At 34.1% G+C, this 101173-nt stretch overlaps 4 protein-coding genes and 2 long non-coding RNA genes across 7 annotated transcripts; 2 read left to right on the top strand and 4 right to left on the bottom strand.

The window, feature by feature from the left end:
- Positions 1 to 8586: 8586 nt before the first annotated feature.
- Positions 8587 to 15350, bottom strand: LOC111044861. Its single transcript, XM_022330100.2, has 2 exons — positions 15187 to 15350; positions 8587 to 13439 (listed from the first exon to the last, which is right to left on the bottom strand). The coding sequence occupies exon 2, from the start codon at positions 13433 to 13435 to the stop codon at positions 8675 to 8677; it is 4761 nt and encodes a 1586-aa protein (XP_022185792.2). The 5' UTR covers positions 13436 to 13439; positions 15187 to 15350; the 3' UTR covers positions 8587 to 8674.
- A 2324-nt stretch (positions 15351 to 17674) lies between these two features.
- LOC111044858 lies at positions 17675 to 24500 on the bottom strand. Its single transcript, XR_002605665.2, has 3 exons — positions 24253 to 24500; positions 19343 to 19499; positions 17675 to 18280 (listed from the first exon to the last, which is right to left on the bottom strand). It is a non-coding gene; the product is annotated as an uncharacterized LOC111044858 (long non-coding RNA).
- Positions 24501 to 24897: 397 nt separating this feature from the next.
- Positions 24898 to 28998, top strand: LOC111044862 (isoleucine--tRNA ligase, mitochondrial). The gene is made up of 2 exons (XM_022330102.2): positions 24898 to 28108; positions 28824 to 28998. The coding sequence occupies exon 1, from the start codon at positions 25206 to 25208 to the stop codon at positions 28104 to 28106; it is 2901 nt and encodes a 966-aa protein (XP_022185794.2). The 5' UTR covers positions 24898 to 25205; the 3' UTR covers positions 28107 to 28108; positions 28824 to 28998.
- A 138-nt stretch (positions 28999 to 29136) lies between these two features.
- LOC111044859 (tetratricopeptide repeat protein 39C) lies at positions 29137 to 51626 on the bottom strand. Its single transcript, XM_022330099.2, has 11 exons — positions 51216 to 51626; positions 48531 to 48692; positions 48004 to 48135; positions 47229 to 47436; positions 43668 to 43902; positions 41730 to 41936; positions 40066 to 40234; positions 38436 to 38634; positions 36530 to 36775; positions 34962 to 35176; positions 29137 to 33914 (listed from the first exon to the last, which is right to left on the bottom strand). Exons 2-11 carry the CDS (start codon positions 48684 to 48686, stop codon positions 33798 to 33800), a joined length of 1884 nt encoding a protein of 627 aa, XP_022185791.1. The 5' UTR covers positions 48687 to 48692; positions 51216 to 51626; the 3' UTR covers positions 29137 to 33797.
- Positions 51627 to 51697: 71 nt separating this feature from the next.
- On the top strand, positions 51698 to 56317 carry LOC111044860. Its single transcript, XR_002605666.2, has 4 exons — positions 51698 to 51900; positions 53180 to 53372; positions 55031 to 55181; positions 55978 to 56317. It is a non-coding gene; the product is annotated as an uncharacterized LOC111044860 (long non-coding RNA).
- A 496-nt stretch (positions 56318 to 56813) lies between these two features.
- LOC111044863 (fatty acyl-CoA reductase wat) lies at positions 56814 to 99603 on the bottom strand. 2 transcript variants are annotated; one of them, XM_022330103.2, is made up of 10 exons: positions 99363 to 99603; positions 75808 to 76091; positions 70531 to 70737; positions 69125 to 69373; positions 68456 to 68601; positions 67801 to 67910; positions 62009 to 62213; positions 60302 to 60541; positions 59320 to 59577; positions 56814 to 58301 (listed from the first exon to the last, which is right to left on the bottom strand). In XM_022330103.2, the coding sequence occupies exons 2-10, from the start codon at positions 75952 to 75954 to the stop codon at positions 58202 to 58204; spliced, it is 1662 nt and encodes a 553-aa protein (XP_022185795.2). In that variant the 5' UTR covers positions 75955 to 76091; positions 99363 to 99603; the 3' UTR covers positions 56814 to 58201. The 2 variants fall into 2 exon arrangements, with proteins under 2 accessions (XP_022185795.2, XP_039289922.1); XM_039433988.1 differs by lacking the exon at positions 99363 to 99603 and adding an exon at positions 84829 to 84850.
- Positions 99604 to 101173: the final 1570 nt, after the last annotated feature.

Below are 101173 nucleotides of genomic sequence, written 5' to 3'. Positions count from 1 at the left end.
TTAAAATAATTAATATAATTATATGTCTCACAATAAAATTTTCACTCTGAATTAAGTCAGGTAACGTAGGCTACTATAATATAGTGTATAGAATTTGAAGCCGGTTTGCCGGCATTTTCACAACAAAATATTGCTCTGAAAATAGTTAAATCATAGAGAAAACATTCGACGATTCAATCTTGAGTGGGCCTAATGTTTTCTCTATATGGTTTAATATTGAAGAAGAATTATCTAAAAGTTTTAATAATGAATTACGGAAAAATTACTAGGAATTTTTCAGTCAAAGCTGAGTTTCACCAGTAGGCTTACCTTAAACTTCAGATCTTTGCTTATTTTCTTATTATTATTGTTGATTGTATTGCATTAAGAAGTGGAATTCGATAATAAAAAAGAAACAATTATTACTCTACCTCACTTTTAAATATTGATACAATTATTGTACTTTGATTTCAAATTCGATTCTTCACTTTTAAATACTTGCGATACGTAGGCCTACCTTTCTGACAATGGACAATGCAGCCAACATTATATTGTTGAGGCTATGGAGATATCATCGTATTCTATTGTTTGATATCAAAAACAGAATAATAAATATCAAATTATGAAACAGTAATTTATAAAATATATTATAGACATAATACCGCGATTCACGATACATAATTATATAACTTAGATTATTACAGTCGTTATGAGATTATCTTCAGTTACGCTGTAGTTAGTGACCTACATAATAGCTTATGTGTCAACTTACGCTAGTGTGACAGTAACTTTGAGCGCGAAAAAGCTCACAAAATCAATGCTAACATAACTTTCATAGCCCATAAGTCTTGATTTTAACATAACTTTTATAGCCCATAAGTCTTGATTTAACAAGATAATCAGACTAGCTTCTGTATTTCTTCCTGTTTGTGTTTTATTCTGATCAATGATCACGAAAAACAGAGGAGTTTTTTTTGTGTGAGTTGGCAAAGAAATGCTTGAAGGAAGCTGATGATTGTAAGTTGGAAGAAAGTTTATTTATTTATTTATTCATTCAACTTCCAACGGTACAACACGAATTTCACATGAAAATAACATAGAAGAAGAGATACAAGCAAAGAATATATAGATAAATAATAATATACAACAATAAAAAAACATCTATGTGGATAGTTTGAAAGACAAAAATTAGAATACAGAATGAATCATAGTTAACATACAATATTACATATAAGTGAAAAGGCCCATGGAAGTTTACCACAAGGGGCATAAACAAGGAAGGGAACACCAAAATCACACCATGCAGGTATCTCTTCATAGTTCTCCTGAGAAAGCCCAAGGACACCCCAAAGAAATCAACATCAGCTGCAGCAGCCTCACAACCAGAGCGAAGTATTCTAGAAAGCCCACTATTATAGGCATAGGCTGTTGTGTGAGAGCATCTGCGGAAAATGGAACCTTGAGCACATTCCTCTTGGAACACAGATGTTAATACTAGCCAGAAGTTCAGGGCAGTCCAGATATCCATTGACAGTCTTGAAAAGAAGGACCAGGTCATAGTGTTCCCACCTCAGAACCAAAGGGAGGAGATGGACTGTCCCTTAATCTCCTCCACAGGAACTTCAAAGTACTTGAAACCCATCCTGCAGCTCAGCATCCTCACGAAACGTCTCTCCACACTTTGCAGCAGGTTAATCTGGTACAGATGGAATGGTGCCCAGATAATAGAGCCATATTCCAACACTGGAAGAACAAGAGCCCTAAACAAAACCAAGACACTCTCGGGAGAACTGAAATCCCTGGTGAACCAAAATATAGAGCCAAGGAGAGATCTAGCCTCTCCAGTGATCACACTTATGTGATCCAGTGGGCTGAGAGACAGTCATAGTCACTCCAAGGTCCTTGAAACTGCATACTCTTTTCAAAAAAATGCCTCTCAAGGAGTATTGAGAATCAAGTATACTTGTTCCATGCTTGAAATACATTACAACACACTTGGTTACATTCAGAGCCATACCATTATCAAGGCATCACAAATCAAGGTTGTTGAGAGAATTCTGCAGAGATTCATGTCCTAAGTCTTGCAAAACCCTGTCGAATAACTTGACATCATCAGCATACATTAGAAACATGGATGATATGAAGCTTTTAATGTCGTTCATAAACAAATTGAAGAGGAGGGGGCCCAAATGGGATCCCTAAGGGACTCCAGAGGGAGCCAGGAAAGGAGATGACATATGACCCTCAGAGTTCTGAACATCAGAGTTCTGTCCCTCAGATGGCTGTTCAACCACTTGAGCATGACACATGCACCTCATAACTCTCCAGTTTGGCAACCAGGAGAGAGTGGTTAACTCTGTCGAAGGCCTTTGAGAGGTCTAAATAAAGACAATCGACCTGGCAGGCATCCTCAAAGGCACTCATCACATACTCCTGGAACAGGAGGTGGACACAACCCTGCTATGTAAAACAAATACCTGATTTTCACAAGTGTGATTTAGCTTCCATATTTTTGGAGTTTCAGAATATGAATTACCCAGTTGCAAATTTTGATGATAATCATTAGATCTGAGGAGCATTTCAGTAATTTCTGTAGGTATATGAGCTTGACCATCAAGAGGTTCACACTCATGAGAAAGGTTCATGTCTCTTGTGGTTCCATTGAATTAGGAAGATTGATTGTAGCAAAGAAAACTGCTCATAGAAAGTATGAGGCAATTGGTAGTATTCAGCTCTATGAAGTTTTTTGCAATTTGAGGGATCAATGTCGTGTTTTGACAAGAAGGTGTTATACAATAACTATTTACTTGAATTAGAGGAATTTGTTTAGACAAATTCTAAATCTTTCTGGACTCATGTGGATGGTTTGAGAAAAGGCTCAGCCAGACCTACTTTTATGAGACTGGACACAAGAAGTGCTGCAACTCCTGTTGATAAGTAGTGTGAACTGTTTGCTGATTATTTTTCATCTATTTTTGTGCAGGACACGGTTAATGTCCCGACATTTGATTTTCGTTGAAACCAGTTATTATTATATTCAATGTATAGTTAAATATATATAAATATATAGTTATATTCAATCATCCTGCTGCATTACTCCAATCAATATTCAACGCAGATTGGAAGCTCTGAATGTTGGCAGAGGAACTGGGCCTGATGAAATATCCCTTCCTGTAATTAGGTTTTTCTGTTCTGGCCATTCACCTAGCCATACTGGCTCTGCCTTGCTGGAGCTTGGTGTCTTCCCCAGAGATTTCAAAAACAGTTTCTTGGTACCTATATACGAATCTGAAAGATCGAGGTGATGTAAGAAACTATAGACCTATTACAATACAGTCTGTAATTGCCATGGTCTATACCACCTGTATTTCCACCTGCATAAAATGATGAGCTTTAGTGATAAATAGCCTATCATATTCATTGAAGAGAGTGAATAATTTGAAGAGAATCATTGAGAGAGATTCCAATGTAATTTTAGTGTAATTGTTTCATAATATTATGTGATTTTCAGTCATTCTCAGAGTATTTCTATTGTATTTCAGTATTCACTTTTTCAGTCCTTTAAAGAAAATGACATTAAGAAATGATGAGTTTTGGTGATAAATATCTATAGGCTGTAGTCATTGAAGATAGTAACATTTTCGAGTTTGATTCAAGTGTTATATGAAGAGGCTGGAATTTTCGAATTTAGTTTTAATGTTATTGTTTCATATTTTGTTATCCTCAATCATTCTCAGAGCATTATAATTTCATTTCAGTACTTAAATTTCCAGTCTTTCAATAATGCCGTACCTACTTATTAGGCACCTGTGATTTTCTATACTTTTTATAAATTATCATATATCTCTCATATTTTGTTATTGAATGTCAATAAACATCTATAAAATACATGGAACAATTTAATAAATTGTTACTATTCATAACTGATCACTCTCAGAATAGCTTATCTCCAAAAAATGATACATTTTTGGAAATTGATTACGGTCACAATAGCGTAACTAGAACAAGGTATTTCATTTTTAATTTTATTTAATTGAATTTTCAATAATTCATCGAAATGAATGCACTGGTAGAAGCACAAGATTCATACAATATTGATATGTGAATTCTAGGTTGTTGAAATTAATACAGACCTCAGAAATAGTGAGGGAGTGTGAACTCATAGTTGTTTTTTGCTCTCCTGAAAAGTTGGGGTTTTGTAGATACGCTACTATGACTTTTAGCCCTCGCATTAATCGGGAAAAAATCCATCATATGTCATTCGATCCGTAAAATTAAGGACTACAATATTAGTCGGATTCATTTCCTCAAAAAATCGAACAGTTTCCTTGATAAAATAATATAATGTAAAAATATAGGGGTTTTTCGATTTGATTTTTTTGCTTTCTCCGATTAACTTCGAAGCAAGTAATTTTAAAGAACAATGTGCCAAATAATTATTGTAGCCACATTTATTGTGGATCCATTGATGTATATTGTTATGTATTTGTGATTCACGTTGACGCTGTGGAAGGGGAAACAGCCGATGCGGCTGACTCCCTTCACCATATTATGTGTCTGACTCCTTCATCTTATCCTTATTTTGTGAAAAATGAAGATTCAAAATTTCTTTTCATAGCTTTTCTTGTGTCATCACTCTTTATGATTTAAACACTTGATAATGGAATCAACATCATCAGATCACGTGAACAAAAAAAATAAAAGGGTGGGCCTACCTGACATACTATATGATAACACTGTACTCCTGATGAAAATTTGAAAATTTTCAAGCTGAAAGTAGATTAATTTGTTGCACATTCGGATGAAATATTAACAAATGTTACCAAATATTATCAATATTATCACATATAGTGAGAACGAATTACTCTGAAGCTTTCTATTCTCACTGAACATGAAGAGGCAATACCAAGCCAGAATCGCAGTTCCAATCATTATTATCATAGCTTTCAAATTGAAGCTATGTAACTATGGATGTTATCCCAATCTCACAATTTCCCTATTTATCCTTATCCTGATTCAGTATAAAGTAGTTGATCTCTATAATCACAAAAATCAATGTACAGTACCTATAATAAATAGTAAAAATAACAAAATTTCTAGTAATAATGCAACTTTTTCAAGGCTCATAAAATGACTTTTTCTCAATCACATGCAGAAATTCCAATGATCATCATGATAGTAATTTAATGAAAATTGTTTGTATTGTACATTGTTCGACGTAAGATGAGCTACATATTTAAGGTAATCAACGTATTTAGGATTATCATGTTTATGAATGAAATCGAGACTGTGATAGAAGATTAGTCAAACTGAAATATAAACATTATATACAATGCATATTTCTGATCAACTATAATCACAAATGATAGTATCAAGCCGAAATGAATTGAGCAACTGAATTTCAAAGTTACTATCCACTGTTCAAATCGCACTGTGATTTCCTTTTACTTCCAAATGGATTGAATTGCCTCACTCTTCAACGTAACAATTATTGTAAAAAAACCAGTGGAATGTGAACGTCATCCAAATAGCATTTTAATTTAAATTTTCAGATCATGAAATTCATAAAAAACTAATTCTTGAGAGAAGAGTGATGAATTGCAAACAGTGCAAGTAACATTGATACAAAGCGATACAATGAAAATCAACATAGATTAATTTAATACTGGACTTATCAAATTTATATTACCGTTAATTTATATTATTTTTAAAGCTTATAAAATGTAAAACCAACATTTTAAATTTTCTCTACTGGAGCAAAACATCGATAGAAAATAAAGAAGAGCCCATTATAAGCACAATATACTTGTGTACTAGAATTCACTTGAACTAACTCATCACTTCAACCCTTGAATGATCACAATGAACTAGAATGGTACAAAAACCATGAAATTGATAATCAGGTACATTTTTCAAATAGCTTCACCCAACTAAATCTGTGAATGCAAAGTCATAAGAAATCATGTTCAATAGATTTAATTTGAATGCTTCAAATAGAAAATGATCTATTCTTTTGGTACCCTAATCAAAATCAATTTCAATCAACATTAATCGACATAAAGAAAAGCTTCTGCCAAGCTTGTGTAATGAATGACAAGATGTGAGTGGAGGTGAAAAATCGATATGTTAACAAAAATAATAGAAGATGATGAATCATCTTTCAATTAATCTTATACGGTAGGGTACTTTGTGGTTAAATGTGGAACACTTTCATGATTTTCCTACCTTTTATGCATGCTTACTCTTCCTTAATTTGTATGTTTGCATGGCTTTCATCTTTAGAATCTACTGAATTTTCATATTGGACTGTCTAAATAATGTAGATTCAACTAGTAAGAACGGAAGATAAGCTACTTTACAGAGAGAATCATAGAAAGTTTCAACTCAACAAGCCCAATGTATAATTTTTTTTATGCCTCAGCCGTCATATATATTTGGCTCAACTGAAGGTATATTATCAACCTGGCTTGGAGAATATTAACTGTAGAAAACAGCAAACACTGCACTATGATTTTTCAGGAAATTGCCACTGTTAACACTATTGTAATCTATGATTTATCACAATTTTTGACATTCATAACTTATGATAAATTTTAGAATTATGATCATACACACATATTTTAAATATGTATTATATTATGTAATAGTATGAATATTTTATCGGTTGCAAACAATATCTTTGTCTGTCATAGAATGCATGATTTAGCACATATATATAACAACAAAATGATTTTTGAGAATTTAGAGAATTAAAATGTGGAGAATTAGTTTCATCGCATGTCAAAACAATAGACAAAATTGATTGTTTCGAGCGCCATAGTGTGAATAAGATGCAACTTAGAAAGCAGTAGGCCTACTACTGTATTTTACTGTTTACTATGGTGAAGAGAGTCAGCCACGCCTTACCGCGTCGACTGTTTCCCCTTCCACAGCGTCAAATCGAATCGAAAATAAATAACAATATACATCAATGGATTCGCAATGATAATAAAATTTACTTTCAGTACAAAATAAGAACCAAGAAAACAATTGTGAAAGATAATAAAACAAATATGTAAATGGAAAAAACTATTTACCTACTAATGTATGCTTACAATTTTATGATAAAACTAAATTCGTAGTGTTGTATTGGTTGAAATGAATCTGGTCATTTAAACTATACTGGGGATTTTCCTTGATTACTCTTGTTATTTCTAAAGCCTCTAGAATATTCAAAGATCTGCCTTTGTTATTAACATGCAGAAACTCAACATTCTCCTTAACTGTGAACTTGTGATTACAAATAATATCCTTAGAACATACTACAATAAATATAAGTCAAATCACACACTAACAATAGTGTACATCTTATAAAAAATTAAAAACTAAAAAAATACACCATGCAAAAAATAACACTACTGGTATCTACTATTCGTAAAATATCTGCAACAATGCTCATAAGTAGATGAGAAATTGTTAATTGCTAACTAGCTACCTACAGACTGTGACTAGTGCAATAACTAACCGGAAAACCGGTTGTGATAGAAGGCAAGACTGCTGGACGAAGTTGGGGCAATATTCATTCTTTTAGAACAGAAATACTTATTTGGTACAGAAAAAATACGAATAGATACCATTCCAGGGTTAAAATTATGTATCATAAGTTAAACTTTCATGATGTCCAATATAATCTTTATTGTCCAGTTAATTCTACACAATGTATGGTATATGTTTTATCACGCTAGATGCCCTTTTGAGTAATACTATCACAAATAGGTGTTTTCCGGGAAAACTATCATAAATGCGTTTTTTCTGCTCTCAATATGGCATCCAAGCCCTTGATAGTGAATTGAATTTGGTCTCAAATTGTAGACCAGGATTATTCCTTTCCATTAAATGAAGATATACCTAGCTTTTAAATTACCTACTTAGTAATAAGTTTAAAGTTTAAAGAAGTCGAAAATTTTAAGAAATTTATCCTCTTTCCAGAGTCTCCACTAACTAGAGATTAATGTAAGGAAAGTACAAGTATTTTTGGTAAAGCATTATAGGGAATTGTATCCTCTATAAGCCCTGTTATCTCAATATTTATCTTCATCTTTTCCCTTTGACTGGAAAATGAACTGTGGAGAGAGGATAAATTTCCCCGACAAAATGAGAAATGGTTCTCAATATATTATGTAATGAAAAAATACTAACATAATTACATTGTTCTTATCGCAACTGAAAATCATGAGAGTTTTTTCTACTTCAGAATTACTTAATTTATCAAGTACTTGAATTCTTAGTTTTATTAGAAATGCAATACATCCTTCAGAAATTCATATATGATACTGGCAAGTAACACGCGTGGGTCTAATTAAAAACTTGACAATCTGAAAAGTTGACTTACCTAAATCTTGAAGAATTTAAAATAAACCTATAACCATCCTCGGTAAATTAATAATCTATATGTAAAATTGAGTTAATCAGTCCAGTAGTTCAGACGTGATTATGATTCATATTATAGATTATAGATTCGTATATTATTATGAAAAATATATAATATCAAGTTTTTATAGAAAAGAAATTTGCTTTCAATAATTTCTAGATATTCTATTAAAATAATTGAACAAAATGATACAAAAATGTGGAACAGAGACAGAAGGACAGAACAATTATAATATAAATCACAAGTTGACAGGACAAATGGAGTTGCATTAATTTTTTCGATAAATCATCTTTTAAAGTTAGAAGCACTGGTTTCAAGTTCAGAGTCAGAGTGGTTCAGTGTAATGATTGTTGGGTCCATATTGAATGAAACTTGTCTCTTACACATCTTCCACATATTTTCTTTACTGTTATCCTTTCTCCGATTAATCAATTCAGTTCTATTTTTGACAAGTCTCTCATCCGACGACTGATGTGATGATAATGATTCATTTGAGGATAAATTTGTCAGCACAACGTTCGCGCATTTCTTACGAGGGCCCATTATCGAAACGCCATGTTTGTCGGTTAGTTTCCTTCCCAACGCGTCTGTCAGAGGATTACCGATGTGGTCATAGAGTAGGAAACCATAACGGTCGAACAAAGGTCTCCCATAGCTGTCATAGACTCGACCAAACTCATCAGTTCTCACATTGCTGACGGATTCAAGGATATGCAGAAGTTGTTCCTCGAAATAACGATTTGTTCGATGAAAAATGTTTCTTCTCTCCTCTGAGCCATCTACAATTTTTGCCAATTCTTTTTTTAAAGTTGTATGCAAAGGCCTACCGTATGCGCCCTTCATCGGTATTCCTTTACTGTTATATAAAGACACACCAGAAATATGTGCCACGGGGTAACCATGATCGTTATAAAAATTACTACCCGAACTATTCTTCAAAGGAGCGCCAAATATATCCACCTCTTCACTATTCATTCTATTATTCTTATCCCCACCACTAAGTTTCTTCAATAATATCTGTCTGAAGGAAGAATCAGGTGGTAAAATAGAGCACAGCTTTTGTCGAATTACTTTCAAATCTTCCAACTCATCGACATCAGATGCTGATGAGCCTCTATCTTTAGACGGGGACCGTTTCTTCATTCTTGAAGTCCTACTAGGAGACCGTTTCTGGTATTCCACATTAATAGAGTTCTGTTGACTTTTCCTTCTTGTTACACTAGAATCCCCAGAATTACTTTGGATTTTCCTGCTAATTCTCGTACCTGAGTTATCAACAATGCTTTCTTCATGCTCACTGGTAGGCCTTATCTCATAAGTTTTATTATCTTTAGCTGCATCTGAACTATTGATAACTAAACGTTCACCAACTTTAACATCAGAACGCTTTTTATTGAATTTGACATTTTCTCCAACCTCTTCTTCAATATCGGTTTGAGCCTCTGGATTGATTTTAAAAACTCCGTCATCAATATCACTGTCATTCCCTCTGTTCATATCTCCATCATTTTCAACTGTCACAACTTGGCCACGGGGCACAGCATTATAATTTTCTGCATTATTCATGTAATTATTAGTATTGAAACTATCATAAACATCATTATTAGGATTAAAATTATTATGAAAAGCAGTATTAGAGTTTAAACAATTCTGAATACTAGCTGCAGCATCTAGACATTGATCATTATCCCCAATTACATTTCGATTCTCACGCAGTTTACTTGCATCTTCTTCAGGCTTTTGTTTCACTGGCTGTTTGGGAGACCGTTGAGGTTTCCTTTCAGGGGTTTTACGATTCATGTTTGAAGGTTTCAAACTGTTTGATTTATCGATTGAATAATTTTTGCTTACATAGGGACAGAATCGAGGTTTAGATTCTGTCGGCTCATTTTTCTTACTATTTACTCTACCATGTGGTGGTGTATAGACTGGTCTTTTCTTTGTCACTTCCTTAACAGTATCATCGTTTATTTTTGGGGACTTATCACTCTTTTCGTTGTTATCTACAGATTTCTTAGAAGATGATGCAGGTCTGTTATCATCCAAACCTGTTGGAGCTTTACAAGTTTCATCTTTATTTTGCTCCTCTTTCTCTGTGAAACAGTTATTATATGCACTAATAGTTGCGCCTTGGACCCACAATCTTTGACCAATTATGCTCACTTGTTGTATCAGCCCTTTATCATCCCCTGGTAGAGGAATAATACTGATTTTCGAATAAAAACTATCATCATTCATCAAATCATTACATGATACATACTTTTTACCAAACTTCTTCATTTTTATCTTCGAAAATGCATCTGTTTCAATCCCACTGCATGACGATATAGATTTTGTTGTATTCACAGAAGCTAGATGTTCATTGGACCTTATTTTATCATTCCGTAAGTCTTCACTTGAAGCTGAGATTTTAAAAATAACCTTCGGCTCTAAACCGGGTTTAGTTGAAGTTCTGTCCATTTTTGAAACAGTGTACTCACGGTTCAATGATGTTAAACTATTAAGAAGACTTTTTTGATGAACTTCGGTCAAATGAATGTCTCCTCTGCCATTCACCAATTGCAATCTACAGTCTTCCCGTGATGGACGTTTGATTCCGATGTCTTTATAGTCTCTTTTGGAATTTGAAGTCAGAGGTGAGCTACTTGGTCTTCTCATACTAATTCCCTCTCTTGATTGTTCTCTCAGTTTCTCCGAATCAGGCGACAATTTATTTTTATTATTGAAAATTATATCGATATTTTTCTTGCCAATTGAATCAGTTTCACCTGCTTGATGTTTTCTCTGCTTTCTAATAAGGCACTCATTATGTCTCAGTGTTTCAAGGCTACATTTTTTGGTAGGGTTCACGAGAGTGTGTTGACTGTGTAGAATTTTGGTCTCATGCACAAGTTGTGTACATTGAGGAGTTTCTATATGATCACTATGAATATTACCAACGTAGGATATAACAGCCTGCACTTTGGAAACTGATGTCCCACCTTTTGAAACGCAAGTTCCACTCTCACCATCATTCTGTTTAATTTCTTTTAAATTACATTTTTCATCAGCAACTTGTCTTTGCTTCTTTACAGCGAGATATTTCTTCTTTTTCATCCTTCTGTCTGTGGATGAAGCTCGTCCTTTACTAGATTCACTCCCTGAATAATCAAGTTGTTCAATAGGTTTCATAAAATTACTACCACCAAACCAAATCTCTTTATCCGAATCAGGGGCTTGCGGTGGTTTAAAGCGATCCTCAAATGATCTAAATACGAAAATGTTTGTGTTGGAATTATTCAAAATAGTGCTGTTACGGATTGAAAAGCGATCATCACTTGTTGGGTAGTCCTCATTTTTCACAGATAGAGTTCCTTGGTCGCTGGAGCTTCGAATGGAGTAAGTAGTGTTGCTTCCATTGTCGGAAAGTTCGTTATTGCTGAAGGGTTGTTTCAACAGTGAGTTCAAGGACATGTGTTTCCTCACAAATACTTCATTTTGTGCTTGATTTTGTCTAGCACTGCTGAAATTGTAAGGCTGGATCATTGAAGGATGGAAAATACCACTTGGCTCCTCAGTTGAATAATCAAAAAGCCTTCTCTTCGCAGGCAGTGAATAGAATGGATCCCGTTGTCTTGATAGACGCTGAGGCCATTGCTGAAAATATTCGAAAAGATCCAAGTCGGAAGTGCCAGTTGCCATATCATGGACAGACTTTTTTCGGCTACGACTTCTTGTTTTTGACCTATCTTTCTGTTTCATTTTTATCAACTTCCTCTGTTTGGTGACTCTTATTCTTGGTCGACTACGATTTTCCACTTGCTTTTCAATTTGAGAATTTGTTTTCCGATACTCATGTATTTCACCCTTGTTACATTCAACTCTTGATCCAATCCTCGAATCATTTTGGTATGTGATTTTATTGTTTCCAGAAAATTTTACAATTTTCTCATTTCTTCTTCCATTGAAATTGAAAATTTTCTCACTATTGGCTCCAACAACATCTATCAATTTATTATCCATGAGTTCAACTTTATTTGTATTTTCACTCTTTATTTGATGAAGCTTACTGTTGGAGTTATGCGAGAAAACTGGATATGATTTTTCCTCCTCAATTGTATCAGAGTGACTGTAATCACGGGCCTCATGGTATTCTTCACTTTCACTCTCATAAGTACAAGGTGATATTGGAATATTTGTATCAATCATTTCTGGATAATGGCCCACATCTTGTAGTACGATAGTCTTCGGATCTAATGATAAATTATTATTAATATATGCATGAATTTGACCTATTTTTGAATCAGTCAATTTGGAAGCTCCTTCTATAAAAGATGTTTGAGGTTTTACACCATTTTGCAAATAAGTGTTTGAAAGATTTTCCACGTCATTGTGCTCAAAATTTGTTTTCTTGTCAGAGAATTGAAAATTATGAACTGCGGTTGAAATATCTGTACTGGAGTTGGTCAGAGAGTCATAAGTCAAACTAGTCACGCTGGATAGTTGACAGACGGCATCCTCAAATATGTCTATTTCACTTGAGAAGTCTTCGATAGAGCTGGATTCATTTCTAGTCGCACACTGAGACACCTGTGTCTTTTGCACTATGTCCAAAAATGCCTCCAGATGTTTCACATCAAGTCTGGAGATTTTCGAAAAACGAATACTCTCTTCTTGGAGATCATCTGCATCTTTCAAATTATTTGTAATTTTTGAAGCCCCACTAGCAATTTTTGAATAATCATCAGGCTTTAAAATGGTATCTGCATTATTTCCTTTTGCTTTTTTTGAACACTTTCCAGAACTCTCCACAACTCCATCTTGTAAACTGTCTTTGATATTTTCTGAATGTATTTCAAGGTTATCACAGATGCTTTCAGCAAACTTTGTACTCACCGAATCTACATCAACTTTTAGCTGTTTCCAAAAATCCCTGGTCTTTTTGAATTCCCTTTGGATGCCTTTCAGCAGTGCCTTACACTTTTCTAGACTTTGATCAACTTTTCCGTATTGCGTTTCGATTAGAAGATTGCTCAATATTATATCGGATTGACTCCGTCTGATCATCGTCCTTGAAAAATAAAAGTAATTCATAAACAAGGATTGTGAATAGATATTCTATAAATATAAATAATTTCAAAAAAAGTAAGTTGCATAAAAATGTCAATATACGTTTTATCTAATGTTTCAAAACATTAGATAAAACGTTTTATCATATCATCAAGGTGGCTCCACAAGCAAAGGTAATTCCGAAGGTGTGGTGTCGTGCCTCATAGGTATTTTCTAGGAGTAAATGAAGGAATCTGTAAAATACTTTGAAATTTTCTTTGAGACATGAGACAGACCTCCCGTATCAGACGTTAAAAACGTATACTTGTACGTCAGAAAAATAATCTTGTAAAGTTTTTGTATACAAATTTATTGAGAATGACTTTTAGTTGAAGCGGTTTGATTCTGCTTTACCAGAGACTATTTTCATTGGAAAATTGTGACACAATTTTTGAAAGTATCTGAAAATTGAAGTAAATTAACTATCAAATAACTAAATTCTAGCCTTTATTCATAGGCACATGCGAATATATTTTTTTACCTATAAATTATAAATTTACCTACAGTTATACGTTATATATGTTGTAAAAGTTATATTATTCCTGCATTACTCGCGCGAAGTAAATAGAAGACACTACAGAAAGTTTTGTAATGTACTGCTTCTGCAGTTGACACTAATGACTTGGATATATCAGTAGCTTCCTGTTTCAGTGTCTATTTAACAATCATTTACTTAGAACTTTGCTGCATGTAAATTAAACGGGTTTCAAGTTTTTATTAAGCCAGTTGAACATAGAAGTTACATATTTTGTGATAAATCATTTTTCACTTGTGGTCATATTTACTGTAGGCTACTCTACTTACGAATATTGAACTTGAAAATGAGTACTATTTGTTTTTTTCTAACTTGATCTACAAAAGACTTTACATTTATGAAAAACTTGGAAATATAAAGATTTGAATAATTGTATTGCAATAATATCAGTTTACTGAACTACCTCCTTCGGCAGAGCCGGATAGGTTGCGTCATGAATTCAAGAACATATATTATATACGGTACACAAAAAAACTAAAAAATCAAGATGACAGCCTTGATCTTCTTTAAAGTGATATAAATTTATACTATAAATTGATTTGCAAAGAAAGTCATTTTAGAAATGTTAAAGCAGACTTTAAATTAGATGTAGCCGTAATATTGCACCAGCGCGAATAATAATGAAAATAAGTCTGCGCAAGTAAAGCAGGGTTAAACTAGAGATGACAGAAATAATTCTATAGTTTTCTTTACTCTATGGTTAAACTTGATAGCTGTTTTATATAATTATGCCTATAGTGTGAAATTTAAAAAGTAGTTGATGAAATACTAGAATAGGTACCGGTACCGTATTGTAAAGCTTAATCTTTTTTAAATAGTCAATAAAAATTTCTGAAATATTGAAAAAAATTATTTCAGTAATTCAGTATATTTGGTCAATGATCAGCATTTGCAAGACAGGCTTTGTCAAAGTTTAAAACAATTAAAAACACAAATAACTTGAGATGGCTGCAAATAGTTTGTTTTATGTGGCTCTGTAAAGGGACTGCAATTCCAAATTATGAAACAGTCTCAAACTGTTTCACAAGTCCACTGTTTTCATTATCTCTCAGTGAGTACAGAGGGTAGTTAGTTGATGAGTTTCTCACTATTTGAAGTTATTCTGAGACCATAACCTTTTTAGTGTAATTAGGTACTAGACAAACTAAATTGAGATATTAGAATAAATACTGACTTTTTCAGGAGTGTGGTGATTTGATATTATATTCTCAAATTGATTTTTATATCAATTGTATGTACTTTCTAATTTATTATTACACTTGAAAGATTTAACCATAATTTACATGTTAATTTAGTAAAAAAAAACGCTGTAAAGGTTTGAATTTTCTAAATTTTTGTTTATTGAGACAGGTGATTTTGGAGCAGGTGTAAAATTATATATTCTATGAAAAATCAATTTGATGAATAAAATTTTTGACGAGTGGAAAATTTCTCAAAATAAATTTTAATTTGATAATTTTATCATTTCTGGGATTTCTTGCGGATAATTTATTGTTTGATAAGAAATGTAGCTACATCACTTCTATCAATCTACTTTGCACTTCTATGTGCCAGTTGCACAAAAGGCGGTTGAATTTTAACCGTGATTAATTCCACAAGAACCAATCAGAGAAGGCTTTATTGAAAAGACGACTTCTCTGATTGGTTCTCGTGAAATTAATCACGGTTAAAATTTAACCGGCTTTTGTGCTATGACTTGAATTTCAATAAATTTTGAGTAGAAAAGTTGCTTACACTTAATGAGCTGTTGGAATTAATTTTATCAAGCTCAATATTATTATTACTACCAAAGTAGATAGATAATCGCTATTTGCTATGTAAAAAATCTGGTATGGCGCACTCACACAACTTTCCTTTTCGTTAATTGATCAACTGACGCTAGTGTTCACGCGCATCTCAAGTCTACTATTCAAAGATCTGAGTCAGCTGGTGACAGGGCAATAACGCTGAAGATACACGAAGTCTGCTATCTCTTCATAGTGAATGATTTAATAGAATCAACAGTTGCCAACAGTTTGCAATTGAATAATATAATTTTCTCGAACTTCGAGCTTATTTTTAATTTTAGGTGAAAATGTTATTGAACATTAATTGTAGAGATTTTTACGCTTAATCTTTTCCACTTGAAATTTTTTTGTCGAAATTGTATCTGAAGCCTGATAATTGGGAATCAAAAATCAAACTTTGCATAAATGGGGTAGTTTTATATATATATATATATATATATATATATATATATATATATATATATATATATATATATATATATACCATACCTGAAATTTTTGAATTGCATTTGATCGAAATTGTTCGTGTTGGATTCTTACAGTGTAAGGACCTTAAGTTTCTAATTTCAAGTCATTCCGTTCATTGGGAGATGAGATAATATCGTGTACACAGACGTACATACACTCATACACACACACACACACACACATACACCAATACCCAAAAACCAATTTTTTTGGACTCAGAGTACCTTGAAACGAATAGAAATTTGGAATTTGGGGTACCTTAATTTTTTCGGAAAGCAATACTTTCCTTACATATTGGTAATAGGGCAAGGAAAGTAAAAGAGAAAAAATTCTTATTGATACTTGAAAGGCGTACTTTGATACTTTAGGTTATTACCAAGGACTGGGGATTTTAGATTATCAGTATCATCATTACAATAAATACAATAAAAATAATTATTGTATTAAAAAATATAACTTAAATAACCTGAATAATTTATTTGTGTTTCAGAGGTGCTAGAGAATTGGAGTTAGACAATTAGAATTAGGTGTTGAAATAGAGAATTCTCATCCAAATACACAAGTAAAACAGCGTTTACGCCAAAGTTATTAACAAAATGTTAATAACTTAATCCAGATAGATTGAACATAACTTATCATACACATGATGAACATATGTGTTTGTCAAGTTCCGTTCAATCAAAATAATCCATACATTTTGTTTATAACTTAGGTGTAAACCCAGCTTAAGCAGCGTGGTCTTTCCAGGAGATTTGTCGTTTACAGTATTATGTAGAACCTCACGTTCTGTTTGCCTTATATTATATCTTATTTGGTAGACAGTTGAAAGGTTTAATAGCATTAATACATTAATGATTTAATAGAATTCTAATTTAATGCCAATTCTATTTATTCAATCGAAATGTATTATTAATTTTGATGATCTACTGAATATTTCAGTTATTATTTTATTAATGATTTGAAGTATTTCAAGTGATTTTGTATTTTTGTATTTTGGCAAATAAATTTGGCATCCATCAATCCTTCAACCTCCACCCGCCCTCGCACCCAAAAACTAAAAATGAAGCCGTCAGTCTACATCAGTGGGGCCCTATTAGTTTGCGTCGGGGTAGGCTACTCTAGTTTGGTGACATGCAAAAATGACACTTATTTGGCAAGCAAAGTACGTAAATACTGCATAATTTGGTGATTGCAAGATTCCTGAAAAAAGGACGGTAGTGATCTCTAAAGCCTGAAATGTACACTATCCCCAGAGACTTTTTCTGTACTGGCAGTTTGAGGAATGCTGTTAAAGTTTGACAGTTGGAAGTGAATTTTCACTGTAGGGTGGTTGTTCATTAATGATGTTCCCTTACCATCAAGTTTGATGAGAAACTTCTCCTTATAGAAACAGATAGAAAAGAAAGCTTGATTGTTTTACTAGAAATTTATTTGGAGGATTACAGCACAGAATGAAATGACTAGATTATGAGAAATATACTTCGATTATAACTTCTGACTGACAGTGATGAGTTGTAGTGATATTTATGGTGTTGAAACATGCTTATATTTGCCTTCAAACAAATTCGAGTTATTCAACTACATTTTTGTGATTTCATCAATCGATTTTTTCACTAATACTTTTCTTAGTCAAGACGTAAAATCATAAAGTTTTCCTGTCGATAAAATTGACAATACAAACACTGAGTTGTTTCACATGTCTTCAGGAAATAATAAAGCAAGGTGAAATACGTATATAATACCTAGACTATTTCTTGAGGATTAGATTAAACTTGGCTCTGAAATATCACAATTATTGATATTGTTGTTATAGGTTGTTGATAGCCAATGTAACCCATGTTAATAGGTTTTGGAAAAGTTAATAACCAACATACTGTGGTGGAACGATTGTGGCATTTCTAGTCGGTAGATTTTTGGTAGCTAGTCGTTCATCGAAGGAAGAGTTATTGATAAAGCGTGCAGTCATTCAAATTCCCTATCATCTTTATCATCAGGTCGACCATTATCAGAGATCTAAAAATGAAAAACAAACATTTTATTATTTATTCATTTCACAATGGGAGCAACAGGTAATAACCCCTTAACATCTCAATAAGACAAGTACAATTCATATTCAAAACAAAATTCACTAAACTAACCTTAGAAAAAGTACTTTAAAAAAGTACTTTAAAAAAAAATAAATGATATTGGAAAGAAGAGATAAGTGAAAGAGAAGTTGAGAAAAGACATGAAATGGTGATGGAGAGATGATAACAAGCATGAATGAGAAGATGAAGATGATGATGATGAAGATGATGATGATAAATGCCAATGATAAACTATGACAATAAAGGGAGAATTAGGGGACTATCACAAAGTATAAGTGTAAAAATTGTGTGCATTCTTATTTTCAATTGTTTTGATTTTGTCTCAAAAGCAAAATCACTTTGTGTGAGTGTTTTTTCATTGACCAATGGAGGTATGATTAGTACTACTCTTTTCAGTAAAATACTCAGAATACTGTGGAAGAGAGCATAATATCATGAGGGATTTAGCCTGTAGTATAAATTGGAGGAGGAACTGTATGGTAATTCCTCAAGTATGGTAATTCTGTTTGTACATGAATATATGAATAAATAGCACATAATAATTGAGTCTACGGGTATATAGTGAGCACTTTGAACTGTCCACATTCCTTTTAAATAGCATTAATGCTTTCCATTCAACCAATGTTGTCAATTTATGTTACTCATATTGAAAGAATGGCCACTTATAGAGCCTCTCCTCTAAATATCATTTAGGAGTCTAAAAATAACTTTTAGTAATTTGGTAGTTCGAAACCCTCCAAAAGCTGTTGGTCCAACCATCTCTTATCATAATCCATTTTATTACCCACGCACATTCTTGGTGCTCATAGGGGCATTAGCATCAGCAAAAAGTAAATCAAATTATAGTCTGCTCAACAACTAACTGAGTTGGATTCTTAGCGGGTGGCACCCCTTACCCCTTGCCAGTCTATCACATGGTCCGTTAATGTGACAATTACAGGTAAATTTAATCTAGGATTAATGATAAATCCAAGGCGGCGGGACTTACTCTGAGTGTTAATGATCAGATGATTATCCTCTAGCTCTTGTTGGCAATCAGCTGCAGTTTGAATACGAAGCTCTAAACAAGGATGTTCTAGCCCCTATGCTCAAGGATCTTTAAAGCCAAGATCTTTCCATTTAACCATTCTGCCAATATTTTTAAACTGTGAACAAAATAAAATATAATGAGTAAAAAATTAGTGATCAGTTCACATCACTTTACTAAGAAATAAAAACAACTACACCTTTCTAACTTTACTTGAGAAAGTATCAATTGTAATTGAGAATAGTCATTTGTATTTGAGAAAACGTCATATGTAAATGAGAATAGTCAATTGTATTTGAGAAGTCATCACTTGTAATTGAGAATAGTGAATTTTATTTGAGAAACTATCATTTCAATTCGAGAACATACGATTTGAAATCGAGAAGTTGTCAAATGTAATTGGGAAATGATTTTGAAAAACCAGTACTTCCACTACTTATATTTTTCATAACTGTACTCATTTAAAATAATATGATAATATATTTAATATTCCAATAAAACGTTTAGTTTTTGAATAAAACATTATTTTCAAGCCTCAAAATCCATTGAAGAATTGCCGAGTTGTTTGATCAAGAGATTCAATTGATTGATGATAAAGTTCAATTGCGCCGTAAACGTAGAGAATTTGATCTTCATCAAGTGCAATGTTTCCCAAAATGTTTGGAGACAAAAGTCGCGTTGCCAATAAATACAAAGAAATAATTCTCATTAATCATTCGTAAACAGTACAGGGGAAATACTTTCACCATTGAAAATATTAATTTTCCCCATGCAAAGCCTATGATAGTAATTGGAATAATGTGTACATAGTACAGTATCCTTTCCTGCTCAAATAAAACCTGTACTGTAGGCTACAGAAGAGTCACGACATGTCAATTGGAAAATTTTCTCATCTTCAATTTATATCTTCTCATTTACATTTGACGATTTCTCAAATACAATTGACTATTCTCATCTACATCTGACATTCTCTCAATTACAAGTGACTATTCTCAAATACAATTGATACTTTCTCAAATTAACTTGATACTTTCTCAAATAAAATTGGAATAGGTGTAGATTTTAATTAATATAAAACAAAGATTAACTAACTGTTCAATGAGGGAAAACATTAGATATTACAATACTTGGCGAAATGCCGCAACATAATCTGCCAATTGCCAAAGCCAATTGGGAAAATTGAAGTAGCCCCACCTAACAAACTCAACCGGATATACCTGGATGAGGTAAAAATCATGATTTTGAACGTCCAGTGTCTGATAAATGAGTTGGATTTATTGGACCTCTTTGTAGACAAGATGGAACCCAACATTTTGTGTATTACAGAGCACTGGCTGAATGAGGATAAGGCACTCTTTTTTGGAAATATCAACTCATTGAACTTGGTTAGCATCTACAATAGGAGTGTTCATAAAAACGGGGGGGCTGCCATCTACCTTAATAAGGACATATAATACAAAAAATAAAGGCTGCTAAATATTGTATGGAATGCACCATGGAACTTGCAGTTTGCTGGTTGATTTCAAGATCACAGTGGTATCAATGTACAGGCCGCCAAATGGGGATTTAAATGGGTTTACACAGCTTCTTGAGGAATTTATATTGTTTCTTTTGAGCAGGCAGAAATTCATGATAATCATAGATGGTGACTTCAACATACATCTTGTTGAGGCCCCATCCAGGGAGAGAGATCTGTTCATCAATCTGCTGAGGGGTTACAATCTGTTTGTGGGGAGCCTATGGGCAACTAGAGGTGATGCTTGTCTGGATACGGTCATCACCAACTTGGACTCCTGGGAGTACACCACCAATATGGTTGAACCCTTGATATCAGTCCACAGTGCAGTTTTTCTCCAGACAGCAATTCACAAGAAGGACTCAACACAAGAAACATGGAAGGAGAACGACATCTACTACTCCAGATCTGTGAGAGACGACAAGATTCTTTTGCTCTGCAGAAAACTTGAGGACATCAACTGGCCGGAGGTTTTTAACCTCACAAGTTCCAAAAACATGTTGGACATGTTGTTGGCTGGCTATGTAATGGTCTTCAACTCTGTATACCCTAGGACAATGAGGAAAGTTTCATGAAACCAGTGAAAGGAAACCCAACCTGTTACAGGAAATAGACCATGGTTCAATGAAAACCTCGCTAGAGAGAAGAACCTGGTGGTACTGCTCCACCATAAGCACAAAATGGCTGTTGCAGCCAACAAAAGAAACTACTGGTTCAATCAATACCTGAAAGAAAGGAGATGCTACAGAACTCATATCAGCCTGGAAAAGAAGAAATACACATCAGGTATCATCAAGTCAAATGAAAACAACTGTGAAGCAGCCTGGGATATTATAAACATCAATCGTCCCAAGAAAACACCGATGGAGTCACCACTCAGCCCTGATGAGTTCAACAGCTACTTTGTCAGTATGCTTGAGGACATACAGGTGGACTTGCCAGACTGCGGCTCAAATCCTGTGGCCAATGTGGATCAGGTGCAGCAGCGTTGGATTCATGGAAACCAGAGGATACTACCCGGGACATAAGCATCATTTCTAAGCTGACGAACTCCAGGTCACAGGATATCCATGGGCTTTCTACTCTTGTGCTAAATGCAACTGCTGATCAAATAGCAGAACCAATGGCTGCTGCCATAAACAACTGTTTCAAGGCTGGACGATTTCCGGACAGTCTCAAGACAGCTAGGACGTTGCCAATACACAAGAAAGGGGAGTCTAGTAATCCTGCAAACTTCAGACCAATCTCCATCGTTCCAGTCTTCTCAAAGGTGATCGAGACGGAGATGAAGATGCAGCTGACCAGCTTCTTCGAGGGAAACAACCTGCTGTCCTCTTCACAACATGGTTTCAGGAATGGTCGATCCACCACAAGCGCTCTGCTCACATTGATGGACAGTATCCGGAGTGCTTTGGAGGCTGGTGATTCCCTTGCCCTCACACTGCGTGACCTCAGTAAAGCCTTTGACTGCGTTCCTCACAAAATATTGATAGGAAAACTTGAGAGATATGGTTTAGGTGGCACAGTCCTGCGAACAGTAGCGTCTTACCTTGAAGGCAGTAAGCAAGTGGTCCAACTGTGTGGTGCCACTTCAAAATTGAAAACTGTGGAGCATGGAGTACCGAAGGGATCAGTCCTAGGCCCCCTGCTCATATTGCTCATGAACGACTTCACGAGCAGGCAGGGTACAGTACTCTTTGCAGATGACACCACCTTGTTATCCAGAGGCACCACCATTGAACAGGTGAGAGAACGGTCTGCCAGTCTCATTGAGGAGGCCAAGCTATGGTTTCTTGCAAACAAACTGAAGCTCAATGAGGATAAAACCAGCATCCTAGTCTGCTCTTTGAAGAGTCAAGCAGCTGCAGAAAAACCAGTGAAGCTGCTGGGTTTCTGGATGGACAGGAGGATGAGCTGGAATCATCATGTTCAACAGGTGTGCAGGAAACTTGACATAACTTGAAATAAGAGGAGCAAGAATAATCCAGATGGGGATATGAAGTCAATGATTCCACTGCTGATGATTTTGATGGGTAACAGTAACAACTTTCAATAATAAACTTAAGTTTGTTACTGTTGTTCAAATAATCCAAACCGTAGTAAGTCTGGTGACTATTATTTTATAGAGTTTTGTTTTCAAGGTTTGACATTGCTCTATTTGAGTCATACATTTGAAACTTCTCAGAGTTCTGTACGTCGGAGTACTATGGAATCAATGAGGTGGCATTGACACTCGTCTAGTAATATCAAGGCCTAGCAGTTTAGGTGAATGGAAAGCTGTCACTATTAGAAATATAATTATTCTAGATGGGGTTCCCCAAGGTACATACTGGCCATTCTACTTTTTATTATGATGAATATTATCCTCCATCAGAGTTGGGTGACAGGTTGATTGAGTATGCAAATGAAACTGAACTATTTGATGTGAACAAGTCAGATAATCTGACAGTAAAGATTGGAAATAGCTGTGTTCTGTCTCAGCTTGGAATCAGTTCAATTATTTCAAAGATATTTAATGAAAACAATACTTATAGTATGATTTTTTACTTATAGTATTAGGTGTGAAATGTTGAGGGCTTCCACCTAACTCCAAAGTTGACATGGAACCCACATATCAAACACGACATAGGTACAAATTTGTCCAGAGACGTCTACTTACTCAGGTTGATGATGCTGCGCTTACCTAAAGACTATGTGAAGACTGCCTAAACCTAATTCTATCAAGGTATTGAGATATATGGACTGGAACACTGGGGTGCTACCAGGGGTGTAAAAAGACTTTGTGCTGTACAAAAAAGCCATCAGAATTATAACTGGTTCTAGCATCATCGATCATTGTTGCCGACGCCAACTGTTTTATAGCCTACTTAATCGATATGACGGTTATAACCTTAACATCTTCATATGTCTGAAAACCATCAAGGACAGCCTCAAAAGTTTCATTTTGAGAGGTGATATTCAGAATACAACACAAGAAACAAATCTACTTAAGAATACTCTTTACAATGCTGAGTAGAATAACACTTCTGTTACCAGTACCGGTACATAAATTATTGATAGAATAAGTAACTCGATAGATGAAGAATTCGGGACCAAGATTCAGCGTTTTTTTCGTGGGCCTGACTGTTAGCACCGTTATTTTTTTAAAGCTATTTTCAAAAATAATATAATCAATAAGACTTAATAAGGTAAAAATTTGACTGAGTCACTGTCAATGTTGTAGAACCGTTCTATAATAAAATAAAATTACAAAACCATGGTCCTGTACCAAAAAATAAAACGGTAGAATTTGAAAATATATTGGTGTTTTTATTTCACTTAGGCTAAATAAAAAAAAATATTTGCAGATTCTTACCATGAAATTACTTTGAAAAACTGGGGTATTTGGTATGAAAAAATGTAATGAACGTAATTGTTAAATGATTATTGCAATAAATTTCATGTAAAATAAATAAATGTAAGTAGTCATATAACTACACAACATTGTGGTATACATGTAAAAATTTAAATAATACAAGTAGTAAAAACACATAAATAATAATATAACACTTGGGATAATGGGTTTAGAGGTTAACTCAAAATTTAAATTTTCTTTTTTCCAAACAGAAAACAGCTGTTTGGACCTTAGACCAGTTATAGAATAGACACGCTGGGAAGTCTAGCCTCTGAAGCCAATATCTACTGCCATATCTCCAAATCATGACGTCATCATCGGATAGAAAACTTTCAGATTGTGTCTTTTTCAGGATGTATTATTCATTGAAATGTTAAACTTCAGCTGCGCTCCCGCTGAAATAGACACAAGCTGCTATGGAAAACAATGTAAACAAACTCTACAGGAAAGTTTTCTATCTGATGCTGACGTCACGATTTGGAGATGTGGCAGTAGATGTTGGCTCCATCGACTTTCAGTATGAATATACAATAGGACGTGTCTATTCTATAACTGGTCTAAGGTTTGGACCCACATGGGCAGTTCTGAACAAGAAACAAGTCTGCTTGGAACTTGGAAATACGAAACTACAAAGCTGAAACTGAAAGTTAACCTAACTTTAGTACTGTACTCCCGGTACACATTTTAATTTTTGTTATGAAAATACAATTTATTTAGATGTGATAATTCAAGTAAGCGTGATAGCAATCTCAAGAGTGATACTGTTAACAATAATGATAAACGTGATTGGTGATAAATTCAGAATAAGTTTTATAGTTAGGTATTGGTGTATTATTTCATCATAGATGTGGATGCATCATTACTACTGTATTTCTGTTTATTTATTGTTAATTCATTAAATTATAATATTCAAAATGATTAACAGCTCTTCCAGTCGTTTAAAAGTTTTTTGTAATAGTTGTTTGAGAACATACGCTTCTACAAAGAAGAAGAAAGTACCTAAGCACTATGAGAAACCTAAAGACAGTGAAAAAGGTAAGAACTATAGAGGCTCTGTACTTTTGCCTAGGACAGAATTTCCAGTATGGCTAACTTCTGCTGAACGTGCCACTGCAGTTAAGCAGGTTATGAAATCTACTGATTTTTCAAATCTCTATTCATGGCAAAGAGAAAACGTCAAGGGAGACGAGTTTATTCTTCATGATGGTCCACCTTATGCTAATGGTGCTCCACACATGGGCCATGCTATCAATAAGATTCTCAAAGACATAACAATCCGGAATAAATTGCTTCAGGGACACAAAATTCATTATAAACCGGGATGGGATTGCCATGGACTCCCTATTGAATTGAAAGCGACTGCTGGTTCTGTCGCTGAAGGGATTGAGTTGTCAGACTTGGAAATTCGTGATCGAGCCAAGAAATTTGCTGAAGAAGCAATCAAAAACCAAAGAGTAATTTTTGAATCATGGGGTGTGATGGCTAATTGGGAGAATGACTGCTATTTTACATTTGACAAAAACTATATGAAAAATGAAATGAACCAGTTCTTCAATCTCTATGAAAGTGGATTTGTTTATCAAGACTACAAGCCAGTTTATTGGTCCCCTAGCTCGAAAACAGCACTAGCAGAAGCTGAATTGGAGTATAAAGAACAACATGTTAGCCCCGCGATCTTTATAGCATTTGAGTTGTCTCATGTACCTGAAAAATGGCAGAAAACAATTGGAAACGACGCAGTTTCAGCTCTGATATGGACAACGACTCCCTGGACTCTACCCGCCAATCAAGCAGTGGCTTTCAATCCCACTTTCAAATACTCATTGGTGAGAGTAAGTGGACAGTCTGGCACTTTTCTTGTAGCTAAAGACTTAATCCAGTTTTTAAGTAAAAAGTTCAAAGAAACTATTACTGTTGTAATAGATGTGCCATGCAGTGAGTTTCAGGAAATAAAATATCGTCATCCTTTTGATAAAAGTACCGAATTAAGGTTCCTACAAGCTACTTATGTTACTTCTGATAAAGGTACTGGATTTGTGCATACTGCCCCAGCTCATGGACAAGATGACTTCCTACTAGGATTGAAAAATAATTTAGAATTGGTATCCTTTGTTGATGAAGAAGGATGTTTCACAGAGGAAGTAGGACCTGAACTTTCTGGATTATATGTGTTGACTGAAGGTAATGATGCAGTCCTTGCTCTGTTGGAAAATCAAATTATCAAACAGGAAAAATATGTTCACAGTTATCCATATGATTGGAGAACACACGAGCCTGTTATACTGAGAGCAAGTCGGCAGTGGTTCATTGACACTAGTTCTTTAAAGGATAAAGCTTTAGATGCATTGAAAAACGTGAAAATTCTACCAGATAAGGCATCTAATGGATTTTTTTCTCTAGTTCAACACAGACCTTACTGGTGTATATCTCGCCAAAGATTATGGGGAATACCAATCCCTGTAGTTTACAATACTGCTACTGAGAAACCTGTCATTTCAAGAAGATTAATAGATCATTATCAAACATTAATAGACAAGCACGGTTCTAACTTTTGGTGGTCACTGGCTATTGATGAGCTAGTACCAAAAGAAATACGCGAAGAGTTGGGGTTGGATGTGGAGAGTTTGGAAAAAGGTAAAGACATACTTGATATCTGGCTCGACAGTGGATTGTCTTGGTCACATGTATTGGGAGAGGAGCAAGTTGCTGACATATATATGGAGGGAGTTGATCAGTTCACAGGTTGGTTTCAGTCGTCTCTGATGACTTCAATTGCGTTGAGAGGGGTGGCGCCCTATAAAATGCTGCTCGCACATGGGTTTGCTGTTGACGAGGAAGGCAAGAAGATGTCCAAGTCATTGGGGAACGTGGTGAGTCCTCAGGATATAGTGAGTGGAGGCGTAGATGCGAAGAAGCAGCCTGGATATGGTGTTGATGTTCTGCGATGGTGGGTGGCTGCACATTCATTGCAACACGCGAGAGTGCCTGTTAGTTCAACACATCTCTCCGATAGTCAACAGTGTGTCAAGAAGCTTCGCCTGCTTCTGAAATTCGCTCTAGGAGTCATCAACGATCTACCTTCCCCCATGAACAGAAACGTGGACCTCTTCATTATCGACCAATACATGATGCACTTGCTCTACAATTTCCACAATCACGCCCAACAGCTCTACAACAACTACGAGTACAACAAAGTGTGTGCACATATTGTGAACTTTGTAACCAATGACATTTCAGCGTTCTATTGTCATCTAGTGAAAGACAGACTGTACTGCGATGAAGAGGACTCCGATCGTCGCAGAGCTGCGCAACTCACCATGGACAAAATACTGCAAGTAATCAGTCGAGTTGTGGCTCCTATTCTGCCCATACTAGCTGAAGAAGTCTACCTGTATCACCCCTCAAAAACTGGCAAAGAAACAGTATTCAAATCCGACAAAATCTGCGATGAATCCTGGATCAACCAAGACGTGGAAGACAGTATGAAACTAGTTTTGGACTTGAAGAAACAAGTTTTGAAAGAAACTCCAATCAACGCACAGAGTCTTGAGTTGGTTTGTGAAGTATCGGCATCTCCTTCAGTTTACAATTTACTGAGGCAGTTTCAGAACACCGAGAAAAGTAGTGATTCACAACTGGTTGAAATTCTTCAGGTCTCCTCTGTCAGTCTCACAGAACACACATCCAGTGATGAGCTTTTCAGTGTTAGAATGAAATCCGCCTATGGAATTACATGTGTGAGATGTCGAAGGAATAGAGTAAATGTTTTAGATGAAGACTTGTGCCAGAGATGCCTGCAAGTGCTGGATAAATAAAGGTAAAGAACAGCATTCAACAAATGTTTAGTTATATGAAATTTACCATTTATTTGGATAATTGTTTAAAGAATATACCTATTCATTTTGTGGTCATTAACATTTCTTAAAAATTTAAAAGTTCCATCATACGTGAAAAATATCTGCTTTCCAATAATTTTATAAATCCAGTGTGATTTTTTTCACACACAACAGAACCTCTTCATTTTTATGAAACAGGCTCCAGTGATGAATTACGAGTATGAAGCTGATATAATGATTGTTGACTTCCAATGACTTAGTAAGTAAAGTCATCCATGATTATAAGTTTTCCAAATAAAAACTTAAATTCTCATTTTGTTGCTGTTGTAATAAAATTAACATCAACAGCATTTTCATTTCATTTTTCTCAAGTCTCCTCCACTCTCCTTTCATGAAATCGATCTTTATTGTTTCATTACTCAACATTATGAAGAGTGATCTACACTTAACCCATAATGGCATTTTAACACTTTCACACAAAATGACATTCTATTTATTAATGAATGCCTCTATTTGAGAGATTGGATTTTCAAGAGGTTTCATTCAATAAGATGACAATAGTGTACTTTACTCCAGTCATTATTAACATTGACCATAGAAAAATATCGAACATAATGCCAATATTTTACACTTATCAGATTATGGTTGAACATTAATTTATCAAAATGATAATATTGTATTTTTCTTTCATTACAGGTATGAGCGGAATATAAAAATAATACTATGTGAAAAGTTGAAAACGTCTGTAGCTTGGCATTAAAAAAATGTTTTTCCTAGAATCAATAAATTAGATCACATCAAATATTATGTGCTCGAAAAATAATATTGTATAGAGATAGTGAATTTTATTATTAAAATGTGAGAAATACAATACTATTTTAATTGAAGATATTTCCCAAATTCTACAATACACATTCCCTAACTGGGACTGGGACATGCATTAGTGATGGATAAAATTATTTTCTCCTTATGACAAAAATTTTCTATTGGGAAGGGTCAAGTTAAGCCTTAAGCGTCATAAAAATGCTTAGCAACTTTCAGTTACAATTGAAATAATATTTGTTCACTAAGCTACAAATCTATTTTAATTGGAAAATATGGTACACAGTTAACACAGATATTGGATTTTTGTTCAAAGGCTTTTAATGTTACAAATGGTAATATCAATTGAACAATAGAAATTACTGTAATTTCATTCGGAAGAGAAGAATAATATATCAGTTATATAACATAAATACATTTTCAATTAAGAAAATCCAATCCTTAATACATAAATTGATGACAATCTCTCATATTTCGTTTTTATTTTTGAAATATAAATATACAGTATATAAGTATAGTTGAACATGGACTGCACATGACTACTGTCATAATAATATTATTCGACATTCCTTTATTTTCTGAGACCTGCATACAGTATTTTTGATCCTGCTATTGCTTAAGGAAGAAACAAGAATATTGATTTGAATAATAGGTTGGCTATTACCTTTTGGTAAATTAACTTATTCTGTGGTCTTGGGAATGAACCTTGAATTATACTTTGTAATTATGTTATAAATGAATGCTTCATGTTGAAAAAGTATTAATGATTTCTTGAAGAACACAGTATTACAAATTAGAAGAAAAATACAAATTAGAAATTATTTATTATTTTGTTACAATAATGGTTTCTTCACTGTCACTTCAAGAAGATTGAAGTCACTTCAATTTCTTAAAGATTGGAGATTTCTGTTGACTGTAGAAAAACATACTTTTATCGTAATAATTATTATTACGTTAGCCTACTTGAAAAATGATAAAAGAACTCATCACTAATAATAGAAGATGTGGGTCTATATTACTTTATTTTTCCATACAAAGTCATAAGTAATACAAAGGAGAAAAAGTCAATATCTCATTTCTTAAACCATTAAATAATATATAATGGAACATTCATAATTGAAAAAAGTTATACCCTAACGATCAATTTTAATACAGGAAGAAAAAATTCCGGAAAACTGAATATTACAAACGGATTATTACAAAATGTTTAAAAGGACGTTTGTTTGTGGATGTTCAGTGTGTGATGATAATCACTCAAAATACATTGAATTAGAACGTCATCAATCATAGAAACAATAATATTGAACATTCATTCATGTCAATCATCAATCAAGTAAGTAAAAATATGAAGACAGTGATCTGGGTTTTCATTGAAAATACTTTTCCTATTCAGAGAACGTTTTACCATAGTACAGTATTACGTTATAACGATGTATTCTTTTTTTGTTTTGGAAAAGTTTAAACTTTTTGGATTAACAGTACCAATTTCCTACACTCACCAATTCAACGTTTACCCTTGCTTAATTAAATTATTATTATTATATGGTGCTCATTTTTAACGTTTCTGGATAGATTCTAAAATTTGCCATTCTATGGGATAAAACTTCTATATATATGAACTAACTATACAACCTAAAGTGATGAATTTAATATATACTTTAATATTCTTTAGAAGCTATTCATTTCCGACACCTGTACTTACAAACCGGCATATTTATTGCTTAGCACAGAAGTAGTCTATACTATGCAAATTGAATAGGTTTTGTTTGGATTCATGAACATCTTCTGAGAGTTAATTATGAACTATCAAAATTTAGGTAATTGAATTACCTCGCACTATCTAGATTGATTAGGTCAGCATATTCATAATTCATTTTTCATCAATAATCAACAATATCTTTATTTTTCACTATTCAGCATATCCGAATTTTTAAAATACTATGATATTCAAGGTTCCTGTTAGCCATGATACTTAATCTATTGATATTATCAGATAATTATTATAACCATCAGGTTCTTTGAGAAATACTATCAGATAAGTTATTGCAACTGAATAACTTCCCAAACTATTGTGATTACAAATTTCATTACTAAATTTCGTTACAACTAATACCATTTTTCAGTATTATACTGTACTTTATAAATGTATTATACATTGCTTGACTATTTTCATTATTTTGAAAAATGCTCATCTTTTCCATGATTACTATAGTTGCATTAAATAAGCACCTGAATGTTATTTAAGATTTAAGAGCATATTTTGTACAACACAGTAAAATTATGCATAATATAGTGACGGACTTTCTCGGTTTCTCTTTTAGTTGCGATTTTCTACAAATTAATACTTTTCGTAAAAACATGATTTTGTATAAATACAACCGTATCAGTTACAGTACAACCTTCTAGTATTCTTATAAACTTATTAAAATATATCATAGTATCAAAATAATTGTTGATTTCTAATTGAATCAAGTAAATAATCTTCAATCTGAAAATAAAACTACTGTTAATTAGGTGGAATTAAGACTTCTATACCACTCAACCTTGATGAGAATGCATTGAGACAAACGCATAGATCATCAAATTTAGAAAATCTTGAACATTTTATGCAAAATTTATAATTGTAGATGCCTAAATTCAGTAAAAAATAAGGAATATTTTAGACAATAAAAAACTTTGAATAATATAGAAGGAATAATGTGACAATACATTGGTACCTAATTACTTTACTTGGAGATAAATAGGGAGTCTCATCTATCATCAAAATTAAAATGGTGGTAGATCATTATTTTTAACCTTGATCTTATTTCATTATTAAATTGAAAAAACCCCATAATATTCATTCTTAAACATTAATCATTATACTGGTTGGAATTCATTATTAATCAAAAGTATAAATCTATATAAATTGGGCTATAGTAATTTTCAAAATTATTCTTATATAATTTTCCTCGATTAAAGGCTCTATTATTGATATTTTCCAGACATCGACCCGTAAATTATATTGTTCACTAAATCAAGAATTTATGAGTGAGAGGCAGGCTTTCACAAATAGTGTTACATTTTTAGACCGAAGTATAAATGTAGAATACAAAAACTTAATCATTATCCAAAATATATAATGAGCGGATATGTTACACTCAAATTCATACATGCAAAATATTGGAATCCCTAATGTTCAAACTTCAATTTTACAAAATGCTATCACTGAGTATTAAATGTTACAGTACTTATATCAATAAATCTATTAGGAAAATACCAACTATTGGAAAAAATACTTTACGAAGTGATTGATAAGACTTTGGAAAATATTCTATGAACATCGATTAAATACAGCTAATAGACACAACAATACTTGAGGATATGTGGACTATATTGACAAAAATATGCTGAATTCAAGTTTTAGGCTACAAACCAAGATACGAATGAGAAAGTTTAATTTTAAAAACTGGTTCTTGGAAATGTGGTAGCCATTATTGAAAATGTGGTTATATCATTTTTTATGCACACCATTCAAAAGTTTTGATTTGCATAATGATTCTACAAAGAAATACATCCATCTGTTATGGTAGGTACAGTACTAAAATCACTGTTCTAGAATACCGTATATAAAGACATCGACTGGAAAACATGTTTATATACATTTCACATTGACAAAATCTACGATTTTATTCAAATTCATAAAAATATGCAAAATACACTTCTATAGAAACACTATTAGTTTTATGTTGAGCAGAGACAAAAATATTATAATTTTTACGTCCACAACCATGATAAATGATGGAAATTATCCAACAATTAGTTTTGACGACGGAAAACTTCAATGGAATATGTTATCGCTTCTACTCTAATAAAATAGAAACATCCAATATAGAATTATCTCAAAAATTTATAAATTGCAAAAATATAGAACAAGAGATACAACACTTATTATGGAACGGACTAAGTTTCTACAAAGGTTTCATTAGAATTCATATCTCAAGATTTGATAACATTCGTATTTAGTCTATAAGCTATTTCATAATAGATGAAGATAAGAAATAATATTAAAAAAATAGGTTATCATTGAATCAGTTTATCAACGAATCACCCTACTGTATGAATCGGCACACTTGAAAAATTAAGTGAGTGATAAAATTAGCATACATGGCTTTTTAAATAATTTTGATCTGCATAGGATGGATTTTGATTTGAAGAGAATTTCACATTTGAAACCAAAATTTCATTGGTACTACTGTACCTATTCTCCTCTAGAAGCTTTTACTGTATTTAATGTAAAACTTGGCTAGAGTTGGATCTGTTTTCATAAAAAATTAACTTTTAGAACAACCATTCTAGTGTTCTTATTATCGAAAAATCTTCAACATTAATTGATTATAATTAAGGCATTGATTTTTTCAATTTAAATAATTCAACTCAACACAAAAGAAATCAAAATACAAAAATTAACTATCTTTTCGTTCATTGAATTGTACTAAAAAAATAGGAGACTATGCACAACTTCCACTATTCTTCAAACATATCTAATGAAAGTTTATGAAATTGATGTTTTTTCAACAACCCTCCCCGAAATTATTACAAATGGAATTTTTATTAGAAAAGCTGCAAAGCTCATTCATTTGGTAACTTAACATGTAGAATATCGTACGTTTTACTGATTACTAAAAGCCTTTAAGCTTTTTTTTAGTGAAGTCTAGTTGTACATTTCAGTGATTTGATGACTAGGTTCTCACTCTTATATTATCTTTGAAGTCAATCAAACATAAAGTTCTTGCCGAAGGTCTTCAAACTCTTTTCGCAAGAGTACTTCTTGGAGTTTGAAGGTTGAAATCGCAGTTCCAATATTACTTAGGGCAAGGCATTGCGAAGAGCCGAGTGAATACGAACGCTGAGGTGATTTTCAAAGTCGTAGCCTTTGAAATCTTTTTGGGCTCTTTCGAGAAGTAAGCGAGCTTCCTCTACCGCCTGCGGAAAGACAAATCAATTACTATCAACAGAGTTTACATAAATATATTAGGGATGACTGAGTTAAGAAAAATTAAAATGATTTGAATGAGTTGGTTTTTCTATAAAAATGATAATTTTGATTAAGAGGCGTTTACGTTAGTCAAATTTACTAGAATTCAAGTTCTGTATAAAATGAATGTATTTTGCAAACTTGAAGTCAAGTTTACAAGAGCAGAAACTTAAATTCACTATACCAATGTTCTTCTTCCCTTCTTCAATTTTTTTTTATGTTGATCATGTTTGACTTTTGGATTCAACTTTAATCTTTAAGATGCAATCGAACCTACAAATGGTAAAAATAGATAAAAAACAGTTGTCAGTCGATGTAGATTGTATAAAAATAACTAAATAGAAAAGTATGAAGAAAACTGAAATTAATTAGATTTTCAAATCATATTTATATACTTTTGAGGTTATGAAAACTTCAATCATCACTTTTGAAGTCAATTTTTCAGAATCGTCCATTCAACTCTTACGTTGAAAAACTTGAATTCAAGTAAACTTGACTAATGTAAACGCTTCTCCACTGTTCACTTCCATAAACTTAGTGCATTTAAAATTGACTATTTACTAGTAAACTTAAACAGTGTGTCTCATTTCTGAGTTGACTGACGCCGTGTTATACGGCCAACCGGTCGAAATACGTCATATCATATTGATGAACGGTAGAATCAATGAATGAATGGCTGAATGAGACTTGACTCAATGAATGACTGAAGAAATGAATAAATAAATTTAATTATGGATATAATAATATTCGTATGGCTTTTATTGGTTGGGAGTCCCCCCTGACGGAACTTGACAGAATATATTATTTAAGCTCTGTCAATGGGCTTTAAGACTGTCATACTTCAGCCGGGACCGTTTAACGTGCCCATCCGATAACACGGGAGTGACATGATCAAAACTTTTGGCTATGAACGGGTTTGAACCGGGGATCTCTAGGCTGCTACGCAAGCACTCTATCCACTAGACCACGGATCACTCCATTATCATAATGATTACCTGGCACTCATTGATCAACAAGACGGCGAGCTCGTAGAGCGCAAAGGCGGTGACATGGCTGTCATCGGCCGAGTCAGGGATGTGCGCGCGCACACTCAGTACACTCCTGAAGGAGGCCACCGCCTCCTCGCGAAGGCCCATGCAGCACTGCGTCACGCCCAGCACCAACAGTCTCAGCCCTGTCATTGGCTCCTCGCCTTCCACCTCCTGGCAGTCTGCAAAAAATCAATCGTATTTACTCTATATAATAATACATCTATTTCCGCAAAAATAATAAAGACAACAATCTTAAGTCGCAAGTAAAATCTCTCCTGGCAGTCTGCAAGCATTCAATCGAATTTTCTCTAGAATAGAGTCAGGTACTGTTTATGTATTTTTGAATGTACATTTGTTGTGTTTGTCTTTTGCCTTCGTGGCCTTCTGACAAGAAAATATTTTAATTATTATTCTCTCTTTTATATTAATTTCCTCAAAAATAACACAAACAATAAAGACAACTTGTGCAAGTAAAATCTTAATGTAAAGCTTCCTGCATAAGTCCTGCAAAGTCCCCAGAGGCAATAGTTGCGTTTACTAGTAGTCGCCAGTAATGACAAAAGGTCACAGAGGGACATTAGCAGCATACAAATACCTTCTCATAGGAACAATAGACGGAATTTTAGTAGCCCCCAGGCCTAATGCCCAGGTCTAGTGTAGGGTAAGCAAAGTAATAATACAGTAATGTATGAGTCTTGAGTCTTCTAATGTATCATGTCATCAGAATGTTTTCTCTCCCCTTACTAATAAGAACCACATTCTCAATACATAAAAACATAATGTATTATGTAATAGTCAGGTACTGTTTATGTATTTTTGAATGCACATTTGTTGTGTTTGTCTCTTGCCTTCGTGGCCTTCTGACAAGAAAATATTTAAATTATTATTCTCTCTTTTATCTCCATTTTCTAAGCTGTGTCATTGGCTTATTTAGCAAAATGACACCTTTTCTATCTTGGTATATTGAGGAAACTTCTTACTAGCAATGTCGAACTTAATGCTTTCTGCATTAAATTTTGCACCCATACAGGCAGTCTCAAACGTATTATTATTATTCATAACATGCAGCAGAAGATAGCCTTTTCTGAGTACCCTAGATTGACTTTGTATGAACATAAATCAATTATATTTGTAGAAAGATATAATACCAAGTTGGCCTACTGCAAAATGCGTTAGAAGAGAATTCGAGGATCAAGGATGTTTGTTTAATTCGAACAAAAATTGATTTTTATGAGCGAATGTCTTTAAACTAACATATTACAAATTTACGAATTACTATGAAACATAAATAATAGTATCTTGCGTTTTATCCAAGCACTTGTATGTCGTCGTATGATTTATCGTAATACTGTAGAATTCATCTTATCGATTAATTGAGAACGTACAGTTCAGCATAAATACAAGACGAAACGTATGGACTGCTGAGGTGGTCTAGCTCTAAAATATTTGACTACAACAGTTAAAAAATGTAAATATTTTTTTAAAGAAAATTAGAAGAAAAAAGTTGATCTATTGCAAAACTATCTAGTCACCTTGAGCAATATTGTTCATGAATTTGGTGGACGGCAGGGCGTTCCAAAGGAAGAGCATCTCATAGGCCAATAGGCGACAAAAGGCCGGATCTTTGCCAATTATCTTCTCAGCGCGTCGACAGATGAAGTACTCCAATTGGCCCACATTCGTGCGACCAGCACTGTTCTCTGGCTGCGAAGACTGGTTGTTCACTTCTCTCGCCAATCGAATCGATTCTTTCGTCTGCTCGTTTGCTCCTGCACTTACTGTATAACAATAATAGAACAATAATTATAATATCAATACGGTAATCCAAGGATTAAAGCCTCAGGAAAAATGAAAGTCCAAATTGATAACATATCAAGTATCAACTACCCTGACGATTTCTGAGACTGCAAATATGGACAACAGGAACAGGTAAAAGGACATTCGATGATCACTACTATACAAAAAATGTTTTGATATCATAAAACTATACAAAAATTAAAATTCAAAATTATAAAAAGTTATTAAAAATATTTAAATCATAATAATAGGATAGCTGTCATAAATTTCAGACTTCTCTTACATTCAAGCAGTTGCAAACTTTTATTAGCATAAGCAAGATGCTTACTATAGTAGAATAGGATAACTTACAACAATCAAGCACTACTTTTTTATCAGGCCTACATTATGCAAGCAGATGCAATTTATATAAAATAAATTGTATTGATGTATAATGATGAAAAGAAAGACAATTTTCAAGAAATTAAAATTAAAATAGTTGTAGCAGTAAAATAATATTGTGTAATGTGCTCAGAAACACGACATCTACACCAAATAATAATTTTATAGACAGGTGGTTGAAAATTATCGCTAAACAAGTTTAAATACTCAAGTAAATTTATTTATACTCGACATGTAACTGTACCGGCCATCATTGACTAAAAATGCATGATCAGCATTAACTTGACTGTGTAATGTAGTTCTTACATTTATTTTCGAAAAATAAAGTCTTGAAGCTATTTCATTTTTTAGTTCAAAACTAGACCAAGAGATTGAAACATATTTCAAAATTACCCATAAGAACTCAACTCACCATGAATGTAATGAACCAATTGTTAATCCAATAAGATTATAACACCTAACCTGGAAAACAGAAATGTGTAGAATAGTGATAAATTCGAATACTGAAGAAAAAAAACAAATCAAAGACAAAACAAAAAGAAATATGGAATTTATTTTATTTTGAGTAATACATGCGACTTGGATTGCCCCAAAGTTGAAAAAGTATATAGATAATACTGCGACATAGATTAAAGGCGAAAATGCAAAATAATAAAAAATAAGCATAAAACTGTAGCTTTAGGCTTAGAATCACAATTCTATCAATTACTACATCAAAGCATGCTTTCTATCCAGACCTCAACATATTTTCAACTAACTTAGGTATTCTGAATCAATTTCGGGAATCAGAGTCATTGAATCATTTAAAAATATCTAAAGAAAATATTTGAAAGGCGTTGTAAGATTACACTAGTTGCAGAAGTGCAATAAAGCATGTTCTCCAGCCATAACTCATCATAACTAAAAGCATGAATGGAATAAATGAACGATAACACTGGTACTAGGAACAGTATTCTAAACAAATATTGAAAAGCAAAAGCCTTAAAACTATCCAAGGCAGAATTCAGTTGCAATTTGCAAGAGTGTAATACTTGAATAATTTTGAGCAATCGACTCATGCCAGATTGTGTGTACATGTAGAATCAACTTAGGCTGGCCACTAACGGTGGGGCATGCATGTTGAACATATGTGTACATGCATGTTTATCATGCATGTCCTGTCGTTAGTGGCCAGCTCTAAGGATTGAACTTGAGGCAGATTTATTAATCTTGAGATAGACCTATTAACCTTAAGGTAGATCCATTACGCTCGTCACTTACCAGCCGCCAGATATGTGTAGAATATTTTCGACCAGCGAGATCTCCTCTTGAGCTCGAGAAAGGACTGGTAGGCGTTGTTCCAATCAAGCTGGATGAGGTGGCACCAACCCATCTCATGCATGCAAAGCAGCTGCACTTCTCGCTGCATCGACTTCTCCACGCCGGCCCTGTACGCTTCCAGTGCTGAGTCAACGTTGCACTACAAAAATCACATCAATGTGCCTTAATTATCATACCAGTATTTTTATTCATGACAGTATCAGAACCACAGAATGCATTGGTCGCCTATTTGCCATCCCGGGAATAGAGCCCGGCAATTGCTAGTCAGGTATACACACCCTTACACCAAACTGACAATCTCCAAATAGCAGCGCTCATTTTATATTAAATAAGTGCTGCTATCCGGAGATTTTTGTCAGTTTGATTGTCAGTTAGAAAAAGCTTCGCCAGTGATACGACCAAAATCGGCGTTTTCCTGTGTGGTCTCAGTCAACTGGTGATTGAATCGAGCCTAAAAATCTGTATTCAACTATTTTACGGGAGGAAGGAAGCTCAAATGAAGAATGCGGGCGAGCGAAGCGAGTCTGCTATTATAATCTCTGGTTGATTCAGTCGGAGGTCCTGGGGGCGGAGCCTTCTGGCTAGAAGGATAAGGCGAGCGAAGCGAGCCTGCTGAATTGTAATAATATAAGAATATGAGAAATATTGATACTTTTCTACTACATGACAATGTAAATCAAGCAGGTGTGGCCCCAGATTTAATCGATTTACTTTTAAAGTAGTGAGATAAAAATCCTCAGGAAAGTTGTGTGAATGTCTATGAAATTTAACCTCGATAACGTCACTCAGTTCGTGCACTGTAGTACGACTCGTTCATTAGATCTTAGATTGATTCAGTCCGATGATGTCACTCAACAATGTATAAAATCAATAGTCAAGTGCATTCGGGAGCAGAAAACCTTCCAGAGATAAACTAGCGTTCATGGCTAAAATATGAATGTCATAAGGCCAATTGAAAGCTTAAATATATTAAATTTGAATTTCAGAAGTTCTTATGGAGTGAAAATTCACTTACATTGGTAGTTACGATCGTTTCGACCTGCTGTTGGTCATCATCAGACTGTGGGAATCTACTCTAATGTCAAGGTTATGTATGGTAAGGGATGAAGATGGATGAAGGGACGTATCCACCAACCCCCACCACCACCTATTCCTCCACCTTCATCCCTTACCACACATAACCTTGGCATCTGAGTAAATTCCTACAGTCTGATGATGACCAACAACAGGTCGAAACGATCGTCACTACCAATGTAAGTGCATTTTCACTCCATAAGTGTTTTTAAAATTGAAGTTTAATTTTAATAGTGAAAAAGGATGGATATGCAACAGAGGCTTAAATATATCTTTAGTTTAGGTAAAACCTTCTTCTTAAGGATTCCCCACCTACAAATATTTGATATCATTCAATAAAACATTCAGGCTCGGTTCCTAGGATACGTTTCAGATAGAAATTTAATCTAAAGGTTTAATCAATAGTCCATTAGATCTAAGAAAATGTCCCAGACATTGGGCAGTGATTTAATTTCGCGTTTAATACATAATAATAACAATAATGTTTTTCAACTACCTGCAACCTGTGTATCCGTCCCTTGAAGAAGAGGAAGAGGGCGGAGTCGCCGAACTCGTGTTGAGACTCAGCGATCAGCGCCGAAGCGGTCTCTACGCCTGCCTCTACGTTGCTCCCATCTAACGCAAAGAATGGACGGACTATTGTGTGGTACCACAGAAGTGCCAACCTGAACAAGTTAATATACAAAATATAATTCAACTTCTCAAAAATATTTTACACTTCTTACATGTTTCTGGCACAAAAAAATCTATAATATTGTTTGTCATTATCAGTCTACTAGGTACTGTGAAACTGATGTATCAAACATAAGATTATCGTTTAGGGCCGGTTTCCGAGCTCGAGATTTAGCTAAGTTCTAGACTTTGAACAGCTGGAGCCAGAAAAATTGGCTTTCCGAAACTGGGCATAGTCGCAGTTTTTATAACAATATTTATTTTCTCATTTCTATAATTGGAAACGTTTCTCCTTGACGAAATTAAACATTCCTAAATAATTCAAAATAGCTGAAACTTAACACTATTTTTTCTCTTTATTTATTTTGTGTTCATTTTATAGTTGTTCGAAATTTAATTAAACATGACTGTGACTATGACTACGACTACGCCCCGTTTCGGAAAGACAATTTTCTGACTCTAGCTGTTTAAAGTCAAGAACTTAGCTAAATCCCTAGCTCGAAAACCGGCCCTTAGTGAGGCGATTGGAGAAGTCGATTCGAATTCTAGAGACTAATATTTGTCAAAATAGGCGATCATTGATCATTTCGAATGGAGCATTTTTTAAATTTATCAAGATAACACATTTCTAAGATATCATTCTAAATAAGCTACTGCACAGTAAGTGAAAAAATAATGTATTCGATGGAATAAGACTGGAGAGTAAACTCTAATTATTGATGGTTGATTTGATGTGTAGGCAGTGGAGGAATTGGAAGCTCTTGCTACTAAGATAGCTCATATTCTAGGAATGAGTCATGTGAGATGTAAATTTTGATATGACTCATTATATCCTACTATTTTATTGTGATTCAATTCAAACGTTCAGCATTGATTGAATGGAAATATTGCGCCCAAAACTGTCTCTCTCACGAATTTTAATGAATAGAAGTTTTCAAAAAATAAGGCTTGAAAAGTAAAAATATGAATCTATTTATAAGGCATGCTGACAGTTTAAAGTGAATCTAGAAACAATCACTGCATTCATCTATTCCACTTCCTTTGACGAACTTCTAGTGAATATTTCACTATTTGAATTATTTTGACGAAACTGCAGTCTACATAGTTTTGACTATCTTTTAATCTTAAGCCCGGTTGCACAGCAGTCAGTAAAACTGTTAATCGTGATTAATTTCACAAGAACCTATCAGAGAAGGTTTTTTCGAAAAATAGGCTTCTCTGATTGGTTCTCATGAATTTAATCACGATTGAAATTTAACCGGCTCTGTGGAACCGGCACTTAGTCTTTCTATAGTCTAGTTTCTATAGTATAGTTTTGACTATATTTTAGTCTTATTTATTTATAGACTGCAGTGTTGTCAAAATAATTAACTCAATAAAAAATTCTTCACATCATCCGCACGTATCAAAACATATAGTTATAGATAACGTACATGTACGGATAAATTGATAAGACTAGGAAACATAGATGATATTAGTTGAGCATACGTGGCAAGAGGCGCCCGCATATCGTGGCCCTGACGCGAGAACATGAGGGCCTCGAGGCCGCTGACTCGATCGCCACCAAAACCCAGCAGCTGAATGAGCTTGAGCAGGGAAGGAGGCAACAGTGAAACACACAACTGGAACACGCCGTAGCCGAAGCTCACGGCAGCCATCAGGCGGGACACCACCTCGGCTGGCACCGTCTCGTTTCTGAAAAACAACCAATTAGTTTTAACTTAATCATTCAAATATGAGAGCTTCATGCTCTTTCATTCAAATTCTTCTCAAATCACAGATGTTACAGTTTGTACAAATCACATGAATCAATTGCCATAAATGATAACATTTACATTATAAGGATTACCATAAAATTGTTAATTAATGACAAGGTTTTGACATTCTCAAGCGATTTGAAGGCTGCGGTAAAGATAGATAGATAGATTGATGAAAATTCGGACAGTTTCGGATTTGAGGGCTGCGGTTAAGATAGATAGATTGATGAAAAAATGAATTTTTATATACTTTACATGAAATTGAGTGTTGCGGGAGAAGTTGAGGCAATAAGAGCTCAAGGAATGTTTTCTAATGATTTTTTCCCATTACTATTCAGCCAAGAAATACGACGGAAGTGTTTACATTTATTGGAAAATGCTCGGCAGACAAACTAAACCATATATGACATTCTGAGTTTCAATCATCCATTGCTATTTTTCCGACCTATCTATCTTTATGAAAAGTTTTTTATTGGAAGAAGCAGATTTTTCTGTCGACTAGGACAATTCGTTCTTGGTCTTCCGTCCATTATTTCAGATTTTGAGTTAGTCAGTCATTCTCTTCTAACCAAAATTATTATTGTTCTACAAGATGATTCAATTTTATATGAGTCTTGTAATAACCAATGTTCTGGCAATAAACCAAAACAGCTTTCTTCCTAATAAAAAGAAGTTTTGGTACAAAGTAATCGAATAAAGCTCAAGGAATGTTTTCTAATGAATTTTGCCCATTACTATTCAGCCAAGAAATACCACGGAAGTGTTTACATTTATTGGAAAAATGCTCGGCAAACAAACTAAACCATGACATTCTGAGTGTTTCAATTATCCATTGCTATTTTTCCGATAGTAATAAAGCTATTTACTATTACTATAAAGCTAGATAGCTATTTTTCCGTAATAAAGAATAATTGAAAACTGACACAACAGCAGTGTTTAACCTTCCGGTAGTCGCGCCCTACTCAATCACACGAGCAATCGCGTATTGAATTTTTTACAACATCCAATTTTCTAAGTGTTATGTACTCTATTTACTGTCCAAACATACCGGTATTAATTAATTGTATAATTACTTTTTCCATCTATAAGGTACATCAAGCAAAGCCATCAATTCTGTGTTATTGGTTCGTTTACAGTCCCCGTATACAGTCTTTCCCTATCTTATGAACAGTGCGACTTATGCACTGTCGCGACTAAATGGCACCTACAGACTGAACCATTACTCGGTTGATACTGCAACTCAGTGGAGTGATGAGGGGAAAGTTTTGGAATGCATAGGTGACTCATACACTGACACCACCCCATTCAATAGTTTTGTGCAGAAAAAAACTGACACTGTTACATGATAAAAATGATAGGGAGAGAAAAAAATAAGGTAACCTTATGCTATTCCTCTCCCAAATTTAGATAAGGTTCAACATAGTCCGAAATAGGTTAATTCTCGAAGTTCTTCACTTCACCAAATATTCAGTCCTTAATTATTTTGACGAAGTAGATTTTCAAATTTAGATGCTTCAAAACCTAACATAGTGGAAATATTTCTCATATTATCACTAAAATTCACTATCTTGATTTTACAGAATACAATAGTACAAAACAAGAATGACCCTTCAGATTTGAACAACTAAGCTACTTTGGTTGAAGGTAAGTTTCAATAAACTGAACTCACTCAGCAGGAGCGTTGAAAGCGGAGAAGATGGCCGAGAACGGATTCCTGTATCCGTTGAGCCGACGCAGGGACGGATAGGCGCTGGATGAGGGCGAAGTGGGGGAAGAGGGGTCGTAGCCGGGCGTTGATTGGGCGGAGTTCGGCACTGACCAATCGCAGCTCGGTGATTGGGCCACGGCGCCGCCTCCGAAGCTCGCAGACTTTGTCACCACTCGCCACAGGGGGAACTCAGAACCTGGGTGTCAACAATTCATTCATTCATTTAGAACAATCTTTTTACAGAGTGCCCCACGAAAGGTGTAACAACCGAAGACCATAGAATTTGAATTAAGAAATGTCTAGTGAAAGTTTCTTATATTGACCTCAGTTTTCGAGGTCTATAGATTTTTCGATATTTTTGAAAACGTCAATACTGTAACTAGAAAAATATCCGTTGTTCGTTATCCATCTTGTTTTCACTAATATTATTACTATTGTATTTTTATAACTTTAAAGTGAAAAACACTGACATTCGTTTTTGGTGTGACAACGACCGTTTCCTACTGGTGTTGCACATTCTCAAGTCAAACAGAAACTGAAGTAGTTAAGATTATGAAGGTGGGTATTTGGTCAGAGTGGGGGTGGAGGGGAGTTTTGGCGGTTAATGGAGGAGGATTTAAATGAGTTTGACAAACAGAGTGTGGGAGGAAAAGTTGATCTGGTCATTTAGAATTTGGCTGTTGTTTGGTGCACTTGTATATTCCCACTAAAACAGAACATCAGATGTACTGGAACACTTTGAAATAAAGACAAGTACACCAAACAACATTCTAAATGACCAAATAAACTTTTCCTCCCACACCCAAAACTCCCCTCCACCACCAATCTGAACAACCCTGAAATGTGACTCTAGCCAGTTTTTTACATAGAAATTCAACGTGGTCATCCCAACAAAGTTTACTGTCCAGCACTATACCAAGTAATTTTACTGGTTGAGTGTAATTTTGTAACTATGTGTTCAGACTGCTCTTTAGTGAAAATAATATTTTCTCTGTTTTGGTCTCATCAAGTGATAGACCATTAGAGGTGTACCATGCTTTCGATGCTCAATTGATAGCTGAAGGTCACGAGTTAGACTCCCTAGATTAGTTCCAGAGTTGAGGATTGTTGTGTCTTCAGCGTAGAGTACTGAATGACATGGGATGTTACAGCTATAATCATTCACAAATAAAACAATAGAAATGGCCCTAAAACTGAGCCTTGGGGTACTCCGGTCTTAACAGTTCTAGGGGTGGATAGTTTATTATTCACTTTCACAACCTGTGCACTTAGAAAGCTTTCAATTAAATTCAACTCTTTGTCCTCAATACCATAGTACCTCAACTTTTTACAGAGCAGTGAGTGTGACATGGAGTCAATAGACCTCGGCTCAGGTCCAATATTCTGCCAGCAACCATACATTGCTTTTAATGATTTCCAGTATAAAATCAACAGCCTTTTCCATCGACATAGTTGTGGAATGCTTTGGTCCAAATCAGAATTGATTTGGATTCAAGAAGTTATTCTCAACAAAGTACTCATACAGTTGCTTTAGGAGACATGATTCGATGATCTGCAACTTATGATTGCAACTATTGCTATAGGCCTGTAGTTTTCCGGGAGTTCTCTATCACCTTTCTTATAAATCGGGTTCACTATCGACATTTTCAGGCAATCAGGAAAAGTACCAAGTGACATAATGTAAACGGAGGAGGGGTTGTTTCTTCTCTTCTTGAATATTTGCTAAAGTTTACTGCTATCAAATCATCTACCGGTATTTGAATCCTTAATTGGTTGGGAGCTTTTAGTGGATTCGTTCATTCAAATGCACAGATTATCATCATTGTAACCTATTCTAGCAACTATAGTAACTACGAGCCAAGAACTTCAATGAAAAATACTTTTAAAATTTAACCTCAGGTTTATTGAACTCATTAACGAATCAATAGAAATCATGTCAAATTTTCCAACAGAGTTACTCAGAAACTGATTCAGAAAAAAAAGAAGGTATATTCAATTAATTCAATCTATACACTTTGGGAACCTGCTAACTTGCTGCATTTGAATTTGGGCCTCGGTCATTCTATGAAACTGAATTTTGAGCTTAATAAGAAAAACCACAAAAGTTCGGCACTCACCATTTTAACAATATTCAAACTTGGACTCTTCAGAAACACTCACATACGCTTTAATAAAACTCACTATACTTGAACTCACACGCACAAATAATTTTCTGATTCTACTCTTACTAACTATATAAAATTTGGTTTCCTATTCATCTAGATAAAAATTACTGATAACTGAAAACTTAACAATTTGTCCCTCTGAATGGGAAACAGGCCCAATCAGAGGACCGAGGCTCGCAACCATTACATGTTTTCCCAGTTACGTCTCAATTCGAACTGTGGCCTTTTCACTGAAAATTATTCCCCCTCCACGAGCATTGAGCATAACTTCCAGTGGAAAAGCCAAAGCTGCAAAAAGGTCAATGCTCGTACAATTTTCAAATACAGTGGCTTTTTCGACATGAAATTGAAACTGCACTTGGAAAATGCACGAAAATTGCTTTAATTTTGACCACTAGGCAACAAGTTAGCAAATTCCAACAAGACAGAGACAATTCTCACACTAAAAACGCAGGGTTCAACAAACAGTAAAATCAAAGTTCATTTCAGTTCAAAAACCTAAAAAATAATATAAGATACACACAAACAACTACAATAATACCCACTCAATATTACACTATTACAATAATGAGATTGATTATACAGGTTAATGGTCTTAAAATAGAATCAATTATATTCCGTATTACATAATTTAAAAGGCCAAATATATCTTCGCTGTGCGAGGAGCTCAGATTATAAACTATAGACCTCACCGTCCCAATGTCTACTACCTTCCACATATTATAAGACACAAACAAGCGGTAGGGGAGCGACTTTACAAAGCTGGACAGCTTATCATCTCCATCTTATGATTTGTGCTGCCAGATCGTCAAATATTGATGATGGGAAGATTGAACACAAAAAAAAAACATCCAGTAATTGACAATATTTTCTTTAGTGTTAAAGCATCAAAAGAGGTAAACATGACTCTTCACGAATTAGCTTGTAGTGAGGAAAACGTGAAATGTATTTGACAAGCATCAAGTCCTCCACAAGGATTTTAGTGATGTTCTCAAAGCAAATCTGAAAGGATAATCACCAATTTATAAGATAAAATATAGTTATTAACTGTGCAGACTAGTTTCATCATTAAGGAGACTTTCTAAATTAACAAAATATACATAATTTTCAAAATTAATATACTATCAACTATAGTAACCGTAGGATTTCAGCTTATGAATGATATCCTTGGGATTTCGAAGAAGTCTTCAGTGTAATTGATAGCATTTTGGTTGGGATTTTTTCGACTAATAATATTGCTGCTAACTAAACTCTAAGAAATACTCATATCAATATTCTTCAACTACAGAATACTATCATTATTTCAAGCAAGAAGTTTCTGTAAGCTAAATAATATTATTCGTTGACACCAACTGACCTGGTACGGTTTGATCAAAGCCGAACGTTTTCTTGTACAATTGCAATATTTGCTGATAGGTGTGTTGATAGACCTTCCATGCCTTGCGAAGCACCCAACCACCTTTCATATAGCTGCCCACATCTTGCTGAAGAAAAGTCAACAGTGCAATGCACACTTGCGAGTCGGCCAGTATTATTTGCTCTTCCAACCTTTCAGCTTCATCTTTCTGGGGAAAAATTGGAAAACACCTTCAAAAGCCAATAATTGTGTACAAGGAACACGTTTCATGAGTAGGCCTAACAATCAGTAAAATTACGACTGTATAGTGTTTGTGCTTACGACGCCAGGTATGTCTGGTATATCCAGGTACGTCTGTTTATTGATTTAGACATTGCATATTATGGAAAAAATTAATTAAGTGCATTTTTGGAGATTATGCTCATTAAAGTCTAAAACTAAAGTATATCCAAAACTTTTTAAGGTGAAATAAAAACGATGTTGTCAGTTCCACATAATTCGTTACACATATAATGGGACTGACAACATCGTCTTTATTTCACCTTAATATGGAGAAATTCTACAATATCTCTGTTCATAGTGTACAATTTATCAACACTTTTTTCCTGAGGGTGATGATGCCCACATAAGACTTATGCGTGGGAAAAGAGACGGGATGACGATGAGACTTAGGACAGAGAGGGACTTTTCCCTACCATACGTTTCAAACTCTCAATTATAATTGCACTATTTGGTGAAAGATGTTAAAAGATCGACATTATCATTTGATACTCACCACTTGACTCCCAAATACTCTATTACGCATTGTCTTTATCCATCCAATATCTTGAGCACATCTCCTTTCAATATCTCTGAGAGACGTCATGGCTTCTGTTAACATATCTTCCTCGAAAGTCATTAAGGCATTCTGTGAAAAAATAGCAAAGCTCAACTAACTTGGTGCATTTTTCTTTCTTCAACAATATGTTTCATTAATTTGAACGTGTAACCTCTTATAAACAAGAACATGTGTTTTTTAATAACATCGCAGTTACAATATATTGATGAACTACTTTATATTCACGTTTTTCTGTTTATGTTCTTTATTGGTTCCGTATATTTTGTCTCTAATTGTTTCAATAGATATTATCTCAGTAGGCTACAGCTTTGAGTATTATGCTAGATTTAATAACAGTTAATAATATTGTTATATATTGTTATTGTATACTACTTTTTTTATAATTTAGCGCACAGCAGAGTAAGTGTACAAGAGAAATTTGAGAGGATAAATCATCTGGAAATTCGACTTATGAAGTTACTCACCATGAAAATTACAAAACACTTCCCAGCTGCTAGTTGTGTAGAATGCTCATGACCACTAAAGAGCTTTTCAGCCTCTTCATATCTATTGTTCAGGACCATGGTTATCCCTCTCCTTGCAATTTCCCATTTTTCCTCAGGTTTGTTACCTCTTTCCATCTTCAACTGAAAAATTAATGATTTAGCCAAGATATAAAAAGCATTAGTTTTTATGTAGTATGGCGATCTTTCGAGATCTTGCATTCCATATTCTGACAAAGCCAATTTTATAATTCTTTATTCATTTATTTTTCTACAAAGAAATGTGTTTATGAGTGGTAAAACTGTATATACTACAGCAATATAGACTTTGCCAATACAGTTCGGGGAATGGCTGCATAGTGGCACTGCCTGTGTGTCATCTTATACGGGCTCGGCAGCCACCCAAAACTACACTGGTGTGGCACAGTGTCACATGCGAGGATGTCCTGCGGATCACCAAGGGCCTCAAGTGTTCGGCAAGCGAGGACTTTTATTGTAAACTCATGTCAAATAAATTCTTAAAACGTATTATTAAGTTGTAATGGTAATATAGATTACAATTTTCTCGTCTGTGAAGTTTTGTTTTCTTATCGTTTGTTTCCTGATGTCATCAGTTTACAGCGTGAGAACTGGGGATATCGGTCTCACAACTTGTCTTCTCTCTCACTTTATTATTGAGAGAGAGGTATGCTTATGAGGGGAATTAATTTTTGTCCTCTAATGATTGGCAAGCCTGATTGAGCTGGATCTGGAATTGTGCTAAGGCGTTCCCCGTCACTTGGAAAAACTTTGGAGCCAGGGAACATCTGTGTATCTCTGCCCGATTTATTTTTGTGAACATTTTTAGAAATGCTAATCACACCAAACACAGGCTGTATTGGCGAACCCCTCCCCTTTTTGAAACAGTTCATAATCCACTTCGTTTTCCCCGTTTACACCTTTTCACGATGAAATTATTATTTTCATACCTTGTTCCGTTGATCGTACTGGGTATTGTATTGATTTGATACTGATGGTTTCCTGGTCGATTGTGAAGGCGGTGGGTCGTCAACTCGTAAACCGCTCTAAGCGGAAATTGTTCAAGGGTAAAATCGAGCCATTTTCGTATCTCTCTCTTTCCTAGTTTACATGAAATTTATTAGAACATAATAGAAGAAAAAATAATACTGAAGAATATGTACAATTTGGTCACAACCAATGATCGACTACATATTTTGACTAGAAACCAAAACTAGAATAAATTGCAACAAAAATAATCGGGCAGAGATACGCAGATGTTCCCTGGCACCAAAGTTTTTCCAAGTGACGGGGAACGCCTTAGCAAAATTCCAGATCCAGCTCAATCAGGCTTGCCAATTATTAGAGGACATAAATTAATTCCCCTCATAAGCATACCTCTCTCTCAATAATAAAGTGAGAGAGAAGACAAGTTGTGAGACAGATATCCCCAGTTCTCACGCTGTAAACTGATGACATCAGGAAACAAACGATAAGAAAACAAAACTTCACAGACGAGAAAATTGTAATCTATATTACCATTACAAAGTTCATTTTGATTCATTTGAATCACTGTATAAATGAGTGTGCCTGGCTCAAAATGTACTTCCAGATGAGTTAAATTTGGCAAGAGATGTACCAATTCATAAGAAGGGTTCGCGCCTGGATCCTAACAACTATAGGCCAGTCTCAATTTTACAAGGTCAGTCAAAAATATTTGAGATCATAATAGCTGGCTAATTGTATGAGTTCAGTGAGCTGAATGGTCTGTTTGCTGACATTCAGTTTGGGTTCAGGGCTGGACGGTCAACACTGAGCGCAATTGAATTGATAATTAGAAGGATATGTGATAGTTTTGAGGGAGGGAGCCTTGCTGGGCTGACGCTCTTTGATCTCAGCGAAGCTTTTGATACCCTGGATTATAAAATCTTGCTGTCTAAGTTGATTCTCTATGGTGTGGTTGGGGGCCCTCTCCAGCTTCTGCGCTCATACTTGGGGGGACGCAAGCAGGTGGTGAGCTCTCACAGGTTAGAGCCCTGAGTTATGGGGTGCCCCAGGGAACTGTGCTGGGACCGCTTCTATTTCTGATAATGATAAACGATGTTGCCCTTTCAGATCATAGACGGTTGTATGCTACGCACGCCGATAACACCTCTATCCTGGATGTTGGCAAAAAAATGGTCCAGGCCTTGATGAATGCATCCAGAGGGGCAGCTGCCGACTGGCTTGTTGCTAAAAGGCTTGCCTTATGCAGTGAAAAGACACAGACCATTGTCTTTACCGAAATAGGAATAGGCTTGACCTCCCGTATTGCAGGCTTTGGGAGAACGCTGGTTAATTCAGCTTATATGGTGGGAAAAATCATCAACAAGCTACCCATTACAGCGGAGACTTTGCCACTGACAAGCCTGACGAAAAAATAGAGGCTGTTCCTTGAGGATCAACCGTTTTATGCGCTGAATAGTTTTTCAGCTGTGAGACTGCTACGTTGAAGCGATATTTTACTTGATGCATGCTCTTGCCTTGAGTGCATGGTTTTTCTTTGATTGTTAATAACATGTTTATCTGTGACCACCCAATATGTGGTTGACATTATGGACAGAAACATAATGATAGGCTTGATAATAAATATGGATAGAAATGTATATTTGCAAAATATGAGGTATTTACCTTTGATTAAAGAAGATATTGCTCATACATAGTGAAATCCTAATAGAAGTTGAATAATCATCGTAGACTCACAGTATGCCGATATTTTCTATTGCTGAACTTCACAATCACGATTTACTATTATGTGTAACCTAACAATTCAATTGATAAATTAAAACGCTTTCTATTAATAAAAAACAAAATCTATAGCCTATTATTGAAAAAGCATGAGTAGTTTACACAAGCATTGACTCGTTCTCTTCATTCTAATTACTTTTTTCAAATGAGTAACAATACAAAATGATGTTGTTCGCTGGAGTAATTTATAATTGAGGGTAGAAAATAATTCATACTCCTGAAGAATTATTTTTAAAAACAGCAAATAATATAAATCCTAGCCTATACAGCAAACGGCACAGCATTCGGTCTTGAATGATTGTCGTCTGCCGAACTATACTTATCATAGACATCTGTTCATCAGCTGATCAGCTGTCCATGAGCAGTGCTGCTCTCTGTGAATTTTAACTGAAACTATAACATTTTGCAAAATTATGTCGTCTGTCGTTTATATAACCTAACGTTTTTAGTAATAATGGTGAGAAATAAAATAAAAAATTGCTTCAAGTTTTAATAAATTATAATTCACAATATATAATACTTTATCAACTTCCAGGTTATTTTGTTTTGTAGAATTCTTCAGTTGCGGGTGAGTTTATTGAATTCGTCACAACACTGGCCAAAACTAATGTAGTTTTACAAAATATGAAATGTTGTTATAAAATCATAGTTTTTATAATCAATTACAATTGAATCATTCCATTTTGTATGTATTTTGATTTCCCTTTAAATATATTTCTAATTTAGATTGCTTTTACTAGAGTAAGTTCAACAGAACTATCTCACCAACTCAACTGAAACATTATATTGATACAATTCGTGTTTTATTTCAAGAATAAAATATATCCTCACAGTATAAAATTGTTATTAACTAGTTTTTGTTGACATAGACGGCTTTCCTTGACATGTCATATCTGTAATTTTCATCTTGATATGTCAGAAACTTAGCCTAGTTTATTTCTTGATTCTTCACGTTATAGTAAGGTCCAGGTTATAATTGCATCATTTGATTGGCATTGATGTTGCTATACTTGTTTATTAAATAAAGTCGATAGCAGTATTTCTAGCTTCGCAACGCTTTAGCTTAGCCAGATCTTTTTTAACAATGAAGAAATATAATTCAAAAATATCAAAGGGGGAGGGGGACACCTGATTAAAGAAGATTACTTTCTATACTGATTGGAGTATTTCTGGCCAATCTATAAGTACATTTAGTCATTCAATTATTTTGCCTTGTAGTTTTAATAGTTTTTAGAAAATAAATAATTTATTTAGTTTAAATGCTCTTGATATTATAAGCTCTAAGTCTTTTCAAAGGCATGAGACAACTCTTCAATTTTTATATACACTTCCTAAATTATCAGCAACCTAGTAAATACATTTTCATTAGGGATGCACAAAGCAGCAGGGAGACAGACTGAGAAAAATTAAACGTTTGTGTGCGTTGGAACATTCGAACACCTGTGGATGGATAAACTGCTGCTCTATGCGTTAGCTTTAAGGCTCATTATTCCAATAAATTTCTGTTCTGATGGCCAGAAAAAGAAAGCCATTATTTCTTGGGATAGTGTTTATACATGTCATTCTGCCAACGTGTGAACACTCCAAAAGAAACCTATGTTTTTCTTTTTCTGCCTAGCAGGACAAAACTTTATTGGAGAGCAGGGTTTGAACTCAGAATTGCCAAAGTCTCAAAATCTACACTTAAATTTAGCTTTAAAACTCAGATTAGAAACAAGAATACCAAAATATTGTTCTATTATCTGTGTTTAAACTCTTGAACTTCACTTGTAAGTATTCATCCAATTGTATGATGATTAGTTAATCAATATAATAATTGATTAAATATTGATAATTTTCTGTTGCAGCCCATAGCATCTGCCTGAATTGCCGTGATGTGCGAAAGGTGGTACAATGCTTTGTACTCGCCGATGCCTTAGTTCTCCGCCCCTCACCCTGGTAGCAGCCATTCTGTTTTTCATTCTCATCATGACAAAACACGCCAAGGATATCTACGATAGAAATCAAAAGATTTACAGAATGAACAACTATAACGACTTTGTGAGTCTATATCGTATTGGTAGAAATTGTAATCACTCACTATCATCACAGAGAAGGAAAAGAGAAGAAATCATTCCTGTCCTGTCATTCCTTCTCTGTGCTGTCATTCATTCTTTGGAATAATATTCCATCACTTATCATTTCGAATGGAAAGTTCTGGTTCTATAAACTAGTATTCATAAAATATTATCCTTTTAATAGTCTTTATACTGATACCTTTTTCTTCATCCATTACCCATACTTGTGGGTTTGATGGCATCACGTCATAAATCCATTAAAAAAAACATTAATGAAATGATATGCTTCAAGTCAACTGATGCTTTATCATCACCTTACGGCAGAAAAAGCAATGACATTATGTTGGATTAGAATGTGACGTTGACATTCTGTTGATTACCAATCAAAAAAGAAATTTCTATCGACAAATTTCTAAATTTTTGATAGCTATCTACTCCATCGAATTCTACCTCAAGTTTTTGAATAGGAAAATTGTAATATAATTCAGTTAAAGCTTTGTTTCCGATGACTGAAGAGCCGGTTTCAGAAAATTGGCTTTCCGAAAAGGGGCGTAGTCGCAGTCCACGTTTAAATTAAATTTCGAAAAACTAGAAAATTTAGTGTAAAGTTTCAGCTATTTTGGATTATTTAGGAATGTTTCATTTCGTCAAGAAAAAACGTTTCAAATTATAGAGATGAGAAAATAAAGATTATAATAAAAACTGCGACTACGCCCCGTTTCGGAAAGCCAATTTCTGACTCCAGCTGCAGTCTAAAACTTGACTAAATCCCGAGCTCGGAAACCGGCCCTAATTTAATAAAAACTATGATTTGTGTTTAAAAACTTATTCTAAATTATAAAGAAATTGGATTAATAGATCCTCTGAATGAGAAATCAATGAAAATTTTATAACTGTTCCTCAGTAAGTTAATTTCCTGGATTTAGAGTCTATGCTTATTCATTCTTTCACAATTTATAATGCGTGATCTATTTGGTTACAATACATTCAATAACATCTATTGAGTTAAAGTAAAATATAAACTGAAAATAATTTTCCTTGTGAAAAGATGGCAATTGCTTATTTTAAATAATCTTCAAGACTCGGTTGAATAAAGTTGGCTTTATATAGTAATAGCTGTAGCTAGATCCGATGTCTAGTTGCTAGTCACTAGATTCCAGTTTTTATTCAATCGACCCATTCTGTGACTCAATCTCTATCTGAAAGCCACTCATAAAATTGATTGATCACCACTTTCATAGAACTACTATCTTCCGGTGATAAAGTTTATGTCTCACAATAGTGAAAATCATAATTTGATGACTATACTTTTTGTACATGGAGGCACATAGTGGTAAAATAATAATGAGCGATAATAATAATAATAATAATAATACTGTGTCTTGAAGAGCCCTCATATTACCTGTGTGGGGCGTCGGTGAACTGATACAAAGCTGAATTTGATTTGTATTCTGTATTCTTCCTATAAAACTCATATTTCGTAACAAAATGACTATGTTTTTTACTATGTCCATTGAAATTCTCCATGAGAGAGGTTCATTTTACTCTGTTGATGATCAGAGGAAGTATCTTTAAAAGTTTATTAACTGCCAATCAATAACCAGAAATGTTTGATGATTTATTATTTATTCTGTTTTACAGGCAAATGATGTACATCAATCAATAAACAATTTAGAGAGTGAAGTGAACAAGACAGCCATGTCCCTCCATAGGTTAACAGAAGCTCTGCGCATGCACAATGATTTCAATAAGAAGTTAAAGGAGCATGATGGTATTCGGTGACACTGTCAAGGTAGGCTACAGTTCTCATCTCTATTATTTATTTCAACAATATAATTATTTCTTCTGTCAAAGTAGAATAATAATGCGAATAAATGATGAGTTTATGATAAGCTTGCTTTCTGCAACTTTTCTTTATCATCAGGTTTTTATCATCATAAGCATATTAGGTACTTTACAAGCATGCGAACTTATTTTTTAACCTAATATACTTGAAAAGGAGCTGTATAAGTATAATTCATACTCTTTTAGCTTTTTCCTCTCCTTTTAATGCATCTATTATCTTGTCGTACTCGTATTCTGAAATTTGAAAGAGTAATTTAAATCATTTCTGAAATACGTTTTCAGAAACTGCACGTCATTTCACCAAACTGCATTTCACCAACTGCATGTCTTTTGAAATAAATAAAAAACATTTTCTAGCATACTAAGAAAAATTTCCTGGCCGAAAATATTTGTGACAGGAAGTAGAAATTCTTCCCGTCATTTCGACATAGAAATGTTCAAAGAAGATTAATTTTACATTCAGGATAACAAAAATAACTTGTTGCTTACTGGAAAGCGAACCTTTGGAATTTTGCCAACTCCAGAATTTGATTCATTTCTAAGATACTATCATTTTCTAGTGACGAAATAAAATACCCTTTATGGTTCTTCTGTTTTATTAATCTGGTTTGCTAGAGCAAGGAAATTGAAACCATCCGAAATTGATCATAATATGTGATCGTTTCCTATATTATGTTGATTGATTAAATCTCCACTTCTTCTATAATTACTAAAAATATATTTCTGTTGCGTTTCTGTTACAGGACAGAAATACCCCAGACTTGAAAACCTACCAAGAGAAGTAAATATATGGACAAATATCATTCTCTTGAATTTATTTTTATATTAGAATTTACAATTTTGGCCTTTTTTAGAGTCTATGATCTAATGTAAGGTACTTGTTATTAAATTAAATCTTAGGAATTTATATATTTGTTGATCTATACTAATAATATATTATCGAGATGAGGTTGATGCTGCTAACAGTATTGCTTGGAGATCTGCTGGGTTCGAGTTTTATACATAATCATCCTATTTATTTATATGTAATGCAGACGAACGGATTGAATGTAACTGATAATAAAAGAACATTTATATCTTGAACATGGTGCACACTTAATCACCAAACCCTATAACATTATCATTATTTTAATACAGAAATATCTGTTTCTAAATCAGATAAATAATAAAGTAAATCAAGTGGCTAAAAATATAGAAAATGGAATGGAAAAATATAAGTTAATAGTTTTTTCATTTAAAATCAGTTCATCTGCTTGATTTTATTTTTCCTTCAGTGAGCAACCCAATTTGGACAACACACTGTAAACAATATGGTATCGACTAAAACCAAAATAGTTGGCACGTTAAATTGCCGGTCTCGGCTACCTGAAAATAGCCGTAAAATCATGTCACAGGTCCTTGGATCAGGTGCGATGAGTGGTCAAGCCCTTAGATCAATAATTATATGAGACCTAGGATCTCAAACAACAAACATCCGCTAGCCAGGCTACAGGCTACTTGATTTCTGTTTTTATTTCATCAAACTATCTTGAAGGGAACAACATAATCAAAAGATAAGGAAGGAAAAAGTACACAGTAATTGAAAACTTACAAATTTAATCTCAGTTGAAAATATTTTTAAAATATTCAACAATATTTACAAATTATTTATAGCATTGCAGATTAAATTCGTCCTAACTCCTTAGGTGAATGTAATGAACTTAAATAATGACTATGTAGACATGAAAACTTGTATAAATATTTGGTTGGTTATTCATTTGGAAGACCAGGATTACACAGTTGAATATTTATATTAATTATATTCAACAAAATAATTGTGTAAAATTATAATATTCTATTGAGTTACAATTGGTTCCTGGAAATGGTCTATTTTAACCGATAGATTTTATCATGCATTCATCTAAAGGAATCTGTTGGTTTTTACATTATTTTTAGTATCGTATTGTATTTTGTTTTTGGCAAATCGCCTTTTTTCTTCAATACAAATATTTTCCAAGAATAAAATTCCAACCAAGCTATAAATAATGTATGAGATAAATTAAAAATAGGAAACATAAATATAAACATTATATTAAATTTGAAATATAATTAAAATTCATAAAATATAATGGTAAATAATTAATGGATAAATAGATTTGATATGAACTCTAGAATAAAATTGGAAACTTTTTCAAACTGCACACATCCAACAAAACAATTCTGACCGCAAACTATTCAATAATTATTCACTAATGAAGTTATTAAAAAGTACGTATTTCATATATTATGTGAGTTAACAAACTATTTGTTTTCCAGAACTAATTGCTCAAATTTAATATGATGTATCATTCAGAGTTATGAGAAGAAATTGAATTTGAATGAATCTACTCAGCTTGTAATCTACTACAGCACCAATTACATTGTATTTCATATAGAGACTAAAAGGAATTATGGAATATCTTATTATCTATATTGATCCTGATTTGAATATGTACAATTTTGTACATGATAGGCCTACTTTCCTGAAATCTAGAGACTTAACACATTGATACAAATCCATTTTACGTATTTCAGTAAAAACAATATATTATAACATAATTTGCTTCGATGAAGGTTCATGATGATATGTCCTAATTATGAGAATAGTATTATCAAAGACTGATAAACTAAACGCTCAAATAGTATTGTCTGAACATGACGTTTTCATAATACATTATTACTAAAATCAATCTTACGTTAATTAGTAAGTTTCTTCTTCCAATGATTATGGAATGTATAATAATGATAGATAAAAAAGAAAAACACCTTTACCATGGTGCTCGATTTAACAAAACTGATGTTTTCCAGCGGAAAATAATTGAAAACATTCTAGGATAAGTTGGGCTTCTTCTTATGGTATTCACTTGTGTGAACATTTACAATCGTGAAATTCTCTATTATTTTTATATTTTCTTGATTTATTGATTTTCGAATTATGTTTGAAGTGAATCATGAGATTAGTCCGAGACAGAAGCTGAAGATCATCCAAACAATCTTAAACAAGATGACACCACTGATGATTCGCAGAGCACAATGCGCGTAGTACAACCTGCAAAACAAACAATTATGAATTATCATCTGAAATGTTTTTTTATAGAACAATAATAAATCATCATCATACTTGATAATAAATTATCAAAGACTATTCATCTGTATCTTGGTATGGATTTAGGCTACCAAGAATTACTAAAATATCCAATTGATTCATATTGAGAAATTATTAATTTTTGAGAATCTTGAAAAGTATATTCTTGAAAAAAAGATTCTTCACAAGTATAGTCCTTAATCATGTTTTATTGTAATTTAACAATGAGATTGAATGCAAGTAAATGTAGGCCTGAATGTAAAAACTCCTTAATGTTATTGTGCTTTTATTAATTCGTGTTTGTAAATACAAAATTTTGAAGTTTCCTTTCAGTTTGAAAGAAATATAGTGGAAGCTGGGGACTAGAAACTCATACAGTTGCGATGATACAATAAACCTAGACATAGTTCAATGTCTATTCTCCATTTATCAGTCATACCCTGAGTTATAATTTGCCATCGATAAATAAGCTAGCCATAAATTAGCTAGATATCGGAACTATTTAATATTATTGACAAATTATTAACATAATAATATAGGTTCAACTAAATAAAATGAATATTTTATATTTTGATTGAAGTCTGGTAATCATAGTAAGCACCTGATTAATTTCAGGTAGTTCAACTAATCTATGAATCAATCAATCTCTGTTAATAAAACTATAGTTCACACCCACGGTCACAACTTTATAAAATACATTAGGATGCATTTCGGTTGTTACTTGTTGAACCCTTATCAATCTATCATACGAATATAGTTTAATTTATATCTCAATCAATCAATCTGTCTTATCAAGCTCTGTTCTAAAAATGTTGTTTTATCAGAGATTGATAGAAATGATTTTATTGATAGGAACTAAGAATTATTTCTCCAATCGATGATTGACAACCGTAAACCGTAGATAGATATTTTATAAATTTGCGGTTGTGATAATTTTGAGTCTTTTTATCCCGTGTGATTCTATTAGAACATGTAAACCAACCTCTGCCACTTCTTCCTGGCGGCGGGCAGCGTGTGAATGTCATCCTTGACAAGGTAAACGCGAAGTCCGAGGCAGTTGGCCTGAGCATGGTACTCCCAATTCATCTGACTGATGTCGAAGAAGAACTCCTGTTGATCTTCCTCAGACAGCCCGGCCCAAAGGTCCTGTATCCGGTCGTTGCGGAATGTCCAAACGCGTGTCGCGAAGTAGGTCATCGTGTCGGCGAATTTTCCAAGTTTCTTGTAGATTTTTGACAGCCTGAAAATTGAGAATATATAATTATAAGAATTTGGAGAATAATCAAGTTCAATATGGGCATCAATGTGGCTGGACTGATCAAATACAAATAAAAACTTTAATAACTAATTTGAAATGACACTCAATCTATCAAACTATCAACGACTTTATTATTCACGAATCAAAAATTCCGTTCATAATTAATATTATTGACGTGTGACATCTCTTTTAAGCAAAAGTTTAAAAGGCGGTATAATGAAAATAAATATATCCATAAGAAATCAAACGAAATTAACATATCATTTAATACTTATTTTATTTCATAGTAAAAGAAACTGAAGAACTATTTAATCGCTTTTCAAGCAGTTTGTATCGGCATACTATTAAAACTGTAATATTAATGACACCTGTTGAGTTCATGAATGGTGATACAAATAATAACTATGTAGTTTAACAGAGCTGGAGATGACCAACATATAAAGTGGAGATAGCTTTAAAATTATGTAGCTAAAATTTAGTAGTTTTGTCACAGAGTCTACTTGAAGTCGAGGAGGTTTCAATATAATATTGAGTCTTGTTCCCAAACTTTATTATTAAATTGGGCAGGATTACAGTTACTATAATAGAAACTTTAGACAGGATTGACTTCTTGCAATTACCAAGTCTAAATAAAACTTATACGGTGTTGGTTTATTAAAATAAATATAAATTTCAATAGAGTGAATGCATAATAAAGTGAGCTTACATGGGTGTTTCTCCTCCAATGACGGCGAGGAAGTCGAGTATGTATCCAGGAAGTGTGTGCAGCAGGAAGTTGACAATGAGGAAGAGGAAGGGGTTTCCAATGGGGGTGAATGAGTAGTACCACACTGCCCTGATGGTCGGCCAATGCATGCCGTGCTTCTGGTTCAGTATGATGAAGTCCTTCCATGAGATGGGGTTCTGTGTAGAGCTCACGAAGTTGTAAATTGGGATGTCCTCTCCTCTGCAAATTATAATATATCAAATTAAAAATCAAAATATTTGAAAGGTTGACAATTTTTGAAAAAAAATATTAATAATAATAATGTTTTATTTAACCAATAAAATGTTTCATTACAATTGCATTTAAAATCACAAAAGCATTTCATAAATATATAATAATGGTTCATCCCTCTTTAAGCATATGCCTGTGCTAAGGGATGAGTCGCTTATATTGTTTTAAGATTTTCATAGGCTATATCTGTGTGAAGCTGGCAAAGTTGTAGATTAGGACCTTTGTCAAGTAGAATATCTACTATATTTTATTGAGAATTGCTGGAAAGTTTGAAAGATTTTGAATATCAAATAAAAATTTATTCACATCCAAAATACATCACAATAAGACAAAACTCGACAATGTTGTAGAGTATGTATTAGAGGATGTTCTCACCTTTGTGGAATACAATAATTAATACATTATTTGTATAGGAAATTAAAAAAATTGTAGCCTATGTTTGAAATTTTTTGACATAAATACAAATGGAAGGGATATGGAAACTGAAAATATATCAAGATATCCCCATGCCAATAATGTATCTACCATTTTTTGCTCTTTCCAGAACATAAATGGCATCCAATTCAAGCAAAGCCAATAAGGAGGAAAAGAATAAAGAAAGTGAACTCTAAGGCTCAACTCACACTTACGCGACTCAGGTCGAGAAGAGACTCGACTCTATAGTGAGGTCTACGTTATAATGACAGTATTTGATCAACTTTGGTTTTGCTATCCTTGTCTATCATTCGACAAAGCCGGTGGTACTATCCTTTTCTAGGTTCACAACGATGCCAATTATGTTTTTGACAGTGTAGAAATATAATTAATTGATGCAGAGAATCGGCATCGCTATTCTCCTATCTTTATCCACTGCCATTTTAGAGTGGACCTCACTATAGTCGAGAGCATGTGTTTCCATCTGAGTGTCACAGATCAGTCGATTCTAGTCTCCGCGACTGTCAACATTTGAGAACACAATCATGCTCTTGACTAGAGTAGAGTCTCCTCTCGCCCTGAGTCGCATAAGTGTGAGTTGAGCCTAAATGTGAGAGGATAGATTTACCGGTATATATTTTTTGCGGGTGATGCCTACATGACCTTTTTGCTTGTACGTGGGTAATGCAGAAAGTGCTAGGATGATTTGATGAGATGATCAAACTTCACTAAAACCAAACTTTGCACTGGTGAAGGGTGTAACGCCTATAAATGGGCTATCCTGATCTGCTTCTATTGGAGCATAGTTTAAGATAATCTTGATTGAATATAACGTCTGAATTGAGTCATTTTTTATATATACAATTGGAATTACTATAAGTATAGATTGAATGAAAAGTCGCACAACTCAAGCCTCGAAAATTTCATAATTTTTGTGTTGTGTGACTTTTTGATACGATATGTACAACACATAACATGCTGAGTTATGAAAGGGTAACTTACTTTTCAACCTTGGGCGTGTTTCCAGTTTTGTAAGCAGATGCGATGAGAGCGTTTGTTGCCAGGTCGACGGGCACCATGTCGGTGATGTGAGTGGGGTCTCCCAGGTAAGTGTGCAGCACCCCTGTACCTGCACCAACCAGCAGACCTGTTGGACCGTACACGTTGTCTATCCAACCACGAACCGGTTCTCTGTAGCTGGAAATCACTGAAACAAACAATATACGTTTAAATACTTTTAAAACGAATACAGATGGATTATTAATACTGAGGAGAGATGAGTCAGACTTTAAAAAGTGTAGGTGCCCAACCCACCCGGAAGGCAACCGCGTGGAAGACCCAGACAGAGATGGTGACAACAATTCAAGTCCAATACCGATAACCGATATGGAGCTACCGAAGGAGGTGCTCGGGATAAATCCACATGGAGGCTTTTTTAAATGTCAATTCGGACATGGCACTGGGAGTAAGTAGGTAACTAAGCACAGATAGATCAATTTGAAAAAAAATCTATCGAAGATGAAAATTTCACCTGTAATAGAAAGTTGACTCACCAACACAACCACACTTCAAAATTCAAAAAGCTGTAATTCAAGAGTACCTCTTATTGGCTATGATTAATCACAAGTAAGATTAATCACTCCCATATTGGTTTCAAGAGATGAGCTTTTGTCAAAAAAAAAAAAAAAAATGCAAAAGGTTCAGAGGCTGCCTGTTATACACAACAGTTCTTGAGAGCTAGTTCTCCAACCCAGGGGCGGGTCACTAGATGAAAGAACAGTTAATATTAAAGAGAGAGCTTTATACCCAGTTCAATTCCAGTGTCGATAAAATCTTTTGGACGCTAGTTGTCCAAATTTTGAAAGAACCATCGATTTTTCACACTAGTTATTATGAAATGACTAACATTTACTTTTTTTTTTAAATAAAGTATCGCCATCTACCATTAAGTCTTCAGACCAGTTGATTGCGTTTCAGAGGTTCCCAGTAGATTATTATTTATATTTGAAATGTTTAAGTCTGATTGAAAAGACGAAATCGAAAAATCAACGAATCGTGAAATTCGAGACGCGAATCATCTAGAGAGTATTTCCTGTATAGCACTCAAATTGGGTACAGTGGACTATTCGAAGCTTTCTTCTGAAATTCACTACTGAAATGGCTGTACCATATTTGTTTAGATGTTTATTCAGGTCTTGGTAATTTGAAGAATTTAAAAAACGGTGTACGTATATATATACAGTCTAGTCGAGGCAGCCGAGCCGATAAGACGTACTGCCGTGTTTCTCTATCAATCTGAATCGTGTTCCGTATTCTCGTTTGAACTAGTTACTGTCAGTTAAAGTTTTTCAAGGTGTTTTTATTTAAAACATACTAAAATGTCAGGAACCTGTGGCGTTTGCAATGTTAATTTAAGCTCTAGTAAGGCTTCGGATGTGGTTGCATGTTCCGGTAGCTGCAAAAAATCCTTTCATCTTGCCTGCATAAAAGACGATAGTGAGGAGACAAAAGTGCGTTCTGTGAAGCAATGGAGATGTAAAGACTGTCGTGATTTCAATAGTCTGATTTCGGATTCCAATGCCAACATTACCAAGGATTTTATGCGAAAGGTACTGGAAGGTTTCAGGAATGACTTCTTCCGAGAACTTAAATTAGTGAGAGATGAAATGGCAGGAGTGGTTGAATCGATTGGGTTCCTATCGGATAAGGTCGACGCAAACAATAGCTTATTGGATGAACTAAGAAAGGACGTTACTAAACTGCAAAACGAAAACAAATTTTTGCGAGCAGCCAATGCATCTGTTAATGCGGCCAACGACGTCATGCAAGAGCGGATTAGAGCGTTGGAACAATACACGCGACGTGACAACGTCGAGATCAGCGGCGTTCCAGCGACAGCCAATGAAGACGTGGTCAAACTGGTGAAAGACGTCGGAGGAATGATTGGATGTGCAGTGGATGATGCACACATCATCGCGGCTCACCGTGTGCCCAGCTTCCGAAACGACCGACCGCCGTCCCTCGTCGTCCATCTCAGCTGTCGAGCCATCAGGGATGAGTGGATCAAACGTTTCAAGGAAAATAGGAATGCTGCCACTGCCGACAGAATAAACGCGTCCTTTCCAAAGCAAAAAGTGTTTGTGAACGAGCATCTTGCCCCAGTGAACAAATTGTTTTTATCCAAATTAAAAAAGAAGTGCCGAGCCATAGGGTACACGTACGTATGGTTTCGTGAGGGAAAATTCTTTGTTAGGAAATCGAATGGTGAGAGATGTCAGAGAATTGTGACCGATGCTGATATTGAAAATCTGAAGTAGGTTATTTTATCGGAGTGATAGAGATGTTTCAATATTGGAGAATGGTTTTGATTGTATTTCATTTTATTTTATTTGTTTTCATATATTATGTTAATTTAAGTTTTTGTAATTTCATATTTTGGTATGGAGGATGATAACGATTATCTACATACATTGAATGATATCTTTTTTGAAACAGTTACTGACAAAAAAACCGTATTCACTCTAATACATTGTAATATTAGAAGTATGCGTCAAAATTTCAACAGTTTTCTGACAGAATTCTCACACGTAAAAAACCCGGTCACGTTCATAGTATTAAGTGAAATTTGGATAAACTCTGATGAATTAAATATGTACAATATACCGCATTATAATATGTTTGCTCACTGTAATGATGCTTATAGATCAGGAGGAATAATTTGTTACGCTCTGAACTCTGTCTGTGTTACCGAACAAGATTTCAATTGTATGAAAACAGCCGATTCTATTCTATTGAATGTGAAAATTAATAAACATTATTTCAAATTACTTTGTGTTTATAGACTGCAAGAATTTACAGAAAAAAGCTTTATAACTGAACTAGAGCAAAGTATGCATTATTTAACTTCAAATGCAATTATAGTAGGAGATATTAATATTGACTTATTAAATGGTAAAGAAAATTCAACAATCTATCTAAGTTTAATGGAAAATAATGGCTTCTCATCTATTGTCGATAAAGCAACTAGAATTACCTCAAGAACTAAAACCCTTATTGACCATATTTTCATCAAACATAGACAAATAAATAGTTTTAAGCATGCTATCTTTGATCTGAACATCACTGACCATTGTCTGCTAGGGCTAAAATTTGATGAAAACCGTATTAATCTTGAAGATAATTCATCGTTATCTGTTACTAAGCAATCAATAACCGATATTGATAAAGTTTGTGAATGTCTTCAATTACTTGATTGGAATGATGTGTATCAGATAGAAGATGTAAATTTAAGTTATGAGAGATTTCATTCTATTCTAACGGACCTAGTTAATAAATGCTCTAAAACTATAAATTCTAATAATAGACTTACAAAAGCTAAGATCATAAGTCCGTGGATTACCACAGACCTTTTACGTAAAATAGAAAGGAGAAGGAAATTATACAAATTATTAAAAAAAAGACCTTATGATACACCCTTAAGAGACCATTATAATACTTATTATGACAATCTGAAAAATGAAATTGATTCTACAAAGAGAAACTTCTATTCAAATTGTATTCGTATTGCTGATGGAGATCCGGCCAGACAGTGGAGAGTAATCAACAGCTTAACTGGTGAAAGCCGTAATCAAATTTTTGATAAGGTGGAATTGGAGGACGGTACTATTGAGTGCGACCCCCAAAATGTAGCCAACAAAGTTAATCGTTATCTAATCAATGTTGTTCAGCCCGATTGCAATACACCTTCTTCTGTCTGCCTTGGTCTTTATCATCAGTGCCGTTCCTTTTTCATAGAACCAACTACAGATAATGAAATCTTAAAAGTTATCTCTAATCTTAAAAATAAGAAATCATCCGGCTTTGATAAATTTAATGTTCTACTAATAAAAAGAATTGCCTTATATATTGCACCCGTACTGACCCATATTTTTAACTTAAGCTTCAGTAAAGGAGTTTTCCCAGAAATGTTAAAGTTGAGTGTCGTAATACCAATTTTCAAAAAGAAAAATTCAATAAAATTAAATAACATCAGACCTATTAGCTTGCTTTCCGTTTTCTCAAAAATCCTAGAAAAGCTTATGATAAATAGATTAGTAAATTACCTAAATAAAAATAATTTTTTCTCCCAAAAGCAGTTCGGCTTCCAAAAAGGAAAATCGACTGAAGATGCCCTTTTAAATTTCTCAAATCTAGTTTACAATAGTTTGAATAATAGCAATAAAACAACCGGTCTCTATATAGATTTCACAAAAGCATTCGATTTAATTAATCATGAAATTCTATTTTTAAAGCTTGAGGCGGCCGGAGTCAGGGGAGTGGCGCTGCGGTGGTTCCGCAGTTTTCTGAGTAACAGGGAACAGCAGGTGAGGGTTGGCGCTGAGGGCTGCCTCAGTAGCCCCCTTCCCGTCACCGTCGGCGTCCCCCAGGGCTCCGTTTCCTCAGCTATTTTATTCATTATCTTTATTAATGATCTCTTAAATATAAAGTTCAATGGAATAATTCAAGCCTTTGCAGATGACATTGCTTTCTTGTACTCCCATAAAAGCAAAGAAGTTATAAAAAATAATATAGTAGCTGATTTGAGTATCCTGAGAGAATGGTGCAGTAAAAATAAAATGATAGTTAACGTATCTAAGACAAAATACATAAACTTCGACTATAGAGCTGTAGACTTTTCCGCCCCAATCCTATATCATTCTCAAGGGTGTACTCGAGAAGACTGCAGCTGCGAAGAAATTGAAAGAGTTGACTCTTTTAAATATTTAGGACTAACATTTGATGAAAAAATGTCTTGGAAAAAACACATTCAGATTTTACATGGTGACATTAGAAGATCAATAAGGAAATTCTATTATCTCAGAAATTTATGTGATCAAACTCTGATGAAATCATTATATTATGCTTTGATTCATTCTCGGCTCCAGTACGGTTTGATATGTTGGGGTGGAACATTCAAAACTTTCATAAATAGATTGCGAATATCACAAAATCATATTATTAGATTAATATTACATAAAAGAAAAAGAGAAAGCTCTTTCCCCTTATATTGCAATTTGAAAATCATGCCTATTCAAAATCTTTATATTTTTAAGGTTCTAAAAATGTTTTATTTAATAAGTGGAAATTGTGGAATTGAAAACCTGTATTACAATATGAGAAGTAATGATAGGATTCTGTACCGTACCCCTAAAGTTAAAAAATGTATTTTTAGAAATTCTTGTTTGTTTATAGGGCCCTATTTATTTAATAAATTACCACTTAATATTAAAATATGTGCTTCTTACACTAAATATTGTAAAAAACTCATACATTGGCTATTTGAATTGAATGATACATCGACCTTGAGAACTGTATTGAGATAACTTATCCGTTTATATGCCTATTCTGTTCTATTATCTTATGTTTATATATTACCTACTTTGTTTACTTTGTTGATATTAACTGATTATAATATTGCAAATCCTAATAATGATCATATTATCCATGGTGTATTAGACAAGATGTTTACACGCTGCAGGTAGTACTGACGACTATTCAAGTTTATTATGCTAGACTAGACTCAAACTATTGTTGTTTTATAAATTTAATATTATGTATTACACACTGATCACAATAACTGGATAACGTGATCAGTTAATTTCCAAGATTCTGTTTGTGTTTTTACTATGTCTCTCAAGAAGGAAATAAATTCATTTATTCATTTATTCATTTATTCATATCGTGGATATGAAAAGGAATTCTGAACTTGCTTGAGAGAACAATAATGTTATGAATGGAAAAATAGTGATTCTTACCAACTGAAGGTCTGAATATTGAGATAGGTAGTCCAGCACCCTCACTCTTGACCACTTGTTCACCAAGCGCCTTGGTGAAAGTGTAGGTGTTTGGCCAATCTCCTACCAGTCTGAAAAATTAATAAATCAAAAACATTGTCACGATATGATAAGTTTTATAGAATAGGTGTATGTTTTGCTGAGAATGATGTGCAGCATATAAAATGTTTTGAAAGATGATGTTGATGAAAATGATAATAATGACATTAGTGAAACAAGATTTCCAGATTTTCCTTGAACATTTTTGTTTAAGTCACGTGTTAGTTGGAATCATGTTCATTGATGTGAATTGCAACAAATTTCGTAGCGTATTGATAACCGATTTCGATTATTCATAATAGAGAAGATTAGCCTACTTCAATATGGTGGCTCGTAGCTCTCCTGAAACTGAACCCTATGTAAAACCATCTCTCTCATCTTTTTCTGTTTAAGTCTTCATTTTTTTTCTTTTTATCATTTAGAAATTAATTCTATTCATTATTTTATGTATTATAATGCAACAGGATTCCCTAGATCTAAAATATGAATAAAAATAATAAATCGGTAGGTTTAATTAATGATATGTTAGTTAGTTATTCATCAATGCAGCTTATGTTAAGTTTGAAAAATGACTTACTCTGGTGTAAGTTTATCCAACTCTTCATCGTCCTTGGTCTTGGTCATCTGCATTATATCCTCATAACTGATCGGAGTTGAATAGAATTTCTCTTCGATATACAGTTTGTTGCAGTTTGCAAAGGCAGTCGATACATGGACCATTGACTGAAATAAAAAAAAAGGATAAAATTATTTTCGAAATTTAAAACACTTATTACAGACAGTCATTAAAAATTGAAGACATACGATTGAAATGTGTATGACTTTATTATATACAGCACACAGAATAGATTGTTGACTGAATCATATAGTATGCGCTCAAAAAGTTCAAAACATTTATATAATTTTATAAGCCTAGACAGTCAGAAAAATCAAAAACATAAGAATGGATACTCAACACACTGAAACCATGAGATTTAAATATCTAACTTATTCACGCACAAAAGATTGCCGACTAAATAATTATGGTATGCCTGGAAAATTATGAGTTAGAAAGCTACGAATAATAGTATAATAGTAGGTACCTACACCATTGTTTGATCTTGATGCTTTACTGTTCTATGTAAATCATACCGTATTCAAGTTAATACGACAAGTCGTTTGGTCTATACTCTGTGTATAAAATGTGATAAACTCAAGGATGATGGAATGAGAAACAAACAAATAAGGAGGAGCGTAGGCTACTCACAGCCAAATTCTTGATCTGCTTGGCGAAGGCGAGCACCTCCCTGGCTCCATAGACGTTGATGTCGACTGCCAGACGGATCTTCTCGTCGAAGCGCACTGTGGCCGCTCCGTGGAAAATGACGTTGATGTTGTTGACGAGCATCTGGTGGTCGGCGGGGGTCAGACCCAGGTTGGGCAGGCAACAGTCGCCGGCCACCACAGTGATCTTCTTCCTGTAGTCAGGCACCTCTGCTTTCAGGCGCTTGTACAACTGCAAATTGTCCACAAAAAAAAATATTAGTTTTGCCGGTACGCGGAATCTCTTATATATATTCATTTTTATATCATGAGAAAATTAGAGAGACGCCACAGAGAAAGATTTTCATAATGAAATAGAGTTTTCTTAATTGAATTTTCATAATGGTCTTGTGGATAGAGTGCTTGCGAAGCAGCCTACAGATCCCCGGTTCGAACCCGCTCATCACCAAAAGTTTTTGAACAGGTCACTTCCATGTTATCGGATGGGCACGTTGAACTGTCGGTCCCGGCTGAAGTATGACAGTCGTAAGGTTGTGTTATAATTATATAAAGGGTACTTGATTATCTTTATTGCATTTCAATAATCAGTAGCCTTAGAAAGAAAAGTAAATACAGATTTTCATCCATAGTCGGCTCCTACTTCTAGCAATAAACAGCAAGAAAATAATGTTTCTTTGTAGATGGTGTAGAGAAAATTCAGTCTCTATACGAAATAAATACAAAAGGACCCGATTTTCTTGTTTCTAAAGTCAGAACAAATGCATTTGAATAAGGTATCTAGGTACTGAAATAATTCCTACTTTTTGTGAGTAAAGTTTACTCTGGAATTCATATGGCAGGCTACCGGTACTGTATATCAATTTCCTAATAATTGAGCGAGCGTGGTGAGTTTTCACTGATGATGACTATCGCCTCGAGTCATTCGTTTGTGGGTTTATGGGTTTGTTCGGGGATTACTCTCGTTTTCTTTCATCGATAAACCTAAAGTTTTGAACACTTAGTGCCGATTGCACAACAGCCAGTTAAATTTTGATCCTGATTAATTCCACGAGAACCAATAAGAGAAGCCGTCGTTTCAAAAACGTCTTCTCCGATTGGTTCTCGTAAAATTAATCACGGTTAAAATTTAACCGGCTGTTTTGCAACCGAGCCATTTTCTTTGAACCATTACGTATATAGATCGATTTCGTTGTCAAACGAAATTGACTCTCACTTCTTCGTCCTTTTTGAGGATATAACAGGATGACATTGAAACTGTGTAGTATAAGAAAAAGTAGACTATACTATTCAATTATTCATAGTAGGCTACAAATTGTAGTATTTTTTGTGAAGTAAAGAATTGTGTTCTTTCCTGCAAGCTGTCCTATTGGAAATTCAATGATTCCTCACCCTATCCTCGAATATTTCATCGAGACGTTGATTGACATCTTTTCCCTTCTTCGTTCTGATGAGGACGTAGAGTTGCTTCATATGAGGCATGGATCTGAGCAGCTTCTCCGTGAGGACTTTACCCATGAAACCAGTGGCTCCAGTCAGCATAACATTTTTCCCCCTGAAGAACTCCTGGATGTTAGTGCCTTGAACATTCTCAGGAACCTAGAAAACAAAAAAATTCCTCGAATTAAATAAAAAATGATCCAACTAAGATTGCATAACGTGGATATAGTACCTAGCTGATGAAAACACTCAGAACATTAAGTATGGTATTAAAAAATCCTGAGAGTTTTCCATTTTACAAGAAATTATAAGCTGGCTGGGCTACTAATACATTTTTCATAGAACTATTAGGATTAATATTATGGAGTGTACTTTTTCATTGCTAAATCAATTGAAAAGTTAATTAAACAAAAATGTTTTTTATGCGATTTGTCCCAAGTGTCGTCTATTTTGATACTGTAATTGAAAAAGTGAATTGAATCACGTAATGAAGGTAGTCTAGTTCTTAAATTTTATTTTAGCAATAAAACTTTGCGCATAAGTATATCAACTACTTTGTTTTTTAAATTTTGTCTTTATTTAGTAACCGCTTTTCGAACTGCTAATAAAATAAACTTAATTGAGTTGATATACATTCCAGTTTCTAGAGATTTGAGCATGATATACTCGATCCAAAAATAAGATTCAGTGTCACACTCTTTTGAACAACTTAAAACAATAAAACGTTGACTGTTCAACAACCACAAACATTTATAGCTTTTTTTTAGGTATCATAGTGACACCTTCAAATATATAAGAACGTCAAGGTGAGGAATAAAACTCATTTTGAAAAGTACATCAAAGTGAAACCACAATTTTTTATAAAAACACATCAAATTTTTGGAGTAGTACCAAACTTGATCCTTTGAAAATGATTTGAGTACATAAAAACGCACAATCAGACACGTTTTAGAATTCCGAAAGCCATTTCAGTTCCTGTTGGTACAGTCACAGAGCGTGTTCAGTTCACCACCAGATTCCAGTTAATCAAAACAAGCAGAGTTCTAAATCAAGACGAGTTTTTTATACATTTTTTAGCAGCACCTCAAGGTTGCTAGCCTTATCAGCTGTTCTTCCTAGCAGCATTTATAGTAATCCAACATGCATTTCAATAATTGGTACATTTATTTCAAATAGTTTGAAATCCATTTGAAGCAGTTAGTAGCCTCATAGTACAGTTACTATCTATCAGAGACAGTTTGGCCATTGGAACTTTATTCCGCCGCCGCCGCCGCTATTAAGATTCCAAATAAATGATTTTTATAATGGAGCTTATACATGGGATTATAAGTAAAATTGCTGGCCCGTACTTACTGGAGCATATATTTTCGTGATTACCAACTTCGACTCAATCTCTTTCGAGTTTTTTTATATTCCCAATATAGTTTTGGAACTTGAAAAAGTAAATGGTAGATTTGCGATTAAAAATGAAAGGTAGAGAAATGCAAATTTGGAATGCATTGAGATAGGATTATACAGTTTGTTTGGAATCTTAATGGCGGATTTGTACCACGTGATCAAGCTAGCCAATTAAAAACGTGACAGTCGATGGCCAAACTGTTTCTATAATAATATAGTAACTGTAGTAATAGGTGCAAATGTTCAATTTAATCTGAATGGCCAACTTCTTGTCATGTTCACGATAAGCTATGGCTTATGATATGACGAGTAGTGCATCGACAATAATTAATACATGACATTGATTAATATGATTGTATTCAAAATGTTTAATGATTATTCTCAATATTGATTGCTGGAGTAGACGATTATGATTATAATTAATTGGAATCAATTTCATTACATGCACTAACAAGTAGAACTCTGTATTTATAGGTCTATTATCACTGGATGGATCTCTTTAGGCTGAACTGAACTCTCGAGAGTTCAAATTGTGAATGGGAAAATAATCAATGAGTCCAAAACACCATTGAAATTTTAATACGAATTTTTCTTCCTTATGGAGAGGAGAATATTTGATAGAAGATTACGAGAGGAAAAATACAATCCGGAAAATCCCTAATTGAATAACCAGTTGCAATAGACGTTATTCAACTACATAATTTAATAGCTCTATTATTCTAATAGCTTCTAGTTGTAAGTTCAATCGAATAAGTAATGAACAAGTCATATCATATTCATCAGTTGTTGTCATTAGCTCTTTCACTTAACTTTATCTTATTATTTGAGTGAAAATAATACCCCATTGATATTCGTTAACCATTGATAAGGAGAAAATGGAAGAGGTGAGGATTGAAGGAAGGAGACCAAGAGGACGACCGGAACGACGATGGAAAGACACAGTGGTCAACGAAGTGGTGAAGAAAGGATGCAGATGGCTACAGGTTGACGACGAGCGATGGTGGGAAGACCGACGAAGATGGAGGAGCATTGTTCATACCCGGTACTAGCTGGAACGGGACACGGAATATGTCTGTTTGAATTGATAAGGGTGACATTTTATTCTTGCCAATCGTTATGAAAGTCAGTAATCTATAATTTAAAAACTATTGATAGGTATTAAACCTGTAATAATTAATGCCTGGTATATGTACCGTTTTGTTTTTTGTGTAAAGATAAATAAATACATATCAAATATTATCAGGTCGACTTGATTAATATATATATATATATAAAAGCGAAATGGCACTCACTCACTGACTGACTGACTCACTCACTCGCAGAACTAAAAATCTACCGGACCAAAAACGTTCAAATTTGGTAGGTATGTTCAGTTGACCCTTTAGAGGCGCACTAAGAAATCTTTTTGCAATATTTTAACTCTAATGGTGGTTTTTAAGGGTTTAAAGTTCGTCTTTTAGCATGTATATTCTTCTTATTCTCTTGATTATAATTATTGATAAAAGGCCATACCATATGATATAGAACTATAATCTAGAGAGAGTACCTCTTCGAAACAGTTGTTAACTGGTAACTAAATCAATAATTTTGTCAGGTTGGCATTAAGTTGAATTGACTTTATTAGGTTGGCACTTAGTTGAAGATTGAAATGCATTTATCGCGGAAAAATTGATTGGGCACTGCTACTTCAATCGGAGCTATTCCTTTTCCGCGATAATTGAATATTATATTACTAGCCGTCAGGCTCGCTTCGCTCGCCATATCCGTTTAGCCAGACGTTTAGTCTGGACCCCCGACTGGATCGTCCTAGCATATGATAAAAATGCTCAAATGAAAATTGCAGGCGAGCGAAGCGAGCTAGCTAGACGGATATGGTGAGCGAAGCGAGCCTGACGGCTAGTGAATATTATATTTTTATTTCCGATATAGACTGATTTGATATGAATTTACATTCCATAATACACAATTCAAATATATGATCAGAAAAGGATCATTTCAGAGAAAATTTCTCTTGAAACCCTGTTATTCATTGACAACTCTTCATCCAAAACATTATTGATTCCTTTTAAACCTAATTCTAAGATACAAGCTCTTTCATGCTTTGACTTACTGAAGAAGCTTTCCTTTGGGAAAATGAATAGCCTATTAATTAAGAGTATTTACTGTACGGTATTAATATTGATTAATAAAATAATATTGATCCATAATAATCCGTGAAATAATAAGCAAGAGACGAGAAACAGGATACAGCTATTTCAGATATAGTAATTCTATTAGACACCTGTAAAGGAATGAGACGAGGAAGTTGCTTGGACACTTTTTTCACCCACGATAGTTGGATTTGTTCAAGGAGTCCGCTCACTTCCGTATCTTCGTTCAACTTATATGTGTATCAACTGCACAAAAAATTATAGAGGTCAAGGCCAGATAGAAGGTGACTGATCGATGTGCATTTCCAATTTTGTACAGTTATAGAAGTTTTAAAACCAAACAAGATCCATTTCATCTTAGTTAATTGTTGTATCATATCAAGCAAATATTTTAAAGCTTCATTTAGGATCCACTTCAATAAGTTACTGAAAGAATCAACTTGATATATAAAGACTGTCTGCGATATAGGGGGTTCTTCTTGAAAGAGATCTTCAGTAATATATAGCTCAAATCAATATCCTTTGAGTAAAACAGTTTACTCGAACTTCATGTGCATTATCCTCTTCACTGAAACGTTTATTAGACTACTCTCTGAGAGAGTTGTAGTGAGTACTGTTTCTCTTAATATTGATGAAGTATTAACAAATATTCGATTTCATATATACCGAGTATTTCAAGCTACTATCCTCTCTTCTTCAAGAAATATTCATTCTCACTAATGATATCGTGGACATTTCAATTTGAACCGCATAGTGAACATTTTTTTGCGTCAGTACTAGTTGACGAAGTGAATTTGGAATCACGATTAAGCGAAATTACTTAAAATAGGCCTATGCCTATCAACTCAATTTTGCATAAACAGATCCAGATATCAGTTTTCTCAAGATATTTCAGGAAAATCCTATTTTTGAAGAACGATTGACAAGAGAAGTTTCACGAATTCGTAGTTGTATAGGGCCAAGCCACGAAGCTTACATTCTTGTAGCAAGATGCTATTGAGTTTTTTCAGATAATCTATTTGATTTTCCCTTACAGTAATATACTTATCAGTATATAACTGCAGTTTGATACGTTAACCATTTTCAACCACAAGAGAAATCTGTTACAAAATTTATAAATTCTTTTCTTTGGGTTATGTGATACTCCACTCGCCGAAGAGCTCGAGAGGATTAAGGTACACAAAAAAATCCAATACTCTGCAATTAATAGTCCATCTTGATTCTACAAGTTAAAGAATCTTAGTCAAATTTTAAGATGATAAGTTACAATAAGTTTCAGTAAGTTGTAGTCAGTTATAAAATTATTGATCAGTTTACCACTTAGGACTCTTTGAAACTCCTCTCTCTGAATATCTCAAGAGGAGTATCCAATAAACAATCACGTAGCCTATTTACCTTTTTTGACTTTTATAATTATGAATTGAGAAAAGTCACATGTATTAATAGTGGGAGAGTTTATTAGATGTATTTTTAGAGAGGTATCGGGTTCGATTCCCGGTCTAAGCACAATTTTTGGACAGTTTCATTCTTCAAATTCTCTTTTGATATTTTGTTATTCAGTCAATATTTGCAGTAGCAGAAGTCCTAAGTTCTATTTATAAAGCTTTCATTGATTATTTTAAATAATTATTAGTGTTAAGAATTGATATGTTTCATTTTACTATGTTTGTAATATGTTTACCTCTTGGGGTTCTTTGAAGCTCCTCTCTCCGAGTAGCTCGAGAGGATCGAGGTAGTACTTTGAGTTGATGATGTCCTTGGTGACGACCTCTTTGTTGCGCCTGGTGGTTGTCGTCTTGCGCTCCATCGCCTTCAGGTGAAGCTCCATTCTGATTGGAGGAGGAGGTCAGGTGCAGAGGAAGAGAGAGAGAGATAGTGAGAGGGTGTTGGCTGGGGTTTGTGGCTGCAAATTCAAGTGGTTTCCAACAGTTGTTCAGGCTACACCATCTTATTGCGGCGCACGTCCTGAGAACATAGCAAATAAATACAATATTAGAAGAAATTGAGAATATGACGATTGAAAATGGAATATTATAGAAGAAGAACACTTGAAAATGGCATGCATGCCGAGAAAATTGAGCGGTTGAAACCGTCGTTAATAACTTCGAAAAATAAATATTCAATTTCATAATTGCCCTAGTATCTATTTACAACATGAGCTATCAAAACAGTTTTCTCACTTTATGGAAACGTATGATACAGTTAACTGTGAAATACTAGATCTCCTATCTCCGTTCTCAAAGGCTTTGAAAACTTATCATAATTGGTTAAAAAGTAATTCGACAACCCTTGTATATTTGAACTCATCATCTATATAGTGTTATGATGATTGATGAGCTCTGGCACTTATCATGGGAACGGGATCATGAATAAGATTTAGAGTAGAGTTTTTAAAAGAGAGTTTGCGCATTAAGTCATAGAAAAACAATAGTGTAAGATATGCTCTATATAGTTATGCTATTGTTTCTCTATGATTAAATGCATTAAATATAGTAGTGTGACTACAAATAAATGATTATTTTATAATATAGTCTCTGTATTATCACCCAGCAATTGCTGCCACCTATTGACAGAGTTTAGTAACTGTCGACCAATCGGGAGAGAGTAGGCGGAATAGGAAAAATGACCCAACATCTTTTGCTGTCTACTGGCAGAATTCATATTTGGAATACAAACTGATGCCCTATGAGGAGAGAGCTGAGAGTAAATTAGTTACCCAACAATTGCTGCCAACTTGGAGTATAGAGTACCGTACTCTTGGAGGCATTTCATTATGATGGGTCAATTTTACCCCACATGATTGTGAAGAATATTGGATCTACTAAGCGTCAAAAAGCGTGAAATCGGCTCTTTTCACGAAAGAGATCATAGGTTTATTTCATACTATCACTATGATTCACGTCTTAATCAAATAACAATACTCTTATTCGACCTCGATACGGAGCAGATAAAAATGAAAAAAAGAAAATGAAAGCGTAGGTTCACAGCATTCTCTTATTGTTGTAATGTACCCGGTACGTTTTAAGCAAGTGAGATTAAAACGTGTGAAATAATAATTATAGAAATGTTCCTAACATGAATGTCTCATGTCAAGGATGACAGCATTCGAACAAACAGAAAATTGAAAAATCTTCCTGTACAAGAAAAAAATGTTGATAATTTGAATACGAATTTCAAATAACATCAAATGAACGTATCTATTGTACAAAAACGTCATTTGAGCATCTTGAATGATATGACGTTGGCCTACATATATTGTTCGAAATCTTTACAAGACTCACCAAATTATCTCACCGATATTTCTGTCACAGAAGACCAAACATCATTTTTGAGAATGGGAAGCCATCAAATGGAAAAAAGTTCTAAAAATTGGCAATCCCAAGCTATCTTCTTGGAGTTGTGAGATGTTCTATTGTCAATTATTACGAAACTACCATTTAAAAATACGAATATCACCAGTAATATCGCCCTCCTAATTAGCTCCGGATTTAACTCAATGGTTTCCACATCAATCCCTATTAATCCCTATTTCAATGTTCAAAATGTAAGAAATCACACTATTTGTTATTGTTTGCCTGGTTTGCTTGGAGGCATATATAGAATTGTCAAAGTGCCTGTTGAAGTCTATTTTGATTGATCCTCCTTATTGGACAAAATTGACCAATAGTCGTCTAATAGTCGTCTAATAGTCGTCAATAGTAGTCTAATTGTTATTCTAATCCTTCCAAGCAAATCATTCCAATAATTATTTAATTTTATTCTTCCAAACTTGTTTGAGATGGAATTTGAAATTGCAGATGACTATTGAAAGATAGTGTAAATCACCCAATTAAGATTATTTTCAGCCAAATTGTGATAGTTTTCTGGCATTGAGAGGTAGAGTAGATAGGCCAATTAAGATTACTCTCAACTAAATTGTGATATTTCTCTGGCATTCAAATAAAGTGGGTATCTTTAGATCAGAAAATAATAATAAATCTTTCAAATTCTTTTGTATTTGAAATTCTCGGATGTATTGTCGTTATAAATGGTAAAATAATGCTATTCAAAGTAAGTTTCTTCACGATCTATCAATCAGTCTTCATCTCAGATTTTCGACTCTATTTTCAATCGTCTCTTATATCTAATAATTATAGCATGCAAAATCTAGATTGTTCATTTGATGGTATAAGTCTACAATCTAAAATAATCATATAACCAGTAATATATTGTTGAAAAGTCAGAGCTCAATGCTGAATTGGAGCAGATATGGCTTCGCCAAAATAGAAGTAGAAGCTAGATGTAGAATGAAAGTATATTGAATTTATTTGGTTAGTATAACATCTGAAATTTTCCAATTTTTATTACTTTGATTATCATAGAGTTCATGAAAAGTTTATTTGTTCATTACTTTGTACAAGAAGTGATTGAATAAATATTGTGTAATCAGTCCGTTATCTTACTAAGGATTGCTTGAAGGTCGTCCTTGAATAAGGATGAATGGAATGAACTAAGCCTGATGAATGAGGTAATGTGCAAGGAGAAAGTAACAGATGGTGTATGTGGTCTATTGATGGACAAGGGAGCGAATAAATGACGGAACTGGATTAAATAACACCTTTGATGGAACAAAAAAGAAAGTGTTTGTACTAGTAAATCATTGAGTCGACAGAGGAGGCCAATCAGTCACTTTTTAAATAGGTGGAGAATCCTTCCACCTCATCCTTCTCTTCCTACTCACCCTCCTCCTCGTCCTCCTCCTCCTCCTCCTCTCCCTCATCCTTTTGAAGAATAAGAAGAAGAAAAAGTAGAAAAAGTAGAAGATGATGAAGAAAAAGAAGAAGAAGAAAAAGTATAAGAAGAAATTTCGCTCACGCATGAAGCTTGATTGACCCAGATCAAAAATGTAATCCTCACAACAACACTGTGCAGCTTCTGAATATTTTCATAAATATTATAATCATGATATTAGGCTATATTGAATGTTAGAAAACAGCTGGGGAGTGAAGATAATGATAAAGTTAATGGTAGTAGAGGATCAAAGATATTGTGAAGCCGTATATTTCCTGGGTTTAGATGTAGATTCTAAAAAATCTGGTGTGGCGCACTCACACAACTTTCCTTGCCTTTATGAAAATTGATCAACTGACGCTAGTGTTCCCGCGCATATCAAATCTACTATTCTAAGATCTGAGACAGCTGGTGACAGGACAATAGCGCTGCAGACACACGAAGTCTGCTATATCTATTCATAGTGAATGATTTAATAGAATCAACAGTTTGCAATTGAATATTCTTATTTTCTCGCATTTCGAGCTTATTTTCAATTTTAGGTGGAAATGTTACTGAACATAAATTGTAGAAATTTATATGCTGAATCTTTTCCACTTAAATTTATTTGTTTAAATTGTATCTGAAGCCTGATAATTGGGAATCTAAAATCAAACTTAGCATAGATACACAGGGGCGGTGCTCCTGGAATTTTTACAGATATGGGACTTGTGGCAGTCGATAGACCTTATCAATGACTTTTTTAGGTATGAATTTGATCAAAATCGTTGAAGCCGTTTTTGAGAAAATCGCGAAAACCCCTGTTTTTGACAGCATTTTTGCCATTTTAGCCGCCATCTTGAATTGCATTTGATCGAAATTGTTCGTGTCGGATCCTTACAGTGTAAGGACCTTAAGTTCCAAATTTCAAGTCATTCCGTTGATTGAGAGATGAGATATCGTGTACACAGACACATATTCACTCATACACACACACACACACACACCACACACACACACACACCACACACACACACACACACACACACACACACACACACACACACACACACACACACACACACACACACACACACACACACAACACACACACACACACACACACACACACCACACACACACACACACACACACACACACCACACACACACACACACCACACACACACACACACACACACACCACACACACCACACACACCACACACACACCACACACACACACACACACCACACACACACACACCACACACACACACACACACACCACACACACACACACACACAACACACACACACACAACACACACACACACACACCACACACACACACACACACACACACACACACACACACACACACACACCACACACACACACACACACACACACACACACCACACACACACACACATACAGACCCAAAAACCTCTTTTTTGGACTCAGGGGATCTTGAAACGTTTAGAAATTTAGAAATTTGGGTACCTTAATTTTTTTCGGAAAGCAATACTTTCCTTACCTATGGTAATAGGGCAAGGAAAGTAAAAAGAGTAAATTAAAAGATCTAACTAATTAGATTGGAGAGATCTTGCAGATTTGAATTGAATTGGCACTTGAAAACCAAGAGGGTAATTTATATAGAATTTTCAATACGGTGATCATTTTTTCATAATTCTCATGAACTTATTGGTGTACAAGCCTTTTCCTCTCTGATATGAATCTGGAATTCTGGTATTCAGAATATTGTCTCTATCTTAGATTGTAATAACTCTCTGGTGGTTCGGTTTCGTATACTTCAGATAGTACAGAATATTATTATTATTAGGTTCCGTACAAATTTATAGTTTATAGTCTACATTAAGTACAAATTCCTAAGTTAAACTTGGAGGAGAATTTTTTCTGCAGAGAAAGTGCAGAGGTCAATGATTATTTTCAATTTGCCTTCAGGTTGAGAAAACTGCACAACCTGGACGCAAATTGACGATCCTCACTGCGACTGCGGTGATATCCAATCAGATGACCATCTGTTGAAATGTCGCCTTGCTCCAGAATGCACAAGACACGAACGAAATGCTTATTCACTGTAGTTCAAAATTCAATTCACATCATCACAGATCACATTCACATCACATACAAGAAAGTAAATAATTTCACACCTCAATTTTAGCATCTAATAATATCTGGTAAACTGATCTTATATTTTATTGATGTTAACGATCCCTTTTTCCCCGCATATAAATAATATCCTTCTTATATGTTGATGTATATATCCATCCTCGTATATCATCCAAAAAACAGATTCGTCTATGTGGGGAAAAATATTCACAATCCTGTCTCCGTGTATTTTGTTCATTGTAAGTTGTATTCTGTTCATATTTGAGAAATGAATTTGATTAGGTTTGAATATCTATAGTTAGGTGTGTGTCACCAGGTCACCACCTCTAGCGTACTGTAGAGACTATACAAATCACACATATGTCATAGGTAGATGTACCTAATCTCACAGAACTGTGCAGTGTTTGAGTGACCTTCGCACTTGTTTGCAGTGTGACACCACTAGTAAAGTCTTCTAGCACTTCTAGCACAGTGTGGCACTGCCACAAGTTGAGGATGTTTGGCTTAACTAATGAACGCTAGGAACTTGAAATTAATCGGAAAGCAGGTTCCAAGAGACGCGACCTTGGGTGGCGCAGTAATCCGCGTGCGCGAGTGTGCCAAGTGACGGTGTGTGATTGGGGAACTTAGCAACTGGGGAATAAAACGAATTACATTTCCATATAGAATTCTACCAATTCTTCTAAACTTGGATTTTTTCAATATCAGGGATATTGTGATGTGTTTAACACGAAGAGGCCCTGTTGATACTTCATTCTATGAATGTGTTTTGGTGAATAATTTTGAAAAATTATTTTCACAAGAAATTATTATTTCAAATGTTTGCAAGAAATTTAGGTGTCAGGTTTTTCGGTTTCTTTCAACTTATTAACACATTAATTAAGTTGTTAGACTGATGGTAAATTGCGACCTTTGATAAAATGTATCAAATAACATGCATGATACCGGTATCTCATCAAGTAAGCCTATTGATTGGCACTTTCCAAATATTTTGCAATCTTATTAATGTAATATATTACTGTTGGAGACCTTATCACGGCAAAATTCAGATAATTAAAGAGATTCCACGATTTAACAAATTACTGTATCTCACCAAGGCTCATGATTAAATACACGCGACAGGTATCACACACTTAACTTCCCTAGACAACTTTCAGAACAATCAACCATCAGTGCATTTTTCACATTCTTGAATGGAGTTGCAAAATGAAATAATGATTTTTAAAAAATTCTCATATTCTTGAATGGCGTTGCAAAATGAAGTAAATGATTTAAAAAAAATAATTTCTTATATTATTCTTGAATGGATTTGCAAAATGATGTGAATAGATGTTTTTACCATTTAACTTTGTATTCAAATCATCCAATCGGCTATCCTTTAAATTACTGTGAAAGTTACTTGTATACGGTTGTTTTCCTTCTCCATTGATATCTGAGTTTGATTGAAGAAGCCGAGAACATGTGCGAGGTCTTTTGATGCTTATCATTTACTAAGTTGAGGGAAAAATTTATTACCAGAACAAAACCAAAAATGAAATCATTAGATGGAAGATGGGTAGTTTTGATTAGAGTAGGCTAGGCCTATCCCGCTATATGGAGACCTGTTTGTGATAATATAAATTCTTGCTGGAGAAAGTGGTCAAACCATATTAGTCCTACATTTCTTGAGTAATAAGAGATCGGTCCATTGTTCTCAGTTATCCCAAACACGGTTATGTAATGGTCTTATTTCAATATCAACATTATCAAATCGAGCCCCGAGGGCCTAGGGGACAGTTTCATAACATGATTCTTTGAAAGACGTATGAGCCTAGTATTCAGCCTGAAGGCTGGTTGATTAGGCTACTTATTGAGTTCATCATTCCTGATTCAGCTGACTTATTTAGTAAACAAACTTGAGTCAATTCCAAGCGACACAGACTACTATTACTACAATATCGATGGACTAATAGAAACCATTATGAGTCGAATAATTATTATCATTTCATTAACACCATGATTTTGAATACTGGAGATGATTTTGTATTCTTTGATGATTGGTAAAAACTTCAACGAGCGACGTAACAGAGAGAGAAGTGGAAAATTCTCAAAATGAATTATCAGCAAGATTAAAAGGTAGCCTTCTCTATCTATTTATTATCAATTAGGTATTTATTTATTTGATTAAAGTTTCAAGGTTCTCCTCTCACTCTATATAAATACAGCTTTGTTGTTATGATAGCATGATTCATATTTGTAGTCTGTATTATTGATTTTTTTTCTTTTTTGTTATATTGGAATGAATAATGGAGAATTTTAAATACATGGAAGAAATTGGATGGAAATCTAAAAACAATTCAACAATGTTCAATTTTGAAGCGATATCTGAGTCCAAATAATTATAAAAAACAATCAATTAGGCTATTTAATGAGAGTAATGTTTTTGAAGTATCTGATTATGAAGCTCAAATCCGATGGGAGAATCAATAGAACCGCTATTTCCTCTTGATTTCCATTATAAATTGGAATTGAATTTGGGTTCACACACAAATTTCAATTAGAAATAGTAGATTGGCAACATTTACAATTTGAACTGCAATTCTAGAATTCAAATATATGGAGAAAGCGCAGACCCATGAAGAAATAATTTCGTCGTTTCCAGTGTATCAAGCAACTAATCTTGAAAAAAACAATGGTATTTCCTCGCCTTGACCAAATTAGAGTGCTCTCTGTCTCTCAATTTGTGTAACGTACGGTATCCGTACAGATTGCGTTATCTTTAAGCTCCTCCACATCAGGTTTGTCTTAAGATAAATTACAGTGGTCAATTAATTAAATATTACTGTACTCTCTAATAGTTACACTTCTGAGGAGTTGTTACTTATTTGAATGAACACCAATTAATGGTCACTCTGTAAACTCTATCCACCTACAAATTTCTAGACGGGAGCTCACGTCTTGATTCTTTTGTCTAGCTTAACCCTGTTGAAAGATCCATTAAACCAGAAGGCTTGTTCAATTATCATTCATTTTCAATCTTCGAAGCCATTATTTGAATGAAGTCCTCGAGTGTAGAAGGTTTCAAGTTTTCATCAATGGCGAAAAATGCGATTGAACAAAAATTACGCGGAATATAATGGCTACGAGAAAAAGGTTAAAATTGCAGCGGCGTAAGGACAAACGTTTTCTCCAATTTTTCTCGTGTTTAAACGAGCTCACGATTTAGATCAATTTTACTAAAAGGGATATTACTATTTGCTTTTAATTTTTCTAACTGTAAATTCTTCTTCCATTTAGATACATAAGACTCAAGATTTCAGCTCCAGCATCGTTTTTTTCATTTTTCAGTGGACTCGCATACCTTTATTTTGCCTACCTATTCCTCTGTTTTTCTTCCTTCCTCCCATTTCTCCCTTCCCTTTTTTCCTCATCATTTCTCTCTTCTCTTCTTCGCCTGCCTATTACATGGGAAACCATAGTTGGCTAGGTACCGTATCTTCCTCTCTTTTTTTTCTCTTCTCCAACACACCCAACCACAAAGCCCATGTTTTTTTATATTTGTAACATTTTATTGTATTTTACTTGTTTTGTAATTCTTTGTCATTTTGTTTTGTCTTGTTTTTTGTGTGTTTTAATAAAATTGAATTGAATTTACAGTAACTACATCACACTTTTTAAAGAGTAATTACTCCAATGATTACTTTCTCAGGAAATAACTTTATTCCCAATCATAATATTATGATTATTTATGCCATTGATGGGTAATGGGAGAAAACATAAAGCAGATTCTTGAATATCATATTTGATACCTCATTATCCAATAATTTAAAATTACTCACGATGATTGAAGTATCAAGTTCAAGAAGCTGGGAAGCAAGATGACTCACCTGAAAAAATACAAAAATGTAACTAATGGATATTTTGAACAATAGATATGAATGATTCCTTAATACTGGTTGGACATTATAGATTAATAATCATAAAGTTAAATGATTATGAATGAATACATATAATAATTGTACTTGGCTGACTTCTGACATATTTACTTGAAACATTCAACTGAATTATGTAAGCATTATTGGAAATAATCTTTTAATGCTGGATATAGTCTGATTCCATTTTTTGTTCAACCTTGCTTTCAACTTTCAACTAGGAAGGCAATCACATAGTTTTTTCAATTCGCTACTGTAATTATTGTGATTCAATGTATGCATGAATAAATATTTGAATAAGTGCAAGGCTCAAATATGAGCAATGACGATCATAAATGAGGACTTTGTTGTTATATTGTAGCGAAAAGGGGCTGAGGCTGAGGTGATATAATGCGGTTATTCAGCTTAGTAGGACAGCACAGTACACCACCATAGCATTGCAACCTGCAAATGAAGCAATAGGTGCAGGCGAAGATTAATTTGATTCACGACGAATCATTTATTAAAGAGGTTTTTCATTCAAGAGACTATTAAGGTCGAACTTCTTTTGTACTAGAACTCCGTGTGCATACTATGTGGGTCTCAATGGATTCAATTGCTATGTGTCTTTCTAATTTATTCTCAAATATATGTTTTCCAGCTTTTTTCTTCTAATTCTTGCTCTCTTCCTCTCTGTTTATAATTTCTACCACTCATGTATTCTCCGCTTCTTCTTGTTTTTCATCATCATCATCATCATCATCATCATCATCATCATCATCATCATCATCATCATCATCATCATCATCATCATCATCATCATCATCATCATCATCATCATATCATCATCATCATCATCATCATCATCATCATCATCATCATCATCATCATCATCATCATCATCATCATCATCATCATCATCATCATCATCATCATCATCATCATCATCATCATCATCATCATCATCATCATCATCATCATCATCATCATCATCATCATCATCACATCATCATCATCATCATCATCATCATCATCATCATCATAATCATCATCATCATCATCATCATCATCATCATCATCATCATCACATCATCATCATCATCATCATCATCATCATCATCATCATCATCATCAACATCATCATCATCATCATCATCATCATCATCAACATCATCATCATCATCTTCATCATCATCATCATCTTCTTCTTCTTCTTCTTCTTCTTCTTCTTCTCACTCTCCTCCTCTTTCTCCTACCCAGCTTTTGCTCCGAATTTTGTTTATATCTCATGGAAATTTATATTGCTGCTTTTGCAGATAGGCTGAATAAGCCAGATAATCAAGACTGAGAGGCTGAGCATCAAGGACCTGGAAAATTAATAAATTATTCAAGCTCGAACACTAACTAATTATCTATGTTTTGGATGGTTCATTTCGTTTTTGAAAGAAATTCTTGCTGAATGACCCGATACGTTATCAAAATAGGGATCAATTATAATTAATTGATCTGATGAATTTCTCTTCTGAAGTACAACGTACTTTCATTTTCTGAATGAGAGTTGTCATTCATAGAGTTATTATTATTATTCTAATGATACTGAATTTTCTTTCCTGCATTTTATTCCTGTAACGATGTGAATTTCACACAATGGTTGACTGAATCATTCTTGACTTGATCCTTAAAGCATGATCATAATAATTGTCCCATGTTATGATTAACTTACAATGACCATAAAGGTTGTAGACTAATTACAACAAATCCTAGTTAATCACTCAAAAACCAATTAAGCTCTAATAAACTCATTTATCGGAATGAAGGTTGCCTGCTGGATATAAATAATTAACATTAACAATTAACAGAACCAACATTATAAGGGATCCCAAGGCCTAAAATTTGACTGCCAGCAAATTAAAAACATTGGTCGATAATCAAGAGCCCCGAGTTCGAATCTCGACCGGGGCAAAAGTTTTTGACCACAGCACAATCACATAGATATGACCACCACATCTTTCGGAGGAGACGATAAGCCGTCGGTCCCTAAAAAGTAGTCGTCATCTCTCATCATCATCCCTCTCACTCATTACCCACGCACAAGCCTAAGTGCTCAAGAGGGCATCACCCTCAGTATTATTATTATTAAAAATGCATTGAGATTCTGGGTCTTATAAATTTCCCGAATGCATGGGAAAAGAGGATTAAAACAAGAGGTCCATACCTTGCCAGCTTCAAGCATAGGTTCTCTCATCAGAGGAAATTACCTGTTCACAAATGATAGTTATTATGCAAAGCATTGCTGTGAACTTACTTTTAATTCCATTTTCAGAGTATTTGAATATGAACAACTGTTGTACCAGAAAGGAATGAGTAGGTATATGAAGAAAAATGCAATTTTTAGACCCTCTCAAAAACGGCAAGAATACAGTAGATAAGTTTTACTCGAGATTCGAGTGTTATAAAAGCATCTTGTTTCAAACTAGTTCCGAAACTTTTTCGTACCAGTTATGAGCTAAAATCACTCCATATTCCATGCATTCGCGGTAGTCATTCAGTTTAAAAGTTTCGAAAGAAGCCAATTATAGAAAGTAATGTGCCTGCAGGACAATTGCAATGAAGAATATCCTAGTTTCAGGAAATTCTACGTTTAACATGCATCATCTACCTGTCGTTTAGCCTACATTTCGTCAGTAGAGTTGAGTAACTCTGTGTTCTATATCCTATCTATTTAAAGGTGTTTGAGGTAAAGTAGTTCTTGTCACACTAGATAAATTATTGATCACGCCATTTTTAAGAATTTTCAAAGTTCTGTGAAATGATAAAAAATTTAGGTTATTTCTGTACAAGTATTCCATTTACATCTTTCAACAATATAAAATTAATTCAAATATCCTCCCTCTTTTCATATATAGTTAGCTACAGACGATACAGGTTACCAATAATAATTGAAAGCCATTATTATGTTTGTTTGTTTGTTCGTTTATTAAGAATTACATCTTCATGAAATAATTCAACAGAATCGATTGAATAGACTCGAAAAAGACTTGATTGAATGAGTTCAAACATGTGTAAGCTTTAATGATGAGAAAATTATAATAATGTTGATATAATTAATATTAACCCGTTAACGGGATCATGTGAGCTTTCATACACTGAATTACATGATGAGAAAATGAGAAATAGGAAGATGAAAATGAGAGAAACTTTTCAACTCTATACAACACAAACGTTTACAAACGTTCAGTATTCAATACTAAATAGGTACGTCTTCAGTTTCATGAAGTACTTGCATTGGGAGTAGGCATTCGTTGAGAAAATAATTTTGCATAATCACTGAGCTGAAGGCTATCAATGATATAAATTCCATATAAGAATCAATGCACTGTGATACAAGAAAGGAATCTTCCAATCCAGGCTCCTGAGAAGTTACAGAATATTGACGTCAAATGGACTCTTGATCAGACAAGACTTATTATTGTTAATGACAGTGGAAATGTTAGTTTAGAGGTAATAATATGCAGTACAGCTGAATAAACCTGTAATAATCGTTTAGCTTTGACTATCCTGTTCTTTCCACTATGAAAAAGTTTTGAGTTCGAAGGAGAAGATCCTTCCTTCATCTATTCTTCCTCAATCACCTCATCTCACTGAGGATGTTTTCTCTCTCCCTCTCTCTTATTGTAAAGGGTAGTGTGGTAGAGAGTACCAGGAGTCCTAACTCCGCCCTAATAAAGGCAATTAATTAATCAATCAATCACATTCTCTCTCTTTCTCTCATTCAAAATAACTCATTAACCTGATATTTAATTCAATAATAATAGTTATGAATTTTCAACACAGATGACCAGCCCAAAACATAAAAATGACACCACGATTTCATTTTTTACATAGGTAATAACAATTATTATTATTTAAGAATGATTGAGGCATTCTACAATAAACTTTTTTACTTGAATTCCTAGCATGTAAAGCTTTTTTTTAATAGGATTTATATTAATCGATCAATTAATACAGATCAGAGAATCTGTTCAATAGAATAAACAGATTATAACAATAATTAGGGGAAGGATGTTCTTTCTGTCATAGCTGTTTCTCACCCAGAGTATGAGCGAGAACGCGGAAGTTATAATAATGGCGGCGTGACAAAGCATGAGAAGTGATTACGGTAAATCAGCTTATTCTGCTCTCAAAATTCAAACAAAAGAGACAGAAAACATTTTCAAATAATGTCTCAGAAACATCATTTCAACTATATGTATATAAGTATACATATCTTATCGTACTCTGGAATATTATTTTAATATCATGCGTATAAACAAAACTTGGACGGTATTTCAGCTACTGAGAGAAGAAGGAAGTGGAGATTATTATAAGTTTATTGATATCTTACTAGTGGAGTAGTGGTTGATTTGACCTCTAGACCGGAAAGCCATGGAAGAATTCAACTTGTACTCGTATAACTGGTACGTTTCGTATAAATTAAGCACGCCCATGTCATCTACATAATGAACATAAGTTACCTAAATATGTTCTATGCACAAATAGAATGTTCAACTGTTCGTCAGAGTGGGTACTTCCGTTTTTTCCCATCCAATAATAAACATCAAGACATTTCAACTTGGAAACGTCATTCTCAATTTGAATAATTACGATTATAATACGTGCTTAAGTGCAGCCTAGCTAACCAGTCTGGTTTTCTATTTCTTGTTTATATATTCTCTCTCTCAGAACAAGGAAGTTGGTTGCTTGAGAGACAAGATGTAATTTTCAACTGTCCGTGAAAATAAAGCTCGCCAGTTTTTCATTAGAAGATAAGCTTAGACAATCACTCTGATATAGTTTTTACATTTCAACTGTGAGAAAAGTATACGGTTCCAGATGGAATCGGAAATTGGAATTGTAATAGTCAATTTGAGGATTAGCTTCCTGATTAGCTTCGGATCTTTGATCCGATGAGAAATATTGGGGAAAATCAGTATTTGGAGATATGAGTCTGAAATGGATTGCCGATTGATCAAAAATTTTCATAGTATCGAGATGGTTTATGATAGGAAACTCAATCTGATTTTCATTTCTACACTAAACTCTACAATACATTCGACTTTTCGAAAACTCAAAAGAAGTTCTGATCGATGTCTTATTTATTATTTGATGGATATTATTCAATTTGAATTTAATATCAACAACATTCAACATTGAATGAAACGACTAGAAATTGTACAATCTCCAGCAACTCACTGATTGAAACATTTCTGTGAAACTAGTTTCCGTTGTTCCATCATGTTCAATCTCTGGTAAACTGAAAGCTTGGAGATCGTCTAGTGTCAGTGAAGCAATATGATTGGCCGATTGTTGCCCTATCAGGCTATGTCGTTGGCCGAGACACGCCACATTATGTGAATCATTCATTGCATACAGAGCATTCGATTGATCTTTAACAGTTTTGTGAAATACGTTGAATTTAATTTTCAAATTATAAACCTAGGTTACTTATAACTGTCGAATAACTCTCACATTTGGATATTCAACTTGAATCTTCAATGAATCATAGAAATATAAGAAAATATTAAACATGGAATGAAAAATATCATTAGGTCTATTATTACACGAGACACATCAAATACAATGTTTTCACTTCTCATCATTGGCTTTTTCGTCCTATTGTCCATTTGTCCCATTGTCCTATTTTTCAGATTAACTACAATTTCCAAAGAATCATAGTTCTTGGTTCTTGTAGATCTGCTACATCTTTGTACGCATCCACTCCCAAACTTTGATATTATAACCAACAAATTATTTAGTTTGCATGATCTGACCGAGTTTGCAAGTATTCTCCAGTTACAGGTGGATCCTAGCCACACCCCACTTGCGTACACTCCCGATCATACTTTGCTACATATTCTTGTCCATTCATTTCACCCAAAAACCTACTTGCGTGTGTCTTTGTGTTTGTGAGTTTCTGACGTAAGATGAGAAAAACCTGTCAATGCATATTATGAAACAATCGTCTTCAATTCCAATTTAAAAACGAATATCAGCCAGGATTGGATTCCTATTTGTATGATGCCGAGAGGGAATTAAATTTCCAACATCGAACAGCTGAAATTGTTGAACTCCCTCAGGGTCTACTGTACAGTGCTCAACTCACTGAAATAAGAAACTCAAGGTCAAACGAAAAGGAGTAATCGATATATATGATGACAGGATTCAATTCCTTCAAATTTTGATTCAGGTGGATTCAAAAGTATGTTTTATATCGATAGACAATGGTATATATTTGTGAAAATTATGAAACTAATTATGCAATATTGCTACCAAACGTTATACCAGAGATAGGAGAACAGCCCCATTGTTATACTCAACAAAAAATCTCAACTAAGAAGTACCTGTACATTAATATCATATAATTCGATACGGACATTAACTATTCGTCTTTGCTGGGCCATATATTATGTCTTGTGTTAGAATTGATAGCTTGGCTCATAACCGGAAAAAATTGTGCCTCTAGTATTTATTCAATTTAAATTCTCAATTTCATGTACAGGACCAGAAATAATTGGTTGATATCCAATTACATATACTACCATATTGAAATATTCAACTGTGAAATGTCGCCTTTGTTACAAAATGTACAAGAAGTATGATTGGATGTGTAAGTAGATACTGGATGAGTGAGTAGTAGAAACTTTAGCAAGGAGTTCGAAATTGATAGTTTTTATCATTGGAAAAAGAGAACTGAGAACTGTATGTTACTCGTCTGATTATTCTTCCTCCCCTTCTAATAATTTATGTTCCTCTGGTTTCTCTTTCTAGAGAGCAAAAATAATTAGGTAGACTTTGTAAAAATACCTGTGTTGTTCTGGTTTAACATTGCATGAGGTAAGGATCATTATTTTTAATATGTAGGAGATGGAGTTCGCATATTCCAAAATGCTGGGTAGTTTCTTAGTGAAAGGTGAGGGTATTCTTTGTACTTTTATTCTTTAACCTGTTCGTAAGTTTTGAATGGTCCATTTCATTCTACTCCAATGAGCTTATTGAAACAATTCAATCATATTTATTTCAAATTTGAACTAAAAAGGACAGCAGTGAAAAATTCAAATGATGAATTGTCAATTTCCAATTACCTTACCCATATTTGATGGAAAAGCGATTGAACTTGATGGATTTGATCGATTGACTTGATGAAATATTGATGAAGCTTGAGAAACTACGAAGTTCCAAATAAATATTACATCGCTGCTTGACTATACATCTTCAGTACAAGCACCTCCACAAATCACGGTGTAAATACTCGTACTAGGCCTACTGATGCACATTTCGAAATTATCGCTCCATTAGTGAGATCGAACAAAGAATGACTCCTCTTGATGTGACATGATTTGACTACTGCAGTGGCCGAATAAACATCTGCAATAACCTCTTCAATAAACATCTTCAGACCTCACTGTGTTAACAGTCAATTTACTTTGAGAGAAAGTTGGACCCATGCATGAGACACTCTTGCTGCAATACAGTACTATTTGTATTTGAGGAGTTCGTAGACTGTTCAAATTCTAGCAGCATCTTAGATCAATTTTACATTCATATCTAAAAAATATCACAAATTATTAGTTGATTTTGAATTATTCAATAACAGCACAACTACGATTTAAGAATGGTTTTATAAGATACTATCAAAGCATTAACAAAGATAAATTTTTAATGTACCTACGGAACGTCGGAAGGACTCTATTGTGAAAGAAGAATGTAATGCATTCTTCCCCAATTCCTTTTCCTCAAGGCCATTCTAATGAGTGGAAATTGCCGGGAACCTGCACCGCAATACACGAAATAAATTCTTTTGCCGTATGACACAGCCTACAGTGTTATGATCTTTGACATATTCATACCCTCTATGACTGTTATGAAATGAATTTGATTAAGATACCAAATAATAAATATCATGGTTTTGCTGGATAATAATGAGAGATAATTACTATACCATCAAACTCCCCCGTACGAACAAACCTGCAGTGTTGTATAGGGTATCTTTGATACATGAATTATTAATCAATGAACCTTTAATTTATATTGTATTTCTCTGAAAATAAATTGATTTGATTCAAATAGATTGATTGATCAATAGATCTAATGTGTCGAACGTTCTTTGAACATATGTTTGGCCAGATAAATATTGCGTTTTTATCGGTTGATCCATCTTTCGGAAGACTATATATATTTAATAGCCCACTTTCAGGACACCTGCAATTATATAATAAATAGTCAATTTTCAGCGCCACCTTTGATTAGGCCCACGGTAAAAACCAGTTGACCTTGAACCATCCACCTCTAGAAATCTGAAATATTAGTTTACTCCTATTATTGCGTATAGGTATACTGTATTCGATATAGGTAATATACATCATAGAAAGTTTTCTTCCGGTTAAAGAAAGTGAATTTATATAACATTGGCTGTCAGAAGGCCTAGAGCAACCAGACGTGTTATGCTATCTACGTAAATAGTTACATGCAGTTGTGGTAATAAAAGTAAAATGAACATTGTCACGATCTGGTTTCATTGGTTGGTGGCTCCTTATTGACGCGGTCAATGAATAGAAAACAACCTCATCTCATATGAGATTATACCAGGGGTGTCAAAAGGAAAGGGGCTGCAGCATTGAAACTCTTGGCATGGGGTGCGGTCTCAAACTTCCATAACGAATTTTGGGGGGATCTCAAAAAAGAAAGACAGATGAATTTTATATAAAAATGATCTCACTCCTGACTATTTTACATCGTTTCATCATTATTCTTGAATTACTTCTCAAAAAAATATTGTTAGTCATAGTAAAAGTTATTTCAAATTGCCTTGAATCACTTCAATTTTCATATTCTTTCCCTCATATTATTAGGTGAAAGAGCTGTTACATTCATCTTATACCGCACTAAATTCAATTATAATATTGATTAACTAATAATTTCGATCATAAAACACCGGTATATGATAGAACTGTGAAGTGTGGAAAATTATCATTAATAATAATTGATATCGAAGATCGAACTCCGATAAAACTTGTAAAATAGCTCATAAAACTTGTAAAATGAAGCAGACTAAAACAAATAACTCAATGAAAGATGGAAATATAATAAGACATGACTGCTCATGTTCAGTATTCACAGTCTAATTAACTAATTGAGTGTTTCTTCATCAATTTGAGTGGAACAGAGCATGGTTTCATGACTAAAAATTCATGCACCAGAACATGTTTATGTTTCATAGGTAATTTGAATTGTGTAGATTCATCGTAACGAAACGTTCCAAGACATAAAATTCACTCTCATTGATTCGACATTGATAAAGTGAAACTTTTCTGTGGTACCGTATTCATGCATGTTACAATATTATCATGATACAGTATTATATAGACACTACAATGCTATCGAGAGGCAAGTGGCGGAATGTAAAATCGTTCAAGTATCATTCCTTGAGATGTATAATATAGGAGATGAGTTTTTAGCCTATAAGTGACATTAGCTTCCTAGTATGTTTGAGTTCAGTGACCCTGATAGTATGATTACTGTACTAATCTTCTTTCTACCATCTCTGAAAGATCATTCCAGGATTGTTCAACTCCAAATAGATATTATACAAGAGTCGAGAGATGGGTTTTCAAAGTACGTTAGTGGAAAATGCACTACTCTCTTGTACAAGCCTCTACGCATAAGAACGACTAAATCGGGAACAATACGATTTATAAAACGTTCACGCTTATTAGTTTCATGAACTATGATCTGGTAGCCAAAGTTTTTTATCATATAATTATCACTAGTTGCATTTACAATGAATGAATAAAAAAACCAAATCGTTGTAATCATCACCCTTTTCCTGATTATTATCAAGCCTACCAAGGATATAACAACAATTTTCCGCTGTTTAACTCAATCACATGCTTCACATATTCTTCACTTCACATCTTATGAACCTGTAATCGCAAACTCGTATACATTCCAATCAGGCTCACTATACAAGTTCACTAGATCAAGCTTGAGTTCAAATTGTCTTTTTTCTTTAAATAATTGTCGTCACATTCGTCAAACATACAAATAAAGCGCCATTATGCAAAAGAAAGAATGAGGCTTCATCGTTAAAATCAGTAGGTATATGTATTGAAACTGGTTTCTGGTCAAGTTGGAATACAAGTATATATTACGGCCACATCTTGTTCATTTACGTCACTGGAAAGCAAGTTTTTCAACTGGGAATATAATCGAGCTTCCAGGTTTGGAGTTTGAGGTTGGGAAGAGTGTTCAGTCTAGATAAACACAAGTTCAAGTTGAAACATTTATTTTCTCTTATAATTTTTTATTAAATTATAGAGGAGAGGTATTTCTAGGATCTTGACAAGGTAAAAATGCTTCGATATTTTGAAAATGAACACTTTTTGGAATTTGTAGCCTATATCCACACCTCCGTATCTCAAACAGCTAGATTAAACTACAGTTACTATATAAAGTTACTAACTGTAACTGTGGAACATACTACAAGTATTGAAAATTTTCAGATAATCTAAGTTTATAAGAATTTGATGAGTAATGAGCAGGCGTTGAACAGAATTCGGTTACCAATATGATAACGATCGAAAGAAGACATGAAATAATGTTTACCAACCGATAGTCTATTTCCAATTCATATAGGCCTACTAAAATTGTAGACCAGAATATTGATGAATAGACAAACACCTTTATAATAATGTATAATACCTCAATTAATAATAGAAAAAGGATTATTCTATTGTTATATCTTTTTAAGGACAATATGAATGGAAATTTCCAAAATGGAAATCACTGAAGGTGAATAATGAGTTTCATAATATTGGATTATCAAAGCTCTGTTATTGAGTCATTGCGCCTCCAAATTGTGCTTATTATTGTTGTATTAGCTACTGTTCTATTGATAATAACATTCAATTCACTAGAAATTATTCAACAAGATTGAAACGACGACTAACGATAATAATTAATAGTACCATTCCAAAATTATCATTTGCTTTCTGCTTGAAGGGCCAAGCTCTAACAGGCATTATTCAGACGAGTTGGCAGAGCAGGAAGCTCCCCGATTGGTTTATTATCAGCTGATTCCCTAACGCCAACCCAACCAGCCAATCGGAGAGCTTCCTATCCTACTGAAAAATGCCTCATGTGGCTTGGCCCTTAAGCAGAAAGCGAATTTTGAAATTTGGAATGGTACTCAGCATTACTATTTCACACATTCTTGAATTTATTAATTAGTCTGAAGATTAAACAATTAATTACAGATCCTCAATGACAAGTTGAACGGATTCTCAATTGCCCATTATCTACACAAGTTTGGTGCTGTAATTGACAAAACATCAATACATAGAAGTGAGGATGCAACCCATGCATGTTACCTTAACACCTCTACATTGCCTAATGTTGGTCATAAAATTAGAATCTACTTTAGAGAACAGTATGGCTCACAGAAGCTAGAATGACTTTGTAATGAACACATCTCTATCACTTTAACCAATAAAATAGACAATAAAACGTTCATCTATTACTCCTTTTATCCTCGTGAATGAGAACAATGCCTTATTTTTCTCATTGTTGGTTTAACTCGTGCTTTCTAATTCTAGTGTATACAGCTTGATGTGAATCGGAATGATATAATTGTAGAAGGACGCCTTAAGTTGCGGAGTATGCTTCATTCAGATATAATGGGTTGAGTTGATGATAATCAACACGCATGTGAAGCTCCTCATGATTACGATGACTGGATTGGAATGACGTTATATTTGTCTACCTGCCGATCATAATGATATAATACTTTTTGTACTAGTTTATGAAGAATACATTGAAAATATCTTTGTGTGTAATATGTGTTTGTCAGTTACAAATAGTTGAGTGTGTCTCATATTCAATCTTATTTGATTACATTATATTGAAAATTCTCTTACAAACGTGATCCTTCTTGAATCCTTTGTTTTCGTAGCCCTTATTGGATCATGGCATAGATCTTTTTTTCTCAGTTTCTCTTTTTTTTATCTAGTAAACGATGCAACAAAAGTCACCAATACATAGTTCCAACCAGAACATCCCCACCATTTATTATATCAACCATCTATTCAACCATATACTATTCAACGATCTATTCAACCACCTATTAAACCATCTATTCAATCATCTACTCAACCATCTATTCAACCTCTATTCAGTCTCATCAAGAATTGCAAGAACCAATCCTTTATTACCTGTCACCCAATCTATAAAGAAACAGATCAGCAACATCACAATTATTGAAATGGCAATGGAATTCGAAATTCTTGATTGGAAAACTACAAAACATACAGAATTAGATTAGAGTAACTAGAGGCATCTTCAGCCGCAAAATAGGCTCAAGCACTGGAATAACATTTCCGTGATCAGAATAAGTATTGAGATTTGTTTTTGTAATCGGAACCTGAACTGAAACCGGCTGCGGCTGAGCCAAAGTGGTCGGATACAGGAACAAAAATCTTGGCCTACGTCAAGGACGCGAAACGTTTAGAGACACACAACAAATTAACCCGTAGACTCTCCTGTCTAACTGGTAGATGATGGGAATTCATTTCAGATGTTCAAGGAGGAATTTAAAGCTTACGTTAATTGTTTGTAATGGAAAACTCCTTTCCATAGATCTGAATCTTTCAGTGTGAAATTGTTGGAAATGTTGATCCTCTCAAATAAAAGTTCCTATTTGCACGTCTATAAGATTCAACCATGATTAAATGACAGTTGAATGTCATGATAATCAATGAGAAAAATGTTCCTTGCACTGCCGCAGTGATGAATATTTATGAATTTTTCATGACCTTTGGGACAAAGTATTTCTCCGCTTGCATTTGAATTGAACAAACTCTAGATTGAAACTGTTGTTACTAATGCTCCTGATTAGTGAGTAATTATTTGCCATGAATCTTAAATGACTAATTTCAAGCAACTACTTCATTTGAAGTTTCAAATTAGTGAATTGATAGATTTCAAGAACCGATCAAGATTGAATCAGTACTGAGCGAAGATTGTTTTATAATGTTATTTGGTTTTTCTGCTGGAAAACTGAATCAATCCTACTACTTTCTGTGGGTATCCTGCACTACTCGATTGAGAGTTTTGAGAATCGAGCTATTTAGTCGATTTAGAAGCATAGACAGAGGTCAAGATTCATATTATACAGGAATACAGATGAATTGTCCTCCAATTTATCTTGTAGAATTATCAGTTTGTTTCTATTCATTCCACTGATTTTCCAATGATTCATTGAATTACCTTTTATGGCTTTTGTTGGTAAAGAGATCGAAAATGTGTCAGACCTCGATTCATATTATACAAAAAATACAGATGAATTGTACTCCAAATTGTCCTCCAAATTTTCAGTAAGTTTATGATCATTTATGCCACTGATTTTCCAATGATTCATTAAATTAATGTCTATGGCTTTCGTTGGCAGATAGATCGAAAATGTGTCAGATCTCCACATTATATTAATCATAGTCCACTTCATTTATAGTTTTTTCTTCAAATCTAAGCTCTAGTATTCTGTAGGAGACTGAATAAGGAATGGAATTGAATTATTTCATGTATATAATCCATGATCTATTGTGTAACAGCAGATTGAATGGAGTTGAAACCGTAATCAAAGTGAGAAACAAGATTCAATTTAATCCAGAGTCATACTTCAACTCAATCTGTAGAGCTTACGAAATCTGAATTTCACTTACATTCTAGTTGACTCCATTCTAATCAGATCTATAATTCAAATCAGAAATATTAATCATATCAGGGATATATTGCAAGTTTTCAATTCATATTTCATAAACTATGTAATATAAAATCAAATTAATTGGAAATCCTTTACTTATAGAGTCGTATTTGTAATGTGGATGTGTAATGAGTTCGTATACCTGAATGAAATGACATTCTTCGAACGAATATTACTAATCATATCATAAACGCAATAATGCAATCTGCCAATCAGTTCGAATCGGAGTGAATTGAAATTGAATTTACATCAAATATGAAACTATTCAAATGAATGACAATAATATAAAAATAAAATATCTTATAATATGATATAAAGGCATAACATTAATATATGACTTTGAATAAAGATAATCTTATCTTTTTCCTACTCCCACTGGCAAACAAGATTCCTCTTATGCCAGTGGTTTTTCACATACCGTTTATTATTAATTTCTTATTGAATTGTATTGTAAGGCTGAACTTAGTTTTGATTTTTGTAAATGTATGTGAAATAAATTTGAATTTGAAATATAAATACATTGATAAAAATATATTTGAAACTTTGTCAGCTTAATAAAGAACTTGAACATGAAAGCCAGTTTCCTCGAAACTGATTTCTCACAACAGAAACGTATCTGTCTTCTAAATTAATGTCTAAATTTTCGACAATTTCATGAAAAAAACTTTACCTGATAGAAACGTTCTTGTAGACAACAGGAAACTTCTAAAGAAGAACTGATGCCAGATGACGATGGATGAACTTTACAATCCGAAACACGACACTTGATTGGGTAACAACCACGAGACTAGATTGACAGAACTTTTTCGAATGCTGAAATAACTCGTGAGCCGGAGTAGGTATCCTGTGATAGTCGCGCTTCGAGCGTTTGACGCGGAATGAGCAGAACTGAGATAGGAAAAGTTGAGATCTCCAATAGTTGGTGGTCCTTGTTCACCCTCACCAGAAGTCTCGTCTACTCTCTCTCCCCCCTCATCCTCTCTCACTCACTCTCTATCTTGTCACACACACATACTCTCTCTCTCAACCAAACTGTCACACTATTCCCCTCACAATCACTCTCCTCCCCTCTCATCAAGAACTCCACTTCCTTTACTAGCACTATATTCCGAGCCTTCACTTTTCAAGAGTAATTGACTTTTTGTTATCAATCAACAGAACAATAACCTGCACTTTCAAGGAAGATTATCTATAGAAAAATCATTTCTCTCTGAAACATTTGCTTTAAATTCATGATTCCATTGACCTATTCCCATTTTTCATGTAATCTGTGGGTCTGTAGCAAGATGCTACGTCTCCTTGATTGAGATGAGTCTATTGCATCGTAATAGAAATATGCCTACTGTACTCAGGTAGCTTGTGCTGCTTGATTGCTGTTGACATTGTATGATTTAATTTAATTTCCACGAATCTATTTTGAAATTCTAGTGCTCTTTAAAATATTTGAAGTATCTTGGTTATATTATATATGATTAATTATATTATATTAAGTATATGATTTTTTATTTTTATTTGTCTATCTGTGTATTGTACTGGTCTGGATTATATTATAAAGAGCTGTATTAATTCTAAAATCATGTTAAAATATAGGTAAAGCATGTTTTGAACTCGTGGCTAGAGCACAAGATTTCTTTTTCTAGCCACGCCAATTATTCAACTACCAATTATTTATTCATTTTCATGTAAAACTGTTGTTAATTGGTGGATAAAATTTGATTTGATTTAATTTAATTTTCTATAAAATCGGCAGATATTGTGGAATATTGGACCTCTCCATGATCGAGCAAAATTGACAATAATAAAAGAAGAATCTTTGATCTTAGATCGTTGATTTTTGATTGGATACTACTGAATTTATTGGATACTACTTTGATTGCTACTGTCGATTCCGTGAGAATTTTAGACGGAATGAAGCTTCATGAAATTAGCCAAATTACTTTAATACGTCTATAAGGTTTTACGCACTAAGGTTTTTTAGATCAACATTATTTGCTTTTTTATTTCATTTAGTTTGAAGAATAACTTGGTGCCCAAGAACGATTTTCTCATTCAATTGGAAGAAGGAATGACTCACACCTTGAAGAGTTCACCTACGCAAAAAATACTCCAAATTATTGGTAAAAAACTTTACTTATTCAATATCACATAAGAAAATCAATGTAATTTTATCAGAAACATTGAATGCTCTAAAGGTATACTTGTATTGTTTTTTTTCAAATCATTGATTCATATTTGTGCGAAAATTGTTCTAGACTTTTACGATTTTGAAGAGTACTGAAATAAATTTGTATTTCATGTATAAATTTTCTGTTAATAATTCATTCAGTTACAAGCAACACTCTGTATAGCTAAGACTGCACTGAAATGTATCAAATGAACAATGTTTTCCTGATTTCGGTTAATTGCTTAGCTCAGTTACAATACAACCGAATATCCAATCAGTTTCAAGAACTGTACTAAAAGTGTTCATAATCGAGTTAA

Source organism: Nilaparvata lugens, chromosome 8, assembly GCF_014356525.2.
Source record: "Nilaparvata lugens isolate BPH chromosome 8, ASM1435652v1, whole genome shotgun sequence".
Classification (NCBI taxonomy): domain Eukaryota; kingdom Metazoa; phylum Arthropoda; class Insecta; order Hemiptera; family Delphacidae; genus Nilaparvata; species Nilaparvata lugens.
This window is presented reverse-complemented; position numbering and strand designations above follow the sequence as displayed.

Excerpts from the sequence above, each read along its gene's own strand:
- LOC111044859 (XM_022330099.2), bottom strand. The coding sequence starts at position 48,686 with ATGGAAAGAGGTAACAAACCTGAGGAAAAATGGGAAATTGCAAGGAGA. Across the intron at positions 47,437-48,003 it reads GAGTATTTGGGAGTCAAGTG|AAAGATGAAGCTGAAAGGTT; the intron begins GTGAGTATCAAA and ends ATTTTTCCCCAG. Across the intron at positions 40,235-41,729 it reads ATGCGGGCGCCTCTTGCCAC|GTTGGCACTTCTGTGGTACC; the intron begins GTATGCTCAACT and ends TAACTTGTTCAG.
- LOC111044861 (XM_022330100.2), bottom strand. The coding sequence starts at position 13,435 with ATGATCAGACGGAGTCAATCCGATATAATATTGAGCAATCTTCTAATC.
- LOC111044863 (XM_022330103.2), bottom strand. The coding sequence starts at position 75,954 with ATGGAGCTTCACCTGAAGGCGATGGAGCGCAAGACGACAACCACCAGG. Across the intron at positions 67,911-68,455 it reads TTGGATAAACTTACACCAGA|ACTGGTAGGAGATTGGCCAA; the intron begins GTAAGTCATTTT and ends TTAATTTTTCAG. Across the intron at positions 59,578-60,301 it reads ATTGGAGGAGAAACACCCAT|GCTGTCAAAAATCTACAAGA; the intron begins GTAAGCTCACTT and ends CTCAATTTTCAG.
- LOC111044862 (XM_022330102.2), top strand. The coding sequence starts at position 25,206 with ATGATTAACAGCTCTTCCAGTCGTTTAAAAGTTTTTTGTAATAGTTGT.